This window comes from Dendropsophus ebraccatus, chromosome 8 (genome assembly GCF_027789765.1).
Source record: "Dendropsophus ebraccatus isolate aDenEbr1 chromosome 8, aDenEbr1.pat, whole genome shotgun sequence".
Lineage (NCBI taxonomy): Eukaryota > Metazoa > Chordata > Amphibia > Anura > Hylidae > Dendropsophus > Dendropsophus ebraccatus.
In genome coordinates, this window is record NC_091461.1 from 39,175,438 (window position 1) to 39,278,145 (window position 102,708).

Genomic DNA, 102,708 nt, shown 5'->3' on the forward strand with positions numbered 1-102,708 from the left:
GAGCCCAAGTGTTCTGTGTGTAGATAGGGATGAGATGCCGCTGACAGACACCTATGGTGGCATCGTATTTCATCCATAACAGAGAAGTTGGGCAGTTGACATTCAACATGGCCGCTCCTTCTATCGTGTCTGGAAGCTTCTATAGACATTAGATGGCTGGCTTGTCTCAATAAGAACTGTGGGTTGAGTTCCCACATGTCTAGAATGTGTATGGCAACCTTCCTACAAAGGGCTGCAGTTAGGCCTCTCTGATTGTTTGTCATCTGTGCCCCTCCCTGGTTACCTGGGCTTGTGGTACTGTGTGAGTAAAGATGGTAATGTTTGCTTATTTATCTTCCATTGGTTTATGATGTTTGCACAACTTTGTGTCATAGGCGAACGTCAGACGGCTTTTGTTCGATACCAGTGCGTCCGGACACATATCCCTATCTGTGAGATATAAGGTAGTAGGTGTGTCATGTGTCAGACAGAATTCCTAAAGGAATACGTAAAGTAAGAAGGTTAAAGGGATGATCACCCGAATTCTCATTCATACAGATGTTCACTCCCATTCATTTCACATTGTAAACGTGTGATAAAAGGCTTGTAGTGGATATTGTTATGTTGGCATAAACTTTATTTGTTGGCAGGCCATCCCATTGTGTACACAATAATGGAGGTGACAACTACAGCGGAGGCAGGACCCTCGCTGCTCACCTTGTGCCCTACAAAAGTGAAGATGAAATCAATGTGCCTGCCTGCAACATTCTACATGAAGAGGCCTGTAGCTTGCACCACAGTGTGCAACATGGAAAGGGGGATAAAATGTCCCTTGTGAGTCACTGGATGTACTTGCTGTGTGTTTTGCCTGTGGCTGCATCTGATCAGTGCTTTAAATTGCTGTATGTTCTGTAGCACTGAATTTTCTGGTATTTCAGCTTAGCTGCATTTACTGGAATAGGGCTAAAGAAGTCCATACACATTCCCTGGCTGTTGGATAATTGTTGAGTCAACAGCTCCCTCTCCCATTCAGCCCATACAGATGAACATTCATGTATTGCAATTAGTAGATTAGAGAGGAGGTAAGCCATTTCTAGACGACTCTGGTGGCAATTTATCTCCTGGGGGGAAAAAGGGGTGGGGCAGTTAAAAATCCAACGGATAGTCAAGAGACCCCTATACACACTACAGTGTTGGCAAGTCTCACTAAAGTCAATGAGGTCAGTCGAATTTTTACTAAAGTTTTTTGTCACCCAGAGGCTACGTTCCCATAACGTCTTTTTATGCAAAATAATAAGCATTATTTATAAAATAATGGGCATTATTTTATAATGACAGCCATCATTAATCATCATGATCAATATTGACGGCTGTCATAATGAAACAGTGACTGTTATTTTGCCTAAAAAATATGTTGTGGGAACATAGCCTAAAAGGGTAGTTCGGGGAGTATTTAAAAAAAAAAATTCTGCTCAGGCTGATGTACAATAGAAAAAAGCTATACTCACCCTCCCTGCTTCCCATCCAACTATTCTCATGGAGCCAAGGACTTCTTGCAGTTCGGATCGGCACAAGGAATCCAATCAATAGTTGCAAGCTGCATGGCAATTTCTTATAATAAGCCCAACCCTGTGAAATACTGCACAGTAGGAACAGGTTCAGTGAGAATGGTGGTGGCAAGGGAGCCAGGAAGGTGAGTATAATTTTTTTCCCTATTTTACAGTACCCTGAATAGAATTTTTTTAGCGAAAAAAACTTCATGGAATATACATGTAAACTACCCAGCCAGAAATGGTTCATATACAAGACAAGCACAAATTCTGCAGTGAAAAAACAGACATTTTATCTTCTGAACTTGACTCCGTTCAGCAGAATGGGGTGAAATCTACCACAGCAGAATCTCGATGCTACACATATGGATTTTGTTGTGGATTAGGAGTAGATTTGCAGCAGCAAGATCTCAGAATTGTCAGTTTGCTTGGTTTGCATACCTTAACATATGCAAACTTTTAATGAAGTTTACCTTTAGGAAATACAATGGAAGCTTTAATTTAATCTACAAGTACACTCAAAAATAATACATTGAGTTGAAAATATAAAAAATACAAGATAAAACATGAGGGGAGCAGCATACGGGACATTTATCAGAGTGCTATATTCCAGAAACATCCAAGTAACATGAATCATTGTTAGAGCAGAAGAACGATACTATACACTGGTGGGCTCGGTTACAGAACGCTGAAGGGATTTGTATTTTCGATCACTAATGTCATAATCCAGCGCCACTAAGATCTGAAGGTAATAAGTGTATTGGCTAAACTTGTCACCTCCAAATGCTATATACTCCTAGTGGGAGATTTGGGTCCCAATTCTTGAGATCCCAGGCATCCCAGCAGTCGCACTCCCCACCACCCTCATGAACAGATAGTGTATCCATTGTCCTATGGAGAGGGATAACTTTACACGTTGGGAACCACTGCTGTCTGCATATTATTTAGTGTAGTATAGAGAAACATAAAAATCTGCTCTGAAACAATAACTGCTCATTGCTGTCTATTGTCATTGACCTGGAACACTGTCTTTATGCTTTTTGAGGGTCTTAGTTATGGAAAGTTCCTCATGGATGCAGATGTCTCTATAAATCTGGGGTAGCCGTAGGTGTAACACTTTATGATTCTTCATGCACAATATAAATATAAAACACATATAAACACAACTTGATTGGCAGCAGTTATATCAGCTTAACAGGGACCATGTGGTCATAAAATTAAACTCTGGTGTCAATGTCTTTTCGTTGTTCGGGTATCAACGTCGGGGTTTTCTTCTCTTCTTCTTACTGTTCCTGTGGTCACTCATGTCGTCCTCTGACTCTGTAGGGGTGGGCTCCCTTCTGATCACTTTCTTTTCTACAGTATATTCCTGTTCACCCACCTTTGGGTCTGCCTTTACCAGATATTCACCATTTTGGTAAGTGATAGCAACAAATGTCCTTGGGTAAGTACCATAGACTCTTCGAAGGTCCTCCTTGACAAACTCTGGTAGTTCACGCTTTACGCCAAACACTCTATCCAGTCTTCCCCACTGAAGTTCTCCCTTCATAGTGAAGCCTTCTGGCCACACAATAGCATTTGTTCGTTGATGGCTATGAGAATTATTGTAATTCATCCAAGGACTATAAGCTGGCATGGTATTATAACTAGGATAATACCAAGTAGGTGAAGAATATAATGGATTTGAACCATAGAAATGATGATATTCGACTCGTCCGTTTTGAGGATAGTATGGATCTCCTGCAAAAGCATAGGGTCGACTAGTGTAGTTATGCATCTGGATGGGAGGGAAAAGAAAACCACTGTTCATCTCTGAGTAGGATCCAAATGTGTAAGGTACTGGGGTGTTTGGTTGAAGATACATTATTGTATAGTATTCCTGAGGCCCGAAACCATAATGGTACATGTTCTGGAATCCTTAAAGGATCATCATTCTGACTTGTGACTTCTCATGCACAAATGGGACTTGTAACCTATGGAGAGAGGAAATAGAAACCATTGAATGATTTTAGCCATACGTCAGAATTAATATGATCGGATTTCACCTGTACACTTTTTTTTATTTTCGTCTCATCTGTTCTTTGCATGAAATGTTAGGGTACACGGCCAAATTAATAGGTATTTTCCATCGTACAATAAGTGAGGAGGAGCTTCCCCTCCCATCAGGCGCCACATAATTGCCTGAGAACCATAGACTAAGAAATGTAAATTATACTAGAGGGGCATTTATCAATTATTTTTTTCCTGGAAAACCTCTTTAACCCCATACCTTCTAATACTTCAGTATATAAGGCCCCGTTCCCACTGAGCAAAACTAGCGGAATTTTCCACCGCGGAATGCCGTTAGCCTCCCGCTCATAATGGGAGTCTGTCCGCGCTGAAGAATGAACATGTTCATTCTTCAGCGCGGACAGGGCAGGAGCGTGCGCCTCCCATAGACTCCCATTATGAGCGGGAGGCTAACGGCATTCCGCCGCGGAATTCCGCTAGTTTTGCTCAGTGGGAACAAGGCCTAAACGTGCAAGATCCATTTAGCCCATCCCACCTATTTTTAGGTCCAGTTTATAGACTCACTAGGGGAAATTTATTGCTGAGTCTAATAACTGCCATTTTTCTATCTACTTTTAGCCATTTGTATTTCCTATAAAATTGGGCACAGCAGTCTTAAGAACAAGTGACATGTATTCCCCTGGTCTGGACCAGATGTAGGCCTGCGCCAGTTTTTATTTTTGCAAACATGATAAATAAGGTGCAAATCCTGTATTATGCGAATATCTAGGTGAATAATCAAAACAGATTATTAAAAAAAAATTGTATCTAATAATCGCATGTCGAATACGGGTTCATCAATACAACTAGAGCAGAAAATGTCCGCAACCGACACTTATTCACCAAAAAAATAAAAATTTAGCTATACATTCCAGGCCATTGAATTAGCGCTGCTTATATATACCACTAGCTTAAAGGTGTATTTCAATCATAGACATTTGGAAATGCCATAAATATCTGATAGGTATGAGTCCCCAATGCAACATGTACCTATTAGAGATGAGCGAACCGGGTTCGGGTTCGAGTCGATCCGAACCCGAACGTTCGGTATTTGATTAGCTGGGGCTGCTGAACTTGGATAAAGCTCTAAGGTTGTCTGGAAAACATGGATACAGCCAATGACTATATCCATGTTTTCCACATAGCCTTAGGGCTTTATCCAACTTCAGCAGCCACCGCTAATCAAATGCCGAAAGTTCAGGTTCGGATCGACTCGAGCATGCTCGAGGTTCGCTCATCTCTAGTACCTATCCCTAGTATGGGAATGATTGGAGAGGTGAACCCCCTGTTCTGGATATAGGAGTTGGTCCCTGTGTGAGACTCTTGCCTGTCAGACATTTATGTGGATATGCTCAAAATGTCTGTCGTAGGAATACCCCTTAGATGCCTAAATGCATGCACTGCATCAGCCACACAGTCTTTTTACTGCCAGTATTTACCTGCCATAACATTAACCAAGATTTGATTGATATGTAAGCTAATATTACAGCGTGCCAAAACATGCTCTGATACTATCGATCGAGTCATAAAATTACACATTGTCCTTTGAACAAAACACCCAATAATGCACTTTGTCTGTTGCAGCGGGGTAAAAACTGATTTAAAAAAAAAAAAAAGAAAAAAAAAACATCTAGGCAATTCCCTAATATATTCCTTTAATATACAGTTTTATGCATTTAGGGTGCGTTCACACCTACAGGATCTGCAGCAGATCCGCAGCAGATTTGATGGTGCAGATTTGATGCTGTGTTCAGTTATTTAAATGAAATCTGAAAATAGGCTGCGGATCCGGTAAGTGTGAACGTACCCTTAAAAGGATTTTCCTAGTCCCTTTACCACCCGGAGCAATGTGGCTCATTCATCAGCACAGACTCCGCAAGATAAAACTTCTAACAGCCTCTTACTGTTAGGCTATGTCCACATGATGTATTTCTCCCTATTTACACATTTTGGTGTGTGATATTCACAAAATACATGCTGAAAAACTAAAAGTGTGCACATAGTCCTAATTGGGTGATGTCCTAGAGACAATGTAAAAGTCTTGATGGGTCGGGGCATGAATGTTCAGACCCATACGGATCACTAGAACCAGTGGGAACTGCATACTGTCATTGATGCAGATATGAAGCACTCGGCCCCGCTCTTCTACCCACTGGCTCAAGAGTGTGGGAGTCTGAACACACAAACCATGAGCCAATGAAAACTTTTGACATTCCTTTAGAACACGTCAAATTTTATTCTATTTTATAAAATGACAGGTAAACTTTAATTCACTGTGTATGAACCCTGCTCTTCACCCACATATCCAATGTATCAGGAATTTCTCAGTACTGACTATATGAGAAAGTTTGTTTTAAAAGGCAAGAGTATATCTGGAGAGTACATTTATATGACTGACGACAGGGAACAATAGAGAGTATATGGAGAGAACACAGCTTCCTGGTGCCTCTCTATAATGCCATGGAAATGTACAAGTATTATTCTTTTTTTTTTCCTTATAGTTACTCCTATGCCTCCATCAGGAACATTAATATACAAGTAACAAGTACATGGCACTTCTAGCACAAATGTAAACTGCATGCCTTAAGTTATCTATAGAGCTTTGTCCGGGGTAAAATAAAGGGATAAAACACAATATACATCATTATAGTTAAAGATGAGCAAATCTTACATTTTGCAACTATTTTTTGCCCGACACAGAATACATTGATTTACGATGTTTAGTTTTTGTTTTTGCCAATACAAACGAATCATTGATTTACCTATAGACTCGCCTCAAACTATAACCAACCTAAACTTTTGATAAATGATTTGAATTATGCCCTATTCACACATTCTGTTCCTGTCCCCAATTGCGGATCCGCAGAAAAATAGGACCAATGTATTTCAATGGACCCATACACACATCCAGGTTGTGTACAGGGCTTCAATCCGTTCCGCAAAAAAGAAAAAGGACAGGCCCTAGTACGGACAGTAACTGACACACCCAATACAACTCTATAGGGTCCGTATTTACAGATGCAATACGGATGAAAATTTGCGGATTGCTTACGGATTCAAAATTGCGGATTGGAAAATATACTGACGTGTGAATAGACCCTTAGTTGTATAAGTCAATAAATCAATGTGTGTTTATATGACATTGTGTATCAGACACGTACCTGTGTGCTGGATGCATACTAGGAGGGTCACCTCAACTCCAAGCAGTGAGACTAGTCAACAAATCCACCAGCCTCTGAGTCCCAGATGAAACAGGTGACCTGGAGCAGTCAGTGAATGAGTGACTGTGTCCTAATCCTCTCAGATAAGCAGGCTCTCTCCTCCCACCTGACAGCAGACAAAAGGTAACCAGGAACACAAACATAATCAGTAGCAACTGCTTACTGCAAGTGCACAGCTAGAGATATACCTCTAGCCATGTCCATCATCTATTCTTTACCTCGGAATCTCTTTGCATCTTGCAACATAAAGCTCTTGTGTAACCAGCTCCTTCATGTATGCCGGAGGTGCAAGATTCAATGTATGTCCTTAGAATGATTCTCCAAATATCTATAGTCTACTGGGGCTGCATGGGGTTAAAACCTTTCCAATATGTGGTGACTTTATCTGAACCCTCAGTGTTTGATTCCTTGTGGCTGCATAAGTTGGATGCCAGCCAAGAGAGTCCTGAAAAACATGGAGAGAGCCTATATAGTCATTGACCAAAAATACTGCACCAAGGAAAAATTTTTGGAATCAAATGACACTTTATACATGTGAACTAGGGATGAGCAAATTTACAGTACTAGTGTAGCACCTTGCTAAGCTCTGCTTATTTAGTCCTAGGAAACTGGGAGAAGTTTTCCAGGACGTGTGCGTTGATGAAGTGTGACTCCACTGCAGTAGTGGTTGGTCGGGGAATAGCTCAGCCAGGTGTTATGTTGTTGTGACGCCAGTGCCGGTTGGGCCCCAAGGTATGAGGGCACACCTGCTTTTATTTTAGTGAGGCTGACTAAACCCTGTCCCCTGTGGTCAGTAAACTGCAGGGCTGTTTGGGGGTCCCTTGGGCACTTATCGCGGTGGTCTGGAGTGGAGTTGTGACCTACCCAGACTATCGGTACCGCCAAACACAGAAAGGGGAGATGACCCAAGGAAGATGTAATGGCTGTGTAGGTGCTTAGAGAATAACCACTGAGTCCAGTTAAATAAATACTTTCTTTACTTTCAGAAATACTTGATACAGTGATACACAGTGGACTTCTGTCTTGACAATACACTTTAGACTTTAGTGACAGGATCTGTGCTGAGAGTAGTATACTTATAGAGTAGTGCAGCCGTGCTGGCTGAGTTGCGTGCTGGCTGAGAGCCTTATTAAAGTGCAGTGGGAGAATCAATTTTTGTTGTCCTTTTAAAGACTGTAATCATGTATATATCTGCCTCAGACATAACCGAGTACCCAGTTTTATAGCCATCTGGCATTTCTATCTGGCTGCATTATTTTTATATAACACTGTAGAATAACAAATGTTTGACTTGAAGTGGGAAGAACTTGTCAGCAGTGGCGTAGCGACCGTGGTCTGCTGCGACCCGGCCCGCCACAGAGAGGGGCCCGCGGCCCCTCTCCCTGTATCCTCTGTGCCCACCGCTCCGCTCTCCAGGACGGCCCCCGGCTGACGCTGGCTCCCTCCTTTCATCCCCTGTGCCTGCCGCTCCGCACTCCCGAACTCCCGGCCGATGCTCCACTACCTGGCGGTGTCGCCGGGCTTCCCCTGCAGCACACGCATCAGGGAGCTGTGTATGCCGGGGCTGTTACTTCCGGGTCAGGGAGCGCTCCCTGACCCGGAAGTAAAAGCCCCCGCGCACACTGACCTTCCTGGTGCATGTGCTGCAGGGGAATCCCGGGGACACCGCCAGGTAGTGGAGCATCGGCCGGGAGTTTGGGAGTGCGGAGCGGCGGGCACAGGGGATGAAAGGAGGGAGCCAGCGTCAGCCGGGGGCCGTCCAACACCGCAGATGAGAAGGGAGCTGCAACGGGGGAACGAGGTTAAAGGTGAGTTGTTGTTGTTGTTGTTGTTTCCCCCCCCCCCCCCTTTTGTTTTTATCTACTTGACAAGGGGGCATATACAGTGGGGGCATATACATGGGGGCAACATGGTGGGAGCATCTACATGGGGGGATGTATACGAAGACAACACAGTGGGGGCATATGCATGGGGGGCAACATAGTGGGGGCATATACATGGGGGGGTAACATGGGGGATGTATAAGAAGACAACACAGTGGGGGCATATACATGGGGGTAACATAGGGGGGGTATTTATAAGAAGACAACACAGTGGGGGCATATACATGGGGGGAATGTATAAGAAGACAACACAGTGGGGGCATATACATGGGGGGAATGTATAAAAAGACAACACAGTGGGGGCATATACATGGGGGGGAATGTATAAGAAGACAACACAGTGGGGGCATATACATGGGGGTAACATAGGGCGGGTATGTATAAGAAGACAACACAGTGGGGGCATATACATGGGGGTAACATAGGGGGGGTATTTATAAGAAGACAACACAGTGGGGGCATATACATGGGGGGATGTATAAGAAGACAACACAGTGGGGGCATATACATGGGGGGTATGTATAAGAAGACAACACAGTGGGGGCATATACATGGGGGGATGTATAAGAAGACAACATAGGGGGGTATGTATAAGAAGACAACACAGTGGGGGCATATACATGGGGGGTAACATAGGGGGGAATGTATAAGAAGACAACACAGTGGGGGCATATACATGAGGGGGAAAGTATAGGAAGACAACACAGTGGGGGCATCTACAAGGGGGGGAAACATAAGGAAGGCATCTATATGGGGGAAAAGATAAGGGGGACAACACAGAGGGGACCATCTAAAAGGGGGGACTACACTGAGAGGGGCTGTCAAGGAGATGCACATGGGGGCCATATATATGGAAGACTGAACAAGGGGCCATCTCTACACAGAGGGGGGCATATACTATAAGGGGGGGGGGGGTAACAGAGTCAGCCTACCCACTAACTGAGGGTGTAAAGGGGCCAATACAGATGTGCAGTTTGTATAGAGATGAGGATGGTGACAGAGTGAGGAGCCTAATATCTCTGTCTGGCAGATTCTGTGGATTCGTGGCTCGAAGAAGTTCTCATAATGGCCCAGATGGAGAAGATGATGAAAAGGGAAGAACTCCGATCAAAGAAGACGTCCCCTGTGAGTCACCTGATGTAAGTGCACTGTAATGTATATGGTGTACAGAACCTGTGTAGAGCTGGGTCTGCCTCTTCTGGATGAGGTGATAGTGATCTGTGTACAGTGGATGTTATTCAGTACCAGCGGTGGTATTAGTCAGTATGTGGTGGTGTTAGTCAGTAGCAGCAGTGGTGGTAGTATGTGGTGGTATTAGTCAGTATTGGTCTCAGTATACTGGATTTGGTCAGTAACAATATGGTGGTGATGGTAGTGGTTGTGGTGTGGCGGTAATATTTGCGCCTTGGTAATATTGGTCTCAGTATACAGGATTTGGTCAGTAACAGCATGGCGGTAATATGTATGGTGATTATATTTCCATCCTATATACTGGTATTATTAGTAATATCAGTCTTTATCTATCTATCTATCTATCTATCTATCTATCTATCTATCTATCTATCTATCTATCTATCTATCGCATAGCTTGGTCAAGGAAGGGGGGGGGCCCAAGTTGAACTCTTGAACCAGGGCCCAAGGGACATTAGCTACGCCCCTGCTTGTCAGTATTGTGAAGTGAACCTGTCAGATAAATGACGCTCCCCTACCTGACAGCAGCATATGAGGAGGAGATACTGAGTGCTTAGTTTGTGATATCTAAATTTATATGATATGAAGCAGGATTTCTGAGTAAAAAGCAGAGAATCCTGGAAGGACTCCAAGGAGAGACTGAATCCTTTCAATTCTGGGATCCTCAGGCACCCAAAAGTTTTGCAGACTTTGCACAGTCTCTACATCATGGGGGAGATTTATCAAACATGGTGTAAAGTGAAACTGGCTCACTTGCCCCTAGCAACCAATCAGATTCCACCTTTCATTCCTCACAGACTCTTTGTGAAATTAAAGGTGGAATCTGATTGGTTGCTAAGGGCAACTGGGGCAGTTTCACTTTACACCATGTTTGATAAATCTCCTCCCATATGTCTAAAGGAGGCACTTAGGGCCCTATTACACAGAGCAATAATCTGCCAAGTGAGGGCGATTTGGGCAGATATTGTTCCGTCTAATAAAGACAACGATCGGCCGTATGTGTATGTGATGCGCGACCGATGGCTGATGCTGGGTAAAAAAAACACTGTCTTAGTGACCCTCTAAGAGTAATAGTGTACCCTTTTGCCCCCCTGAATATTCATCTGTTACTCTGTGGTGTTACTTTAGGCCTCCATTCACTGCAGGGCATGGGATAAATATTCATTAGTAGGCATTCTGCTCGGGCCAGTAGGTGGATTGGTGCATTGAGGGCTACAGGACTGCCCCCAGTCAGGGGCGCCGCAATGATGAGGCGACCTGAGTCGTCTGCCTCAGGCGGCGCCACCAGCTATCTTCATGGGGGCGGCATTCAGGGCCGCTTTAACCAGAGGGCACATGGTGCACGTGCACCGGGCCCACTGGTTAAAGGGGCCCCCCCGAGCAGGCCGGCCGTTGCTATGTGCGACCAATGCGGTCGCACAGGGCTCCGGCCACCAGCCTGTCAGGGGGGAGCGCCATGGATGGGTAATCTACTTACCCCTCCATGGCGCCCCCGGCCGGGCCCCCCCGTCCGCCGCGGCCCCCGTCCGCTGCGGCGGCGGCGCTCCCGCGCTGCAGCAGCAGCGACACTGACAGAGAGAGAGCCATTGGCTCCCTCCCTGTCAGTCCCTCTTGTGGCCGCACTTCCTCCGGTCACAAGAGGCCGCACTCTCCCTCTAGCGGCCGACGTCACTGGAGCGTCGGCGCGAGGGTGAGGGGAGTGCAGCCTCTTGTGACCGGAGGAAGTGCGGCCACAGGAGGGAAGAGAAGAGGAACGCGTGGACCCAGGTGAGTAACAGTGTTTGTTTTTTTCAATGTTATATGGGAGGGGGAGCTATATACTATTGGGGAGCACAGGGGGCTATATACTATGGGGGGGCACAGGGGGCTATATACTATGGGGGAGGACGGGGCTATATACTATAGGGGAGGACAGGGGGCTATATACTATGGGGGAGCACAGGGGGCTATATACTACTGGGGAGCACAGGGGAGCTATATACTATGGGGGAGCACAGGGGGGCTATATACTATGGGGGAGCACAGGGGGCTATATACTATGGGGGAGCACAGGAGGCTATATACTATGGGGGAGCACAGGGGAGCTATATACTATGGGGGAGCACAGGGGGGCTATATACTATGGGGGAGCACAGGGGGCTATATACTATGGGGGAGCACAGGAGGCTATATACTATGGGGGAGCACAGGGGAGCTATATACTATGGGGAGCACAGGGAAGCTATATACTATGGGGGAGCACAAGGGGCTATATACTACTGGGGAGCACAGGGGTCTATATACTATGGGGGAGCACAGGGGAATATATACTATGGGGGAGCACAGGGGAGCTATATACTACTGGGGAGCACAGGGGAGCTATATACTACTGGGGAGCACAGGGGAGCTATATACTACTGGGGAGCACAGGGGGCTATATACTACTGGGGAGCACAGGGGGCTATTTACTATGGGGGAGCACAGGGGGCTATATACTATGGGGGAGCACAGGGGAGCTATATACTGTGGGGGAGCACAGGGAGCTATATACTACTGGGGAGCACAGGGGGCTATATACTACTGGGGAGCACAGGGAGCTTTATACAATGGGGGAGCTTAGGGGGCTATATACTATGGGGGAGCACAGGGGAGCTATATACTATGGGGGAGCACAGGGGGCTATATACTATGGGGGAGCACAGGGGAGCTATATACTATGGGGGAGCACAGGGGACCTATATACTATGGGAGAGCACAGGGGACTATATACTACTGGGGAGCACAGGGGTCTATATACTATGGGGAGCACAGGGAATCTATATACTATGGGGGAGCACAGGGGGCTATATACTATGGGGGAGCACAGGGGGGCTATATACTATGGGGGAGCACAGGGGGCTATATACTATGGGGGAGCACAGGGGAGCTATATACTATGGGGGATCACAGGGGAGCTATATACTACTGGGGAGCACAGGGGAGCTATATACTACTGGGGAGCACAGGGGAGCTATATACTACTGGGGAGCACAGGGGGCTATATACTACTGGGGAGCACAGGGGGCTATATACTACTGGGGAGCACAGAGGGGCTATATACTATGGGGGAGCACAGGGGAATATATACTATGGGGGAGCACTGGGGAGCTATATACTATTGGGGAGCACAGGGGACTATATACTATTGGGGAGCACAGGGGAGGTATATACTATTGGTGAGCACAGGGAGCTATATCATATTGAGGAGCACAGGGGTCTATATACTATGGGGGAGAGCACAGGGGGGCTATATATTATGGAGAGCACAGGGGGGCTATATACTATTGGGGAGAGCACAGGGGGCTATATACTATTGGGGGGAGCACAGGGGGGCTATATACTATTGGGGGAGAGCACAGGGGGGCTATATACTATTGTGGGAGAGCATAGGGGTCTATATACTATTGGAGAGCACAGGGGGACTATATACTATTGGGGGAGAGCACAGGGGGGCTATATACTATTGTGGGAGAGCACAGGGGGGCTATATACTATTGTGGGAGAGCACAGGGGGGCTATATACTACTGGGGAGAGTGCACAGGGGGGCTATATACTAATAGGGGAGCGCACAGGAGGGCTGTATATAACTGGAGGAGCACATGAGGGTCTATATACTACAGGGACACCTTAAAACTATGGAGGCACAGAGGGGTGTAACTATGTAGGAGTACAGAGGGGTGTAACTACTGTATAGGGGTACAAGGGACCTAACTACTGGATGTGTTGGAGCCTAAAATATTTGTCTGGCAGATTCTGGAGAGAAGATTCACAGCCAGGAGAAGACTTCAAGGTGGCCCAGGCTGGATGGAGAGAAAAAGAAAAGGTGACAGACTCTGATTGGAGAAAACACCCCCGGTGAGTCACTGGATGTAACTGCACTCTGTTATAGGATTGTAGTGTTAGGGGTCATGATGTGGCGGTATTATGTAATGGTATCATTGGTAATATCTTTCTGTTTTGTTTAGTGCAGTTTTTATGTAATATGTAATCACTGAATGGTGGAAATAGTGTTATAAGGTAACTACTGTATGTATTGGGGCTCTTGATACAGTGTGGGGGCAAATTCAGTACATTATACAATGTGCAGAAAGGTAAGGGGGGGGCCACTCTTGAGGGCTGTGCACTGGGCCCACCAATGTATTAAAACGGCTCTGGCGGCATTCAGTGGCAGATTATAATATGGGCGGTTCGGGCGGCCGCCCACATTATAATCCGCCACTGATTGTACCATGTACTGGAGTCCCCCCGCGCCCGGGCAGTATCTGTAATGAGATGCTGTGAGCGGGGGAGACTGTATTCATAAGCGCCCCGCTGTACTAAATCAGCCGCGCCGTGCTGATACTACAGCGCGGCGCTTATGAATACAGTCCCCCCCGCTCACAGCATCTCATTACAGATACTGCCCGGGCGCGGGGGGGGGGGCTCCAGTACATGCAGACGGATCACGGAACGTGGGAATGCAGCCTTAGTCCCCCGGGTGATGTGCGGCTGCCGGGGGTGTCCCGTCCTGTCCCCGGCAGCGCACGCATCAGAGAGCTCCCTGTGCGCCGGAAGTCACAGGCGCACGGGGTGCTCTGTGATGCGCGCGCTGCCGGGGACAGGACGGGACACCCCGGGCAGCCGCACATCAGCCGGGACCAGACCAGAGAGGCTCGACGGGGGAACGGAGGGTAGGTGAGTTGTGTGCTGTTTTTTGTTTTTGTTTTATCTGCTGTGCAGGGGGGGGGGGGGAGAGGGGGACCATCTATAAGGTAGGGTGGAAAGAGGGGGACGATCTATAAGGGAGGGGGGAAAGAGGGGGACGATCTATAAGGGGGGACCATCTATAAGGGGGGGGACCATCTATAAGGGAGGGGGAGAGGGAAGAGGGGGACTATCTATAGGGGGGGGGAAGGGGACCATCTATAAGGGAGGGGGGAAAGAGGGGGACCATCTATAAGGTAGGGGGGGAAGGGGACCATCTATAAGGGAGGGGGGAAAGAGGGGGACCATCTATAAGGTAGGGGGGGGAAGGGGACCATCTATAAGGGAGGGGGGAAAGAGGGGGACCATCTATAAGGGAGGGGGGAAAGAGGGGGACCATCTATAAGGGAGGGGGGAAAGAGGGGACGATCTATAAGGGAGGGGGGAAAGAGGGGGACGATCTATAAGGGGGGACCATCTATAAGGGGGGGGACCATCTATAAGGGAGGGGGAGAGGGAAGAGGGGGACTATCTATAGGGGGGGGAAAGGGGACCATCTATAAGGGAGGGGGGAAAGAGGGGGACCATCTATAAGGTAGGGGGGGAAGGGGACCATCTATAAGGGAGGGGGGAAAGAGGGGGACCATCTATAAGGTAGGGGGGGAAGGGGACCATCTATAAGGGAGGGGGGAAAGAGGGGGACCATCTATAAGGGAGGGGGGAAAGAGGGGGACCATCTATAAGGGAGGGGGGGAAAGAGGGGACGATCTATAAGGGAGGGGGGAAAGAGGGGGACGATCTATAAGGGGGGGGGGCCATCTATAAGGGAGGAAGAGAGGGAAGAAGGGGACCATCTATAGGGGGGGAAGGGGACCATCTATAAGGGAGGGGGGAAAGAGGGGGACCATCTATAAGGGGGGGAGAGGGAAGAGGGGGACCATCTATAAGGGGGGGGGGGAGAGGGGGACCATCTATAAGGGGGGGGGAGAGGGGGACCATCTATAAGGGGGGGGAAAGAGGGAAGAGGGGGACCAACTATAAGGGAGGGGGGAGAGTGGGACCATCTATAAGGGAGGGGGGAGAGGGGGACCATCTATAAGGGAGGGGGGAGAGGGGGACCATCTATAAGGGGGGGAGAGGGGGACCATCTATAAGGGAGAGGGGACCATCTATAAGGGGGGGAAGAGGGGGACCATCTATAAGGGGGGAAGAGGGGGACCATCTCCTAAAAGATCAGCACCCTCCTCTCCTGACATCCTCTGTGCTGCTGGGACTTCTCCTATAGGATTAGCACCCTCCTCTCCTGACATCCTCTGTGCTGCTGGGACCTCTCCTATAGGATTAGCACCCTCATCTCCTGACATCCTCTGTGCTGCTGGGACCTCTCCTATAGGATTAGCCCCCTCCTCTCCTGACATCCTCTGTGCTGCTGGGACCTCTCCTATAAAGTCAGCCCCCTCCTCTCCTGACATCCTCTGTGCAGCAAGGGACCAAACATTATGTTTATTGGGGACAGCAGTGGGGGGGGGGGGGGGGGGCAGTAGTGGATTATAATGTGGGCGGATTGACCGGGGGGGGGGGGGGGGGGGGGGGGTTGTCATTCTATAGTTCGCCTCGGGCAGCAGAGAGGCTAGAATCACCCCTGCCCCCAGTGCACCGAACGCCCTCATTTTTTATATTAATAAAAGTTTCCATTACTGAATATTAGGGTAAGTTCACACTGAGTAAAGCAGGCTGAATTTCGTGGTGGAGCTCCCACTGCAGAATCCCGCCTGCCTCAGTGTGTCAATGGGAAGCCTTGCATGTCTCCACTCTCTGCTCAAAGAATTGACGTGTCTGTTTTACTCAATGTGAACATACCCTAACACTGCACTGCGCCAACATATTAAAGGTACCCTTCTTCTGCTCTATTATTATCTTTTAGCAGAGTACGACCCAACCTGCTGATAGATTCCCTTTTATATCCCCACACAGTATTTAGACCAATCTGTGCCCCCAGAAAGTATTTAGCTCTCTTTGTGTCTCTACACTGTATACAGTCATCCTTGCCATATTTGTACCCCCCACACAGCCATTCGTCCCCTTATAGTGCCCCCTTTATGCCTACTCTCTACTCTCTGGATTCCTGGGCTAATAAAGGGATGAGAATAGGGATGGTGTCAGTGGCCATGGACCCCTGGCAGATCCCCACACTGTCCGTATTATAACCTTCCACTGTATGCTGTTTGGCCCCCAGAGCAACAACACTCAATAGGGTTCATCATGTTTTCCACCCACCAGTTACACAAAACCTATGCCTAGCCACATCTCTGTGCCCCACCATGGCTGCTCTTCAGAAGTCATCAAATCTATATACAACTTGTGCAATTTATGTCCACTGTATGCAGGGGCGTAGCTAATGTATCCTGGGCCCTGGTGCGAGAGGCCAACTTGGGCCCCCCCCCCTCCTTTCACGACCAAGTGATGCTATTGGTGTGTGTATATATATATATATATATATATATATATATATATACACCAAGACAGATATTACCAATAACACCAGCATATTGGAAGAGAAAGTATTATCACCGTACATATTACCGCCATACTGTTACCGACCAAATCCTGTATACTGAGACCAATATTACCAGTAATACCAGTATATAGGAAGGAAACATTACCGCCACACCACAACCACTACCATCGCCACCATATTATTACTGACCAAATCCAGTATACTAAATCACCTCATCCAGTCATATAGAGGTAGCCCCAGCTCTACACAGGTTCTATAAACCATATACATTACAGTGCAGTTATATCAGGTGACTCACAGGAGACGTCTTTTCTGATCAGAGTTCTTTCCTTTTCATCTTCTCCATCTGTCCTGGGCCGTTATGAGAACTTCTCCGAGCCATGAATCCACAGAATCTGGCAGACAGACATATTAGTCTCCTCACTCTGGCACCATCCTCATCTCTATACAAACTGCACATCTGTATTGGCCCCTTTACACCCTCATTTAGTGGGTAGCCCTAACTCTATGTGACCCCCTAATAATATATGCCCCCCTCTGTGTATTCCCTCTCCCCCTATGTTGCCCCCCCCAAATAGATGGCCCCTCTCCCCCCATGTTGCCCTCCTTATAGATGGCCCCCTCTCCCCCCACCCTCCCTTATAGATGGCCCCCTCTCCCCCACCCTCCCTTATAGATGGCCTCCTCTCCCCCCTCCATATAGATGGCCCCCTCTACCCCCTCCCTTATAGATGGCCCCCTCTCCCCCCTCCTTATAGATGGCCCCCTCTACCCCCTCCCTTATAGATGGCCCCCTCTCTCCTCACCCTCCCTTATGGATGGCCCCCTCTCCCCCCCACCCTCCCTTATAGATGGTCCCCTTTCCCCCCACCCTCCCTTATAGATGGTCCCCTTTCCCCCCTCCCTTATAGATGGTCCCCTCCCCCCCTCCCTTATAGATGGTCCCCTCCCTTATAGATGGTCCCTTCCATCCCCTCCCTTATAGATGGCCCCTCTTTCCCCCCACCCTCATAGATGGCCCCCTCTTCCCCCCACCCTCATAGATGGCCCCCTCTTCCTCCCCCCCACACTCATAGATGGCCCCCTCTTCCCCCCCACCCTCATAGATGACCCCCTCTCCCCCCCCACCCTCATAGATGGCCCCCTTTTTCCCCCCCACCCTCATAGATGGTCCCCTTTCCCCCCCACCCTCATAGATGGCCCCTCTTTCCCCCACCTTCATAGATGCCCCCCTCTTCCCCTCACCCTCATAGATGGCCCCTCTTCCCCCCCACCCTCATAGATGGCTCCTCTTTCCCCCCCACCCTCATAGATGCCCCCCTCTTTCCCCCCACCCTCATAGATGGCCCCCTCTTTCCCCCCACCCTCATAGACGGCCCCTCTTTCCCCCCACCCTCATAGATGCCCCCCTCTTTCCCCCCACCCTCATAGATGCCCCCCTCTTCCCCCCCCCTCCCTCATATATGCCCCCCTCTTCCCCCCCCCCTCCCTCATAGATGCCCCCCTCTTTCCCCCCCTCCCTCATAGATGCCCCCCTCTTTCCCCCCCTCCCTTATAGATGCCCCCCTCTTTCCCCCCACCCTCATAGGTGCCCCCCTCTTTCCCCCCCCATAGATGCCCCCTCTTCCCCCCCCTCCCTTATAGATGCCCCCCTCTCCCCCCCCCCCCCCCCCCCCAAACAAAACTTAACAAAACAAGACTTAACTTAACTCACCTGACAACGCGCTCCCACGTTGATCCTCTCTCCTCCTGGTCTGTCCCCGGCTGCTGCGCGGCTGCCGGGGTGTCGCGTCTTATCCCCAGGAGCGCGCGTTACCCAGAGCTCCCTGGGCGCGGGAACCGGAAGTCAGGGCCCAAGGCGCCCAGGGAGCTCTGGGATGCGTACGCTGCCGGGGATAAGACGCAACACCCCCAGCTGCCGCGCAGCAGCCGGGGGAAGACGGAGCCGGACTCTTGTGACCGCAAGCAAAACAATGCTTGCGGTCAGAAAAGTGATTGATCGGGAGGGCCTTCGCGGCGGGCCCAGTCACGGCGGCAACCGCCGCGACCGCGGTAGCTACGCCACTGACTGTATAGGCAAAGCATGGTGTGAACAGTCCCTGAAAAGTCACCCGGCGTGATCACTACAATTATGACTACTAATTGCTGCATGTAGAGAAGTTCCCAATGTACAACCAATACCCTGTCATTACTCCTCTGTGACCTCACACTGAATCACCTTGCATGACCCCAGCCACAGATTAAGCTCTTTACCTCAAAGTACTGGCAATTATCCTATGGGAATGTGTTAATATGGCAACGTGCACTGGGAAATGGACTGCAAGAGACAAATATAAGAACTATTTTGAGTTGCTTGGAGATCTAGTTTGTGGTTGGAAACCTGACCCAGATGATAGCAGGGATTGTCTTTTATGGCTTATGACATGTCAGTTTTGTGCTGATGGTTTTGCATGTTGTTACAGGTCAGATTTGTAAAGTAATTATTTTAAGTGGTTGTATTATTTCCCTGTCTGGCAGATGCCTTTATATTAGGCCATCTCTACTAGCACTATACTAGTGACTGTCTTTGGTAAAGCAGTAGTTGCTTGCCTATGGATGGCTACCTGGGCTATCGGGTGCAGCTCACTGTGTACTATAACAGCTGCCCTCTTTATATTTATATTGTTGGCTTTACAGAATGTGCAAAATTCAGCCCATAGCTTACAGCAGCAGTCTGCTGCCACCGCTTGTATTCCACAGAGCGTTGGCAGAAGATCGTTGCTGTATGATTCGTTTATCTTTCAACATGTTTAAAACACAAGCGACGCCACATGAACGATGTCAGCTGATCGTCGTCTTCTATTCCACGGGTTGATTATCGGGCCTTTAGAAGGGTAGTTCACCCCCCCCCCCCCATCCAAAAAAAAAAGAAAAAAGAAAAGAAAAAACTATCTGACACAGTGCTCTCTGCTACCACCTCTGTCAATGTCAGGAACTGTCCAGAGCAGTAGCAAATCCCCATAGAAAACCTCTCCTGCTCTTAGGACTGGAAAGAATACCACTTCCTGCAGGACTTAAAGCAGCTGATAAGTACTGGAAGGCTTGAGATTTTTTAATAGAAGTAAATTACACATTTCTGGCACCAGTTAAGTTGCAAGAATTTTTTTGTGAACAATCCCTTTAAGTGAACACAAATCACATTTCGTTATTTATCAGTTTTATAGATAAATCTGGTTTTGGTGGATGACTACAGAAAACAACCTACCATTATATATAGTGGCGCTAGACTGCTTATTTCCAGTTAAGGGTAATGCTAATTCTACATCTTTATGGGAACAGTTTGGGTCGGGTCCTTTTTACTGTACCAGCATGACTGTGAACCTGTGTACAAGGCAAGGGCCATGAAAACCATGGTTTGACAAGGTTGGTGTGAAGGATGTTGAGTGTCCTGACCTTAGCCCCATCAGACAGCTATATGATGAAGAAGAATGTCAGTTGTGAGCCTTCCCATCCAACCTCAACCTTACAAACAACAGACTACTAGACAACATTAGTGGCAGTAAATCATACATGAAGGGGGAGATTTATGAAAGGGTGTAAATATACACCTGGTGTAAACTGCCCACAGCAACCAATCACAGCTCAGCTTTCAGCTCTGGTAAAATATAACAGGAGATGTGATTGGTTGCTGTGGGCAGTTTACACCAGGGGTATATTTACACCATTTACACCAAGGGTATATTTACACCATTCATAAATCTCCCCCGAAATGTGTACCTGTAGCTTCCCTTTTATTGCCTTGCTTGTGTCGCGCCGCACAGTTTTCGTGAGACCCTTGCCCTTTTGTCCTAGGCATTGGTAACGATACCTAACATTTGACTTATGGTATACAGTGGTGGATTAAATGTACCCTGGGCCCCGGGCTGTCCACCCAACCTGGGCCCCTAATACACCCCCCCCCCCCCCGCCCCCAATAAACATATTGCAGTTACATCCAGTGACTCACCGGGGGCGTCTTCTCCGATCAGAGTCTGTCACCTTTTCTTTTTCTCTCCATCCAGCCTGGGCCACCTTGAAGTCTTCTCCTGGCTGTGCATCTTCTCTCCAGAATCTGCCAGACAAATATTTTAGGCTCCAACTCATACAGTAGTTTGTTCCCTTTTACCCCTATATAGTAGTTACACCCCTCCGTACCCCTATCTGGTCACACCCCTCTGTGCATCCATAGTTTTATAGACCCTTGTGTGCTCCTCCAGTTATATACAGCCCTCCTGTGCGCTCCTCCATTAGTATACAGACCCCCCTGTGTGTTCCCCTAGTAGTATATAGCCCCCCTGTGCGCTCTCCCCAGTAGTATATAGACCCCCCGTGTGCTAACCCAGTAGTATATAGCCCCCCTGTGCGCTATCCCCAGTAGTATATAGCCCCTCTGTGCGCTCTCCCCAGTAGTATATAACTCCCCTGTGCGCTCTCCCCAGTAGTATATAGCCCCCCTGTGCGCTCTCCCCAGTAGTATATAGCCCCCCTGTGCGCTCGCCCAATAGTATATAGCGCCCCCGTGCGCTCACCCCAATAGTATGTAGCCCCACTGTGCTCTCTAACAGTAGTATATAGACCCCCTGTGCTCTCACCCAATAGTATATAGCCCCCTTACTGTGCTCTCCCCCAATAGTATATAGTCCCCCTGTGCTCTCCCCAATAGTATATGGCCCCCTGTGCTCTCCCCCCAATAGTATATGCCCCCCTGTGCTCTCCCCAATAGTATATAGCCCCCCTGTGATCTCCTCAATAGTATATAGCCCCCCCTGTGCTCTCTCCAATAGTATATAGCCTCCCTGTGCTCTCCCCCCAATAGTATATAGCCCCCCTGTTATCTACCCAATAGTATAAAGCCCCCCTGTGCTCTCCCCCAATAGTATATAGACCCTCTGTGATCTCCCCAATAGTATATAGCCCCCCTGTGCTCTCCCCAATAGTATATAGCCCCCCTGTGCTCCCCCCAACAGTATATAGCCCCCCTGTGCTCTCCCCAATAGTATATAGCCCCCTTGTGATCTCCCCAATAGTATATAGCCCCTCTGTGCTCTCCCTAATAGTATATAGACCTCCTGTGATCTCCCCAATAGTATATAGCCCCCCTGTGCTCCCCCCAACAGTATATAGCCCCCCTGTGCTCTCCCCCCAATAGTATATAGCCCCCTTGCTGTGCTCTCCCCCAAAAGTATATAGCCCCCTTGCTACGCCCTCTCCCCAATAGTATGTAGCCCCACTGTGCTCTCTAACAGTAGTATATAGACCCCCTGTGCTCTCACCCAATAGTATATAGCCCCCTTACTGTGCTCTCCCCAATAGTATATAACCCCCCTGTGCTCCCCCCAACAGTATATAGCCCCCCTGTGCTCTCCCCAATAGTATATAGTCCCCCTGTGCTCTCCCCCCAATAGTATATGCCCCCCTGTGATCTCCCCAATAGTATATAGCCCCCCTGTGCTCTCCCCCAATAGTATATAGCCCCCCTGTGCTCTCCCCCAATAGTATATAGCCCCCCTGTGATCTACCCAATAGTATAAAGCCCCCCTGTGCTCTCCCCCAATAGTATATAGACCCTCTGTGATCTCCCCAATAGTATATAGCCCCCCTGTGCTCCCCCCAACAGTATATAGCCCCCCTGTGCTCTCCCCAATAGTATATAGTCCCCCTGTGATCTCCCCAATAGTAAATAGCCCCCCTGTGCTCTCCCCAATAGTATATAGCCCCCCTGTGCTCTCCCCAATAGTATATAGCCCCCCTGTGCTCTCCCCCAATAGTATATAGCCCCCCTGTGATCTACCCAATAGTATAAAGCCCCCCTGTGCTCTCCCCCAATAGTATATAGACCCTCTGTGATCTCCCCAATAGTATATAGCCCCCCTGTGCTCTCCCCAATAGTATATAGCCCCCCTGTGCTCCCCCCAACAGTATATAGCCCCCCTGTGCTCTCCCCAACAGTATATAGCCCCCTTGTGATCTCCCCAATAGTATATAGCCCCCCTGTGCTCTCCCTAATAGTATATAGACCCCCTGTGATCTCCCCAATAGTATATAGCCCCCCTGTGCTCCCCCCAACAGTATATAGCCCCCCCTGTGCTCTCCCCCCAATAGTATATAGCCCCCTTGCTGTGCTCTCCCCCAAAAGTATATAGCCCCCTTGCTACGCCCTCTCCCCAATAGTATATAGCCCCCTTGCTGTGCTCCCCTCCCCCCATATAACATAAAAAAAGCAAAACAATTATACTCACCTGGGTCCACGCGTTCCTCTTCTCTTCCCTCTTGTGGCCGCACTGCAGTGGTCACAAGAGGCTGCACTCCCCTTACCCTTGCGCCGATGCTCCGGTGACGTCGGGCGCCAGAGGGAGAGTGTGGCTTCTTGTGACCGCAGGAAGTGCGGCCACAAGATTGACTGACAGGGAGGGAGCCAATGGCGCTCTCTGTCAGTACCGCCGCTGCTGCTGAAGCTGGGCTCCGAAAGTGATGTGCTGCTGTGTAGCATCCTTCATACCAATAATGTGGGCGGCGGTGGCGGCATGGGCCCCCCCGGAGCCTCGGGCCCCGGGCGGCCGTCCAAACCGCCCACATTATAATCCGCCACTGATGGTATAAGTAATCAATGTGTCATCTATGTTAATTCTCAGAAAACCCCTTTAGGAAATGTTCATACCTAGCGTTTATGTTGTGTCCTGGTATGGGTAGTCCACTTAGTCTTATGTCACCTGGGTAAAGGTAACTTTGTCAGGTGTCAGGGATGATAGCTGCCTTTACCACTTTCACCACTTGGTGTCTCACTCTCCCCTTTCTGTACTGTAAGAACACAGCTGAAGACTAAGGGTTAACTATGTGTTTCTCTGTTCATTGTTACATCCAATCACAGGTGCAGGTACCACACATGCTTTCTTCCTATTACACTTCTTCTCTCTCATCTCTTCCTACTGTCCCCAGCAATGAGATTTTAGACCCGGTCACCCCTATAAAAGGGTAGTTAGTTCCTGGTGGGAGGTCTTTTTAGTCTTATGTCTGGTTCATGAGAAGAGAGCAAGACACCCAGGGGGTTCCTGCTGCAGTTCATATCTGGGCCTAGCCCAGGGGCCAGAGCCCTTGTTAGGAACAAGACACAGCTATAGATTTCCTCTGTAAGAGAGACTTTGCTCAAGATGCACTGCTAAACCCACAGTTGGGGTAACCATCTTCTAGGAAAAACCTTCTCTACGCTAAGGATCCTTCTGCAAGATTCTTAGGACAGTTTCCATAGTCAATTGACTGATGCGCAGTAAGGAAGGGCATGGAGCGGGGTCGCAGACTTAGCGGAGGCCCAGCATGACTAGGTTAGCTGGGAGTGTAGTATAAGGGGTTAAGTGGGGCAGTAAGGGTTAAGTGTGAGCCAGTTGGGAGGGGGTGAGGGGCTGAAAGGAAAAAGTGCGGGAGTTGCTAGGTGAGTCACTTACCAACGGACGCTGAGATATAAGAAGAGGAAGAGAAGGTGGAGCTTCAGTTCCTACCGGACCTAGCCCTCCCGACCGCCCTATTGCTGGTTATTTGGTGTGCGGGTGTGAGCTTTATGGTGCGTTTACACAGACAGATTTATCTGACAGATCTTTGAAGCCAAAACCAGGAACAGACTATTAACAGGGATCAGGTCATAAAGGATAGACTGGGGTCTATCCTCTTTTCAAATCCATTCCTGGCTTTGGCTTCCAAAATCTGTCAGATAAATCTTTCTGTGTAAACGCACCCTTAGTTTCTTCCATTGTCATGACAGCCAGCGGTAGGGAGGTCTTGCAGGGGAACGTCAATGTGGAGATTCTGAGGGAGACCCATAAGAGGGATGATACTCCCCGCTTGTTTTGGTGGATTGTGGAGAGAAGGTGGTGCAGTGCCAGGTGACAGATTTGTCAGCCCCTGAGTCGGCGCGGTGCGGCTGGGGGATAGCTAGTAATACTGGTGCTGCTGCGGGGTGCTCTGCCAGACCTCCCTAGACATGATGTGTTAACTGCATTGGTATTGTTATTTATTATTTAATGTTTGTTAGTTTATTTGAAGCACTTTAATAAAGAGGCTGTTATGGCCAATTTTTTCCCAACGTTAACAGAAGTGGGGGGTGGTGGTGGAGTAAGGGTGAAGTGGGTGTAGTGGGAGTTAAGATTAGACGAAGGGACTCAGCAATACCTTAAGTCAAGACAAAGAGCCTAAGCTGAAGTATCTTACTGATCACACATGGCTATTTTGGGAAACCTAGAGGAGTCTGGTACTCCCAGTTGTAAAGGCCTGGGACTGGTACTACCCATCCTGGCACCTGCTGAAGGACGGGCATAACCGTGAGTACAAGTATTCTCTTCTGCACACCAATTACCTCTTTCAACACAATCCCAGCAGAGTACATTGCTACATTAGACAAGGCCCCTATACTTTCCTACTCAAGTCAAGCTGCACATCTTTGCTCACTGTCACTTCAAGTCACTACCTCAAGCACCAAGCACTTCTATCACCTGTACCTGCCAAGTAGAATACTGTATTGCAATTAAAGGTGTTTCTTGTGTGCTGATTTTTTTTTTTTTTTTTTGTAAATTCTTTATTTTTGTGGACAGCTGGAGGCGACGTGGCAACATGCCCGTCACTCCTCCCGATATAAAACAGAATGGTCATAATATACAGATCATAAGGTAATACAATGGACACAGACCTAAGAGTGAGAGACCAAGGAACTCATAGTCGGCCGGACAGGCAAGGGCCATGCCGCGCCCCCTCCCACCACCCAGTTACATTTTTAACATAACATAGAACAGCACCCGGAAAGGGTGTAACTGACATAGAAAACAAAATAAAATAAGGTCAGGTGGCCCCAGTGGACCGAGAGAAATAAGAGAGAGGTAGAGGGATAGGTAGAATAAGCAAAATGGGCAGGATGAACCCGGGGAGAAGTAAGGGGGGAAGAGGGGAGAGAGGGAGAACGTAACAAAACAAAACACAGCAAAAGAGAGGAAAGGGAAAGAAAGAAGAAAAAAGAAAAAAAGAAAAGGGGGGGGGGAGGGGGGTTAGGGGTAAGGAAGAAGAGGGAGGGCAGGTACCACGTAAGGTTGGTGGGGGGGGAGGGGGGGGAGGGGGGGTATCCAGAGCACGATGGCGTCACAAGTCCTCAGGTTGAGAGGTTCGAAACACCCGTCGGATAAGGCCCAGGCCGGGGTTCTCGACCCTACGGCATCACATTTAACAGAGAGGCGTATTCAGGCGTGTCCTTGAAAACTAGCCAAGCGTACCAAGTTTTTGTGTACTTGGCTCCTGTGTTGTGTATGGAGGAGGTCAAGTCCTCCATGCGCTGCAGGTCATTAACCTTAGCAACCCAGAGGGACAGAGGAGGATGCGTCGTTCTTTTCCAATATAGAGGAATGCAGGCTCTAGCAGCCAACACCAGAAACCGAAGTAGGGACTTCTTGTATACTGCTGTCGAGAGTGAGCAGTGCTGAAGAAGAAACAGGGCAGGAGAGAGAGTTACCGAGGTATTAGTGACTTGCAGAATGGTCCTCTTCACCGCATCCCAAAAGGGAGTCAGGAGTGGACAGGACCAGAAAATATGTAGGTGTGTCCCCTCTTCAACACCACATCGCCAGCACAACGGGTCCACCTCGGGCCATATCGCGTGCAGTTTTGTAGGAACCCTGTACCACCGGGTCAGAATCTTATATCCAGTTTCCTGAACGCCAGAGCAAATGGACGACTTGTGAGCGAGGGAGAACACTTTCTCCCTTTGGCGTGAGGACAAAGTAAGATTCAGGTCTGTTTCCCACCTAAGCATGTAATCCGGGGTAGGCTGATCAGGGGGTGACATCAGGGCAGCGTACGTGAGAGAGAGGGAGTGTCTCAATCTACCGGGCTCTAAGCATAATGCTTCAAAGCAGGACCTAGATTCGCTGTATGCGGTAGGAGAAGGCAGTGAGCGGAGGAAGTGGCGCACCTGTGCGACACGCCAGGGGCCTAGGGGGGTGGGTTCCACCATGCTGTCCAATGCTGACCGGGAGAGCCAATCCGCGCCAGAGCGGAACGTCTCCACTCGGAACTTGTCAGCTTTAATCCAAGAACGGAAAACCGGATCCCCTAGGCTGGAAGGGAAGTCAGGATTTCCCAGTATCGGGCAGCATTGGGATCTATGAGGCAGCACATAGGATCGGCTGTTCGAGCTGGCACAGGCCACCAGTGTGGGGCCGATAGTAGGATGTGAGCGTAGTCCCGGCAGGGTAGATGGGTGCAGCCAGGGGAGGCAGTTCAGGGGGATCTTAGTGAAAGATTGTTCCACTCCTACCCAAGGTTTCACCTCTGCGTGGCGGCACCAATCCATAGCCCTGGTCAGGAGCGCTGCATTGTGATAAGTACGAATGTCAGGCAGGCCCACTCCCCCAGCACGTTTAGGGCGACACAAAATCGAGCGTTTTAGTCGAGACGGTTTATCATTCCAAATGAACTTAATTTGTAGGGAAGTTAGTGATTGAAAGAAGGATGGAGGAATCCGGCAGGGGACACACTGAAAGGAATAAAGTAGTTTGGGAAGAATCGTCATTTTGAAGATCGAACATCTGCCGAACCAGGAGAAGTAGCCCCTGGACCACACAGCACATTGTGATTGTATTCGTTGCAGTAATGGAGGAAAGTTCAATGTATATAGTTTGCCAAGATCTGCTGGCAGGGAGATGCCCAAGTATTTAATGGACGTGGCAGCCCACCTGAAGCGGAAGGAGTCCCGGAGCGACGACACCAGGCCGCTTGGGAGCCCTGAACTAAGAGCCTCTGACTTAGAGAAGTTGATTTTAAAATTAGAGAGGCGTGAGAACTCCTCCAATTCCCCCATCAAGGACGGGAGGGAGACAATTGGGTTAGCAATAAAAAATAACAAATCGTCTGCGTAGGCAGCGACTTTGTGAACCGTGTCTCGCACCGGGACTCCTCCCACATCCATATTAGCTCTAACCTTACACAGTAGTGGTTCCAGAGTAAGGATAAAGATTAGAGGGGACAGGGGGCAGCCCTGTCTCGTACCGTTTTTTATGGCAAAGTCCTCCGAGAGAAGACCATTCACCCTAACCCTGGCTCTTGGTGTTCTATACAGAGCAGAGATCCAGTTCATAAAGACAGGACCCATGCCCAAGAACCGGAGCGTTTCCATCATAAAGGGCCAATTGACCCTATCAAAAGCTTTCTCAGCATCAGTTGATAGGAGCATTAAAGGTAAACCCAGAGTTTTTGCTTTGTGAATCAGGTCAATGGCCCGCAATGTGTTGTCCCTGGCCTCTCGTCCTGGCATGAAGCCCACTTGGTCAGGGTGAATGGTCCTCTCCAGCAGGGGAGACAGTCTTGTAGCGAGGATTTTGGAGAACAACTTAAGGTCCACATTCAACAATGAGATGGGACGGTAATTACTGCAATATGAGGTATCCTTACCCTCTTTCGGTATAACAGCTATTTGGGCTCGTGTGGTGTCCAGGGGCAGCTCCCCGGTGGTGGAGGCAGAGTTAAAGGCGGCCAGGAAGTGAGGGGCAAGTTGCTTCTGAAATAATTTATAGTAGAGCAACGAGAACCCGTCTGGTCCTGGGGCTTTACCAGTTTGTGAGTCTGAAATTGCTGTAGCCAGCTCGCCTGCTGATATGGGCCTTTCCAGGTCCCCCAATACGGAGTCCTCCACCCTCGGCATGCCCGCTTCCGATAGGTACCGCCGTATGCGCCCGCGAAAGCCTTCACTGAGAGTAGCAGGGTTGGAGGAATCTATTGAATACAGATCGGCATAATATTCGCGGAACGCCCCGGCGATCTCCACCGGGAGATTGAGCGGTCTGTTCTGAGTGGACCTGATCATAGGTATGTATGAGCGAGCTTGCTGTACCCGTAGGGCCCTAGCCAGCGCCCTGCCCGGTTTGTTACCATGTTCATAGTAGTATCTTTTGCATTTCACCAGTGTTGCCTTGGTGTTATGCAAGAGATGGGACCTCAATTCATCCCTTTTCTGCAGGAGTGCAGAGGTGTGCACCGGTGTCGGGGACACCTTGTGCGCGGTCTCCGCGTCCCTAAGTTGATCAAGTAGTCTTAGAGTTTTTTGTGATCTCTCTTTCTTAAGACGTGCCCCGTGGCGCACCAACACCCCTCGCACCACACATTTGTGGGCCTCCCACACCGAGAGCGGGCCCACCTCCGGAGTGGAATTAGTCTGAAAGTAATCCAGGAGCGTGGTTTCCACATCCTTCCGTATTACCAGATCCTGAAGGAGTGATGCATTGAGCGTCCACTGCCATTGGGGGCGTTGTAGGCAAGGAAAGTCTAGGTTGACCACCACAAGGGCGTGATCTGAAAAAGTTATACTATCAATTTCCACTCTCACGAGCAGAGACAGGTCCCGGTGGCGTAAGAAGATATAATCCAACCTGGAATATACATTGTGCGCAGGAGAATAGAACGTATAGTCTTTCTCCGTCGGATGAGTAAGTCGCCAAGCGTCAACCAGTCTGTGCTCATGCAGAGTGTCCCCAATTCGGCGTAGTGAGGCCGCGCTCAGGTGGGAGGAGCCAGTAGATGAGTCCATGGTGGGGTCTAGTACTACATTAAAGTCCCCCCCTAATACCAGAGTACCCTCTGCAAAATCGTCCATTGTCTCAAGCATCGAGGCGATGGCCTGACCCTGACCCGTGGTAGGTATATAGAGAGAGGCGAATGTGAAAAGGTGCGTGGCGATGCGGCCCTTCAAGAGGACCATCCTACCTTCCTCGTCAGTCTGCGTAGCCATGTGTTCCCACGGTAAGTCCTTGGAGATCAGTATGCTGGAACCGCTAGATTTCGAATTTGGGGAAAAACTGTGGTAGGCAAATGGAAAGGAAGCATTAGTCAGCGAGATCCGATTGGACTCTAATAGATGTGTCTCCTGTAAGAACACAACATGTAACTTAAATTTCCTGAGAAAGTTTTTGAGGATTGATCTTTTGCCGGGGTCATGGAGACCCTTAACGTTCAGGGAACCAATCCGGAGATTAGGTGGCCTGGACGCCATGATGCGTGTGCTGATTTTTACCACCGCACCTGTACCTGTACCCTTACCTTGTGCTACCCTTACAAGTGTCTGTGTGTCTGGGGATGGGTATCACCACTCCTGGCTACCATGACAAGTGTTTCAGCAAAACACCAAGCCCACCTGCTATATAGCACCTCAGCACCCTGGGCCACGGCGTACGCAAGGAAATCCACACCGTGTAACCAGTAATCATCTCTGTATAAACTCTGCCCTTAATGCTGCGCATTTTATGCTGGTTTCATAATGGATTTCATGGGTATATTACATTGGGTATTTTGTGTAAAAGAATCTAATGTCAATAATATAGATGGAGAATTAAGGTATCATCCGTACAAAATGTTCTTACTTTGCTCTTAGACTTTTGTTGGTTATAAGCCTCAAATTACCATCTGGCTGACAGTGTAAAATCCCTTCACATAATCATCGACAGCCCGGCGACACCACGGATTGCTAAACAATGTACGTGAATGTACCCCTTTTCCATTGCATATGTCAGGGTACGCAGGGTGATAAATGTCCGCCGGCTGGTACATACTTTACCAGCTCGATGTTCCGGCTTGCTTCAGGGGCTCCTGGCTGGACGTCCTGCTCAGCCAATCAGTGTGCTGCCCCAGATGCTGGGAACCCCAGGCCAGAGTGTGGAGCAGGTAAAGTGTGCCCTGGCCAGCGGGGGGGTTAGGGGGCCGTCACTTACATACTCGCAGCGGGATGTCAATGCCACAGCGAGTATGTATTCTCATTAAAAATAACAGGCAAGGGATAGGCAGTGGATTTTGCTGCGAATTTGCAGCGTGAAATTTGCTGCGGATCTAGTTTGTGTGTGAATCTGGCCTTATGCTATTCCAAAGAGAGGATACAGTAAAAAAAAGTATACCACATAGGCGTCTATGTATGATAGCTGCCACAAAGAGGCATTCATCATAGCTGTACAGGTGTTATCGCCAGACATATACCCCTGCTGGACACCGCAAAATGTGGTGTGAAAAGAGCCTTGGTCTAAGTATACCTGTGAATAGTAAATGTGTATGTGTATATACTAGAGAGGAGCGAACCTCGAGCATGCTCGAGTAGATTCGAACCCGAACTTTCAGCATTTGATTAGCGGTGGCTGCTGACCTTGAATAAAGCCCTAAGGCTATGTGGAAAACATGGATATAGTCATTGGCTGTATCCATGTTTTCCAGACAACCAGAGCTTTATCCAAGTTCAGCAGCCACAGCTAATCAAATACCGAACGTTCGGGTTCGGATCGACTCGAACCCGAACCCGATTCACTTATCTCTAGTATATACCCCAATACACAGCGAGTTGTTATCTATTGTCAGCCAGGCCTGGATTTTATTCCCAGGCCGTCCCTTGTTTAAATGTATCAAGTAAGTGATTGTTCTTTGACTGTTCAGCACATTCCGCCACATACAGAAGAGAACTCAAAGGAACTCAGAAAGACCTCATTGTCAGTGGCATCCTTTGGCACAGATATGTAATCTGTCATATGAGGAATCTGGCAGAACATTGTGGCTTCCATTACATGGGGAGACAGATGTAACATCAATTGACAACTATGATTATGCCTGATAATGATAAGGGAGTAAATATTCATCATAGAGTAGTATGGCATAGAAGCCATAATACATGCATCATAACTGGCTGACTATAGGGGGCATATTACTGCTGTTTCCATAGATCAGGGGTAGGGAACCTTGGCTCTCCAGCTGATGCAAAACTACAACTCCCATCATGCCTGGACAGCCAAAGCTAAAGCTTTGGCTGTCCAGGCATGATGGGAATTGTAGTTTTGCAACAGCTGGAGAGCCAAGGTTCCCTATCCCTGCCATTGACAATGTCCTGGAGGCATAGGTGTGTGACCACTGCCGGTATACACTGCTGTCTGATGGTGCTCAGCAATGAAGGTTTCATCAGCTCCCTGTACACTTTTAAGCCCCAGTGATAATCTAATGAATTCCGCAGGTGTTGGCATCTTTGTTCTACACGACTTTTGCATTTGCAGTCAAACAAATGGTGTAATATCTCAGTATACATTGGTCACTGTTGGTACACAACACATCCATGGAATCGTACAAATATTAGATAGGCTTACAGTCAACATCCTTTATATAACAGGATACCGCAACCCTTATCTGTTTACTTGCTGGGTGTAATGGAATAGAGAAATTGCACTTTTATTGTCTCGTTATTTCACACTATCTCCTCCTTCTTTATGACATGTTAATGCAGCCACGCTGACAGGGAGGAAGATAAAGGGGAAACATACAAAGCTCAATATACTAGATGTTCCTACTGATTCATTCTTTATACAGAGAGCAGGTTCTCTGCAAGATTAGTCTGATCAGGTCAGCAGGTAGGAGAACTATATATATACATATACATTATATATCTATAGATTATAAATTATAACTACAGTGGTTTGGTTTACCTTGGTTTAAGAGCATTGTTTTGGTTTAAGAGCTCCCTGTACTGGGTGGGAGGGGGAGTGGAGGAGGGGCATGGCTGCATAGCGGGGTCTACAGCACTGTACTCTGACCCAGGAAGTCTCCATCACCCTCCAAATCATGGCAGATCCACTTCAGGCTGGGGCTTGCATCAGGGGACAGTACTGTGGAGGTAATCTCGCCATAGCTGTAACCCCTCTCTCCCCGGACAGAGAGTGCTGCTATACTGTGCCCACATCTGCCCTACTCATTCCTTCATGCTCCCTGCAGTCTCTGTCAGTCCTTGTGTTTCCCATCCTCTCCATTACTGTACAGTAACTTATAATATCATACAATCTTCTGTTTCTGAATGTTTGTTTTATCTGTTCTACATGTTTTTTAGAATAATAAATCATTATTTTTGGGGTGTGGAACCAATCGTCTGCATTTCTATGATTTCTTAAGGGAAAATTTGCTTTGGTTTTGAGTGGATTTGGATTACAAGCGCTGTCCCAGAACGGATTATTCTCGTAATTAGAGATGAGCGAACCTCGAGCATGCTTGAGTCGATCCTAACCCGAACTTTCGGCATTTGATTAGCGGTGGCTGCTGAAGTTGGATAAAGCCCTAAGGCTATGTGGAAAACATGGATATAGTCATTGGCTGTATCCATGTTTTCCAGACAACCTTAGAGCTTTATCCAAGTTCAGCAGCCACCGCTAATCAAATACCGATTGTTCGGGTTCGGATGGACCCGAACCCGAACCCGGTTCGCTCATCTCTACTCGTAATCCAAGGCACCACTGTATATCTGTAATCTGGCAGATAGATTTGTTTTTGCAGATTAAGGCCATGTTCACACAACGTAAGTTCATTATTAACTATGGGCGTTGTTGCCGATTTTCAACAACGGCCACAACTAATACTGAATTTAAAATATACTGCAGCTAGAGGGAATCCCGGCCGGAGTGTATACATAGTACAGAGTGTACATAGTATACACACCGGCCGGACATGTCAGTTTTCTGTGGCCACTATTCATTGAGTAGCGGCTGCAGATAACCTGTCAGTTCACACAACAGACCATTGTGTGAAGGGGGGACGCCCACATCCAAATTCAGCAGAAGTGAAGATCATCTGGCCGGTACTGCAGTACCAGCCAAGATGATATTCTCTGACACTGGCCGTTCTGTGACCCGGCCAGTCACAGAGCGGACAGTGTCTTATGCCATGTGAACATGGCCTAAAGGGGTTATCCAGAGAAAATATTTTTCTTTCAAATCAACTGGTTTCAGAAAGGTTCATAGATTTGTAATTTACTTCTATTTAAAAATGTCAAGTCTTCCAGAACTTATCAGCTGCTGTTTGTCCTGCAGAAAATGTTCTTTCCAGCCAGACAGTGCTCTCTGCTGCCACCTCTGTCCGAGACAGGAACTGTTTAGATCAGCAGCAAATTCCCATACTGTGTCAGGCTAAAAACATTTCCTGCAGGACATACAGCAGCTGATAAGTAAGGGAAGACTTGAGATTTTTAAATAGAAATAAATCACAAATACATATACCTTCTGAAACCAGTTGATTTGAAAGAAAAAGTTTTTCACAAGTTATCCACAACGACTGAAGATAATTAACATCGATAATTTCCATGTTTGTTGTTTGCATTGACTTCAATGCAACCGGCCGTTGTTTTAATTTAAAAAAGGGATGGCGAACCTTTGGCCATCCAGCTGTTGCAAAACTACAATTCCTACCTTGGCCCTCCAGCTTTGGCCCTCCAGGCATGATGGGAATTGTAGTTTTGCAACAGCTGGAGGGCCAAGGTTCCCTGATTTAAACAACAGCCGTTCTTGTCATATTAATGTGTTGCTCTGTCAATGCAAACAGCAGCTGTTGTTCCCACAATGTATTGAACTGGGATAGTCAGGGCATGATGGGAATTGTAGTTTGGCCACAGGCACCATGTCAGGGATAGAGCATGGACAGTATGTGGTGCAGAGCCTCCCTGTCAGTGCTATGTGTCCTGTACACACACTGCAGCAGCTGGCAGGCCACGCTGTCACGTCAGTCTGCGCCTCAGCACGTAGCAGCACAGCTGAGCCACCGTGGCAGCCATGTACTGCTCTCCATCAGGTCCGCAGCCTGCTCTGAGCGCCGCACAGCGACCCCTGCCGCACGCACTGGGACACTACAAGCCGGCTCGATTCTATCGGAGCTCTCCCTGTTCTCGGTATAAGAAAGAGGAAATGAGGAGACATCCGGCGGCCGAGGAGCTGGAGACGTCCGGGGGAGAGGTGAGTGCTGCCGGCTGTGTACAATACCTGTAGTGCTCCTTCCTCCGTGCTGCCTGCCTTGTATATACACGTAGTCACCAGCTCATTCCTATAGGATGTATGCTGGAGCTTCTGTATATATGTATATAGCCACCTAGACATCTGCTCCTGTGAAGGGAGATAGAGTTACCCTAAAGCAGGTGTTGGGCTATGTTCACACACTGTAGGTTCTTGCACATTTGCTGGGGATTTTTGCTGTTAATTAGGAAGCTCAGCAACATGTGTCAACATACCCTTTAAGTGGATTTCTATGACTATAATTAACAAGGAATGTTTCATGTAAATTGGATATTTCCCAGTGTCCTGTATTCTGGGATGTTTCCCTGGAAGCTGGTGTTGTTTGTACACAATACAGTAATGGTGACGTACTGTCTGGTCTATACGTGAGGTCACATGACTGGTCGGTGAACTGGTTTGGCCAAATCTGGACTAGCTGCGTGTTATCCCCCATTCACAGTATAGGTGATATGTATCTAATCGGTCTGACAGTTAGGACGCCTGGGGGTCCCATGTCTCCCCCATGCTGCTATTGCTGCTCTCTTCATGGGACTGATGGAGACAGTATAACGAGGCTGAAGTTGGTTTCTTATTCGGCCAGTTTCTTATTCAGGGGATTTTTCGTTTTCCTGTTTTAGCTATTATTCTTACAGAAAATGTATAATATTCATACCCTACCATAAGTGAGGGGCCCTGAGGAGATTGGTGATAAAAATGGCCAAAAGGACCCCAAGGTTGGCATAAAAATGGGCATCAAAGTAAAAACACAAAATTATGATTTAAAAATAAAATTGACTTTGGGCCACTGATAATACACAGAGAGGGATGCCCCGCATCACATCCAAGAGAGTCCAGCCTGGCCCAAAGTGGTTCTGGGTATAGACTGGCATCAAAGTGGGCACATAGGCATTTTTCATGATTTTAATAAGTAACAGGTGTTTTCAAAGGGTTAAATGAGTTTGGGCAACTGATGTCACACTGATAATACACAGAGAGTGGCTCCAGTTTTTATAATGGTCTGTATGTACAATGGAGCAAATGCCAAACTGCACCACAACTGCATCGAGGATGAAGATAAGAGACATCCCTTCATCCATGGCGTCTCCACTGCAATAGGGACATATCAGCGGGTTAGATTACTCCCACCTCCAGGTAGTTCCCCTTTAAGGCCAGTTCACATGGAGTAAAATCGGTGGAATTTGGCAACGGAACTCTCCGCCTGCCTCTGTAACATACAGTATGTCTATGGGAGGGATCGCACGCCTCCGTTCTCCCCGTCTTGAGTATCACCGGTCCCCTCAGGGCCCCTCACTTATGGTAGGGTATGAATATTATACATTTTCTGTAAGAATAATAGCTAAAACAGGAAAAAGAAAAATCCTCTGAATAGGAAACTGGCCGAATAAGAAACCAACTTCAGCCCCGAATAAGAAACTGTCGGAATAAGAAACCAACTTCAGCCTCGTGACAGTGTAACCATGTAGTACAGAGTCTAATCATCATAGTCTAATAGTGAGTGAATGGAGCTTCTTTCCCATGGCACCCCAGCAGTCAGACCCCCACCAACCAGTCACCTCAACTGTATATAGATAAGATGTAGTCCTGGGATAACCTACTCTATTTATTATGGAAGCCTTGATACTATGACAAATCTGATTATCGCGCGATAGACATTAATAGTTCACATTGTGAATCAGAAGTTGCACAACAGAAGTGAAAAGTCTGCAGCCTTCCTTTATTTATTACGTTGTCGCTGTTTATGTTGCATTATTTAGGGAACTTGATTCCTGATAAAGTGGAAAATGGGTGTACATAACCCCTTGGCTAGATAGGGCTTCTCATTTGGTTTCTGGATATATCTTTTTTTTTTTTTTTTTTTTTTAATCCCCATAGTCCCTTCCAGCAGACATACAGTATAAAGTTTTCTAATAAATATGTATATTAGCTCTAAAGCCCACGGGGTGTTCTGCAGTGTGGTAAGAGCCCAGGTAAGTCCGGCCCATCTACTCTTTATCACAGCTGAGTTGCAGCCACCCACTCTTTGACTTGGCCCATTCACACCATAATTTGTGGATAAGTCGGGAAACTGTAAAAATGACATGCTGACATATTTTTGCACAGACAGGCCTGGGCTCCTTAAAGTAGTCAGCTAGTGACTATGTTACATGGCAGCCCTATTTTCCTGCTGACAGTTCCACTTAAAACATCACAGAACTCTGCAATACTGTCAGGTTTCAAGGAACTAATAAACTGTTATGCCTAAACTGACCTGAGGGGGCAGAGCAGGATGAAAGGGAGTCTTTCATTGGTGCTCTTTGCATTTCACACATCACCCCTTAGGTCCTGCACAGGGATAATGCAGTAAATACATTTTGCACAGAAAGCTTCTTTCCAGAGGATCTATCACCTTTACTACCCAGCAATGAAATGATACAGAACCAAATGCCTGACACCCCCTTTCCAGGTGATTAACAGCAGCAGTCTTGTAGTAAGGGCAAGGATCTGAGATAACTCTGATTCCTGCTGTTTAACCCATTTGATGGTCCTGTGATGGTGTTTTTCTATAAAGAGTGGGATCCCCCTGAATGATAACGTGTACAGTGCATTTGTAGGACTGACAAATATATACAGTGAGTCCAAGAAGTATTTGATCCCTTGCTGATTTTCTTTGTTTGCCCACTAATAGACATGATCATTCTATACTTTTAATGGTAGATGTATTCTTACATGGAGAGACAGAATATTAAAAAGAAAATCCAGAAAATAAATCTAAGGAATATTTATTAATTGATTTGTATTTCATGGAGTGAAATAAGTATTTGATCCCTTAGTATTCATTAGCAGTTCTGGCTTTTACAGACCAGTTAGACACTCCCAATCAACTTGTTACCTGACCTGAAGCCACCTGTTCTCACTAATCACTTGTGTGAAAAACAACTGTCCACAGAATCAGACAGATCACACAGATTTCAAGTCTCCAACATGGGTAAAACCAAAGAGCTGTCACAGGACCTCAGAGTCAGAATTGTTGACCTTCACAAAGCTGGAATGGGCTACAAAAAGATTAGTAAGGTGTTGGATGTCAAAGTAACAACTATTGGTGCAATTAACAGAAAGTTTAAAGAGTATAACATGACAATCAACAGACCTCGGCCCGGTGCTCCAAAGAAGATTTCGCCTTGTGGGGTGGCAATGATGCTGAGAACAGTCAGAAATCGTCCTGCAACCACTTGGCAGGAGTTAGCAAATGACCTGAAGGCAGCTGGGACCACAGTTTGCAAGGAAACAATTGGCAACACTTTGCGCAACAATGGATTCACATCCTGCAGTGCCAGAAAGGTACCCCTGCTGAAGAGAGCACATGTGGAGGCGCGCCTCAAGTATGCCAATGATCATTTGAAAGAAAAACCAAGTTATTGGGAGAAGGTTTTGTGGTCAGATGAGACCAAAATTGAACTTTTTGGCCTCAACTCCACCCGCCATGTGTGGAGGAAGAAAAATGCTGCCTATGACCCCAAGAACACTGTGCCCACCGTCAAGCATGGAGGTGGAAGCATAATGTTTTGGGGGTGTTTCTCTGCCAAGGGTACAGGGCTACTTCACCGCATCACTGGGAAGATGGATGGAGCCATGTTCCGCACAATCCTGAGGGACAACCTCCTCCCCTCTGCCAGGGTTCTGAAAATGGGCCGTGGTTGGGTCTTCCAACATGATAACGACCCTAAACATATAGCAAAGGCAACAAAGGATTGGCTCAAGAAAAATCACATTAAGGTCATGGAGTGGCCCAGCCAGTCGCCAGACCTCAATCCGATCGAAAATCTATGGAGGGAGCTGAAGGTCAGAGTTGCCAAGCGACAGCCCACCAACCTTCATGATTTAGAGAGAATCTGCAAAGAAGAGTGGGCCAAAATTCCCCCTGGTGTGTGTGCTAAACTTGTGGTTAACTACAACAAACGTCTCACCGCTGTGCTTGCAAACAAAGGCTTTGCCACTAAGTATGGAGTGTGTTTGGCAAGAGGGATCAAATACTTATTTTCCTCATTGAAATACAAATTAATTATAATATATTCTTTAAAATTATATTCTGGATTTTTTTCTTGATATTCTGTCTCTCCATGTTAGAATATATCTACCATTAAAAGTGCTGAAGGATAGTGTCTTTATTAGTGGGCAAACAAAGAAAATCAGCAAGGGATCAAATACTTCTTGGACTCACTGTAGCAGCAAAGAGTCTAAAAAGTCCCCCTGGGATAGATCCCGGTCTTTACTTTATGACCTGATCCCTGTTTATAGTCTGTTCCTGGTTTTGGCTTCAAAGATCTGTCAGATATATCTGTCTGTGTAAACGCACAATTCGGGTTACAGACTAGTACCGGCTGGAGTGCAGCTGAGGTTTTACTTCTGTGTGGTTTTCAAATTAATGTTATGAATGACCATTGTATATAAGACCGTTCCTCTGCTTATATTATAAGGATTAGGATTTATTGATGTCACTCATGGTGCGTTTACACAGACAGATTTATCTGACAGATCTTTGAAGCCAAAACCAGGGGCAGACTATAAACAGGGATCAGGTCATAAAGGAAAGACTGGGATCTATCCTCTTTTTAAATCCATTCCTGGCTTTGGCTTCCAAAATCTGTCAGATAAATCTTTCTGTGTAAACGCACCCTTAGTCATATATGCAAAACAAGAGTCCGTGGAGTCTCGGTTGCGAGTCTCAAAACACAGGATAGCCAAATCTTTCTAGCCTGTTGCCACGGGGTGCCTCCATGATGGGGAAAGCACCACACCACCCTGATAAATAGCCCCCTAAGTCCCACTCGGTTGCGAGTATTGGAACATAAATAGTTTCACTGTTCTCCTTGAGTTCATGAATATGCAAAAGAGGAGCCCGTGGAGCCTCATTGAAGAGTCTCAAAACACAGGACTAGCCAGATATCCGGGAAGGACCCAGCCATAAGGCAGCTCCTGTTAGGAAAGCACCAAATCCACCATATTAAGTGGCCCTATAAGTCAGTGTAATGACAAGGGATAAACCAAGGCTAGGTAACCATCCACATACAGCTGTTTCAGGGTGTTGCCCCTCATCAGTGTGGAGCAGGATTCTGGCTAGGTGGGAGAAACAGATCACTGATCTCAGGGAGACCAGCCAAACTCCAACACTGCCGGCTGCTAGTGAAAGCGCTCAATGCAGTGAATTATGATGTTATGTAAAACAAAGAAAATCTCAGGGTGTTATGGGCCCCAGGCAGTCCCGTCTACTAATCTCCGTGGATAACAGATAATCGCATTCTATTGTTCACCTTACTTTCATCTGCATTTAGCGTCCTTCATCGGCTACACGGGTTAACAATGCTAAGACCTACGTGCTTATGTTCTGTGACTCTTTAATTACATATGGCTGAGAGAAGGATAAGGACCCTAAGGCCATTTCTGTGTGAACGTGTTTTGGTGACTACTTCTGTCCTGACCATGACCTGACATGAAGCTGTTAGTTCAGGTCATTAGATCTGAGGTATCCGAAGCAAAAACAATGCCTATGTGAAGCTGGCCACAAATCTCATATAATGGTCGGCCAATATGTAATAGTTACACCGCAAATATGATCGGCTGTGTTGGATTTTTCAGCCGTGATCAGCTGAATTAATTGACGTGAATTCTGGTCGATTATTTGCCATTTGTGCAGGTGTAAGGGGGCCTTTAGACAAAGATTTATCTGACAGATGTTTGAAGCCAAAGCCAGGAACAGCCTATAAACAGAGAACAGGTCATGAAGGAAAGACTGAGATTTCAACTTTTTTCAAATCCATTCCTGGCTTTGGCTTCAAAAATCTGTCAGATAAATCTCTGTGTAAAGGCACCCTAATAGTCTGCAGGTTGCACATAGTGTCACGTCCTTAGGGTAGTCGTCTGCACACATAGGCATGGGTTCTGCCTCGGTGCCATCGCCCTGCTCGTCTCTCATCTACAAGGAAATTCCATTCTCTCGTTTCAGTAACTATTTCCTTATGCGCTCACTTCTCTAAATCTTGTTTGTTAGGTTTCATGTTTTAAATATAGCAGTGTGTGTTGTATCTTTTGTCTGCTTTATAGAACGTAGCATTTTTTTTATTTGTAGCAGTCATAGTTACTGGAATTTTTACAGGAATGCAGAAAAGAAATACAATTGTATCCAGCAGCAAAATGAATCCCTATGTGCTGATGTGTACTTCTTATCGTCTCAGCCGCCATGGGCCAGGACACAATCTCCCCTTCCAGCTATCATGGCCATCCTCCCCACCGCTTGCAGCTAAATGCCACATGTTCATATTTTTCAGGCATGAACCTGAAATGAAATAACCTAAAAAGACAGAAAAAAAAAAAAAAAGCCAGAGTCTGGTTCGACAAGTTTGCACATGATATTGTGTGAATGTAAGCGGTGACACGAGCTCGGAGTCCTCACATATGTAGTGATCAGTGGTACGTATAATCCGGCCGGACAGATCATATGTGCATATAGGCGTCTTATGTTACCACTACAGTCAGATAGTGTAAACGTGTTCCATGTATATGGCTTCTTTTTTTTTATTACTTATTGATACAATTAGGATTAATAGCTTGTGTTTTCTTTTGCAGGAGGACAGATGATGCGGTTACTCTGTGGCAGTATACAGTATGGATGACCCGACCTAGGCCGTGCCCGCTCCTGAATAACCTAACATGGGCTTGAGGATCAGTGCAGGGGTCTTCCACCTCCCCACAGCCGTTCTGTACGGCTCACTGTCCTTCTTCCTCTCCGTCCTGCACAATGTTTTTCTTCTCTACTACGTGGACACTTTTGTATCCGTCTACAAGATCGACAAGCTGTCCTTCTGGATCGGAGAGGTAGATATTGATATAATAACTGGAAAATGTTCTGTGAATAAAGACTATTATAATAGTGTTACTATTATATGTTCCTATTATAATAGGTCTTTTATATTGTACGCTGCTCAGAGTGAGGGTGACTGTGGCTGGCATTACTGTAAAGCACTATAAGGGTACGTTTACACTTACCAGATCCGCAGCTGATTTTCTGCTGCAGATCCGCAGCAGAATTTATTTAAATAACTGATCACAGCATTAAATCTGCACCATCAGATCTGCTGCGCACCCTGTAGGTGTGAATGCACCCTTTAGGGTGCGTTCACACCTGCAGATCCGCAGCAGATTTGATGGTGCAGATTTGATGCTGTGTTCAGTTATTTAAATGAAATCTGCTGCGGATCTGCAGCAGAAAATCAGCTGTGGATCCAGTAAGTGTGAACGTACCCCAAAAGAAATTTCTTTACCTGACCCACATTTGTTATGTTTGGCGAGGGTGGGCACCACTGTGTATAGCATTATCTATGGTTTCCTATGCATTTTTTGAGGGCTGTGCTGTTAGCATTAATGGCCTTTTTACACGCACTGTTTATCAGATTATCTGCCAAAGATTATCTGCCAAAGATTTGAAGCCAAAGCCAGGAATAGACTATAAACAGAGATCAGGTCATAAAGGAAAGCCTGAGATTTTTCCGCTTTTCAAATCCATTTCTGGCTTTGGCTTAAAATCTTTGGCAGATAATCTTTCTGTGTAAATGGACCCTTAAAGATAATCTTCTAGTGTAAACGCAGCAACAATCAAACAACGATCGATCGAAAACTTGTTTGTGTGATAGCAGCTTTTGAGCTGATGTCGAAATCATTGTTAATCTTTAGCAAGTCTTTCATCGTTCATGGTATGTAGATATGAACGCAATTGTGATTTTATTTATGATCTTAAATTAAATCGCATTAACAAATTTTCTTAGGGATTTAAACACATTGTTTAAAAGAAAAAATGGTCACTGTTCGCTAACTGAACGCTTAAAAGATTTGTCTGTACGTCTGAAAGGACTGGGGTTATAAATGAGCACTCTGGCTGGTGTTATAGGGGCTGTACAACTTTATTTTATTTTTTTAATTAAAAGGATACTCTGGCAAAAATCTTTTCCTTTTCAAATCAACTGGTTTCAGAAAGTTTTATATAGATTTGTAATTTTACTTCTATTTCAAGTCTTCCAGTACTTATCAGCTGCTGTTTGTCCTGCAGGAAGTTTTTTTTTTTTTGTATTCAGTCTGACACAGTGCTCTCTACTGACATCTCTGTCCAAGACAGGAACTGTCCAGAGTAGGAGAGGACCCACTTGGGCTGGTAAGGTCAAGGGGACGCTGTGGTTGGTATTGTTGCAGTGAGCTGCTCCTGGCAGTGAGAAGGTTATGAGATCGCATTGTTTCTGTGTACTATGGCTGACATTGACGGCAGTAACACTGTGCTTGGCTTTGACAAAGGAGCAATGAAATAGGTGAAAGTTGATGCTTTCTGATATCTCTAAATCCTATAGAAAAGGAAGGAGTCTATTGATGACGGCTTTTCTTTATGGCTTATAAACCAAAGCATTATGGTTCTTTTTTGTTTAGTTTTTACACTTCAAAGCTCCTGCCTCTCGTAGTAACGCGTTTCCTGCTTCAGTTGTATAGCACATGACTGTATTTGTGACGCTTGGACTCTCAGAACAATGCCTTCACCATAAATCACTATGACTCTGTGTTCGGGCCTTACCACCTCTGAGATGTATATTTAGCGCATGCCTTTCATACCCAAATGGCAACACCTTGTTAGCCTGACACGCGGATACATCAAAGGCAATAAATCGCGTGCTAATAGGCAGAACATGTGCGGAGCATTTCCCTCTACTTTACTGGGTTCACAATAAACGGCCGTAATCTATACTTGTTCACTCCATTCTGTAAGAGATGTAATTGTAATATTTCACGTTCCACACTGGGTAAAAGACTACAGGCCGTTCTTTTTGACAGCTTGTATTCTCTTTGTCCATAAGACATAAAAGGCAGCAAAGTGCCTTTATGTTGTATCCAACACTCTAAGTCGGTGATCCCCCAACCTGTGCTATAACTACAACTCCCATCGTGCACTGACCGCCTTCTATTACTAGTCGCATGCATATATCTATATCCCATTCCATCTTTATACATACATTGTTTGAAGATTCTTAGCATTAGAAAAGTGGAATTAAACCATTTACTTTCCGAGTTATCAGATGCATGTGACAAATCCAGCTGGTACTTCTATTGCTTCCATGTATTTTTATTACATATGTGGGTGTATATACAGTATCTATGGATACGTTACATATTTGTTTTTTGTTTTTTTCTGATATAGAACATCTGTTCTCCCATGCCCAGCTAGGACATGATCCGAATTCCTGTCTTGGTTAGATAAAGATGCCTGTACTCTATTGAAAGTAATAAGGGCATGCCAACATATTTGCCTTTTTTTTTTTTTTTCTTTTTATAGTGCCAACTGATTCCGCAGCAATTTTAGGGCTCACAATCAATATTTGCCCATCTGTATGTTTTTTGGAGGTGGGAAACCAGAAACCAGAGAACAGGGAGAAACCCACACAAACACTGAGAAGAGAACACTCTCCTTGCAGATATTGTCCTTGGTGGGATTTCCACCCACTGCAAGGCTACACTGCTAACCACTGAGCCACCGTGCTGCCAACATGTGTGTGGGCATGCACGAGCTGCATCTTTGCCAAGATTTTCTTTCGAATAGCATTTCAAATGAACCACAAGATACGACATTTGGTCTCCAAAACATCTAACCTTATGGCATTGGCAATAAATTCTCTGGTGGTCTTGTAAACTCTTTGCTCTTCCTTCATTCCTCATCCTTTACTTCTGGGTGCTATAGAAGGTTCAGATGGAAGGAGTTTATTATCTTGGTGGCCATGGATTTACCCAGATGCTTTAGGTATATAAACTTGACTACCTTGTCACAGACGACACCTGCAATATCAAGGTATCATTTGCTAACAAATTTGACCGTGACTGGTCGCTAAAGACATCAGATTTTACTACAACACAGCTTGAAGCATAATATAATTTTTACATTTTATTTATTTTTACAATTTTTGCTTTCTCTTCTGTTAGGTTTTACTTTTCTCCATTTCACTAACCGCAACATTTAGCAACACTGTTCAGTACAAAGGTCGCTGTTTGTTCAAAATCATTCAGGAAACGGCAAAACCTTAAGATATTAGAAGCAGCTGAAAATAGCCAACCAGCAGAAGATCCCGACCTCAGCTCTTCCTTTATGACCCTCCCTTACTTCCGCTGGGCTTGGTACTTTTGTAATCTTCAGGAATTTTTTTTTTTTTTATATGTTCTTGCTAAATTAATGTTACTGTGCGTGGCCCTGTACCCCTTTTAAGGAGCTATATACTGTATAGCAAATCCATATAATGCTATCACTCCCTCCTGCTATATTTATAGTGGTGTCTATGGATGTTTTCTTACAGACTGCCAATATAGAACAAGCCTGGAGGAAGCCCATTCAAGCAAACAAGGCCTTCATGAAACGGAGCTGCCCAATGTGCAGAATTTAGTAACTGTATAATGGCACAGTAGTTATAGTGCACATACATATAGTGCATGTTACAAATAGTAATAACACTAGTGCGGAAGATTATTTTTTATTTCTTGTGTAGGTTGCTAAAGAATGGTGATGTGTGTTCCAGGGGATTGAGACAGAATGTTGTGCAAAATAATACATGTGCAGCAAGCTCTTTTTATGAAAGGAAATGGGAAAGTCATCACGAATTACTAGATTCTTTAAAGAAAACAAACTTTTAATAAAATTGAATTTCACCCATATGTGACTAAACCTTCATTTTCGGACATAGGAATTTGCACGTTGCTGTACCCCGTATAGAGGTCCTGTACTTCCAGTTACAGCCTTAGCTGGAGTTTGGATTCTGCATTGTCTAAAGCAGGGGTAGGGAACCTTGGCTCTCCAGCTGTTGCAAAACTACAACTCCCATCATGCATGGACAGCCAAAGCTTTAGCAACATCTGGGAGAGCCAAGGTTTTTTTTAAAAGGTTTTATTTATGCATTTTTTCATAACCAACAGTTACTGCATAGTTAGAAAAACAAAACAAAGAACAAAAGAAAAAACCAGGAACAAAACAACAAAAGCACTATTAACACATGACCAGCCTTCACGGCATTGAGTTCCACACAGCAAAATTAGGGGGCAAGGCCTTTCGCACACCATGTAACCGTATATAGAGTCTCGAATTCAGGGGTTATAATATACGAACTAAATATCTATGGCTAAGCCCCTGACAAGGTAGACACTCTCAAGATGAGAGGAAGCCCCTTTCATATAGACCCAATGCCAAAGGCCAACCTCTCAAGAACATACTACACATAACAGACATTGAACATTCTCACACCTTACACTTGGGAGAGCCAAGGTTCCCTACTTCTGCTCTAAAGCGAGTCTCCCTAGTGGCCACTTACTTGATGCAGGTCTGACTTCCATTGGGCAGCCACCCATTGAAATGGCAACCATGTAGTATGGAGATGCTCATTGCACGTCTCGGCTGTGGCTAAGAGATAGATAGAGACTCCCTTCCCGCTCTTTAGTATACTACTAAAACAAAGTTTGGTTTTTCTTATAGACGATCTTCTTGATCTGGAACAGTCTGAATGATCCCTTATTTGGATGGCTTAGTGACCAGGTCTTCCTGAACACAAAACAGTAAGTCTGACTTAATGCTAACAATTATCCAAAGCCTACAGTAATAGAAAATAGCTGAGGTTTATGGTAATTTGCTAATAGGACAAATGCCAAAAAACCAAACCAGAAATCAAATAGCAATCAACTAAGGATCCTATTACATGGGACGATTATCATATGCAAAACAGGAGTCCGTGGAGCCTCTGTTGCGAGTCTCAAAAAATGGGATAGCCAGATCTCTCTAGCCTGTTGCCACGGGGTGCCTCCATGATAGGGAGAGCACCTCACCACCCTGATAAATAGCCCCTTAAGTCCCACTCGGTTGCGAGTATTGGAACATAAAAAAGGAAACACCAGGGTGGCCCCTTTTTGTCAATGTCTAACTCAAGGTGCGAGTATTGCGATCATGACAAGGGCTTGCCAAGGCAGGCTTCCATCCACAGACAGCCGTTTTGGGGTTTTTGCCCCTCGTCAGTGTGGAGTAGGATTCTGGCTAGTTGGGGCAATAGCAAATCGACCAACAAAACAGTTATCACTGAACTCAAGGAGAACAGTGAAAAAAGTTCCAATGAAGTACTTAAAGGGAACCAATCACGAAAAAAATTTCCATAAAGCTAAGGAAACGTGCTGGTACATCAGCCAGCACGCTTCCTAAACATCCCCCTGTACCCCCCGTGATCCCCTGTATTAGTCAGTATTCGTACTTTGATTAAGTCCCGCGCTGTATGTAAATCTCCGCCATGTAGTCATGGTGGGCGGATTTAGTCATTGTCCTGGGCAGCAGGAGGCGCTGTAATCACGCCCACAGGGGCGTGATTGAAAGTCGTGCGTTCCACCTACGTCAGCCGGGGCTTGCGTTCCACGTCGGCGGCGTGCTGACGTCTTCAGGACGCCGCGCATGCGCAGTACATCGGTCTCGTCTCCCTCCGTACTGCGGAAGTGTGCTGGCTGATGTACCAGCACGTTTCCTTAGCTTTATGGACGTTTTTTTCGTGATTGGTTCCCTTTAATCAAGAGTCTCCACTGATGCCCCCAAAAATTTAAATATGCAAAACAGGAGTCCGTGGAGCCTTGGTTGTGAGTCTCAAAACACGGGATAGCCAGATATCTCTAGCCTGTTGCCACGGGGTGCCTCCATGATAGGGAGAGCACCACACCACAGGCTAGAGATATCTGGCTATCCCGTGTTTTGAGACTCTCAACCGAGGCTCCACGGACTCCTGTTTTGCATATTTAAATTTTTAGGGGGCATCAGTGGAGACTTTTGACTGAGTACTTCATTGGAATTTTTTTCACTGTTCTCCTTGAGTTCAGTCATAACTCTTTTTTTTTTGTTTTTTTATGGGACGATTATCATGCAAAAAATCGTTATATTGTTTGAATTTAAACTATAATCTTTCTGTGTGTATGCAGGCAATGATTGAAAAATTGTGTCGATGTTTTTAGCTGTTAAATATAGATATATTTAATTTTTAATATAATTGATGATCTTTCGGTGTACGTACACAGTTCGTTATTACGATCGCTTGTATACTAGAGTTCATAAACAATCGCAATTGTGATTGTAACTAACAACTATCTTTCTGTGTGTTTCTGATGAGCGATTTCATATTTTTTTCCAAAAGTACTGAATTTCAAGCCCCCCTTGACTTCTATAGATTCATCTAGCAAAATGTACCCAAAGAATTGCCATTTCAGTTCTTTAGTCTGAAAGCAGATCTGCGGCAGAAAATTCTGCTCGGAAATTCTGCAGTGTGACTCGGATCCTCACTGATCAGCTTTGCCCTATCTTCAAAATAGAGTATGACTTCTTGTAATGGGAATATCCCCTCAATTCAGATTCCAAACCACCTAAATTTGTAAAATTTTAGCCAAAACTGTTTAAATACTTAGACAGACACTAGACCAAAATAATAAACATGTTGAAAGACAAACAACTATTATAGCAACGATCTGCTGCCGTCGCTCCTTGAAATAGGAGTGACTGCAGCAGACCTCTATCTTCTGTGGTTGACCCCCTCCCCCCTTTGCTGTCTGTGCTATAATGGGGAATGAGGAGCAAGCGAGCGCTGGTCTGTGCTCGCTTGCTGTGAAAATCGGCGCTGTGTAATAGGGGCCTTAGTCCCACAATCTTACAATCTCCAATTCTCATTTTCCTGCTAGTATCTCCTTTTTCCCCAGAATAGAGAGAGGGGCTTTTTAGTCCCATAGTGTCACCTAACTGGGCCCCCTGCCTTACTGTATAATACATCCTGATGTTGCACATCTTTAGGACCCATTATGGTGGTGCCAAAAGCTGAAGAGGAACCAGGAGGGTAAGTATACCAGTGCCATTCAGCAGCCCACTCCGCTACTTGTCAAGGACAGGCATCTGAAAAGCAGTGACTGGTTCTGGGATCAGTGGTCCACTCCATGCACGCTCACCAAGGGAGCAAAAATCCCATGCACTAGTTCTGTGTATTTGTTTCAAGGAATTAATAAAAATGAGCCACCAGGAAAGTCAATACTGTATTAACATGTTTTGCACTTTCTTTTCCTTGGATATAAGCCAGCAGTCTCTGGCAGCTGGCTGATTCCTATTGAGAGGAACCATTTAGAGTGAAGGTGGCCGTGCATCTCAGATGCTGGACAATGCTTGTTTAGCCAACGTCCATAATTTCTGAAGTCATTTCCACCTACAGGTTTGCTTGGAGTTCTCTGATCTATGTAATTTTTTTTTCTTTTCACAATTTATTTGTATACATGCACAATGTATATAAGATATCACCACGATGATGCCACTGATATTCCTTTTGTCTTTATAGATCCAGCGTAGACATCTCAACCCCTGACGTGGTGTTAAAGAGGCTCGGTGCCTTGAGCAGAAATGGGCCGCTGTTTGCACTCTCCTTCCTGGCATTCTGGGTGTCATGGGCTCATCCAGGTTTACAGTTCCTCATCTGTCTCTGTCTGTATGACAGCTTTCTCACCATGGTAGACTTGAACCACAATGCCTTGTTGGCGGACCTTGCAGTCTCAGCAGCAGAGAGGACGAGATTAAACTTTCACTGCTCGCTGTTCAGTGCCATTGGCTCCCTGTCTGTTTTTGCATCTTACACAGTTTGGAATAAAGAAGACTTTTTCTCCTTCCGAATATTCTGTGTGATCCTAGCGTCTGTCTCTGCCCTTGGGTTCACAGTTTCCACGTGGCTGCTCAGGCAACGCTTCCAACCGGGAGGAAAATCTGCTGACAGCCAGGACTGCTTATTAAAAGAGTAAGTGAAGCACAGTGCCAAAAAGCAAGCGGTGGTTTCATCTAAGGTTGATCTAGCCCTAAAAATTGTATTTAAAGTGGTTTTCTCTTATAATAATATCACAGTATGTTGCAAGAAGTAACCTGAGGGACTGCCAAAGATCTTGTGTATCCCTGCAGAGCGTTGCATTAGCCACCCTCTGTGCAGAGAGCTACAATGAAGCCCCGATTGAGATGAATAGGGATTTATTGCAGAGCCCAGTACAAAGGGTGGCTGGATACAATACCATGCAGGATAATGCTGTGAGGGAGCTGTAACCAGTGTTGTGCCCCCTTTGATCTTGGGAACAATGATGTTCTCAGTAGTTGGACCTCATTGAGAAGTAATTGATAGAATATCCTAGCAATATACCAGATCTTACCAGGTAGTAAAACCCGTTTTAGGCTGGAATCTCACAATCACTTTAAAATGAGAGTTTTCCATTTGTGTGTTTTTTTTTTTTTGTTTTTTTTTTTGTTTTTTTTTGGGCCTTTAGGATAGATCATCAGTATCTGAGTGATCAGAGTCTTACTTCTGGCACCCCTGCTGAACAGCTGATTGAAGAAGCTGTGGTGCCCCTGTGATCGCTGCAGCCTCCTCATCACTTATCAGTCACAGCGCGCTATACTCTCTGGCAGGTCTATTTAGTATCTGTAGCTCATTCCATTCACTTCAGTGGGAGGATATGCAATATCAGGAACAGCGGCTGCCACGTGTACACAGCTGTGTCTGGTAAGTGATAAAGAGGCTGCAGCGATCCCAGCCACATTCCCTTTAGCTTATTGATGTGGGTTGCCAGGAGTCGGACTCCATTGATTTTGTAATTGTCAATTCTGAGGATCCTTAGAGTATTAGTAACACTAGAACTGTAACTTAATTTTACTTGTCTTTAAAATATAGTACACTTCTGCCACTGTATTGCTCTATAACTATACTGAAGGGATTTTACCACCAGAAGTGATGGCAGAGTGCCAGGAATCGGTGGGTACTGGACTTCCCGAATCTTAACCAATTCTCAGAATCAAGTCCTGGGTGTTAAGATGCATGTGAAAGGGACTTTATTTATTTTTTTTTTGCTTTGCATTTAACATATAAAAGATTGCACTTGTGTTTGCTACAGAAACAGCAATGCTTGAATGAGCGAGCACACAGGCACTGCGGCAGTTCCTTACACAGTGCACCACACAAAGACCTATTTAGCCCTAGCGGGTTTAACCTGAGGGTATCACATGTATAGTATGGTAAGAATGGGGCGGTTTCCAGAAGAGATGAGGATTATAGCAACACACAGCTGAAACACATGGTTAAAGTGGAGCGGCTGTGTTTGAAGTCGAGCTTTAGCTTGAATTCCCATAACAACATATCCTACAGGTTAACCGGCCAGATTGTTCATACTATAAGTGTTACGCAAGTCATTGCTTTTCTGCTTTTGTACATCAGCATCTTATAAGTGTCATCTCAAGAGCTGCTCCTCCATCATTCATCATCATTATTCTCGGTGAAATCTAAATAGTTGATGTGTCATCTTGTACGGCATCCAAGGAGTTCATACGCACATTATAAGGTGTGAATTTCTCTATGGTGTTAACGGTTATCTCCATCCAAAACACAACAGAAACAAACTGTTTAACCCTTTATGTGCAATGGATTCAACAGAATTCTCATAAACATTTCTAGGAAATGTAAAGTAGACGCATAAGAAGACATAGCGGTCGGCTCCTACGACTCTGTTTGGAAGTAGAAAGGCAAGCTGCTGTGTGACTGCTTATATCCCTGAGAACAAAGGGATCAGGCAGTTGAAATTCAGCATAACCAATCCTCTTCATGTCCATTATCATCTGTCTAAAAAGAGTCAGGAGCACCCCCATACACGTTAGATGGTCAACCAGTCTGACACGTCTAATGTGCATAGGAGGCCATAAGGGGTATTACATTTCATCTAAAGAATAGGAGACAACAAGCTGATCGGGGGGGGGTGCTACTGCTGGGTTGGATGGATTCCATGGCACATGCACAGCCAATACTTTGTTTAGTCTCTTTGGAACCGCCAAACATTTCCATGCATGGGTCGTGCACTCATAGTCATTTTAGGGACATAAATGCTTAGAAGTTCCATAGAGAATAAATAGAGCTCGGGACATGAACATGCCGTGTGCTTCATTCATTTCAGGACCATTTTCTTCCTGTTCTTGGCATCGGTGGAGTCTGAGTGGTAGGCCTCCCCCATTGATCAGCTTGGTTTTACCTATGTTCTGGATAGGGGATAATTTAAAGTGATAGGAGTATCCCTTTAAAGGCTGTGGTCTTAATTAGAATTCCCTACTATTTAGCTGCTACTTGGAGAAAGCTAAATCTATCAGTCCCAGAGTTAGAGATGTGCAGCGATATACTTTGCTCAGTATGGGTATGTGCACACTGAGTAACTTAGACAGAAAGTCCGTTGCGTAATCCGTTGCTCGCGGATAGCAGTGAGCGCGCGCGTCTCTGCCCGTGTCATACTCTATTCTATGCATGAGCGGATTCCTTCCTCCCTCCAAAGAATGAACTTGAATGGAGTCTATGACACGGGACGAGACTCGCACGCCCGCCGCTATCCGTGAGCGACTGATTACGCGACAGACATTCCGTCTAAATTACTCAGTGTGCACGTACCCTAAGATATGATCAGACGTTTTCCCGCTCCTCAGCTGATCGCTGTCACTTATACATGGGCCGATTATCGGCTAAAGGAGTATTTGTAGTAACACTCCTGGCCAATAATTAGCCTGAGTAAAAGGCTCTTTAGACACGTGAGGCGAGGCGGCTATTGGTAACACTAGATGGCCATAAACATTGCTGAAAAGTGCAGACTTACCCGCTAATCCCTGTAGGTATTCAGTGATAAATACCATCCCCAACAGCTAGCCATGTTTGTTGTCTGGGAATGCTGGTGATAATTTATATGTAGCCTGTAATGCTAATGTATAGGTATTAGGCCTCACAGTTTTTGCTTGTGTACGTGACGCACCTTGTAGTCTGCTGAATAGGGTTCTCACAACAGGATAGTATAGATCTGTCGATTACCATAGGTGGCCATAGACCTTAGATAGCTGTCAGCAGACTGATTTTTCTCATGACTGGCCTATACATATACATGTGTTACAAGTGGACATCCAAGCTTAGATGTTTCTATGGAGTGAAATGCTGCTATTTTTGTTCGTGAAAGGGCTTATCCAGGCTTAGAAAAACATGCCCACTTTCTTCCGGAAGCAGCACCTATCCTGTCCTCTGTTTGGATGTGATTTTTACAGCTCCGTTCCATTGAAGTGAATGCAGCTTAATTGCAATACCACACGCAACCTGAGGGGCAGGGTGGTGCTGTTTTGCAAAAAGCAAGTAGTTTGTTTGTTTTTTTTAACTTTAAGGGGTGGCAGTGGAGAAGGCAAAAAGGGGCTGGAGGATAGGCCACATAAGTTCATGGAAGAACAGAATTTCAGTGTTAGTGTGGTCCAGTATGTAGTCTGTTGACGGTGGACATGGATACCGCCACTTATAATAAACATAAAAAGGAGAGGTCCCTCTAGAGTAGCAATTTGTCATGGGGTCCATTGCATTAAGATACAAAGAGAAACTTTGAGGGATTGAGAAAGGAGGAGAGGGTGAGACTTATGGAATCTGATGGCACTAAAAGGGTGCGTTGAGTGAGCACTTTGGGTTTGAAATTATTCTAGTTTTGTCAGTCAATCCCTATAAGAGTATGTCCATACTACAGAATCCCGGCAGATCACCTGCCGTGGATTCCGCAGCTCGCCCCAGCTTGCGGCCATGCACATCTCCGCTGGTCCCATAGGCTTCATTCTATGGTTTGGCAGATTCCGCTGTCCGCCCGAAGAATGAGCAGGTTCATTCTTCGGGTGGATGGCGGAATCTGCCAAACCATAGAATGAAGCCTATGGGACCAGTGGAGATGTGCATGGCCGCAAGCTGGGGCGAGCTGCGGAATCTGCGGCAGGTGCTCTGCTGGCTTTCCGTAGTGTGGACATACCCTAAGATTCTTTTCCAGAAACAACTTGGTTGTATTGAAGCAGCTTCTGATGAAGTCCTTGATGTGGGGTGGGAGTTATTTTTTTTTTTTTTTAACCCAAGATACCTTTTGCAGAGTTGCCTCCATCCTTAGGGCCCTATTACACGGGACGGTTATCCTGCGGAAAATTGGTATATTCAAATTTAAATGATGATCGTTACGTGTAATTGCAGGCAACGATCGAAAAATCATTTGTGTGTGGTTAATCGTTTATTTACATCCGACACTAAAATCAGTTAATCGTTTGCTGTAATTACGTATTCGTTAACATATTTAGTGTAATTCCAAATCGTTCATTCTTTTGCTTGGATCAGATGGAGTAAATGATTGTTGTAACAATTGTAACTAAGGTCCATTTACACAGAAAGATTTTCTGCCAAATATTTGAAGCCAAAGTCAAGAATGGATTTGAAAACAGAAAAATCTCAGGCTTTTCTTTATGACCTGATCTTTGTTTATAGTCTGTTCCTGGCTTTGGCTTCAAATCTTTGGCAGATAATCTGTCACGACTATCATTCTGTGTAACGGTCAATTTACACAGAAAGATTATCTGACAGATTTATCTGCCAAAGATTTGAAACCAAAGCCAGGAGTAGTTTTGAAAAGAGAATAAATCTCTGTTTCTGGCTTCAAATCTTTGTCAGATAATCTTTCTGTGTAAATGGACCCTAACATGGTGAACGATTTTAGGTTAACGATAAACAATCTTCTAATAGGACCCTGAGTAGGATGGTGAGTTTTTCAAGAAAAATGTAGAGGGCAGGTGTGTTGGGTGCTAGCCAAGTTAGTAATATTGTTTTCCTAGCTGCTGAGGATATGTAAGAGTAAGTGTGTATATTTATGGGGGATAATCTTATCGGTTTCAGGGAGTTGACCGAGAATGGCGCCCAAGGTGGTTGCAGGGGAGTATTTTCTAATCCTGGACAACCTTTTAAGGACCCATGACGTACCTGTACGCCAGTGGGTCCGGTATGAAGTGAGCTCAGGGGCTGAGCAGTGTGATGCGGGGGTTCTGCTCATTCTATCTGACTGCCTGAGGTTCTTTATCTTCCTCTCGGCAGTCCGATCGGCGCTTGGTGCATAGTCTGCCACAGGCAGGCTGTATGCAATGATCACAGATAACACTGATTAATGCTATGCTATGGCATAGCAGTGATCAGTGTTAGAAATCCAATGTAAAAATTTTAAAGTCCCCTAAGGGGACATAAAAAAAGTGTCATGTAAAAAAATTAAATCACCCACTTTCCCATTTTATAAATAAACACGTAAAAAATAAACATATTATATAATGTAGCGTGCGTAATCGTCCGATTTATTAAAATAAAACTGTATTGTTCTCGCTCGGTGAGTGGCGTAAACAAAAAGCTGTAACAAAAAAGCCAAGATTGATGATTTTTATAACATTTTATTAAAAAAAAAAAATTGGATCAGTACGTCCGATCTACACAAATAAATTAATATCATGGTGCAAAAAATTACACCCCATACAGCCCCATATGTGAAAAAATAAAAACGTCATAAGAGTCACAATAGGGCCATTGTAATGACCCCTATTTGTAAAAAAAAAGGTTTGCTGTTAAATTAGAAAAGCTATGTAAACATGCATATCGCTGTATTCAGACTGACTTATAGAATGTTATCGTGTCGGTTTTACAGAAAAGTGCATTACGTAAACACAGAACCCCCCAAAAAATTGCTGAAGAGTGTGTGTTTGTTTTTTTGTTTTTTTTCCAATTTCAACCCATAAATAATTTTGGGATTCTGTCATACATGTTATGGTAGATTGAAAGGTGCCATTACAAAGCACACCTGTTCCTGAAAAAAAACAAGACCTCACATGGCCCTGTAGATGAAAAAATAAGAGTTACAGCTCTTGGCGAGGAGGAAAAAACAAAAACGCAAAACTGTAAAGTGGCCCGGCCCTTAAGGCCATTTTGGGCTCCGTCCGCTCTTCATTACATTCTGCCTTGAACATACTGTAGGCCTTTATTCCTCCAATATGAACTCCTGCTTTACCTGTACCATACAATACGCCTGTACTCACCTGATGACACTATGGGGACTATTTTAGGCGAATTCATTATCTAATGGATTTTTCTCTTACAGATTATATGTTGATCAATCGGATTCTCCTGAAAAAAAGATTACCCTTCTAGAATACCTCAAGCAGCTGTCAAGACACCGAAACTTCCTATGGTTTGTCTGCATGAACTTAGTGCAGGTAAGCTAAGAATTCATTGTCCATACATCCTTATTATACGGATGTATGGATGACACACCTGGGAGGAATATGCCGTCGCCAAGCTTATTGACTGACTGTATAAGTAATTTAACCACAGGCAGAGGGATTTCAACACTTTATCTGGCTGTATAGAGATTATCTATGAGACATAATGGCCATACACGCTAGGCAAACATTGGCCTAGAGATGAGTTGATAGCATTTATCATCCTCAGGTTCCCTATTATTGTGCATGTGTAGCTTGGCTGAATGTACGTATTAATCCCTATGGAGACATAAGAGCACTTCTAGTGTTACTCATCACCTGATGCAGGGTGAAAACTGATAGAATCATCTGGAAACCTCAAACCAACACACTTTATACTTAGTCTTATGCTGCGTTTACACGGAGAGATAATTCGTCCAATCGGACGATTAATAATTTCGAAGTACCGATGTGTTTTTTATAACAGAGTTTAGACTTAACAATATATAGTTTGGAAAAATCGTTATTGCGATTGTTTTAAGGTCTCTTAAGCCTATCTCACACACAGGGTGAATCGTGAAAGACTGTTTACACAAAACGATTTGCGAATTTTTAGCGAACGACCAACGACTATTTGAGAACATGTTGAAAGATCAAAATGAACGATTTCTCGCTCGTCATTTGATCGTTCGCTGTGTTTACACAAGGCGATTATTGCTCAAATGCGATCATTATTGCGAAAATTCGAACGATAATCGTTCCGTGTAAACGCACCATTAGAGCAGACACTAGCGTTTTCCTGCAGGTCTCTATCCAAGTACCCTACCAGTACTGGGGAGGTCCAAAGCTGACAATTTATGCTCTCTATTCTATAAGATGTAAAGTAATACTTGTGGTGTTATAGTATAAATGGGAATAATAGAATGCTAATGAATTAGGAAGAGGGAAACGAATAAGCACCTAGGAGTAGTATGGAAATAATGAAGGACATAAGATTGTCTTTGCCCATAGCAAAAAAAAAAGTTTCCTTATTGCACTCTGATGTGTCCTGCACAGATAGTTGTGTAGCGTAATTTGGTATATAGAGTATATTTATGGCAGCACCTCTGCGCCGTTGCTGTATTTGTAATGGAGGTATGATGGGTTCCTGTAAAAGATAGGTGATTTTTTTTTTTTTTTGTCAGGGAGCTGAGCGCTGTATTCTCAGGCAGTTACTTCCCTCTTGAGGAAGTCCAGAGAATGACAAGTATCTAAAAGGATCATTGAGAAGTTTGATGTAATGCCGCCCTCAGGCGTCCCAGTGAATAATGCGGATCCCTGACTCCCCCATAACCATGCTGCTGCTTCAGTTTGATGAAACATATGGGTTATTTTAGTAGAGATAGATAAGTTACTGCATGCATCCCAGCCTTTAACAATAGGATCCAACAGACTGAAATCCAGCTCTCTGCACCAGTATGTGTCTACATGGACCTGAATGAATAATTGTCCATATAAACTGTTTGTAGCTGAGCATTCATCCTAGAGGAACCAATGCACAATAGGCAAAGGTCGGCCAAACCTGCTGATATTGACAGAAGGTGCCGACAATCTAATGTTAGTTGGAATCCCCATACTCTGCCCCTTCACCTAGATGGTAAATGTGACAGACCTGGCTTCTAAAGTGTATGGGCAGCTTTAATCTGTGATGTTATAGGAGACTCTGTTGTTGGAAATTCAAGGGGTTGATTTTTCCAGAAAACACCGAAAAGGTTTTCCCTGTGAACATAGTTCTGTAAAAGTGTTTCTCTGAAAGGCTGGCCATACACATTAGATCATCCAGTTCCTTCCATATTTCTTATTGTTGCATTGGTTTGCCATCTCTATTTACCAGCTCGGACCAGCTGTAGGTAGGGGTAAAATCTGTATTCCGCCATACTGGAGTGATCATTCCAGTAAATGATAATGTATGTACTTAACCCCCAGCGCGCGCGCACACACACACACACACACACACACACTTACACTTTTTTTGGGGGGGGGGGGCATTGGCAACCTACTCTAGCATCCTCACTTGTACTTGTGTGTTTTTATGGATGTGTATTTTTTATGGAAGTGTATACATGTACTTACTGTAGGGATGTGTTTGTGTGGGTGTGTATACATGTTTCATACTTGTATGTATGTGTATTTGCATGGCTATGTGTACATGTATATACAAGTGTGTGTGTGTATAGGTGTATGTCTTTTAAAATGTGTAAATAAGCCTTAAGGTGGACCTTTTATTAGAGCTAGAGACATGCACAAATTCTATTTTGCCTATTTTTAGGATAAATCCATCATAGGCATTTATGCTATAACAATTTAACAATGGAACAGGAGCACATTGATGCTGGTCCCTCAAGATAAAATATTGGTTCTAGGATGACCATTGTATGTTAAAAATATTGTGTCTTAAAGGGGTTATCCAGCGCTACAAAAACATGGCCACTTTTCCCCCTACTGTTGTCTCCAGTTCAGGTGTGGTTTGCAATTAAGCTCCATTTACTTCAATGGAACTGAGTTTCAAACCCCATCCGATCTGGAGACAACAGTAGGGGGGAAAGTGGCCATGTTTTTGTAGCGCTGGATAACCCCTTTAAGACCAAAGCTCTATGGAAAACTGGTAGTGGATTCCGAAGCCCCTATAATATCCCAAAATGGGAGAAAAAAAATTCAGATTTGAAGGGGTACTCTAGACAAGCTTACTGTGAATGGAGCTCAGCCACCAGAAGTCTGCCGTCATGGCACAGCTACGTTCCAGCGCTGATATTCTGTGCTGTGACGTCAACCCCTTTTTAAAGAAAAATAAGCAGATTACTAATATAGATAAAGCAAGTCCTTACAGCAGCCAGAAAGAGCTACTGGAGACTGCACATTACTTTCTAAGTAGCGGGTTCAAGCATTTTCCTGTAAAGTAAGTGAAGCCGCCCTCACCTGGTGCCCATAGGAGCAGCTCATCCTGGCACAGGTAAAGAGCAGCACAGGACATGTATTACATGTAGCATCACACTGTACTGTAGAGAGGAGATACTAGACAACCTTCCAGTGCATGGACTTCACTAATACTGGGGTTTTACCAGTAAAATAACCACTCATATTGGTTGATCACATGGTTATTCACATGTTCCGCAGATCCTGACTGTCTGCAGAATTGGATGTTGAGTCTGGTCTCAAATTTCAATGGTTCAGAAAGGACCATTGTAAGTTGAAAATATTGTAACCTGAGGCCATTGTAAGTTGAGGGACCATTGTATTAGATGGCTGAGGTCCAACTCCTAGCATCCCCACCCATCAGCTGTTAGATGTGAGCACCACAGTCTCTGTAGCTGTAGTAGTGCTGGTGCATGGTATTTCTGCTGTCACATTCAGGTGTGTTGGGGTCCTTAGTAGACTCTCTATAGTGGGAAATTGTGAGCTTCTATTTTGAGAATTATCAAACTTTTTCTGTGACTGAAATCTGCATCAGATTGTGACAGATCTTAGTTTTTGGGAGTCGGTCCCTCGCATACTACAGAAATCGCTTGGATAACTTGCCGCAGATTCCATGCGTGTTCCCGCTTGAACAGCTGGCCATCCCATAGGCTTCATTTTAGGCTCAGGCGGATTCCGCCCTCTGCCCAAAGTATTGATATGTCAATTCTTTGGGCAGATAGTGGAACCCGTCTGACCATACAATGGAGCCTATAGGATCGGCGGAACTTCGGGCGGGGGGGGGTCTGTTGGGTGGTTGAGACACGGAATTCGCTGCAAGTTATCTACGCAATTTCTGTAGCATGCAAGGGCCCTACTGCAGTAAACACCCTGACCAATCTGTCCATGTAAAAGGTTCAGTGATCGGCTGACGGATGAGAAAGCGGTCATCCATCGGCTGATCAGATATTTTGTGCTGCCAATAAAATAGTGGTTTTGGGCCACACATTGCCCTGTGTAAACATGACGTGTGAGGGCGATAAGGTCAATAGCCACATGATAAATCAAGATATGTAATGGCTCTGCAAATCACATGGATTGGCCCTTGTCATCTGGAGCCTGCCAGACCATGTAGAAAGGTTCTTAGCCCGTTTAACTATAGGATGGAGATTTCTATTGCAATGAAAACGAATAGAGTGGGATATGTAAGCACTTTATGGCGTAAATGGAGTGTTTACCAGAATATACCACAAACCTGACCTGTACCAATAAGCCACTGTTGCGAAATAACGCATCATGAGACCTTTCACCTTTCTTCTTTACTTGCATCTATACTTTTATATATTTTATATGTTGCATTTTCATCATTATTATGTCTTGGCATTCTTTGATATTCTTACAGACAGATTTAGAGGAACTGTTCTGTTCTGTTTTATTGTCATGTTATGTTATGATGTATTTGTTATGCCTATTGAATAACTTGCTTTGCTTTCATTATCGGCCACCATTTCTGGCCGTGTTTGCATGCAGTGTTTAAACTGATAATTTCAATAAAAAATAAGTCATAAAAAAAAAAAAAAAGAAAGGTTCTTAGCCCGTGTACGAGTCTGGTGTAGTGTATCCATAGCACTGTTATCTGGATACCTGCAATACAGCTGTGTACATACAGTGTTTGTTCATGTCCATCTCCGCCTCTTCTTGGTGATGTATGCTGTAGGGTAGACATAGCTTGGCCGAATAAAGGGCATATGTTGCTAAGCTTCTTTGTTTTGCAGGTTTTCCATTGCCATTTCAATAGTAACTTCTTCCCCCTCTTCCTGGAGCATTTGTTGTCGGACAGAATCTCCATTTCTACCGGGTCATTTTTGCTTGGTAAGTTTATACCCGCCCTCATGCTTCATATAACTACACTGTGCCAACATATATTAATACTCATTGGCAGTGGATGCCGCCATAAGTATAAAGTGTGTGGGGGAGCCTTCTGACTCTCCACCGACAGATGTTGGCGGAGTTAGGGGTTAGACATGATGGATTTTCACTGCAGGAACATTTGCCTGTGCCATTCATGTGTATAGAGAGGATAGGGACAGCACAAAAAATTCTTCTTCCCTCATGTTCAAAGCTACTATCGCACCAGGCAGCGGCTTTAGCGGCTCCATTATATTGAGCGATTTATAGGCCGAACAGGCCAATCTCACTGGGTGCAATAGGCTGCACATCTTCCATGTAGTAGGGAATAAGATTACCGCTCATTTACATCATAGGTGGGAGCTGTGTGATAGTTATGCTGGCAACTCATATTAGATTTGTGGATCCCAATGATTTTAACAGAATAAATCAATCTAAGGTCTAGGTTGTTGGGATAAATGTGGGCCAATGAAGCAATCTAATTCTTAAGGTGCATAGATTATTGGTGCATTTACACAGAGATTTATCTGACAGATTTTTTTAAGCCAAAGCCAGGAACAGACTATTAACAGGGGACATGTCATAAAGGAAAGACTGAGATTTCTCCACTACTCAAATCCATTCCTGGCTTTGGCTTCCAAAATCTGTCAGATAAAATCTCTGTAAACGCACCATTTTTTGCGTTAAGAAAAAAACAGATTTATCACAGCATCTGACGCATTCATAGACTGTCCTGTCCTTGTTTTAGACCAACCATTAGTTGGCTTATAGTTGGCCAGAATCTATGGAGAAATTGATCTTATAGTAGTTTGGTAGGTGCTTATCTTTTAACATGACTGCGTGGATGAGCTAAACTCTTAAGTGTTTTAATGTCCCCGGAATTTCGCAGTATGTCCGTGCACACGTCCGCACGCCTTTCCGCCGGCTCCATAGACACCATTCTATGGGTCGGCGTATTCCGCTATCCGCCGAAAGAAGTGACAATGTCCCTTTTTTTTTTATTGTAAAGTTGCTGTGTTTTTCTAATTCTAGAAAACCCTTTAAAGGGGTACTCCGGCAAAAAAAAAAAAATCAACAGGTGTCAAAGTTATACAATTTGAAAATTAATTCTATTTAAAGATCTCAAGTCTTCCAGTACTTATCAGCTGCCTTATGTCCTACAGGAAGGTGTGTATTCTTTCCATTCTGATAAGGTGCTCTCTGCTGTCACCTCTGTCCATGTGAGGCACTGTCCAGAGCGGTATCAAATCCCCATAGAAAACCTCTCCTGCATTGGACAGTTGCTGGTAGGACATACAGCAGGTGATAAGTACTGCAAGACTTGAGATTTTTAGAAGTAATTTACAAATCTGTATAACTTTCTGCCACTAGTTAAATTGAATTTTTTTTTTCTGCAGAGTACCCCTTTATTAAATACTTCCCAGTCTGACACGGTGCTCTCTGCTTCCACCTCTATCCTGAGCAAGGAAGGTTTTCTGGTTCAATGTTTTTATTAGGTTTTTTAAGAACAAATTACAAAAGAGAAAATCTATAAGCATTGAAGGTTTTCTATGGGGATTTGTTACTGCTCTGGACAGTTCCTGACATGGACAGAGGTGGCAGCAAAGAGGAGTGTCATACTGGAAATAATACACCACTTCCTGCAGGTCATACAGCAGCTGATAAAAACAGTAAGGTTGACATTTTAAATAGAAGTAATTTTTAAGTCTGTATAAATTACTGACACCACACATGGTTGCTGGTTTTTATATGTGAGATCAATATTAGCAATTGTATAGTAAAGCCTGTTTTTTCTCCATTCCTCAGGTATTTCCTATATTGCTCCACATTTAAACAACATGTATTTCCTCTCTCTATGTCGGAAGTATGGCGTTTACAGTGTTGTGCGCTGGCTGTTCATCCTCAAGCTGGCTCTCAGCGTCGTCATGCTTCTAGCCGGGCCGGACCAAATTTATCTACTTTGCATCTTTATAGCCAGGTTTGTGTCTCACATGGTGTGCCATGGGGACTGTATGGCAGCCACACAAGAAATGACCTGCCAACATTTATCTTGATATACTGACGAAAAGCATATATAATATATATCTCACTAGTGTATACTGCTACCATAGAGATTATAGGGTGAATATACATATAGGGTTGTCAACATTGACCCCCCCCCCCCCCCCCCCCCCCCCCCCCCCCCCCCCCCCCCCCTTGAGAGACATCAAAATATTGTCACTTTTTAACTGTGCCTATAAGGGTATGTTCACAAGAATAGCACTGAGGCTGCGCTGTATACTGACTGGTCTATGCCGACATAAAGCTACTATCTGATTATGTCAGCTTGGACCTGCAAGTGAAGGCTGGGGAACAAGGAAACAGAACACTTTTTTTTTTTTTTTTTTTTTTCTTTTAAAGAACCCAAGGTAACTTTTTTTAAACATTCTACTCTTATAATGCATTTACACAGAGAGATTTCTCCTATTTTCAAATCCATTCCTGGCTTTGGCTTCAAAAATCTGTCAGATACATCTGTCTGCGTAAACACACCATTACTAACAGTATATCTGGGTAGGGGTAGTGCAGTGCTACACATTTATTCACTAAATAACACACATTACAAAGTCATACGTCTTTCCTGTGTTCCTCCCACCCCCGGAAGTGTGTTGCATTATACTCCAGAATTACTGTCGACCCCAGCTGTCATCTTGGGACAATGACATAATCTTCAAGAGGCCGGCGGGACCGCTCCAGCCTCCCTCTGGCGCGTCATCAGCTGCTCAGCCACGATTGGCTGGAGCGGTCCGGCCGGCCTCCTGAAGATTACGTCATTGTCCCAAGATGGCGGCCAGGGTTGCCAGTAATTCGGTGAGTATAATGCACCACACTTCCGGGGTGGGGGGAACACGGGGAAGGGGGCTATTCACTTAAATAACACACATTACAAAGCTGTATAGCTTTGTAATGTGTGTTTAGTGAATAAATGTCGAGCACCGCACTACGCCTTTAACAATATTCCAGCATTGTTGGTGCCCTGGAGGTGACTTGCCACAGCAGAAGCCTTCACTTGGTTTGGTTTCCATTTAAAAGTGATATTATTTTCTATGGTTTTCTGTGTTGCTTCAGCTTGGTTGAGGGCTTAACACAGTCCATGCCATTAAGCACAATGCATCCTCCTTTCTTTACAGCAACCGTGTTTTTACTGAAGGGACTTGTAAACTGCTGAACCTGGTGGTCACTGACTTAGTGGATGAAGACTTCGTTCTACACCGCAGAAAACAGGCGGCCTCTGCGCTGATGTTTGGGATGGTGGCTTTGGTAACCAAGCCAGGCCAGACGCTGGCTCCCCTTATTGGTACATGGCTGCTATGTGTCTATACAGGTAAATCGGTAACAGCACAATTTTATTAAAACATTATGCAGTTTCTGAATATTAAAGGGTAACTATCAGCATGTTGGATAAACCTAACCTGTTAAAGCCTCCTATTGTGCATGAGGCGCTGACTATGCCTCATACATTCATCCTTGACGCCGTTCCCATGCAGTTTTTGTAATCCTGTGTCCAGTCAGGTCGGTTGGAGCACTGCCTCCAGATCACTGATCCGGCCCGCTTCACTGTTGATCAATAGAAGGGGTGGGCCGGCCGGGGGAGGATTGGCACTTTGAAGCACTTCCCCTCCCCCAAACAGCCTTACCGGACGCAGGATTACATTAAAACTGCATGGGAATGGCGCCAAGGATGAAAGTTAGAGACCTGCCTCCACACACCTTGTGCAATAGGGAGCTATAATCAGGTTAGATTAGTCTAACCTGCTGATAGTTCACCTTTAATGGAAATGTGTCACTTTAATCCGGAAAAGAAAATTTGAGTCCGATACAAAAACTTGTTCTTTCATTCTAATCTGTTTCTATTTTCTGACTTTAATTTTTTTTTCTTACACTATTTGTACATTGTTATGGCGGCTGCCTTATTGCCCCGACTGTTTTTAACAGCCTTTAGTGACATGCTCTACTGCAAGACTCATGGACATAGATGACAATTGACACTGTCCCCTTGAGCTGAATATGAAACATTACTAATAGAGATGAGCGAATCGGGTTCGAGTCCATCCGAACCCGATTGTTTGGCATTTGATTAGCTGGGACTGCTGAACTTGGATAAAGCTCTAAGGTTGTCTGGAAAACATGGATACAGCCAATGACTATATCTGTTTTCCACATAGTCTTAGGGCTTTATCCAAGTTCAGCAGCCACCGCTAATCAAATGCCGAACGTTAGGGTTCGGATGGACTCGAACCCGAACCTGGTTCGCTCATCTCTAATTACGAAGCATGCTATGTGACCTTTGTAAAGGTCATTCCACAGGGAGCAACTATTGTCTTGTATTTATGTTGTCTACCTACTGGTGTCACATGATGCTGCAATGCTGTACAGATCACTTTACAGCAGCCTTCTCTTATCACCACAGACAACAGGAAGCCTCAGCTTAGTTTTATCCCCCATGGTGAGAATGAAAGATCTATGGATTATTTTATAATATAGATAGAACAATGGAAAATGTGAAAAAATATCACAAAAACATTTTAACAAACATTTTTAAAGAATTTTTGATGTTAATCATTTTCTGATGACACATTCCCTTTAGGGTGCCTTCACACCTACCGTATCGCAGCAGAAAATCCGCTGCGGATCCGCAGCAGATTTAACTGAATGAATGAACACAGCATTAAATACGCACTGTCAAATCCGCTGCGGATCTGCTGCGATACGGTAGGTGTGAAGGCACCCTTAAAGAGGATGTACCACCAGGTACGTCCTCTTTAACCCTGACACGGGGATAGAATGTTGCCGTGACGGGGAAGCCGGTGCCGCAGCCTGGTTCCCCTGTAAGGCGCCATTCTTTCCACGGTTACCGGACGGTGCTCAAGCACTGGAGGTAGGCCGACCCGCCCCCAGTGGGGGGGAATTCCCTCCCCTCTATGACGCGGCTCCTTTAAAATCAAAGGAGCCCCGTCATAGAGGGGAGGGAATTCGCTCCCACTGGGGGCGGGCTGGTACCAGTGGAAAGAATGGCGCCGTACAGGGGAACCAGGCCGCGGTTCAAAAAATGGACCGAGGCACAGTCTTCCCCGTCACTGCGCCATTCTATCCCTGTGTCAGTTTAAAGGGAACCAATAAGCCCATCTGAGCTGATATGGTTCCCTTGAGCATTGTATGAAGCACCTGGAGGGGCCCCGGCACGTACCGGCCGCAGCAGGTGCTTTATAACGGAGAAAATGACTTTTATTCCCCGGTTCGTGACTAGATACGAGCGGGGAAGTAGTCATGGTGGGTGGCTCCCCGCTCGTATCTAGTCACTGCGCTCTGCCTGTCAGCGCGCTCAGAGGGGATGATTGACAGGCAGAGAGGCCAGTAACTGACCTCTCTGCCTGTCAATCATCCCCTCTGAGCGCGCTGACAGGCCGAGCGCGCTGACTAGATAAGAGCGGGGAGCCACCCACCATGACTACTTCCCCGCTCGTATCTAGTCACGAGCCGGGGAATAAAAGTCATTTTCTCGTTATAAAGCACCTGCTGCGGCCGGTACGTGTCGGGGCCACTCCAGGTGCCTTATACAATGCTCAAGGGAACCATATCAGCTCAAATGGGCTGATTGGTTCCCTTTAAAGAGGATGTACTTAGTGGTACATCTCTTTTTTTTTTTTTAAGTTAAAAAGTTGTGTGTCACCAGGTTTCTACTATCCTATAGCAGAATTAGGCCTGGGCTACACTGACTTTTTGTAGTGGTACATCATTACTCTACAGCTCTACAGTTATATTACTATATATGTGTGTTGGAAAGCACAGGAGGAGACTCACACATTTATTTGGTTGTAGGATATGACATCTTCCAGCGAGATGCAATGAATAACATCAATACTGAGCTGCAGATGGATCCAAGCCGTGTAATGACAGCCACTCTCCGCCAGGGATGCTTCTATCTCCTGGTATTTATCCCTATCACATGTGCGCTCCTCCAGATTGTTACCTGGTCACATTTTACTCTGCGCGGAAAGCGTCTCTTGGCAGTTAAATCATACCGCCAGACTCTGCCTCAAAGTGTTCTTCCTCAGGATGTAAAAAATATTTGAAGGACTGTACAGAAGACCCAAAAGTGACTTGGTAATCCTTCCATATTGGTATCATAACATGGCACAAGGTATGAGAACACAGCACATGTCTGACCTACGGCATTGAACATTAACGGAAAAACCTGACATTCTTTACTGACTGACGCTCCAAAGGGAAATGTGGGCAAAATATAAGAATCAATGATAATACATCAAAGGGGGCAACGTTACTCCCACATCTCCGTCTGGAGGCTTTCCATTCCATTATAGTAGAAAATTTGAAAGGTATGCCAAACCCTAAAATGAATGAGGGAATGAAAAACAAAATTCCCATACTTAGCCTTGCAGAAATCTGGCACCCAATTGGCATAGGTTATGAGCTTTTAAAGTGTCATCTACCCCTGTCTGTTTCTATTTTTTTTTTTCTGGGGCCCCACTGAGTGTACCAAACTTGAAACCTGGTTTCCATTGCAGATAGAAATGGAAACCCTTGAATTTCTTTTTAGTCTTAAGAAAAAAAAACTTATTTTTTTTAAAGTAGGGGCCACAGCTCCCCCTGCATAGTATTAGACTTTAAGCATAACATGATGGATAATTTCTATGGACACACTGTTCTCACATATTGTGCTAGAGTATCTCTTAAAATCCGCTTAAAAGATTGTTCATGAGAGAAGATAGAAGGGCTGGAGGTGCTTTCAGACAGCTTTTCTTCACTGTGAATGAGACAGAACATCCTGCACTATATGGGGAAACAAGAAGGCAGTAGAAGAGAAACTAAGCAAAATTTTAGTGAAGAGATTGTTATGCACATAAGTGGTTTCCGTAGTCTTTATGCCTGCTGCATACTGACTATACATTGGAGTAGGATTGCTTTGATGGCTGAAGGTAGGTTGTATCTCAGCTAAAGGTATATAGTAAGTGACTCTGCATCTGACATTAATATATACATTAATTTTAGCTGCCACTTTGTACCATGACAATAACAATAATGTTGGCTGTATCAGCTCTAATAATGGTGGCATCAATGTGACTAATTACATGCTTTTTTTTTTTTTTTTTTTAAGTCCTATGAAAGCCTATATTGGGTATAGGCTTGTGAAGCCAACAGAATTTTTATATTTTATTCTGTAAATCTGTATTTTATGGCAGTGTTGGTTCACACTGCGTTTTCAGCATGCGTTTAACGCATCCGTTTTTTTTCAAAAAACGCATGAAAAACGGATTGCAAAAAACGGATTCATTTGTGTGCATCCGTTTTTCCATTGACTTCCATTATAAAAAAAAACGGATTCGTTTTTTTGACGGACCAAAAAACATTGCTGACCCTATTTTTCTGGACGTTAAAAAAAGGATCCGTTAAACGGATGCTGAAAACGCAGTGTGAACCTAGCTACGAGGTAGAAGCTGCTCCTTTGTGTAAATTCTGTCAGTCAGCAGAATGCCCTGTTACCTGTCATCAAGTCATGCTGTTGGGCTAAGCAGAGGCTAAATCTTAGAAACAAGCTGTAAAAGACAAACATGGCCACTTTAGTTTCCACACACAATTAAACTGTAAATGAATTCCACCAAAACACTGCCAACTAAACTGGGGTACCACTTTCGGGCAGAAAGACTTGGCTTGTGTTACTTTTTTTTTTTTTTTTTTTTACTTTTTATCACCATAGTTGTAGATGGTAAGAAAGGAATAGCATTAACAGCATAGCAGCCAGTGTTGGCACAAATCGAATTGATATTAATGCAAATCCAATTCTGGTGCTTTCTGCTCTTTAGCCAGGAAGCCCTTTCTATAAGTAAAAGACTGAGTTTATAAGGGTTTTCCAGGACTTTTTCATTTAAACAATTTTTTTTTTTTATCCTCCATCACTAATCAGCTGTTGGTAAGAGCTGCAGCACCAACATACATAATACAGTAAGGTCTATCCTGGCTATCAATAATAATGATAATAAAAGGTCCCAGGAAGTGGTCAGATCTGCCTGCTCCAGCAAGGCTCTATTCACACACTAATGTTCTGGTCAGTTTTTTATTATACTTTCTCTCTGCAGCTTTCCTCCTTAGTTTTGGCATACATATATACTGACCGCAGTAACAGTGTGAATGAGCCAGTTTGCTGTGCAGCTTGCTTATATGTGAAAGTTTGTTTTTTTTTGTTAAATCTTAATCAATAGACTGTGACCAATGCAAATCATGAAGTGTACTTGGTAAATTGTGCTATTTCCAGATCAGCCGTGTGAATGTATATACCTCATTTCATCTCAGGACCTGTATTGTACAGTTGGGGACCAGCTGTGTCACTGCCATGTTCACATGTGAGTCATGATTTGCCATACAATAAAAGTCTATTTTCTCCAGTGCAGCGTATGTCTGTTCTTCGCTCGCGATACAACTCATGACATGACACTGGTTGAATAAGATTCTATTTTATTTTAGGATTTTTATGTGTTTTGGGCATCACCAGCCGACACCATTTTACTTGTGCACAGTACAGGATCGGGTCAATTTTTACAAATGATGGATAAACAAACAAAAAAAGAACGGAAACACTATTCGCCGCCTTATGATGGAGACTACTAAGCAGAGCACATGGATGCAGTTTGGCATGAGGGCGTTCATCGACCGACGTTCAAGCTGTAATAATCATATCATCCCATACAAATACAGCCAGTCTCCGAGATGCCCACACACATACACACCACCACTGGCTCTACCCCATAACTGAAGCATACAGGAGCCCTCCCAATACACTGATATTAATTGTATACACAAAATATCACTTCAAGGGTTTTTTTCTTTTGACATTTGTGAACCACTGACCCTCTAATATAGGCAGGAGAACAATAAGACCGGAAATGATACCTTGGTGTAGTGTGTGTATAGTCACACGTGATGCGCGGCCAATAATTTAAATGTCCACACAACAGGACCGATTGCTCATTTATTAGCTGATCGCTGGCCTTATTATATGGGCCAATTATCAGGAACAAAGCTTTGCCCAAGAAAAGGGCCTTTGCTCCCAATCCACCCAAAAGGATAACACCTTTTCTTACAGCTAGACTGCACTACCATACACAGCAGACAGAGGCGCTGTTACAATTTTTGGTTTCTTCTATTTTGGGGGTTGGATCCCAGCACAGGGATTTATCCTTTTTGAGGAAAGAATAAGGCTGCCATGTCAACTACAAGGTTCAGAGCGGCAACATAACTTCCCAATATTTTAACAGGATGAGTTTGTCTCATTGCAGGTGTAGACTTACAAATGAATTGAATAAATGAATGAATGGCTGGGGGAGTCATACTGTAGATTCACACTCTAATCATGGTGGATAATTGTTCTAAATGTGTAGCCAGATGTTGTAAACCAGGGATGGGGAACCTTTGGCCCTCCAGCTGTTGCAAAACTACAATTCCCATCATGCTTTGACTGGCCAGGCATGATGGGAATTGTAGTTTTGCAACAGCTTGTAAACTTTTTTTCACTGTGCTGTAAGGATACAAGATCAACTTTCATGTTCCATTTACTTAGATCCTGGGTACAAGTATTCCTTGTAATAACGTCAATCCCATTAGGTCAAGGATAGAAGGCAATGTCATATAACCAGACAAGGGGGACTTAAATAATCCTATACTGATACATTATAAAATGACCACTTGCGTATACAATCCATAGTCCAATCTGTTATTTCCAAGACAAGCGCTACACTGACGTACATAAGGTCAGGATTTAGTGTTTGGATATGAGGGCAGTAGTTAGGCAATAAATACACAGGTAAAACATATGCAGCTTCAGGTTAGACAAATAAGGGACTTACACTAATCTTGTTAGACATGGCCACTGATACAGCAGTCATTAATGGTTCTCCTATTCATGATTTTAGCCTCTTGCTTTTATCTATGTAGAAGCTGAGATCAGGATGCTGTTTGTTAGGATCACAAAAGTGTTATTACGCGGTATATAGGGATGAACATATTGCTAAGGAACAAAACCACTCAGGATCACTACATCACTGTAGGGTGGAAGTCCCCAACCTTTGGCTCTCCAGGCGTTGTGAACCTCAACTCTCAGCATTCCCAGATAGCCAATGGTTGTCTGGACATGCTAGGATTGGCAGTTTTGCAACAGCTGGAGCCTGATGTACAGTAGTAGGAGTGACTATATAAGCAGCCATCAAACAGCGCTCCATATCTCAGCTCCTTATGAGTATTTTCAGTAAAATTTATTAAACACTGTAATGCAGATATAAGCTTTACCTATATCCTCCTGATGGGCAATAAGACGAACCCTCCTGAACAGCTTGATGTCTATCAGTGGCCATTCCATGTTCTTCAAGAGCACTTTATATAAGGAAGTGTTAGGTTCCACGTAAAATAGGTATATACAAGTATCAAGTAAAGAGGCTATGAGTAATGGAGATATGGGTGGCATTTCCACAGAGCAGATAGGATACATGCTGAAGCCTTGTCTGTATAGTGCGATTATGACTGTTAGATCTGGACATACATTGTAGACAACTGTAGGGGAGACTAGATATACATGTCATGCAGCTCTGTGCTTTTTAGTATCTCCGACATAATGCTCAGTGGTTCCAACTTTGAGTTGATAAAAGAGGAAAGTAAAAGTTTTAAAGGCAAGGTGGTATGAACAGTAAAACAAGCAGAATTGGGGCCAAGACTGACAGGTCCAACAAGGTCAAAGTTAGCTGCATTATAACATAGTGGTATCACGTTCTATGTGCTTTATAGGACACTAGAAACTTCAACCCACCACAGGGACTGTGGGATTTGCACAGTTCTACAACCAGCCGCCTGATAATCCAGCACCGCTGTGTATTTTCTAATTCGTATTTAAGGGTCATAAATACCATGGTTCCCTCAAAGTAACCCTGCTGACAATGTTACGTAGTTCTTTAAAGGATACACATAATACCTTAAATTGTGCTAAACAAAAAGCTGTTTTATGCTGCAGTAAGGTACCAAAGAGGCATGGCCTAGGCAGATCAGAACTCTTAAATACCTGGGCCACGCCTCTTTGGCACTTTACTGCACCTTTAAACTTTTTTTTTTTTTTTTTTTTTAAGCAAATAGCTGTGAAAGCTAAATTAAAGGTAATATGTGTATAATTTCCCCAAGGCTTATGTAACATTGCTTGGGTACTCAATTTTCATGTCATAGGTTCACGGTCTATAGTGAAATATATAAAACAGGAACTTCCCCATAGCCCTCTCATCGGAGCTTGAAAAATCCAGGGACAAAAAACCCCTGTTACAAACATAACAAAATTTTGAAAAATGTGTGAAATTCATGACATACAGATAAAAATGAAGTGTGTGCACTGTAGCCCTAATGGGGTAAGACAGAGCCCAATACTAGCACTGTGTTTGAAATAAATCTGTGACATTTTTCTAATCTCAAACATTCCCTTTAAAGTGTCCCTTTAAGGCATACCCTCCATAGAAAGACACCAGTGGATGTAGGGTCACAACTGCCAAGGTAACCATACAATGTCCAGGGAGTCCTATTGGTTGAGATAGAACCAATGCACTTAACTTGCTGGGCGGTGTAACGTGGTCATAGCGTTCTGTTGTATCTCTAAACACCAGCAGTCAGATCTGGAAGGAGAGCCTGTCTGGAGGGACACTAAGTATGAAGAACAGAAATAAAGAGGGAACAGCAGCTACACTTTCCTGAATCTCCTGCAATGTAACCTACACTGACCTGCAGACAGGCATAGAGACAAGGATACCCTATAACAAAGACGAAATCCAGATGTCTAACTATATAACTATACTGTTCTTTTATTACATGCAATAGAAACATTTTCCAAAATCCATGTACTTTAAACAAGTTTTGACAAGTTACAGTTTTCCTTTGTAGAGTCAAGTAAAATGCAATTCTGGAGGCCTGTGCGGCAGTATAAGTGCGGGGGTCACTGAACTGAACAGATCTCGATCCATTGCAACATGGATCCTTGTACTTATCATAGATCTTACGTGTGGTTATCTGTTACGGTTAAATTAGCTAGAACGCGATAAAAGAATTTTCGCAACAGACCTTTATACGAACCCTGGCGCAACGTAATACACATAAATAGGAATGGGATAAAGGCTTTCCTCTCCGTGGAGTTCTCTGCTGGTCTTTACAATGTCAGATCTTTTACCTTCGGATGACCACTTCTTGGCATGCTGGAGAGCGCATACAGACACATACATACACACCCACCCACCAGTCACCTTCCGACCATACTCTCATACTCAAAAAGCGAGTTTTAAACTGAAGTGGACAGATAAAGTGATTTGGTCTTTCTGGACGTTAGAAGGTTTTCCTGTGGATAGCTCTGGGTCCGTCTTCTTCGTATTCTTTCTTTGAGACCCACATTTTCTTGAAGGTGTCCAGAGAGGCCAAAATGGATCCACTGGGAAAGGAATCAGAGAAAATGTCTCAAAATGGTCCGCAAGTAGAGAAAGGGCTCAAACATTCATCAAAAGGGGTCCTGCTTATATAATACATTTCACCTTGGTCCCGCTCTTATGTTCAACACAAATGATTTCTATTGATCATAAGCTAAATGTGTCCACTACACTTATTAATCCAATAGCAAAGCAAGAGTCAGTGATTAACCTATGCAACTGTAAGGCAAACAGCTGTATATGTGTGGTCCACAAGATCGGCATATACTGACATACCTTAAAACACATTATTTGTTTTACAAACTTTTTGCATCTTGGACAAAAAGAAAACATGACTTCAAGGCAAAACCGTGCGGTCTGAAACACGACAGCATGCACCATATTGTACAAAAATGTTTATGCAAAATACTGGCATAAAGTAAGGTCACCTACAAAAAATTTAAGGGGTTGGCCACCTTTTTTTTTGGGGGGGGGGGGGACAAAACTCACTGCCTGTGTGTCTCCCAATGAACTTTTAGGGTGCCTTCACACCTACCGTATCGCAGTAGAAAATCCGCTGCGGATCCGCAGCAGATTTAACTAAATGAATGAACACAGCATTAAATACGCACTGTCAAATCCGCTGCGGTTCCGCAGCAGATTTGTAAGTGCGGATTTAGTGCTGTGTTCATTCATTTAGTTAAATCCGCTGCGGATCTGCTGCGGATCCGCAGCGGATTTTCTACTGCGATACGGTAGGTGTGAAGGCACCCTTAAGGCAAAAAACAGTGAAATCCTATCCTTAACAAAGTCATGTCTACTTTTTGACCAAGATGCAAAAAGTCAGTAAAACAAATAACTGTTTTTTTAAGGTATATCAGTATATGCCAAACTTGTGGACCAGACATTGCTCCTCCGCATAAGAACACAGAGCTCAAGACTAGTGGAGGAGTCAGTCATGTTGTATTGTCACATAATCCTCCATTACACACTATGTTACAGATGAGAGAGACACCCAGCCAACATAAAAGGTATGTGTGTGGGGGAATCTGGAGGGTCATTGTTCTACATAAGGGCGCTATATAAATAAGTAAATGCATACATAACATTGCCTTAACATGACACAATCAATTATTCAGGCCGCACAAACGATTGCTGTATCATTCGTGCAGACATTAACATTGATTGTTATTGGGCGCACACCTCCTGTTTACTTAGAGAGATGTGTGGGCGATAATGATTGATTTTACTGCTGCACAAAAGATAGGATCCACCGACAACCAGGAGTTCTTCTGCTCCTCAGCTGGTCGCTGACATTTTTACACAGGCCTATAATCAGCCAAATGAGTGTTTCAATGGAACTCAATATGGTTTACATTCAAAATAAAAAAAGTCGCCAATGTCTCTGGGTTACTGCAGAGACTTATTTATCTATATTTGCTAATCGCTTGCTTTTACAAAGTTATATTACTTTGTAAAAGACTATTAAAAATAAATGTATAGTTTTTAAATTCTGTATGAATTTCTAAAGGGAAACAAAGCCCCTCTGCTACCACCACTGTTTGGGTCACATACACTGCACAGCCCTAAACAGAGCAGGATTCTGGCCCCCTGTGTACGGTATATTCTTACGGTATATATATTGCTGTCTGGCAGCCTCTGGACAGTGATTGCTATCACCGCTAGAACACAGCAGGAGATCAGGAACTGCAGGGCTTAGAGCAAACAACACAAACTGTAGTGGCAGCAGAGAGTTTGTGTTGCCCTTTACTGCTGCCAGACACCGGAAGTTCATATAGAAAAAAACGAGCTATACATTGTTTTAATAAAAATTATCTTACTAAGTGATATACCTTTATTAAAACAATTTTTCTCCTCTCAGGAGTAAACCTTTATGACAATATTGTCTAGAGACATGCTAAATTTATCATATAACATGAGATGCAGCAATATATTTGGAGTGTCCTCAGACTGCTTGGCCTAAGTTTACACTGTATAAATATTAGACATGCTCTGCATATGTTCTCAAATAAAAAAGACTGAAATAAAAATAGGTTGTTGTTTTGTTTTTTTGCAACAATCTGGAATCCTCATTCTTATAGGCCTTAGACTGATCTGTGCCAGTTGTGGGCTGTGCCACGTGAACAATCACTGGACTGCTGGCGTGGCCCCTCATTGTTAGATGTACATCCCGTGTGTGGCCCATAACAATCTACACTAAAGGTGCTGGAGGGACAAAAATACATGAGCAGTGTCTTCTTACCCAATCCATGTAGAGTATAATCGTTCTTGAGGAGCAGATATCTGAAAGGGAAAATAAAATGTTACAATACAAATAAAATAACATTTGAGACACAAAAATTGATTTAATGTACATGGGGCCTCCCGATCCTTCTGGATGTCAGGGGAACTAAGGATTGGGTTTATGGAAATCAAGTTCCAGATCGTGAGATTTCATTGAAGTAATAAAGCACAACCTACCCTTATTTTTACATCTTTTGGTGCTAATTTTTTCACTTCACTTAGAAGCCGGTCTCCAAAACCTGGAAATGTAAAGCATCAGTTATAGTGAAGTGTTATATAAGTAGGTTATATAAGAAGAAAAACACATTCAATGACCAAAACAGAGAAATTTATTCAGCACATTATTCTAAAATTCACTTTAAGGGTGCCTTCACACACACCGGATCCGCAGCAGATTTGATGCTGTGTTCAGTTATTGAGATCAAATCAGCTGCGGATTCACAGCAGAAAATCCGCTGCGATACGGTGTGTGTGAAGCGACCCTAACCCCTCGATGACCAGTCTATTTTGGTTGTGGCCTTAAATAATTTTATATTTTTACAGACATTGAAAAATTATATTATATTTAAAGTAGAAGTACGGCGAAAATTTTTATTGAAGTATTATAATGCCCCCTAAAAGTCAAATCTCCAATATACACAAAATGGTGATGTCACGACCCAACTCCCAGAGCAGTGCGGGCTGTGGCTGCTGGAGAGGATGATGGCAGGAGGATGCTCAGTGTCCCTCCAGTGCCCTGTGTCCCTCAGTGTCCCCCGGCCATCATCCTCTCCAGTAGCCACAGCTCGCACAGCTCTGGGAGTCGGGTTGTGACATCACAATTTTATCCAGGAAGTGAAGCCTTGATGCAGTAGTAAGTGCAATAATGTGCATTGGTGATTTGTATAACTTTTGACTGTTGGGGGGCAATACAATACTTTTGCTGGACTTCTCCCGTATCTATATAAATATACCCTACTTTTCGGCGTATAAGGCGACCCCTGACTTTTAAGCAGAATGTCAGGGGTTCGCCTTATATGTCGGAAAATGTTAACCCCTGCCTGACCATAGCCCTGCTGCGGTCAGGCAGGGGTTAACTGCAGCTAAATTAAAAAAAACAAACATTTAACTTACCTAGGCCCAGTTCTCGGCCTCCGTTTGCCTCAAGTACCGTTCCTGGCGCAGGCAATGTGACATACACTACCTGCACCGGAGATCTCTGAACCTCTCCCAGGCAGCCAAGTGTATCATGGGAGAGGCTTGGAGATGCTCGGCTGCCGGCAGAGCTTCGGGAGAAAGAGAGGCGCCGGAAGTTCCCGAAGTCACTCTCATTCTCTCGAAGCTCTCCCGGCAGTCGAGCCTCTCCAATGAGACGCTCGGCTGCCCGGGAGAGGTTCGGCGATCTCCGTCTCAGGTAGTGTACATCACACTGCCTGCGCCGGGAACGGTACGGGAGGTGTGCAGAGGCCAGGAACGGGCCCCAGGTGAGTTAAGTGTTTGGTTTTTTATAGTGGTCACCCCATACGGTGGGGATGGGGCCATTTTTGAGCCCCCCCCATGGTATGGGGCGACCATACCCGGTGTATAAGACGACCCCTGACTTGAACCCCGATTTGTCGGGGTTAAAAAGTCATCTTATACGCCGGAAAATACGGTGGGGGTATATATATACACACACACACACACACTTTTCTTTTTCTTTTTTTTTTTTTTAAAGGTTGCCTTGATCCTGATAATAAATGCAGCTGAAACAATATAAACCATATAGTTAAAAGACATAAGTTACCAGGAAATGCAATGAGAAGCACTGGCATAAAATGCCAAGCTGCCTTATAACATTACCACTAGAATATACAGACTTATTTGTATCACAGCTTATAGTATTGCAGTGAACATAGGCAACATTTTGTCGCACCTTTAAATAAAGTGGATCCTCCAGATAACACAATGTTGGAGAATAAAGTTCTTCTTAGGTCCATGTCTGACTTCTGAATGGCGAACACTAAGACCTCGTGGATTCCTTCACATTCTTCCCCAATTAGATCTGGTCGGAACAGCAGCTCGGGGGCTCGGAATCGGGCCGGGCCAATCTACACATAAACATAGAGATCATTCTGGCATCAGCAGGACTGGAAATAGCAGCGGCCAGACATCATACCACACCCATACATCACACACCATGAGTCACTCACGAGTCACAGAAGCTGTGCAGGAAAAGCTCTTTACTTCTGGCAGTAACAATTCTTATAGGACTATACTTCTATCCTTCAGTATATACCCTAATGTGTGTATGTATGCATCTATCTATCTCTACACACACATATGTATCATATATATCCATTATAGATTGGTGAAATTTCATTCACTCATGAGGCTAATACTATACAGCACAGGCCTAAAGCTAATTGATATAATTCTTCACCAGAACTGCGTCCATCCAACACGTCACCTAAACTTGGGTAGCGTCAATGAAAACACTAAGGCAGAAGACAATGGCATCATACACACGGCACATTTCAGCAGTCACACCCTGGCTTGCAGCTACTTGTCACCACACCATCTGTGTAGCTCAGCACAGACATGGCATTACTGCAGTTGTTTTACAGCTCCTACAGACGCCACTTCTGTTCACACCCAGCCCTATGTCAGTGTGTGAGAGTGACGGTAACATTAGTAATGCTGCAGGTGGAATTATATACGCACCTCAATAGTGCTTCCATCAGGTAGGTAATACTGAGCCTTCTCTGTCTCCAATGTCTCATCTTTTTGTGGATTGATGGACAGGTAACAAGCACGCTGTACATTGAGGGAAAGAAAAAAAAGTGTAAAAAAAATATTCACGAAAATGAAAATGTGAAATTCAGGCAATTTCTGAGCCCTGGGTAAGGGCCGTATTACATGATCCTTAGATCGTCCTGGTTGTCCATAGAAGGCGGTGGTGGTCTACTGCCACTTGATAGGTCATGTTTTAAGACAATGAGTAGCCGACATTGTGCATGTCAGCTAATCGTTGCCTTTTAACTTGACCTATTACATCAAACGATTATCGGCTTGAACAGCCGGTAATTGGCCAAGTACGGACAATAATAATTTGGTGTAATAGGGCCCTAAGAATGACTGGCATACTGATAGCTAGTGTAATATTGTCAATAACTTTTGAACAAACTATGGTCAGAAGACAGTTATCTCTTCCAGTTTCCCCATACACATGAATGTACAGGACGGCTGGATGTTCATGTGTTGTTCCCTATTAGGAATCTGGTGCCGGCTTTTCCCTCCCAGAACAATAGGGTCGGACAATGAAAGTCCAATTAGAAAAATCATTTTTTTGTCTATAGCATCTATGAAGATTATTAAAAAGAACCTGTGTCCTTATTCATCTTTTTACTTCCTCCCACCTGTCCTCTAATGGAGAGACAATATTTACAAAGTGGGTTGTCTGGGCGGCAAAATCCTTTTTACAAGACACATAAAACACATTTAATCATATACAAGAAAAATATTACAGGGTACTGAAGGTACAAAAAAAAAAATTATTTTTTTCTAACCCAGCATCACAACCCAAAAGTTAAGCTGGGCAATGGAGGAAAAGAGAGAACCTACCTAAAAAATTAACATGTTATAGATCTTTTGATCTGTTTGGGTCTGGGTGTTCAGACCCCATCAATTGTTAATTAGTGCCAGGAGAAGCACGTGGCAGAGCACTTCAATCCCTGATGTCTCACTAGAACAAACCATCTTGTGAAGGAATCAGGGACCAGCTATGAACTATGGGCCTGGCTTCTGTAACTGAACGTTGTAGCCAGATAGGACTATAAAAGTAGTAATACATGGCAGCCATTCAATGGCTGGTGTCTATGTGATTCATGAGTAGACCATGTCCCACCACAGTGATAGCTACTGCTTGTTAGCATCGCTCCACATCATAAACCAGGACCCAATGGTTCTCCATCATGCTCATAAGCCCTGATGTGAGGACATGCAGAAAGCTGTACAAACCTCTTTGATAGTTTTGACAATTTCAAACTCAGCTGAAGTGTGGAAGTCATAGCCCTCCTTCCGCAGATATAGACGGAGGAAGCGGGAGACATCTCGACCAGCAATGTCAATCCTCATGATGGAGTGTGGCATAGCAAAGCCTTCATAGATGGGGACAGCGTGTGTCACTCCATCCCCAGAGTCCAGCACAACTCCTGTTGTCCTCCCTGTTGCGTACCTGAAATAAAAATAATATATACAGTGGTACCTTGGTTTAAAAATAACTTTGTTTAAGAGCGTTTTGGTTTAAGAGCTTTACAGTTTTTCAAAATTGTGACTTGGTTTAAGAGCATTGCTTAGCTTTAAGAGCTCCCTGTATTCAGTAGGAGCTCGAGTGGAGGAGGGATATGGTCTGCATAGTGGGGTCTACAGCACTGTACTCTGACCCAGGAAGTGTCCCTCACCTTCCAAATCATATCAGATCCACTTCAGGCTGGGGCTTACATCAGGGGACAGGACTGTGGAGGTAATCTCTCCATAGCTGTAACCCCTCTCTCCCCGGACAGAGTGCTGCTATACTGTGCTCACATATGTTCTGCTCATTCCTTCATGCTCCCTGCAGTCTCTGTCACTCCTGATTGGTCCATGCTAAACACACCCCCCCTTCCCCATTGCTGTCATGTGATCACACAGACCTCTGACAGCAGCCCTGCTTCTCTATTCTAGCCTGTTGTACTACACTACTGCATTATATGGATCTGCAGTTCCATCCTGTATCTACAAACTGCTGCTGTTTTTCAGGTTTATGCACTTACTATAGGTTATACTCCACATGCTGGTTACTATACTGTACAGAAACTTATAATATGACATACTCAGCTGTTTATAAATGTTTGTTTCAGAATATAAAATCATTATTTTTGGGGTTTGGAACCAATTGTCTGCATTTCAATAATTTCTTATGGGAACATTTGCTTTGGTTTAAGAATGGATTTGGATTACAAGCGCAGTCCCGGAACAAATTATGCTCGTAATCCAAGGCACCACTGTCTATTTTTTTAATGGATTCCTGACTTGGGCTAGATAAATTCTGCAGCATAAACTATATGAGGACCATGTCACTATCATCACATCCAGTGAAGGGTAAATGGGTATAGTGGTTGCAGCTACAGGAAACAACATATTCTGTAGCACCCATACATAGACAGTCATGTGATACATGGCGATCCAGCTCTTTGGGATAAACACTTTATATAAAAGCCTGCACATATATGCTGAGGTTGCAGGTTACTACCATAGGGAGAGGGGTATGAATGCTGCTGACACGTTTGGTGCCCCGCATCTCTGAAACAAAAGACTTATTGTGCTGTGTATGACAAACACAGGGAGATGATCAGTATTTCTGCCCCCATACACAGTAGATCTATGGCCGTCCTAAATCCTTCATGCAAGCAAAAACTTTTCTTGAAGGGTTGTAAAACAGATTGGAAAGAAAATCTAGCTCCAAAGTACAAGGGAGATTACAAAGCAACGTGTACAACGTCACTTGTCTCTGCAGAGCGAACACGTACAGCAGGAGATCCCTTCCTGTTAGAAAATAAGGGTAAATGGTGCCCTTTATTTTAGCAGCGGGGTTAAAACAAACAAATTTATCAAGATAGGAATAATAAGAGTGGGGGGTGGGGGGGTGGAGGGTCTGGCCACCAGAATCCCTTCTGATAAAACAACAAATGGATCTCTAAGAGAACCACATAAATCAGCGACACCAATGAATCAGAACACTTTTGGGCGTCTGCTGCTACAGTGTAAATAGGAAGATGGCCACAGATGTGCCAGAAAATCATCACTAGGACTCATAACCACTTTATATATCTGGGTGTGTAAGTGACTTACAGGCTGAGCACGGCTTGCATGGAGATAAACAGAGCCGGAACATTAAACGTCTCAAAGAAAACTTCAGCTGCTCGTTCGCGGTTTTTTCGTGGGTTCAAGGGGGCTTCTGTGAGCAGAACTGGATGCTGGAGGAATGAGAAAAAGTCAGAATAAAACGGCAAAGTACATGTGGCCTGGAGACAGGAAAACGTCTAGTGTGGATAATGTATATACATTAATCTGTTCCTTCCAGACTAGAAGGTATATACATATTGGCAGGTCTGTATTACCCATCCAGGCCAACAATGATTTACACAACTTTAATAGTGACATTGCTTGTGTTATAAGGTACCAAGACCCTTCATGCTATGTGCACTGGAGCTCAGACCTTCACATAAGGAAGATGAAATGTCTGTGTGTATATGGCTTGCCATCAATGATAACAGCATATAACATGGCTGCTATTTCTATATAGCATACATCCATACTATATTATATTATACTTTACTATATATACACACATCTATACTATACTATACTATACTATATTATACTATACTATATATAATATAGTCAATGGTAAGGGAACTACACTCATTGGATTTACCTCTTCGGAGAAAGTCTGCAGCTGGTCCTTTGAGTAGACATACTGCCAGATACGTTCCATGTCATTCCAGTCCTTCACAATACCGTGCTCCATGGGATATCGAATAGACAGGAGTCCCCGGTGCTCCTGAAGAAGATCAAACATATAATACAAATTAATCTGCTTATATTATACATTTTCACAATATCCAAGAACGAAGTCCCACCACGGACCAACAAGGCATGTTTCTGCTTTACACCTTTTCAATATAAGTAACCCCCCCCCACACACACACAAAATCCCTCACAGAGGGGCATGCCTAAAAATCCATTAACTCTTCAGGGGTAAAGTGATCTGCCAATAATGAGAAACGCTCGTTTGTTGTCCAACAGCATCTTTCGTCCAGCCAAAAAAATTGTTATGGACTGCACATTGCCCTGCGTAAATGGGAGGTGTACAGCTGATAGCAATGAAGGGCCACACAAATGATCCTTCAACTGTACGTGTAGCCTGGCCGCATGATTAATGGAACCATTACTGTGCCCTTGCTGGCCCTTGTAAAGGTTCACATCAGCATTATAGCTGCTTTTTTTTATAATGGAAAGCACACAGTATGGTGGATCCCAGCAGACTCCACTGACTTGCAACAGTGTCCGGGAGCTCCCACTGAGCTGCTGCAAAGATGTGCCTGGCTACCGGTGCCAACTGCAGCCAATCCCCAGCTCTGGAACTAGTCAGTTACAGGTCTTTCACCATTTTATAGAATGCCCTTGCTTTGTCCTAATTGTTTGATCTTGGAAACTCCCTTTAATAAACTAAGCCAAGTTGCATATGTATGTCTATGTGGAAATCAGGGGGGATAGTTATTGGCCATGAACTCCGCTTAACCACTACTTCTTTTTTTGAGAGTTTGAAATGCGTGCTCTCATCCAAGTGCACAAAAAGGTGCAGCGTGGCACACAAAAAAGTGCAACAAAGATATGGTCTATCTCAAGCCAACTCTGAAAAGAGATGGGCCCCCAACACAATGGATTCCCATCCCCTCCGAGCCAGAAGGCTCCTGCCAAAGCCTAGAGAGGACCAACATTACTCACGATTCCCACCTGAGCATCAGCCCAAGTGTTCCCCGCAAAGCAAACAATACCAAGGGTGGATATTTCCCAAAGGAAACCTGGGTTGCAGGGAGGCAAGGAGTACAGATGGCCACACATGCCTCCCCTAGTCCTCCGGGGGAACACCCAAAAGTGTTACCAGAACCTGAAGAGTCCTTGTGACAAAACGAACTTCAAAAAGTGAACACACAGTGCCGAAAATAATAAATCAGATGGGCGCCGTGTAAAAACAGCCCGGACATCTGTCTGGATCTTTAAAAAATTTCCACAGCGACCATCAACTATGAAAGGAGTCATAGTGAAGCACCATGCTAAGTGATTTCACTTAGTGGGATCCCATTCCCAGAGAGATACGGCACCCTGCGGTATACCACTCCCAGGGCACTTCTGCACCTCAGCTCTCAACTCCATCTAAACTTATGGCATAAATCCGGAGGGTCATTGCATCTGGCACCGGCCGCCTTACCTCACAGATCAAATGCTTAACCCTTATTCCCTTCTTGTAGTTCTCGGTCCCTCAAGAACAGATACTACACTTGATCATAACCAAAAGGCCAAGTGCAGTGCAGGATAAAGGAAAGTAATGTTTTAGGTATTGTAGTATGGACTTCAAGCAGTGGTGAGGCCTAAGCATCACACCATTCTAGTGTGTGAGACCTCAAAAGAAAAAGAATCTCTTCTCTGGACAATCCTGCCAGGTTTTCTTACCTCTGCCTTTGGTCCAATGAATAAGTCTCCCTCCAGGGCACCGGCCATGACCCTAATGTGCTTAGGTCGGCCCACACTAAGGAAGGGAAAACATAATGTTAGACATGTACGGAGAGTGCACAGACAGATAGTAAAACTGGTATCAAATTGGTACTTACTAGTTGGGAAAACAATATTTCGGGATCTGATCACCTGCAAATCCAGCTTTTATCACTCCAGAGCCCTGAGAAGAGAAAGAGAATAAGGTCAGATCAGAAATGGCGCTACATCAAGAATATGTGAAAGGACAGGAGCAATTCCTTCTTATAGGTTACTTGCTGCCATAAACAGCGCACTGCTCCTGCCGGGTCATTCCCTCACTACAGTGCCTATTTACCACATGCATTACAAAAATGTTAATCCTGGAGCCTATGGGTATGTGTGCAAAGCAGAAACAATACACTGTGCAACACATGGCAGAAATTCTGAGAGGAGCCTTGGATTTGGACTTCATCCACACATACTCTTAGTAGGACGGATGACACTTTGTATACCCCCGGTATATATCTTCCATGGACGCTGTGAAATACAATGTGCAAACCGCCTAAGTGGATGGAATATAGAGTTTCCCTTGTGATATTCTTAGACACTCACATGGCTATGATGTAGGGAGCAGACGGGAGCAGACAATATCAGCATTTACTAGAGATCACAGGCTGATACCAGAGAGGCCCAGATGTGCAAGGAAACATAGGCCGGGGGCACATATCAGGGTTAGGCTCCCTTCTTTACTAGAATCTGATAAAAACTAATGCCACAAGGGATGACAAAGAGACATCAGTTGTCATTGTCATTTTTTTTTTGCATAAAGTCTTATGTATAAAGCACTTAATGAGAAACAAATCTAACATATGTCACTTTTGGGTGCAGGGCACTGAGGATGAGCATAGGCTTCTTACCTTCATCCTCTGTGCCATTTCTGTGTAGTTTATAGTTATATCCTTAGGCTAATTGGGCGGTTCGGAGCATTGGAGATGGCACTAACACCCCCAGACCACTGCTCTGGCCCTGGATGGACTGAAATATACCTTTTGATTTGTTGCTGCTTATGGTGGGTCTAACAACTCTTTCCATACTTGTTATTATAGATTCAGTCTCCTTCCCCCAGTTCTGAGCCACTGCTTTCTGCTAAAGACACAAAAATCTGTGTGTGAGCCTCTCTCTCTCTGTCTTCCCCTCCCTTCTGAGACGGTTGATGTACTTCTGAGCCGTAATTCTGTATTCTGAGATCAAGCTGCTGATTAAAGATAACCTCATTGAGTTTATCAACAGCTTGACCTCAAAATAGCTCTCCTAGCATTACAAAAAAGCTACAGAGTTGCAGATAGGGTCTTGTCTACATCAGCCGTCTCAGAAAGGAGAGGGAGACGAGAGAAAAGTTCACATACAGTTTTTTGTGTCTTCAGTAGAAAGCAGCAGCTCGGAACTGGGGGAAGAAGACTGAATAGTATGGAATAAATTGTTAGTCTCTACATGGACAGCAACATACAAAAAGTTTTGTTTGAGTGGAATATCCCTTTAAAGTTTAATGACTTCACAACTACTTGGCAGAGTCCGTTACCAAGCTATTTAAAGCGGCACTATCAGCAGTTCTTCCCAGAGAACCTGCTGATATGCCGTAGTAGCTATGTATGTCAGTAATACATAGCCACTACTTTCACCCCTCTCTGCCCCCGCATTGTTTCTAAAAACGCTAAATGCACTTATGCAAATTACTAGCATAAGAGCATTCAGGGCGTTGCTCTGGGCCAGAGAGCATCAGTAAGCCCCACCCAGGCCGCCCCCTGCCGTCCCGCCCACTATGCATTTTCATATACACACCAACTGTGCAGGGAAGCAGGGCCGGGCACCGGACTGGCAGCCCTCCCCCGCAGATGAAGCAGTACAGGACCCCTTCACCTGCTCCGGGCGCCGCCACCACCTCCTCCAATGCTGCCATCAGCCGCTGCTTGCGGGACCTTGAGGAATCAGTCATGTGGCCGCTTGTGCACTGAGGACCCGTGCCCACCGGGGCTTTTGACTCTGGGCTGCTCCCGGAGTTGTGAGCCCGGACACGGCGGCTGGCAGTGCCTGGCGCGGCAGGAGTTACACGGAGCGGCTGTAGTTGCGGCTGATACAGTCGCCCCCTCTTTGCGCCCGGCCATGTGCTCTGCCAGGGGGCGGGTCCGGGGGGCTGATCTTCTGTCCGGGCTCACAACTCCGGGAGCCAGCAGAGAGCAAACACACATTTCATTGGCTGGTTACAGGGTTTTGTCATAAACAATTGTTAGTTCTACATTGTCATGTGTAATAAGGGACATGTGGCTGCTCAGTCTGGCGCTCATATCAGGTGGGAATCTGGCAGTGTAATACAGCCCTAAAAGAAAACGGATATCGAGGGGTACAGATAATAATTCTGCATAAGAAAGCTGCATTTTTTATGTCTGTTTAACGTATCTGTTTAATGGAAGGAAAAAAACAGTTGGTAAAATCAAATGCAGCAGTATTCCATCTGGTAAGATCCGTTACCATTTACTTACATTATAAAGTCAAAGGATTTTTTTTAGGCTGGGTTCACTCTACGTTTTTGCAATGCGTTTTTGCAAACATCCTTTTTTTTTCCATTAACTTCCATTATAAAAAAAAAACGTATGCGTTTTGATCCGTTTTTTTTTTTTTATAATGGATCAAAACGCATCAAAAACAGAAGAAAAAAGGGATTGCAAAAACGTACTGTAAACCCAGGCGTACACAGAAATGTGGTTGACCACGTTTTCTATACACTAAAAGTAAACATTTAAAAACAGATCCGCCGCGGACTAAAAAATTGTGGTGGGAACCAAGCATTCAAAGTGTAAGGATAAGTTTAGGGGTCGGTTTTGTTTAACGTATGCCTTTATACTCTTTGGGCCAGTTCACACTGAGTAAAGCAGGCCTAATTACACAGTGGAGCTCTGCGCTGTGGAATCTCGTCTGCCTCAGTGTCACACAGTATGGCTCATGCACCTAGGCTTAAACAATTGACCTGTCAATTCTTTGAGCGGAGAGCAGTGGTGTGTGAGCCCTCCCATAGACACGCTGCGTGACACTAAGGCGTAGGGCTGGGCGGTATACCGCAAAAATACCGATACCGTCACTGGCGTCGGTTAACCGACCTCAACTTAGCCAGGACGGTATCTGCGGTAATTTTGTATTTCCCAGAGAGCTTCTGCACGCAGTCGCGGCCCGGCGTAAGCGCTGCACGTTATGTGCAGGGACGCCGGAATCAGAGCGGGAGGTGGAGGAGCAGCAGGGCCCAGGTGAGAATGCCCGAGTGCACAGCCCTCCCCCGCACCCGTCCAGTCTGAGCGCCCGCCCTCCCCCTGTCCCATCCGGCGTCCCTGCACACACAGGACATTAACATGCAGCGCTCGCCGGGAGGGGGAGTTGGGGGACCGGCACCAGTCCTGTCCGAGCGTCCTCCTCCTCCGGCCGGCGAGCGCTGCACGTTAATGTCCTGTGTGTGCAGGGACGCCGGTGTGCGCGCGGGAAGTGGAGGAGCAGCAGGGTCCAGGGGAGAATGTTCCTGAGTGCACAGCCCTTCCCCTGTCCCGCTGATCCTGTCCCGTCCGGCGTCCCTGCACACACAGGACATTAACGTGCAGCGCTCACCGGCCGGAGGAGGAGGACGCTCGGACAGGACTGGTGCCGGTCCCCCAACTCCCCCTCCCGGCGAGCGCTGCACATTAATGTCATGTGTGTGCAGGGACGCCGGTCAGTTCTCAAGGTGCATATGCATCCAGCTCCCTGTGTACCCATCCACCCCTGCCCGCCCCCCTGTGTACCCATCCACCACTGCCGGCCCCCCTGTGTACCCATCCACCCCTGCCCGCCCCCCTGTGTACCCAGCCACCCCTGCCCGCCCCCTGTGTACCCAGCCACCACTGCCGGCCCCCCTGTGTACCCATCCACCCCTGCCCGCCCCCCTGTGTACCCAGCCACCCCTGCCCGCCCCCCTGTGTACCCAGCCACCACTGCCGGCCCCCCTGTGTACCCAGCCACCGCTGCCCGCCCCCCTGTGTACCCAGCCACCCCTGCCCGCCCCCCTGTGTACCCAGCCACCCCTGCCCGCCCTCCTGTGTACCCAGCCACCCCTGCCCGCCCTCCTGTGTACCCAGCCACCCCTGCTCGCCCCCTGTGTACCCAGCCACCCCTGCTCGCCCCCCTGTGTACCCAGCCACCCCTGCCCGCTCCCCTGTGTACCCAAACACCCCTGCCCGCCCCCCTGTGTACCCAGCCACCCCTGCTCGCCCCCCTGTGTACCCAGCCACCCCTGCCCGCCCCCCTGTGTATTCAGCCACCCCTCCCGCCCCCCTGTGTACCCATCCACCACTGCCGGCCCCCCTGTGTACCCATCCACCACTGCCGGCCCCCCTGTGTACCCATCCACCCCTCCCGCCCCCCTGTGTACCCATCCACCTCTGCCCGCTCCCCTGTGTACCCATACACCCCTGCCTGCCCCCCCGTACACCCCTGCCCACCTCCCCGTAGAGGAGATAGATAGATAGGGAATAGATAGATAGGAGATAGATAGATAGATAGAAGATAGATAGAGAGATAGATAGATAGATAGATAGAGAGATAGATAGATAGGAGATAGGAGATAGATAGATAGATAGATAGATAGATAGATAGATAGATAGATAGATAGATAGGGAATAGATAGATATAGATAAAGCAGCAAGAGTCCGCAGCACACCAGCATGTAGTGAAGAGTGGTTCATTCCATCAAATAAGGTGCAGGATACGACGTTTCAATTCACTCCAGAATCATTTTAAGCATGCTTATCTCTTCACTATATGCTGGTGTGCTGCGGACTCTTGCTGCTTTGTATTTTGGGATCCCCTGCCAAAGGCCTTTCTGTGTTCAGCACCCTCTACTTCAGCCTTGGATGTGCGTCTGTCACGAACGATAGATCGATATCTTTACAGCGTGTCAGTGCAGTGCCATCTACAGCCCCCTATAATGTACGTCCCTGTACTTTCACCTGTATATACTATATACCCATCATATATACTCTGGATACCTATAGTACATAGCTATATACCTGTATATACATGTCCTGTAGTGTGCACATAGCTGTATACCTGTATATACACGTCCTGTAGTGTGCACATAGCTGTATACCTGTATATACACGTCCTGTAGTGTGCACATAGCTGTATACCTGTATATACATGTCCTGTAGTGTGTACCTAGCTTGGGTTGCTGCTCATTGAGTTACTGTACTTTTTTTAACTTTATTGAAACAAACTATCCCCAGTTTGGCACGGCCGAGTGGGTGTGGCTTGTAAAAGGGGTGTGGCTTACAAAGGGGGCGTGTCATAGTTATCGTCCAATTATCGTTACCGCAGCTACATATGCGATAAACCGCGATATTGATTTAGGCCAATATCGCCCAGCCCTACTAAGGCGGGAGGGATTCCGTGGCGGAGAGCTCAGCCTGTTTTACTTTTAAGGAGGAGTCCAGCGAAAATTTTTACTGAAGTATTGTATTGCCCTCCAAATGTTATACAAATCACCAATATACACTTATTAGGGGAAATGCTTATAAAGTGTTTTTTTCCCTGCACTTACTACTGCATCAAGGCTTCACTTCCTGGATAAAATGGTGATGTCACTTCCTGGATAACATGGTGATGTCACAACCCGACTCCCAGAGCTGTGCGGGCTGTGGCTGTTGGAGAGGATGATGGCAGAGGGATGCTCAGTGTCCCTCCAGTGCCCTGTGTCCCTCAGTGTCCCCCTGCCATCATCCTCTCCAGCAGCCACAGCTCACACAGCTCTGGGAGTCGGGTCATGACATCACCATGTTATCCAGGAAGTGACATCACCATGTTATCCAGGAAGTGAAGCCTTGATGCAGTAGTATGTGCAGGGAAAAAAGCTCTTTATGTACATTTCCCATAATTGGGGAACACAAATCCCCAATACATTGGGGATTTGTATAACTTTTAGGGTGCAATAGAATACTTTAACAAAAACTTCGCTGGACTTCTCCTTTAAGGTAATAGTAATCTAGAAGATACGGATGCTGAGAATGAAAATTCTTCTGTATACCATATAGTAGAATCTACTGGCCATAGACATACACTATAATTGGGGGGCGTGGAAACAATGCAACTTATACTTTTTATATTTGACATACTGTTGTAAACAGCTAAATTAAAACGGTACCAGCCACAATGTTCCCTCACCCCATCGCTCCTGATGCCAGATGTTTGGATAACTACGGGGGAGGGAACATCATGACAGGTATGCTCTAAATGGAAGGGAAACAGGCGATGAACCCTGCCTAGTCCTGTGTTCCTCTACCCATGGCTCTCCAGCTATTACAAGACAACTTCCAGTGAGGCATGATGGGAGTTGTAGTTTAGCAACATCTGGAAAGCCAGAGATTGGAGCAGACTGCCACACCACACCAGTGTGACTCATGTATATTGGGCATCAAGTATATAGTCTGTGATGTAATTATGTATCACTGCTATCCATAATTACATCCATTCAGGACTAATGGTGTGTTTGGATATTTGAAGCCAAAGCCAGGAACAGACTAAACAGAGAACAGGTCATAAAGGAAAGACTGAGATTTCTCCTCTTCTCAAATCCATTGCTGGCTTTGGCTTCAAAAATCTGTCAGATAAATCTCTGTGTCTAAACACACCATAAGGCCTAAGCATCCCAGGCTGCTATGGCAGAAGCTGTCACACGCTGTCTCTATGTAAGGATTGTGCACTGACACTGATTATACACATATTACAGCAGGGCACTGGGATAGGCCAATCCCTGCCACACCGCAATGAATGATTTCATCCTATAAGCAACCAAACCCACACACATAACGGGCTTGGCCTATTTACTCCAGTCATCCCCCATCCTTCCACACCCTGACTCTAGCTCCACCCAGTTCTAAAATAAACCAATCGCAGAGACCGTTGCTGCTGCTAACGAAACGCTTGGCCAATTAAAACTGCAGAAAGCGCAAGCTTAGATCACTCAGTCCCGCCCCTTACATGCAGTGTAAGTGACAGCACTCTGGTCCAATCAGAAGACTCTATCCCGCCGCCTGCCACGCCTCTCCGATACCCTAGGCGTGCTCTGTCGCGGCATCAGGTTAGGTTGCACCATCACAGTCTCATCAGCCCTAAACATCCGTCAGAAATAATAAAACCGATGTATGAGCGGCCCCGGGACACCGTGCCCGGGACTGCCTGCTCTCCGCCACCCATCCGGACCCCCGATATCAACAGCAGCCCTGTCACTATGACAGGCAGGCGGGGCGCGGTTATAATGACAAAGGGAAAATGAATCCCTGCAGAACAGATTTCCATCGGTAGCGCAGAAGCACGGTGCAGCAATGCAGAAACCAATGCACGTTGGGCCGTTGTGAAACGTTACTTACATTATCAATCACCACGGGCTGATTAGCGATCACATCGTATGACTCCATGGCGGCTTCCTCCTGTTCAGGAGCTGACGGGCCGGCTGCAGCTGCTTCTGCGCCTGCGCAACCAACGAATTGACGGGACAGCGCTCAGAATCGAGTACGCATGCGTGGCTTCCTAACACATTTTGCGCATGCGCGGAAGCTGTACAGCCAGCCGCTTTCAGTAGGCAGGGTCACAGTTCGGCCACACCTCCTAAAGTTAGATTGGTTATTACATGGCTTCCAAATCTGCTTCTCCAGCTGCTGGGAGTTGTAGTTTTGCCACCACAGGAGATATGCATAGGTGTCAAGCTCAGGCCCTCCAGCTGTTACAAAACTACAATTCCCATCATGCCTGGACAGCCAAAGCTAAAGCTTTGGCTGTCCAGGCATGATGGGAATTGTAGTTTTGCAACAGCTGGAGGGCCTGAGTTTGACATCCCTAAAACTTTAAACCCCAGCATATTTACACAGCTGTAGGCTGGCAAGGCATTCTGGGAGTTGTAGTTTTGCAACAGTGCAACCATCTGCGCAATTTTTTTAGTTGTATTTTTTTATAGGCTGCACAAAATTTTACGGCTGCTGGGCAAAAATCATTATACACGAGTGCCCAGATAATTCTTGCACAATTCCTTTGCACAAAACAGCTTGGCTAAAAAGAAACTATGCAGTGGTGTTTTTTGAGCAAAAATTAAAAAGTTGCACATGATAACTCGAAGAAGGTAGCTAATATGAAATCAGGCCCCCTCCAGGTGCAAAAACCAAGAATGTAGACGGATGTAGTGTAGACTGGATACATTTAGCTAAATTGCCTTGCCTGTGCAAAAAAACACACTGCACACAAAAACTCAGTATTAGGGTAGCTTCACACACACCGGATCCGCAGTGGACTTCATGCTGCGAGTTTGCAGCGAAATCTGCTGCAGATCCTGGTAGTGTGAAGATAAATGGGTCACATACCCGCAGGGAATTTTCATTCCGCTGCCAGTATGTGACCAGGCCCCTTTAACCCCCCGCTGCCCACAGCCCCCGGCCCAAAGCATATATTACCTGCTCGGCGCTACGGATGTGTGTGAGGCTCCCCATCAGTGCACAGCCGCCAAGCAGGTAATGTATGCTCCGGGTCGGGGGCTGCAGGCGGCGTGGGGTTAAAGGGGCCGGGTTACATATCCGCAGTGGAATAAAAATAACAACACAGCATCAAATCTGCTGCGGATCCTGTACGTGCAAATGCTCCCTTAGACAACAACAACAAAAAAAAGAGTGCAAAAATGTTGATACATGTGCTCCTAAATGTCAACAGAAAGGTATACCGGTATAATTTATTTGTAAGAATTATTCATATCATTACTTTCATTCTTTCTCTATATTAATACTAGAAATATGCTACTGTTACTAATATTTCACTCGTTCTATATGATCCCTATCCCTCGATCTGGTCTCAGGAAGAATGCAGCACTACGTAGTGTAGAGGTAGTGTAGTGTAAAGGATGACCCAGCAGCAATTGAGTGTTTATCCCTAGAGCCAGGGCTGCTTCTGCCATGAGGCTGAGGGAGGATTCTGCCTCAGGTGGCAGATTCTGCAGTCCTGGAGGGGGTGGCATAATCTTCCCTCTTGCTGTCATTTTAGTTCAGTTTAACTGAACTAAAATGACAGCAGCCACAGCCCCTAAGAGTCTTGGGCCTAGATGTCCTGTCAAGAGCGTCCTTACGTACTGGCGTCACCACTCACCGCTGTCCACCCCCACGTACCGCCAGGTCATGTCTCCAGGTGTGAGGTCACTCAGCACTCTCCCTGTTAGTGGGTGCATGCAATGCGGCTGTCTGCTGCGGCGCTACGCTTTTGGCCAGCCCCAGTTTGTGTGGTGTACCCCCGTAGGTGTTATATCGGAGGGACGACCGGTCACTTGCTAAGTGTTGGAGGGATGTTGGAGGATGAAGAAGAATACTTGTAGAAGAAGAAGAACACCTGTGCCCATGTATTGACCTCTGTTTAAGTCTTCACACCTCCTTATGCCCACTAGCGTTGGCTGAACCGTACTAATGGGTGACACAGGTCCCAGACCTTGTTACCTGGGCTGAGCAAAATGCTGAGGGTTCCCTGCTGACACCCGTGCTGCTAGATGGAGATCATAGGCTTACAGCAACTTTGCTCCACCCGGATCAGTTCCTAGCTCTTTGGCTCTATAGCGGACACTGTCCTGCACTGTGACTTGTCCACGCTGTGAGTTGAGGTTATCTTTTGGCTAGTCCTCTCCTGAGAGGTTTAACACTGCATAGTGCTTTGTGTGGGTACTTGTAAGAGAAGTGGTAAGTGCTGTCTTGTGTCCTACCCATGTGGGGCACTGGCTAAGACTGAACTGTGGGGACCTGGAAGAGGGCCAGGACCCAGACGAGACTGCTGTGGAGAGCTATCAAGCTTGCATCCTTCCTCCACGCTGTCCCGAACAGAAAGCTTGTGCTCCTCCTCCACCCAAGGGACTAACTTCCTCTACAGTATGTATAGTGCGCTGCGATTGGGTGAAATAATGCAATAGAAGAATATAGAGAAGAGGTGATAGGAGAGAAGATAACAGAAATTTTACTGGTTCACAGATTCTGGTACACATAAAGACAATAACCCTTTGCGATCCTTCAGCTGTGCAGCTTCCATACATCAATACATAATATAGCGACATCTAGTGGTCATCAACTCTTAATACTACTTTTACTATACTAAGACCACAAAAAGTACAGACTTTTCCGAAGGGTGTGGATAATAGTAACACCCCTAGTGAGACACCACATGCTGACTAAAGATTTCTAAGGGACAGTGGACCACCCTTTGCCGGAAGGGGGTGCGCGACTAAGGTGGATGAGAAGCGGGGGCTGTCTTCTGGAGCGGGAGAGAACTGGTGTGTGTGTGTGTGGGGGGTGGTACAGCATTTAGTCTATTTTTATTATACTCAGCAGAGTATGGGGGCTATCTGCAGTGTGGGCGGTGTATACAGTATGGGGGCTAACTGCAGGGAGGGTGTATACAGTATGGGGGCTAACTGCGGGGGGAGGTGTATACAGTATGAGGGCTACCTGCAAGGGGGTGTGTATACAGTAGGGGGCCTTCCTGCAGAGGGGGTGTATACAGTACGGGGGCTAACTGCAGAGGGGGGTATCCAGTATGGAAGCAAAATGCAGGGGGATGTATACAGTATGGGGGCTACCTAGAGAGGGAGATGTATACTTTCATGAAAACTTGGAATCTGTGTTGTCCTTAATGCCTAAAAAGGGCAAATTGTGGTGGAGCTGGACTGTGTATGCACATATTATAAGCTGCAGGTTTTCTGCACATACATGCCTTACTTATGGTTTTCAGTCGGCTTGGCAGGGGGCGCCATTTCAGGTTTCGCCTCAGGCAGCAGAGGCCTAGAATTGGCCCTGCTTAGAGCTGGTGATCCAGAAGATGATGAAAACCACTGGACACAATTAGCCAATATATTTCTTCATATTAATTCCAAAAATTTTTACAAAAATATGTATAAGATAGGTTTACACTCCGTTCTTGCTGTCCATTTAATATGCACATAAAAAAAACAGACGGTAAAAGCAGATGCTGTTGTATGCTATACTGCAGAATACATTGTGAATTGAAAGTATTAATAATATAAATAAAATAATAGTTCTGGTCTCGCTTTAAAGCTCAGTGGAAAAAGTCACATTATTTGTAGGGTGAAAGTGAGAAATATGCAATATGGAATTTATAAATATATGCGGATTATAGCAATTCCACCACAGTCCCTCCACTAGTTTTTATTTACTAATATTTAGGACTGGGGGATCCTAATCCTCGATTATAGATAATAAAAATTATAGATAATAATAATAATATTAATATGTCCAATTGTGTCCAATTACTACCGTATTTTCCGGTGTATAAGACGACTTTTTAACCCTGAAAATCTTCTTTGAAGTTGCCGGGTATGGTTGCCCCATATGGAGGGGGAGCTCAAAATTGACCGCCTCCCAACCCTATGGGGTGACCACTATAAAAAAACAAACAGTTAACTCACCTGTGACCCGTTTCCGGCAGCCGCACGTCTCCTGTCCTGTTCCCGGCAGGGTTGCGTTCAGGCAGGGGTTAAGATTTTCTGACATATAAGGCGAACCCCTGACAATCTTCTTAAAAGTCTGGGGTCGTCTTATACGCCCAGTCCAGTGGTGTACCAACCACGGTCGCAGTGGTCACCGGCACAACCAGGACACTACCAAGGGGGGGGCCCGCGAGGCCCCCTCTTGCCACCGCACTGCCCCCCCCCTCCCACTCCCTCTTGTGATCGCAAGCAGCTTTTTACTTGCGATTACAAGAGGCTGGCCCCCCGGCATGTGGGGCAACATAAGGTGTCTAACATGGGGGGCAACATAAGGGGGATAACATGGGGGGGCCACATAAGGGGAAAACATGGGGGGCAACATAAGGGAGATAACATGGGGGCCATGTATAAGGGGGATACATAAGGGGGATAACATGGGGGGGCCGAATAAGGGGGATAACATGGGGGGCAACATAAGGGAGATAACATGGGGGCCATCTATAAGGGGGATAACATGGGGGCACCATCTATAAGGGGGATAACATGGGGGACATCTATAAGGGGGATAACATGGGGGGGCATCTATAAGGGGGATAACATGGGGGCCATCTATAAGAGGGACAACACAGGGGCCATCTTTAAGGGGGATAACATTGGGGGCCATCTATAAGGGTGACGACCGGGGGGCCATCTATAAGTGGAAACATTGGGGAGGCGTATACAATAGGGCATGCACAGAAGGATGCATGTACTATAGTGGTCTACACAGAGGGGGGCATATACTATACTGGGGGGGGTCACTTTGACTCTGCCTAAATGAGGGCTTTAAGGGGGCAATACAGATGTGCAGTTTGTAGAGAGATGAAGATGGTGCCAGAGTGAGGAGCCTAATAAGTCTGTCTGGCAGATTCTGTGGATTCGTGGCTCGGAGAAGTTCTCATGATGGCCCAGGGCAGAAAAAAAAGATGAAAAGGGAACAACTCTAATTAGAGAAAACGCCCCCTGTGAGTCACTAAATATATCTGCACTTATAAATATCTGCACATGTATATGGTGTATAGAACCTGTGTAGAGCTGGGTACCTCTATATGACTGGATGAGGTGATAGTGATCTTTGTACAGTGGATTATTCACTAGCAGTGGTGGTGTTAGTCAGTATGTGATGGTGTTAGTCAGTATGTGGCTGTGATAGTCAGTATGTGACGGTGTTAGTAAGTATGTGGCGGTGTTAGGCAGTATGTGGCGGTGTTAGGCAGTATGTGATGGTGTTAGTCAGTATGTGGCGGTGTTAGTAAGTATGTGGCGGTGTTAGGCAGTATGTGGCGGTGTTAGGCAGTATGTGATGGTGTTAGTCAGTATGTGGCGGTGTTAGTCAGTATGTGGCGGTGTTAGTAAGTATGTGGCGGTGTTAGTAAGTATGTGGCGGTGTTAGTACGTATGTGGCGGTGTTAGTACGTATGTGGCGGTGTTAGTCAGTATGTGGCAGTGTTCGTAAATATGTGGCGTTGTTCGGCAGTATGTGGCGGTGTTAGTCAGTATGTGGCGGTGTTAGTCAGTATGTGGCGGTGTTAGTACGTATGTGGCGGTGTTAGTACGTATGTTGCAGTGTTAGTAAGTATGTGGCGGTGTTAGTAAGTATGTGGCGGTGTTAGTCAGTATGTGGCGGTGTTAGTCAGTATGTGGTGGTAATATTTTTTGCTTGTTATCTGGTACTGTGTTTTAATGAATTTAGTATACTGGATTTGGTCAGTAACAATATGGTGGTGATGGTAGTGGTTGTGGTGTGGCGGTAATGTTTTCCCCTTGTATACTGGTATTATTGGCAATGTTGGTCTCAGTATACAGGATTTGGTTAGGAATAGTATGCCAGTAATATGTATGGTGATAATATTTCCTATATCCTGGTATTATTGGTAATACCAGTCTTGAGATTATATATATATATACCAATAGCATCGCTTTGTCGAGGAACGGGAGGGCCCAAGTTGACCTCTTGCACTAGGGCCCAAGAGACATTAGCTACGCCCCTGGCCCAGTCTCATTATACGCCGGAAAATACAGTATATTTTGTATTATGCTTTGCTGCTTAAAAAAAATTAACATTGCATAACCATATTTTTCTTACCCATTTAACTTTTTATATTTTTATATCTACTTTCTGTCTCCTTTCTAGGATGTGAGGTGACCAAAAATAGGCATTTCCACTATTAGTATTTATTTATTTTTTTACCAAGGTGAGTTGGTATTTATCCTATGTATGGCATTATTAGTCATGATGGTCTTGATAGATTGATTTGGTCAGGGCCAGATTTAGAGATTGGTGGAGGATACAGAGGTCAAACCCCCTGCAATCTCCTACTTTTCTCCTATCCTGTGGGTAGGGGAAAAGTACATTTTTCCTAGAATACCCCTTTAATATCCTCCAGTGGAAGCATTAGGTTACATTTGTCTACATAAGCATTACATAGTCTACATTTGTTTTTATCTATTGTCTCGCTAGTAGACGCAGACCCACAGTCTGTCTGACAGGGCACAGACCCCTTTATTCAAGATAAGGGATCAGTGCCACATTTTTTTGTGGCCCCAACACATCTGTAAGATGTACAGACATATTTTTGTCTCAGATACATAGCAACCAATCACTACTTAGCTTTCATGGACTGTGATTGTTTGCCATCTGTGTGCACACAAATACCATACCATACCTCCCATATGTTACCATAGAAAACATTGATAAAAAGAAAGAACTAATACTTCTCCTTTCCACCAGATGCACTTCTGAGTTTGGCCCGAAAAACTGTAGTTTTACTTCCCCTTCTGAATAACATGGACAATAAGTTGTCCTCTCCATGATGTGTGTGAGCTCAGTAGTCCTGGTCCTGGATATTTGTGAGCACCATCAAACATAATAATGAAGTGATACTTACCCATCAAGGAGCCTCTACAGTTGCAGCACCACTGCTCTATCTCACCCTCCGACCTCCTCGATCTTCCAGCTATCTATGTTGTCAGGACTCAACAGAAATTATCCACTCAGCTAGTCAGTGACTGCATAGGTGTCCTGCCTCAGTCATTTAGTGGCTTATTGGGCATTTCTCAGCAAGGCCCTGATGTCACAGGACTGGGAGATCCAGTAGACAGGCGGGTGACCATGACCTGTGGTGTTGCACCCTTGGGGCATCGGGACAGGTAAGTATAGCTTCATTGTTATGTTTCCACCACCCCCTTCTCTCCTGTTTCTTTTTTCTCTTTTTTCTCTTTTTTTTTTTTTTTTTTACCTTTGCCTGGAATTCTTCTTTTTAAAAATTAGGCGGGGGGGGGGGGGAGCTTATAATTACACTCAATAGAAATAGCTGAAAATGCAGTTTTCATGGTTAGGAAACTGATTACAAATTCCAGATTTCCCTGTAGTAGAACCTTGAATTGCAGGGGTGTCAAACCTGCGACCCTGCTGCAAAACAACCACTCTCATTATGCCCGGACATCTTAAAGGGATTATCCAGGTAACAAAACAATATTGTAAACAATCCCCCTTCTCAATATCACCTTACGTCTAATATACATGTATAACCTCTCTTGCAACCTTTCAATGTTTTTTTTTCTCATTCTTGTCTGCCTTGGAGGTGTAAAATACTCTACTCTGGGTCCACTCTGACCATACTCAGCTCCCTCTTTTCCCCTCCCTTTGTAGTCACAGGACATGTGATCTCCTCTCTAGGGGCCGGGTTAGCTGTCTATTAACTTGGTAACCCGGCCCCCAGCAGACATTATCTGCATCAACTCTGTGCACTTGTGCTGCTTCCATAGACTAGGGGTGGTATTACATGGGGCAATATTTCGGTGATTAACGTTAAACAATCTTAAACGACCACTATGACAAACGATCTTAAATTGTTCACACTATTACACAGGATGTTGATCGTTACTTACATTCGTTCTTGCACACATTCTTTCCTGGCTGATAGACCAGGGAACAACCATACGACATGTTATTACACTGAACAGTGTTCGAACGATTTGTGATGATCATTGATAAAAATAGGTCCATATTCTATCACACGATCAACGATTTCCCATTGGTCGTTTTAACTGTTGCCTGCTATTACACAAAACGAACTACCTAATGAACAATAATCATCCCGTGTAATATGGCCCTTACATGTGTTCCTGAGCCTAGGTTTCTGTTATATGAAAAGTTATAGTTATATATATATATCTCTGCTTGCTGTCAGTGAATGCAGGCAGCAAGCAGAGATGTGTCGGAGCTCTGTATACTGTAATGCTACCGCGGACCGCACTACGCTACATTGCCGCCTCATTAGAATAGTGATCGCGTCCCTGTACACACGTACGAACGTGTGAACGGGGCCATTGAATAACATTGGTCCTATTTTCTTTCCCCGATTTCATGCTCACAATTGTGGACAGAACAACGGATGTGTGAATGTTTTAGTTTTATAGATGTTCATAGAGTCTGGATGGAACTAGAATGTTTTCATTCACAGTTAGCAAGCAGAGATCTAAACCTACACTACACCCCTAGTAAAGGGATGCAGTTATGCAGCACATAGCAGTGGGCAGGAAAGAAAGCTAAGGCGGCGAGTATGCAAATGGACCAAATGCATGATGGGAAATGTAGTTTCCTATCTTGGATATAGTTCGGCTTTTTGAAAAACTTTTAACTCAGGAATGGCAGCAGCTAGACAGATGGGAGACGGCTCAAAATACTCAGGGGCACTTAGGGTGGGTTTATACTGAGGATATCCGCAGTATGTCCGCGCGCCTTTCTGACGGCTCCATAGACACCATTCTATGGGCCGGCGTATTCCGCTATCCGCCGAAAGAAGTGACATGTCACTTCTTTCGGCGGATAGTGGAATACGCCGGCCCATAGAATGGTGTCTATGGAGCCGGCGGAAAGGTGCGCGGACATACTGCGGAATTCCGCTGACATTATCTGCGAGAATTCCTCAGTATGAACCCACCTTTAGTGAGGAAGACCAGCTAGCATTTCATTTTTTCACTCTTAAGGCCCTATTCCACAGAACAATTATGATTCATAAACTCGCTCCAACGACCGCTTGTTAACAATCACTAAACATTTTTTTTTTTAGCGATAAGACATAACACACGTGGGAACGTGAACAATATATGTAGTGTAACAATTATTTTGCGGTCGTTACATGGTCGTTTCAACCATTTGTCGGGGTGATCATGACCATACGACACACCTACTTTTTTTAAACCTTTTTACGAACGACTGAAAGATTTCTAATTTTACGAACCGAATATACAATGTGAATTCGGCACATCTAACCACAGTATAATGTAGATCCTTCACTGTCAAACAAGAATACAAAGGGGGAAGGACAGTCGATAAAATATAACTTTTATTATTTCCAAATATAAAAGATTATTTCCACAAGGTGTATAATACAATAGTGAAATTATTTACATAAATACAAAAATGACGGTCTCAAGTACGTCTGGGAGTCTCCGTGTCTACTATTCAAGGTTCAAACCATACGTATCCAGTATTGTAGATACTACAAAGGTTAATCACTATAAGGGTACAAACCCACTTGACGTATTTGCTGCGTGAATCAGTCTTAAAAATAAGCAGGCAAAACGCAGGTTGGCTTTATATGATTGTTCTGTGTTAAAATACGCAATTGCGTATTTTTGAAGCATGAAGCTTGTTGTTAGCAAAGCATCAGTTGTTACCTGTGTGAAAAACGCATGTAGCTTCATGCTTCAAAAATACGCAATTGTGTATTTTAACACAGAACAATTGTATAAAGCCTAAGAGACACAACCAATCTCCTTAAACAGACGGAGAGAACCAAGCACCGGAAATGATCAACTAACAAGTTACTACCCACTGTTAGGCTATGTTGCCAATTGCACAGAATGGGAAGTCAGGTAAGTCATGTATCAGTCAGATCCACCAAAAGTACCAATAAACCACGCCCAACGTGTTTCAAAGACCAGTGTCCGTCTTATCATCAGGGGCCAGGTGATCACAAATGCATGGTACAAATCGCAATCGTGAATTATCATAAACATGTATAAACAATATTAGCAGAGTCACATGTTAATTGGGATGGTGCTTCCAGTGGGGACCAGAAGTGGCCGTATACTCACTACCCAGGGAGCATCAAAAACCTGCTTGTAAAGTGTCCAGAATAATGCAGTGGCTGGTGCTGGACACTGTAAATAAAAACAAAGGGGGGGGGGCGTATGAGAGCCCTGCTCAAGCTGTGTTATGTAAGGTAATGCTTTGCCATACTTACTCTAATCAGCAGGATAAATAAGCCAAAGTGTGAGTTAGCCAAGCCGTGTGGGAGCCTAACCTAACCTAACCTAACTGTATTAGCTAGTTCAACATCTATTTGGCACAAGCGAAACACCCACAATGGGGACATACTTACTTTATGATCCGTCCACTAGTGTGATCGCATCCCCTCATCCTGCAGTGGCAGAATGCCGGGAGCGCTAATCGTGGCCCCGCTAAGTAGCGGGGATGCGTGTTCGGGCGCGTGTGACGTCACAGCAACCGCCGGAGTGCGCCAGACTCGAATCACTCCTCCAACCCGCCCAGTGGGAGTGGCCTGCCCTGTACTGTAAACAGAGCAGCGTGTCTGTGCAGAGTGTGCTCCGGAGACGGGGGACACCGTTCAGCCGCTCGATATAATGTATTCATCGGCGCTGCAATAATAAAACAGGCTTATTGGTTATTTACTGATTCTGGTTAGGATGTAGCTAATTTCTATCAGGGGGGTCCTAGTTAGTGCTGAGATTGCTATTTATTTGGCATATTGGCTTAAAGAAGGTCAGCTATTATTCTGATATAACTCCAAATAGACATTTAATTTTACGAACCGATTAGCGAATTATCTTTGAAAGACCAACAATTTTTTCCGACATGCTGAAAACCAATTTTGAACAACAATATAAGGATTTCGCCTTTGTCATTCGCTCGTTTACACCTCTTCCACTAAGCGATTATCGTTAACGAGTGGTCGTTGGAGCGAGTTTATGAACGATAATCGTTCCATGGAATAGGGCCTTTAGGTGGATAACCCCTTTAAGCTTTGGCTGTATAGGCATGATGGGAATTGTGTTTTACTGTAGTCAGAAATATGAAACGGTCATATCAGCCTGACAATACACACCTGTGTCATGTCCATCATTTTTTTCAAATTTTTTTTTTTTTTTACAGCCATAATTATTCAAGCCATAATAAAAGTGACGCCTATTTATT

The 102,708-nt window shown here is 45.1% G+C and overlaps 2 protein-coding genes and 1 long non-coding RNA gene across 8 annotated transcripts; 1 reads left to right on the top strand and 2 right to left on the bottom strand.

Annotated features, from left to right (window-relative positions):
* Positions 1-3,050: 3,050 nt before the first annotated feature.
* Positions 3,051-21,156, bottom strand: LOC138798533 (uncharacterized). Of its 2 annotated transcripts, XR_011364096.1 has the most exons (4): positions 21,079-21,156; positions 7,018-7,244; positions 6,740-6,905; positions 3,051-3,502 (listed from the first exon to the last, which is right to left on the bottom strand). It is a non-coding gene; the product is annotated as an uncharacterized lncRNA (long non-coding RNA). The 2 variants fall into 2 exon arrangements; XR_011364095.1 differs by having other exon boundaries at positions 6,740-7,244.
* An 11,292-nt stretch (positions 21,157-32,448) lies between these two features.
* MFSD13A (major facilitator superfamily domain containing 13A) lies at positions 32,449-69,322 on the top strand. Of its 5 annotated transcripts, XM_069980198.1 has the most exons (10): positions 34,731-34,867; positions 41,227-41,368; positions 41,525-41,773; positions 46,443-46,522; positions 49,306-49,755; positions 55,943-56,057; positions 60,749-60,845; positions 62,688-62,859; positions 64,052-64,245; positions 66,741-69,322. In XM_069980198.1, the coding sequence occupies exons 3-10, from the start codon at positions 41,609-41,611 to the stop codon at positions 66,992-66,994; spliced, it is 1,527 nt and encodes a 508-aa protein (XP_069836299.1). In that variant the 5' UTR covers positions 34,731-34,867; positions 41,227-41,368; positions 41,525-41,608; the 3' UTR covers positions 66,995-69,322. The 5 variants fall into 5 exon arrangements, with proteins under 5 accessions (XP_069836301.1, XP_069836302.1, XP_069836299.1 ...); XM_069980200.1 differs by lacking the exons at positions 34,731-34,867; positions 41,227-41,368 and adding an exon at positions 32,449-32,506; XM_069980201.1 differs by lacking the exons at positions 34,731-34,867; positions 41,227-41,368 and adding an exon at positions 32,449-32,498.
* A 53-nt stretch (positions 69,323-69,375) lies between these two features.
* On the bottom strand, positions 69,376-91,478 carry ACTR1A (actin related protein 1A). The gene is made up of 11 exons (XM_069980202.1): positions 91,354-91,478; positions 84,052-84,116; positions 83,894-83,969; positions 82,095-82,220; positions 81,509-81,633; positions 79,637-79,853; positions 78,341-78,433; positions 77,553-77,727; positions 75,836-75,897; positions 75,618-75,658; positions 69,376-73,380 (listed from the first exon to the last, which is right to left on the bottom strand). The coding sequence occupies exons 1-11, from the start codon at positions 91,399-91,401 to the stop codon at positions 73,278-73,280; spliced, it is 1,131 nt and encodes a 376-aa protein (XP_069836303.1). The 5' UTR covers positions 91,402-91,478; the 3' UTR covers positions 69,376-73,277.
* Between the last annotated feature and the right edge of the window lie 11,230 nt (positions 91,479-102,708).

What these genes read in the sequence shown, in the direction of transcription:
- MFSD13A (XM_069980200.1), top strand. Translation starts at nt 41,609, where the DNA reads ATGGGCTTGAGGATCAGTGCAGGGGTCTTCCACCTCCCCACAGCCGTT. An exon ending in CAGGACTGCTTATTAAAAGA is followed by an intron (nt 49,756 to 55,942) that starts GTAAGTGAAGCA and finishes TTTCTCTTACAG; the next exon opens with ATTATATGTTGATCAATCGG. An exon ending in TACCGGGTCATTTTTGCTTG is followed by an intron (nt 60,846 to 62,687) that starts GTAAGTTTATAC and finishes TCCATTCCTCAG; the next exon opens with GTATTTCCTATATTGCTCCA.
- ACTR1A (XM_069980202.1), bottom strand. Translation starts at nt 91,401, where the DNA reads ATGGAGTCATACGATGTGATCGCTAATCAGCCCGTGGTGATTGATAAT. An exon ending in ATGCAAGCCGTGCTCAGCCT is followed by an intron (nt 79,854 to 81,508) that starts GTAAGTCACTTA and finishes TTTTTATTTCAG; the next exon opens with GTACGCAACAGGGAGGACAA. An exon ending in AGGATCCACTTTATTTAAAG is followed by an intron (nt 75,898 to 77,552) that starts GTGCGACAAAAT and finishes TTACATTTCCAG; the next exon opens with GTTTTGGAGACCGGCTTCTA.